Source organism: Hetaerina americana, unplaced genomic scaffold, assembly GCF_022747635.1.
Source record: "Hetaerina americana unplaced genomic scaffold, ioHetAmer1.1.p SCAF_3, whole genome shotgun sequence".
Lineage (NCBI taxonomy): Eukaryota > Metazoa > Arthropoda > Insecta > Odonata > Calopterygidae > Hetaerina > Hetaerina americana.
Genome location: NW_027286874.1, coordinates 12,960,660 through 13,083,906, shown reverse-complemented (window position 1 = coordinate 13,083,906; position 123,247 = coordinate 12,960,660). Strand labels below are relative to the sequence as shown.

The window sequence follows — 123,247 nt, the reverse complement described above, 5'->3', positions numbered from 1 at the left end:
ACTCGTAAAAACTTTTATATGGAGCGTAGCTATGTACGGCGCGGAAACGTGGTCATTGAAGCAGGAGGATAGACGTAGACTGGAGGCTTTTGAAATGTGGATGTGGAGAAGAATGGAGAAGGTGAAATGGACCGAGAAGAAAACAAATGAGGAAGAACTTGGTATGGTGGGCGAGGACAGGGGTTTGTTGGGAGAAATCCTATGGAGGCAGGAAAAGTGGATGAAGGGGTATTGGCCGGCAGCGGGATGTTGAAGACTATATATAAAAAATTGATACATAATATATAAACCATAAGCATAGTAATCAACCCGAAGGCCGCTTTGGCAGGTGATGGTAGAATTCACTCAGTATTAAACCGGACGGCGTGTGAAATCCAAACATTAGGGCAGGGGGGCAAGTTCCTTTCCCTGTGCCGGTTATGGTTTCCCAGGATGATCTGGTACCCGAAAAGTCACATAGCTTGTGTGAAGCTAAAGGTGCCCATCCTGGGTAACCATAACCGGCACAGGGGAAGGAACTGGCCCCCCTACCCTGATGTGTGAATTTCACACGCCGTCGGGCTTAGTACTGGGTGAACTCTACCATCACCAACTAAACAGACCTTAGGGTTGATGACTGTGTTATATATATATATATATATATATATATATATATATATATATATGAATAGAACTGTGTGTAAATGTAAACACATACAGGAAGACGTGAGGATATCGAGATGAGATGGTAACAAGCTGAAAGTGTATTATCGTCAAATTGGGCGAAAGTGTTACGCTCGTGATGCAAACAATTACATTAATTAGGAAGGAGAAGATAGAAGATGACAATAGTTAATTTGATTCAAATGAAGGAGAATTGAAGCATCAAAAAGCAGAAGTGCATACTATACGAATTGGATAAATAATATTTTCTATTTTTTTCCAGGAGAGAGGGGAGACAAGCCATGTTCACGGCCCCATTCCTGACAAATACTATGGGCAACCGTGAACTCACTGAGAAGGGGAAAATGCCCCCCCCCCATCAATCCCCTTTTTGGCCCAAAACCTCTAGCTCCCCCCTCCCATTGTTGTTTTTCTGCCCAAGGACAGCCTACCGTCAAAGACATAAAGGCCAGAAGGGGTTGAAGGGAGACTGTTTTGACGGGCCGATGTCGTCCATGTCAATGCCTGTCTGAGTCGGAGCGACGCGTCAAATGCGCGTGGAAGCTACTAATCTTTGGATAAAAGCGTATAGGGGAGCCCTGGGACTTGCTCTGGGTGCCCTTCACATGGCGATAACACGGAGTGACCGTTTGAATGAAGTCGACACATTCATCAGAGGACTGATGAATGTGTCGACTCTAATTAAATGTATGATAAGTTTAATTTCAACGGCTCAATTGAATCACTTGGTAGACGTGTAGGATACTTCTTGTATGTCCCGAGCTGTATTTTTTTTGCTTAAAAATAAACATCCATGCCTTCTCTAAGGTAGGAGTATATATGGAATATAAACGGAAATGCCTTCTTGAGGTAATTTATTTGAAGTCGCTGAGAAATATTCTGAATTGAATCAGGTTGTGTTCAGTTAGTAGGTACTCAACATCGTTATAGGTAGTTTTTTTATCGGAAGATTTCTAGGGATGAGGATAGTTTAATTCTAGCACAGGACCTAGATTGCATTAATAAATGGCGTTCAAAATGAGGACAGTCATTAAACCCTAATAAATGTTCAGTGGTAAATTTCTTTATAAGATCAGCGGGATTTGTTTACAAATTAGCTGGAGTTGACCTAGAAGTAGTTAATACGGTAAAATATCTAGGTGTTACAATAACCACGGACTTAACTTCGGGGACACATACGTAAAATCTGCGGGCAAGTATATACAAAAATTGAGATTTATTATTATCATTGTCGGCAGAAGTGACTCCAAGGTCAAGGTACGTTGTTACCACGCTCTTGTAAGGTCTAATTTAGAATATGGATCTAGTGTATGGGATCCGACTGAAAAGTCCTCATTCGGGAAATTGATAAGGTTCAATGCCGGCGGGCGGGCGATTTCCTTCAAAACTTCTACGATAAAATAAAAACTCGTCACTGAAATGCTTGTGGATATGGGGTGGGAATCATTAGAAGAGAGACGATTCAATGCAAGATAAAAATTACTAAATAAATTCAGATCCGCATGTTTCAACACCGAGGTCTCGCAAATTATTCGCACTCCAACATACATTGGTCGCTTGTATCATGTATATGAAATTCAGGTAATAGATGCCAGAGCTAGTAGACTCAAGGATTCTTTCTTCCCACGGGCAATTCGGGATACCAAATATGTAGGATTACAGATAGGAAAAATTCCACTTGCCACCCTCAGCGTCTAGAGAATAATTAGTTCTACTCAATTGCATGCACTTTCACTAACCTCGTGTGTTTTGTTGTCAAAACCCTTTCTTTCCTCATGACCTCATTAGAATGCCTTTAAATAATGTAGTGCTCTCTACAGTATTGCTTGCTCTGCTTTGTCTGTTTTTCAGCGTCCCCCTCCATTCCTCTTCCCTCTCTGTGGGGGGGACCCTCCCGCTACTTGCAGCGTTGGGTCACATTCCCTACCTGTGTCTTGGGAGAGGAGACCATTTTATGTTGCATGCCCATGTGGTAGTGGAATTTCACCTTCTTACTTTTCAAATTCTAGCTTGCACGTCATTGGATAAATTTTTACTGCATTCTAAGGTGAAATTGTTTGTTAGTTGATAGTATATGTTTTTGCATGCGTGTAAGTTGAAAGAGTTTTTGCATGCATGTATGCGCTATTGTGGGTGTAGTTTTGCATGGATGTGTTGATTTTGCATGTCTTCTACGGGTGGTGACCTAACACCCTCCGCCACACAACCTTGCGGCGGCTTGCGGGGTATTATATAGATGTAGTCTCGCTATTATTAGTAGGTTTCGGACAGTCCCTAACAATAATTTTGGAATACGTATCGCGTGAACTTCCTCGTGTTTGTCCCTCGTTATTTACTTCTTCGTAGTTTCTACCTTCCTTCATTGAAACTAAGAAGTATATTCTTTTTCTTCCTCCACCCAATGTACCAAATATTCTCCCTTCTATCGCGGTCTTCAGCACTCTTCGTCGTTAGTTTTTTCCTCTGTCCAACTTTCTCAATTCTTCTCCGTCCTCACATAACATGCAGGTTATTAACCTGTAGGTAATTAATCTGCACTCATTCTCTCGAAGATAGAGAGCGTTATGTATCCATAGCGCATTACGTTAAATATAAGTCTATTAATTTCATTTAATTCTCTACTAAAAATATTTTTACGTCCCATTGTCACCGTACCTATGATTAATTCACTTGTGGCAAATACTTCTTTGGGCAACCCTATTCAATGATAGATGGAATTAAGGGTTATTAGTTGTTTTGCGGTATATGTGTTTGCATGAGTATTGGATGAAGGGATTTTTACATGAGTATGTGCGCTGCTGTGGGTGTAATTTTCCGTGTTGTTTTTTTTGCATGTGATATTTTTCCTTTTTACGGTTGGTGACCTAACACCCCCCGCCACACGCCCTTGCGGCGGCTTGCGGGGTATTATGTAGATGAAGATGTAGATGTAAGGGGATGTTAGGTCATCGTTCATTAGTGTAGTTGGTATCTATATTAGCATGCGGTATTTTTTTATTTTCAGTTAGTTAATATTGCCGTAATGATATTTCCTGACTTTGCGGTTACGAATTATCCACGAGAAATAGGATTTCTCTCATATCTGTATGATCGATTATCTTTCATTTCTCGTTGAAGTATCGCCTACCAATATGACGTGGGGCCCTTATTGCCAGCGTTGAACTCGAATGGTAATGGTATTAGGACTTATCTATTAGTTAAAATCGTTCACTTATCCATTAGCTCTCAATGCAGGCTACTTTTCATTATAACATTTCTCGGCTGTCCGTTTGATGAAGACTATCTGCGCAATCTTTTCGCTCTCCTTTGAAATGAATAAGTTCTCTTTTGGATGACTACACGGAGTATGCCTCCAGAGAATAATTGTGAACTTTCAATTTACTTTGATTGTCTCCATTCTGCACGCAAGTTGGTTAGTAAGGCGGAAAACCCATTGCTGGCCAACTTTATGCGAGTTTTGGTGACGATACTCGGGGAGTGACTCACGAAAACTGAAGTAGGAATCGGCCACGAACGATAGTGGGAGTAAAAATGTGACTAATCGGGTCCAAAGGTTTCCCCGATAAATCTCTCGCGGGTTGAAAAATCAGAGGTGACACGATCCTGACGATATATTAGCTTCCATTATCGCTCAAACCTGCTCGCTTAGTGCGCCAGGTGAGACTGAAAATGTTTGATACGACCTCAAATACGATAGGATTGTAGCTAGCTATGCGGACACAAGTATCTTTTTCCGGAAATATTGATTTCTTTTGCTGCCTCCTGAAAATCTTGAACATGTACATAAATTCAAACGACTGACTGTATCGCAATAGCGTGACCGCGAGAGACACGGAATGGCTGTGGCCCCCGTCCCCAAATACGGCAGCGAAGGAGTGTGGAAGTTTGAAAAAATACAATTTTCTCTTTACGATTTCGGTGAAATTGTAACACAATTGTATATATAATTTCATAAGACCTTAATCTCTTCTTGCTTCTTTTTCGTTCAGTGGCAGAAAATTCATGCAATGAAAGCTGTGCAAGTAGATTATATACACTCTCTCTCTCCTCTTGAGTTGAATCATGCTTTATAGAAAAATGTATACACACTCCCTCCATGCCGTTCTCTTTCAGCGGAGGAAGAGTCGAATTTTCCATATTTTACGTTACTATGGGTAAATTTCTCCCTTTCACTAAATCCTTCTCCAGGCATTCTCGCACGCCTCTGAGTTACTTCATCCATCCCATCACTTTTCGATATCAATCTGCAGAGATATTCAAAATACGAGTCACTCAAATGCCTGAGCCCTCAGCCAGTAATAATTCATAAACCGAAGAAGCATAGAAGAATGGTTGTTATTTCAGAGATGGTGAGCAATTTACACCTACCTACTTTCTGCATGCATTTATCTTTTATTCATAAAAATATTGAAAAGCTACGGAGGCATCACGTAACCTTGGTCCGCAGCATGTCTAAGTCAAACCATTCAATGCACAGACAAGATACCATTCACTCATACACTTACTTTACCATTTTGCATGGATGGATTTTATAACATTCATCAACTGTACACCCATTCTACATTTTCTCAACTTTCCTCTATTTACTCTGTTGGATGCATTCTCCAAATCTTATAATGCAATCTATCTTTTCTCATCAAATCAAAGAATTTCTCAAGGAAATGCAGAAGGGCAAACGAATGTTCTATACATCACCTATCACATTACAAACTTCGCATTTTATTCAATACTGCCTTCCTACGCATCTCGTCCAATCAATACTCCACCAAATACTTTCCCCAGGGCACTGAGAAGGCTAATTGGTCTACATGTTTTGTATTCCACTTAATTCCCCTTACTTTAATAAAAAAGTGCAATTATTGCATTATCCCAATCCTTTTATACAACTAAAATATGGAGGCATACTTTAAACAATTCTCCCGTACGAGTCATCAGAAATGTTCATTTCAAAATTTCGCTGAATATTTCATGTATAACCGGAACTTTTCCGTTGTTCAAAATTCTTATTTTTTACTTATGACAACACTGTTAAAATCATAATCACAGGCTAATACACTTAATTCAATTGCATAACATACACCATATCACATACGATAGAGATGTAACTTCGGGCGTCCCCCAGGGAAGTGTAATAGGGCCTCTTCTGTTCTTAATATACATAAATGACTTAAGCACACACGTTAGTAGCAATCTAAGGTTATTTGCTGACGACACGGTGATATACAGGGAAATAAGGAGCCAACTAGATCGCGAGCTACTCTCTAGAGACTTAGACAATATCTCGGAATGGTGCAATAAATGGGGATTAACACTTAATATAGATAAGTGTGCAGTTTTGAAATTTTGGAATAAAGGAAGCGAGGAACAGGATATAAACTACAAAATAGAGGGTTCAGTATTGACTACGGCAAATCAAGTTAAATATTTGGGGGTTGTTCTAACACCACGCCTTTCATGGGGAGCACATATCAGGACAATATGCGGATCAGCTTTAAAGAAACTTGGCTTCATAAAACGGGTGGTGGGGAAATGTAATGAAAAAGTTAAAGAGAGGTGTTATTTTGCTCTAGTTAGACCTCATTTGGAATATGCCGCAAGTATTTGGGATCCGTGGGAGAAAATTTGGCAAAAAGAATTAGATAAAGTCCAGAGAAAATCCGCTAGATTCGTTAAAAATTGTTATGATAAGAACACAAGTGTGACAGATCTTTTAGTGGATTTAGGCTGGGAACCACTTGGAATGCGGAGAGAACAAGCGAGGCTTAGACTTTTAGAAAGGTTCAGAACAAACGAGTTTAACTATGACACTGAAAGAATTATAATGGCCCCACACTACTTAGATAGATCAGACCACAAAGATAAACTAAGGGAGATAGATTCCAGGACAGATAGGTACAAATACTCATTCTTTCCCCGAACAATCAGAAATCATAATAGTAAGAAACCGAAGTCACTTTAGAAATATTAAAAACGTTGAATTTAAAAGTCGGAACAAAATTAAACACTATAGAGATGTTAGGTATACTTTCAGGTGCATGTGTATGTAAGGTGTAGATTGAGTGTTTGCATGTGTGTGGGGTGTAAGTGTTCATGCATGAATTTATGCCAAGTTTTTTTTTTTTTTGGGTATATGATTTTGTGGTTATTGCATGCGGTTTTTTTTCTCTTTCTTTTCTAAATTACGGGTGGTGTCCTAACACCCCCCGCCACACGCCCTTGCGGCGGCTTGCGGGGTATTAAATAGATGTAGATGTAGATACGTCCTCAAAATACTCCATACATCAGTTTCTCTTTAGCTCTGCACTCAAAACAGAAAATGCCACCATCCTCAATCTAAATAGTATCCATCCCTTTACCCTCTACTTACTTCAAAAAGTTTCTCATTTATTTTTAACTCTCCCGAATGCTACTCCAAATACCATTTTTCAACATTATAATTTGTTAGTCTACTATTTAAGGTACGTTTTGGATGGACACCGACGTAACATGAATACACTTTTTAGCTTCGTCTATCAACCTGATAATCTGAAACCCCACAGTAAAATAAACTATCCTCGATTCTGCATACACTCTAACTCCCTTCATTCCGTCCAACATGCCTCTCCTTTTCCTCTGCCTACCTCGCCAGTTCTATCACAATCAATAGAAAAAACAGTTCTTGTTATTGAGAACGGACTTACTTATAAGAAATTACAACCACAGATAGACACATCCAAAATCACTATTGAAGCATCATGGAAAGTTGAAACAATATATCATTAGAATAAATAGTGAAAGAAATATTTACACTTCATATCTGCTTTTTTTCACTCCGCCATGATTCCATTTGTGGTATCATTTATCCCCGATTCAGTGAAATGTCCGTCGCAGATGCTGTGAGGTAGCTAAATAAAGGAAATTAATATCTTCTTCAGCAGCAAATAATAAGTTTCAACGCAGCTTACTCCTTTAACTCACAATTATTTTTTCTCGTACACGACGTAGGACGATCTTGACCTGGGTATGGGGGAGTCGGAGTTAGAATTTTCTTTCAAGTGCATTTCGGGAGTATGTTCTGAATTATAGTTTTCCTCCCCAACATTTTGAACCTGCATCATTAAAAAGGTCATTTTTGGGATTATATTTGGACATGTTCTTATATTTTACAATTAATTTGGATATATGTATTAATTCCAAGTATACCACTAATTAAGTTTTAATCAATGCTATTTTGAAATATATTATACTGAAGAATTCGATGCCCATAAATAAATACGTACTATATATCAACATTTTTTAGATGCTAATCGCCGATGAAGAATGGTATGAGGTACCTGAGCGACAATAATGAAAATAAATGGCAGTTCCAAATGTATTAGACGAAAACTTCAGCTATAATAAAAGCAACCGTGTCCAGAAGAAGTCAATATTTATAGTGATAACGTGTTCTGTGTATAATCATTAATCATGACGCGCCCAATCGTACAGCACTGACTTTTTGAAACGAAATCAACGTTACGATGTCATAATGTCATCCGAAATTCGTATATACTCCTGATATGCCTCATGCAATACTCAAAAACAATAAAAACGAGTTCGCGATTTTCGCTAGCAACCTATAGTTAATGTCCATTTTCATCCCTATAAAGACAAGTTCCGCCAAAGCTTTATTTTATTTGCATTCCTAAGCTGTTTAAACTAAACTCCCTACAAAGTACTTATACAACATTTAATGGTCGAAATTGATAATACTAAAAATATTGTGGACGGGTTCCTTAAGGATAATCAGAAATACGTTTTTACCGCCATTACGCCTGCGCAAACAACCCCTTTTGAGTAGGTAAGCCTGTTCCACGAATGAACAGGTGGTGGTTTCCAGAGATAAAACACCTGTGACTCAGTTTCAGAAAAAATAACGATTTACAACTGCACATGCACGCAAACACCAAATATACCTCAAGTGGCTTCAGTCTTATTCTGAATGAGTCTAAACGTTCTTTATATCAACTAAATGCTAAAATTAGACCGAAATATGTCTTTCGAGAATAGTTACGCAATGACATTTTTCACAATTAGACAATCCGGGCGTGGGAGACCACGCCCGGCAATTTCTGGAACCTGTCTCCTAACATGTATTAACAGCTAGTTTGTTCAGACACAAAGAACCATATTAAAGTGCAAATTATTTAAACTTGAGAACAACTGCGTCATTGTAGCATCTAATTTGCCGCTAGTTTCAATTTACTTCCTGATATTCTAGAAACTTTGGTTTGCCAAACATGTTTCGCTAACATCTCTTTTTAAATTGCCGAAGCTTTCTAACCAAAAAAATTCCACTGTTTCTCTATCCAAATGGGAAGGCTAGTATTCTAAAATTTTACCATGTTCGTATTAAAATATCCGACAGATTTAATACGTAAAAACTGGCGCAGGTATGGAATGCACATATAACGAACAATATATAAGATTTACCAGAACAAGTTATTTTAAACGATGCCACCCAAATCCATGCGGATCAATCCAAATTTCAAACGCGGTACTTCTTCGAAAACATAATTAAACCTTATGGCGCGCCAATTAGCACCGGCTGCTAGGTTAATGACTGCGCGGTGAAAACTCGACAAATATTAAGATAAAATTTCTGTTCGGGATTTCGTCCGCGTGAGGTAAACGAATTCACTATACGCGCATGAAAACCCGCGGAAAATTTTTTAAAAATTAATAGTTAATATATACATCAGACGATCCATTGAGGCATGATCTGAAAATAACATTATTTCCTAAGATATTTTTCTATAAAATCAACCAAATATGGAAATAAGAGCTTTCCTGAGACTCATATTCATACATAGTACACACAAAGGGTGCAGCAGCATCATTTGCTGATTTGAATTGGATTGACACTTCAAAACTGAATGAATTGATTTTGCTGGGTCGCCCATTTATCATATTGTTCAGAAACTCAGGATCAGTGTTGGTAGTTTCCAGCAGGTCCTCTGCTGGAGATAAGTAATGGGAGTATGGGTACGACCCAATAAAATCAACTTCTTTAATCATCTCGAGAGGCATCGAAAAGTGATGAACATGTATGACAGCACCTCACTTGGCAGCCAGCACATAGTGACTGGCTCACTCATAGTTGGAAAAAATAATTCAAGCTCACACATTGAGCGGTCTCCTTCCACTGAGCACAGTGGCACCTCCATAGAATACTGCCTGCTGGAAAATTCAAGGTCGGTTCCTTTTCCGATCAGCCTCGTGTGTGTGTGCTTATATTTGTGCGTGATAATACACACACACACACATATTGTATATATACATTTGTGTGGGTCGCGGTAGTCCAGTGGGTAGAGCGTTGGATTGCCGACCGGAGGGTCCCGGGTTCCATTCCCGGGCAAGGAACTCTGGGCACCTGCAGCTCCACCCAAGCTATGTGATTTTTCGGGCACCAGATCTTCCTGGAAAACCATAACCGGCACAGGGAAAGGAACTGGCCCCCCTACCCTGATGTGTGAATTTCACACACCTTCGGGCTTAGTGCTGGGTGAACTCTTCCATCACCTACTAAACCGACCTTCGGGGTGATTACTGTGTTTATGGTTTCATTTGGCATTATATATAATTATATATATATAATGCCAAAATAATCTTGCCTGATCACAAGTACAACCTCCCATCAAAATAATTACCAATAAGATCTCCAGATGAGACACGCCTCAGATGATGAAGCTGGTTCCGCACCATAGCCTTCGGGGAGGATTGGTATTCTATCCCCAAATTTAAGTGGCTCTCCACAAATTTCTGACTTTTTCAGTTCCCAGTCATGTGATCATCCTATTTAATTACCACATGATATCTTTGGCATCAAATTGCCTTGACTTCTTTTCTTGTCTCCCCTTTTCTAATTTGGTTGCATCATGTGTGACCAGGAAATGGACAATCACACGAGGAAAGAGCTTCCGAAGGAACCTATTTGAATTCTATTATATTCTTCTCAACGGGCTCAAAAAGCAGTGAATTTGAAGTATTCATAAATTCTACAATGCACATATTGTAGCATAAACTTAAAAAACATAAAATGATAAAGAGGCCTGCTTTCTTTATTACTGAAAAGTACCTTTATCTAAAATGTGTATTATAATAAAACCTTGAATTATTGAACAAGCACTTTCTCTTATACATAATTTCACTCCTGCAATGCCCTTCACACTTACTTAATTCAGATCATGTATGGATAATCAACTGAATTATTATTGGTATTCTACCACTTAAGGTAGGCTTGGATGGACACCGACTGAACTTCACTACATTTCTAACCTTTGTCTAACAAGACACAGTGTGATACCACAAACTACATTCAACAGTAGTTAAATTCTGCATTCTTTCTACTTTCATTCATTCATTCCATCCATCATGCCGATCCTTTTCCTCCCCATTCCTCACCTGCCCCGAGTTCTCCCTTCTATCAGCCTTCAACATTCCATTGCCAATAAAATGCTCTCAATTCACCTTTCCTGCCTCCTTAGGATTTCTCCAAACAAGTCTCTCTCCTGCCGCGCTATGCCCAGTACTTTTTCGTTTTCCCAATCATCTTACAGCATTTGCTCTCCCATTTTAAGGTATAACTTTTTCTTAAACACTTTATGACCTTTGTTCTATTTACACTGACAATCATCCCATACCTATCACACTGATTTTCTAATGCATTCAACAATTATTGTAACTTCATGGCTGATTGGCTAACTAAAGCTTGATCATCCACAAATCTAGTAGATTTTATGGACTTCCCACTCACCTTTATATTTATTTCCAGTTCTTCCCATGCCACTTTACCATTTTCTCTACACACTTTGATTAACACAGGTAATGATAGACAGCCCAGGCTTACCCCTCTTCCTAAAACTGCCCATTACAATATTCAATGGCCACTTGCACACGAGCAGTCTGAAGCATATACATGTTGATGATAAGCCTCCTATCCCTCCAATCTACTCCTATTTTCTGCAATATATTCATTGATTTTAACCAATTCACTTTAATGAATACCTTTGAAATATACAAAACAAATGATCCTGATTGTATTCTGTGTTCCTCTCCATTAGTGGCATCAATACTGCTAAGGCATTGCAGGAACCTCTCTTCTTCCTGGAAACAAACTGATCATTCCGCCTTCTATCCACCCACTTCTTGAAGATCCCAAGTACCACCTAAACTGCAGGCGAAATTAAACCTAATGTTCTCTAGTCCTCACATAGAGCTGCCTTTCCCATTTTTTCAATGTAACACTGATCATGTCTGGTATACATATCATTGCTCCCACTAGCAATCACACAATTCTTCTTTTTCATTCACTTCCACTTAATCAAGGTTGTAGTCCATGTTAGCGATTTTCAATTTTTTCCAAAAAAAAATTTATGTGTTACCATAGAGTAAAGAAACAAATAAAACATGAACATCAAAGAATGTACACTAAAAAATGAGTAGCACATGGACACGTTATGCTTGATGCAACATTTTTCAGTTTTTACTGGTTTCACCTGTACATTAGGGTGGATTAAACAAGGGTGACTTGATTTTATCTTTTTTATCATATGTCTCAGGATTGAAAAGGTATATTAATTAATAATGCCAGATTTCATACCCTTCCTGACAATATGCAAAAAAATGTTGAAACTTTTCCACAAATCCAGAAAAATTCAAACTGATAGAATTCAGAGCATACAATGTATCATAATTTGTTTCCTAATGTGATTAAAGCATGCAATGGTTTGACCATAATAGTAATATATGCAGTAAAAAATTGGTTATTTTCACTGATTTGATTGAAGTATAAAAGATTTTAATAGGAAAAATACCAGCAAAGAATATTGTTCATACAGCATTAAGATGTACATATTCACAGAGGATTATTTCCTCTCAATTGTCATACTCCGAATGCCTAATGGATAACTGACCAGTACGTATATCCAGGACTCATGGGACGAGTTTACACAAAGCCATTATTTGCAAAAATTACAAACGCCAGCATGACACCTGTGAAATTTAATAAAAAAATACATTGTAAAACTGTTGATTATTTTCTTAATAAGGCCATTATCTTTTCTTCCGTGCTGGTTCATTGTCATCCACTTGCATATCTTCAGTACCAGATTCCCCATCTTTCCTTTTTACTCCTTGGTTTGAGGATGGGACACTGAAACCAGGTATCTGGAAAGTGACGAATGATACTTTTAGAACTGTACACCTAATGCAATGACATTTAGAGGACTGTTTCATGCTTAAACTTCTAAAGAGACACTAGAGGGCTCTTATTCTTGACTAACAAATGGAATTATTTACAACAGGTGATTGGAATAAAAAGAAACATCTAGCCTAGGCCTCCCTCACTTGAATGAATGAACAAATGTAAATTATCAATCTATAAGCACCCATCCACAAACTAAAGACCAAGAAATCACCATAACAAATGTTTTTTGAGCGAATATTGAAAGAGTGTCTTTTTTCAGGAGCCTTTTCCTTCTGATAGGCCATTGAAGTGGGCCAGGTGGATGGATCTTTCTGAATCTTGAGCTGTGATCAGATTTTAATTCATTATCATTCACTGAAGGGAACCTTTGCAGGGCATTGAATATGCACCATATTTGTCATACCAATATTATTCCTTTGTGATAATAAAATAAAATTTTCTCCATTTATGGTTTTTTCATGAATTATAGCTGTAATGAATTACATCACTATTACGACGAATTTCTAAAATAAAAAGTTTCTCATGATATTTACTCATAACTCAATTATTATATCAAAAAGAAATTGATTACAAATATTGGTTAAAATTAAAATTAATTCATAAAGTAAAGGTGGGTTTTGGATGGTCACAGGCTACACAATGGTACAGTAATACCTCCCTTGCCTCTCTCACCGAACACAAGCAGATATATTGCATGACATCAAGTCCCTCTTCAATTCCAAATACTTCCTCCCTTCATTCCATCAAACATCCCTATCCTATTCCTACTCCTTCCTTGCTGGCCTAACATTTCCCCTCTATTACAATCTTCAATATCTATTTGCCAAACAAAATGCCCGACATCAATCTTTCCAACCTCCTTTGAATTTCTCCCAACCATCCCCTTTCTTAACCCACCATACCTAATACTTTCTCCTTTGTTTTTCTTTCCATTCACTTCACCTTTCCAATTCCTTCTCCACACCCACATTTTAAAAGCCATCAATTTACAACTATCATCCTGCTTCAATGACCATGTTTCTGAGCCATACAAAACTTCCTTCCACATCAGAGTTATGATGAGCTATTTCTTACCATTCTAACTCAATATACTGTTGAGTCTAACGTCAACAACTGTGAAATAAGTCTGAACCTAAGCTATCCTCACCTAAACCACATTCTCTTTCTAAGTCTAAGTTTGCTGGCCTAAGGTTTATATCATACAGTTTCCTTTATACATTCTTTCCATCTTTCTGGAATATTCCCTGGTTTAATTATTATTATTCTTTACTTATCTTTTATTGGTTGCCTGGATTTTCCCTACTTACCTCTTGAAAGTCTTTCAACTTACTCTATTGGGCACCAATGCCACCCTTTCTATGTATGATAAAATTTTTAAATTAAAATGGCTAAAATGAAATAATACAACCAGTAAATGGCAATTTTGTCAACAACTTTGATTGAATGAACTTAATTTCACTGTATTCAACTTACTAAAGTGGAACAAAGCCACATTGCTTTAGTGACTTGAAGGTAACCCATATTAGGTGCTTTATCCTGTAACTAAATAAACTGAACTTTTGACATTACCTATGGCCCTAACATTGTCAGAAAACAGAGATAGAAAAATTGATGCAAAGCATATTGATTGGCTGCTAGATGTTGAAGACTGTGACAGAGGGGAGAATGCTAAGCAAACGAGGAAGAGTCAGGAATAGAATCAGGATGAAGGACAGAATGAAGGGAGGAAGCAAGTATACAGAGATGAAGAGGGACTTTTTTGGAGAGTAGGAAGTTGGGTTCTGTTTTGTTAGGAGAGACAAGAGAATTATTTGGTTGTTTTGCCCATCCCAAACATACCTTAACCGGTAGATTAGCAATAACAATCAGACAATCTCTTACCACTGGATGCACCAGCTTCAGAACCAACTTTTCATGCTGGACATTGGATCGATCAAGGCTTAATTGCACAGTCACTGGGTCGAAAATACGGAAAACTACGGAACCACATTTCTGTGACTGGTCCTGTAATAAAAAATATAAAGTCATATTTTGTATTAAAACATAATGTAATAAAAAGGGCCAATGCAAACTTTAGCCAGTTTCAAATAAAAGAAAATATATTGATACATGCGATTAATTTCTCATTATCAATGTAAATTCATGCATTTCAATTGAAACCTTGCCTGAACTAAATCACAATGATTACTTTGTCATCCTAAGGCAATGATATTCCATTAATTAAACTTTTAAAAGTTCAAGTTCCACAAATTTTGCATTGATTGATGACAATAAAGCTGGGAAAAGGGATACTATTCAATATACGCAATTAGCAATAAACAATACAAAGCAATATATCAAAAATAAACTTTAAAATGCAATTGGAAATTCAATTAGGAATGAAGAACTTTGTACCCATTTTCACGTGTATTTTCATTAGCTGAAGTTTCAATATAGATAGAGACTTCAATAAGTAGATAATCGGGTGTACATTATCATCACTCCTGAAGTTAACTTAGTCATTTTGAGACTTGTTGAGTTAAATAAAATTTGGTAATGGATACAACATTATTTAATCTTAATATTAATAAAGTTTCACAAAGTGAGTCGCAACTACTCAATTTGTTAAGAAATGAAATTTTTCTTCATTGCAGAGAAGAATTTAATCCTTCGTTTCCAACTCATACCAACATTTTTGGAAAATAAAATACAAAACATTTAAATGGATTTGACAAACTTGTTAAATTTCATTTTTTTATAAAGGTAAATAGTTTGAAAACTATATAATAAGTAGATAAATGTATCATATTTAATTAATTTCATCAAGCCACTACTCATCACTATTTTGCTGTCATCAAAGACAATATATTTTAAAATATTCTTAATTCCCTTTTATTCCTTCAAAGATGATTTTTAAACCTAACACTCCTCCTTAGATTTGGCATATTTACTAGGTCTCAATGGGCATAGAAGTAATCGTTACTTGCAAACTATCATTATGAAAGCAACTAGAAGAACAAAGCTTTCCAAACCAGCTTTCATATCCTGTAAATTATGCATTCATTTGACCTCCATTTTCTCTAAATATCCAAATCTTTTCTATTGTCCAAGTATCAAAGGGAATTGAACTATAATCTTCAATTACTAATTTTGACAAATAGATGACAACATGCAATATAATACAAGCAAAATGGCAATGAATTAAAATTTATCCTTAATGAATAGCTTCACAATTTAATCAAGCGGGGATCGAGATGGTGCAAGGGCTAACGTACTGGCTTCCCACCCAGAGGGCCCGGGTTCAAATCTCGGCAGTGCTGAATATTTTTCAGATGTATCTCGATCCCTACTTGAGGTGCTTTGTGGAGGGCACTTTGAGTGAGTACACCGTCTGTCGGATGGGACGTTAAGCTGTTGAACCCTTGGCGCCTTTCGTAAAGAGTAGGCTAATGCTGATGCCGGGTTTCTCTCCACCCTTCATCCTCTCCTGTCCATCCCCTATGGCGCAAATGACCTCAGCTGTCGGTCGCCTCCCCTAAATACTACTACTACTACTTTAATCAAGCTTTAACTTACTTCTTCGTTATACGTGAAGACAGGGGCTGGAACCTTTAGGTCAGCACCAAATTTGCTGTCTGAAATTTTCTTTAGACTGCCTGATTTACTCTCAGCCGATCCAAGGTATAAAGTGCCCTCAAGGCCATATTTTGATATTAACACCTGGAGAGCATTTCGTCGTACAAATAGGATATGTCCCTCCTCATCCTGGATTCTCTCCCTGAAGAACAACTGCAAACATGAAGCAGAAAACAAAGTTAAACAAGATTTTGAGGAATCATCATCAGTCAATCGTAACAAAATGGACTTACTGTGCCCAAAATTCAAAGCATTCCATTTTGAAATTTGACAGGTCTCCTGCTTTAAATGCATAATGAATACAAGAAATCTTATTCTGGTTCAGTTTTTTTAAAGAAAGAAATAACAACATAAATAATAACAAATCTCCAGTAGGTTTCACAATTTGCTATTAACAATTTTTATCAATTTCTAGGTTTAGTAACTTGAGAGTTGCCAATTTTATAAAAGTAGCCCAGAATTAAAATATGTGAAATATGAATTAATTGATTCTTCTACTTGATGAGATTCAACTTCCAGGTTCATTTCTAATCTATGATATATCCCTCCACTTTTTTTTAAAATTCTAACAACCTTGGGCTCTTTTCAACACCAAATTTTACACTCATTCAGTATCAGACTAACACAAAGTTAGGTATTTGATAAATGAGAAGCTAAACTTCTTTTATTTAGATAAAACCTCAGTAAGCTGCAACTTGAGTAATTTTATAAGGCACTCAGTCTTTCTAAAGAACTTCCTTGAATACATTTTTAACAAACATAGTAATTTTCTGGGTATTTCTGAAAATTCTCTATTAAAAAAATACATATGTGCAAAGAATAAATAAATATCTAAACACACCTATTCACCCACATATATTAATATATTATTGGCATAGTTACCCTTGGCAAATATTAGCATAGTTAATCTGTCATAACAGCCAAAATATGTACACAAATAAGATACATACATAAATAACTTATGAAAAATGGTGGGCAGGTAAAGAACAGTAAGCATAAGGAAAATCACCAAATTAATGCTTTAAGAGATTACATTCACCACAACTTACGTGAGTGTGAAGAGCAACTGATGCCCTCCCAGCATATTGAGCCATTCGGTTTCTGTAGTTGAGGTTGTGGCACAAGTTGTGAGATTTCCGTTTGTCAAGAATGTCAGGATGAGCTACATCTGCCCCAATGCTGGCCGCTAGAAGGCGATGCACAATGACATCAGCATACCTAAGAGCAAAAAGCCAAGAGAAAATGTTATTCCTTTCCCACGTAACTATCACATTTCTGTTACTTATGCTAAAAATCATAGGATCCAAAGAGGCATGCAGTATGGGGAAAATTTCTATAATATAATACAAAATGCTTCAATAAAAGTTCACATATTGAATTCAATGCTAGGAGAAATAATTACGACTGTGCCCTTTCTCTAATAGCATCAATACCTACATTGCCATCTGTTCTACACATGGTTAAGTGGCCTATGCAACTGTGTTTAGATAGGGTCATCACAAAAACCATTCAGAAAATTCCATCTCTCCGGGTTTGGCCAAAACATTTCCTGACTTCATAAAAAAAGAGGTGGCAAAAGAAAATGATCTGAATAGGCAATAGAGGTGAAGAATGGGAAATGAAGTACCTTTAATTATTAATGGCTCTCCATTTACTAAATTTAAATTTATACCATTATGTCATTAAAGGTATTCTCTTTCAGGGTAGGCCATGCCAAGAAAACCCTGTTTTTTGGTTACAAATGGAAAAACTGGCTCAAATTAAATTACTCCTAATTGCCCCATACTTTTTTTGCCTGTCAAACAGATACCTTCATTTCATGCATGCTCTCCCAACCCTAAAATTTGTAGCATTCCTTGCCTCAAGAGTCTCTTCCATACCTTTATGCTTTATCAGTCACCGCTTCCTCACAAACCATTTCTTCTCTTCTTATACACTTGTTTTGAGATTTGAAGATCATCCATTTTCTCAAACCAGCAATGCACACTTCCTTTATGCCTGTCTATTACTGATGCACTCAAACATCATTATTTCACTTCCCACTCATTATCCTCATACAATCTCTCTCTAATTAGTGCAAATGTTCCTCAAGTACCCCATATCAACCATATTTACACCAATTTTCCTCAACTCAAGGTGGCAGACCTTGAATGCACTAGCGTAGCTTTCACTTTTGCAGCCAATCATAGAAGAAGAGCAAGGAATACATTTAAGGGGGAACTCAATCCCTCTCTCTCTCAATGCATTGAGATTCACTTTGGCCCTCTGTTGCTTGTGTTTGCAAATTTACTGCATTATGTTCATGTCAGTGGCTTGGTTTCTTACAGTTAATGGTAGGTTCTATGGCCAGTTTCTTCATTCATAATGTTCGTGAATATTCTAAAAGAGAAGCAGAAAACCATGGGCCCATGATTAGCATGGCTAGGGTTCAATAGGGATTTTGAAGGCCTGTCATTTTTAAAAGTGTATTCTGCAGGTAATTCTCTAAGAAGGACGTGATAGCACGGGAAAAATGGCTTTGAGCACCTTACTTCCACATTTAAATGTTTGAAGGGAAACACCACAAGAAAAAAGATACGACACAGATTAACAGAGATGTTACCTTAATGTGAAGATTAATCAACACTGAACAGCCATGGTGACAATACACATAATTGTATTACTCTGTGTCATCTTAAATCATGGCCTTCTTCCCCTAGCCCTAATATTTGTGTGCATTACTTAAACAGGGTCCGTACAATAAGTATCGGGACTGGTTCCAAAAATCAAAATTTATTGCAGTTATCATTACAATTACTTAATAATCTTCAAAACACATTCCTTCTGCATCGATATACTTAGTTGGGCATATCTGCCACTCATCAAAAACCCGCTGGAAGTCGGTTTCCAGGATACTGTTGGAAGCCTTAGTCGTCGCCGCTTGAACCACCTTGATGGAGTCGAACCAATATCCTTTGAGCTACCTTTTTATTTGCGGAAAACAGAAAAATTCAGGTGGAGCCAGGTCGGGGTTGTCAAGAAAATCTTCATCTTTCTGGACGCAGTCCAAAATTTCTTGCAAAATTTCCACCCGCAACAGTTTTTGTACCTCACTCAAGACTTTTGGCACCAGCTTCGTGCACACTTTCGTCATCGCAAGATCCTCTGTTACAATGGTGTGGATGATTGGGACTGAAAGACTGGTCTCCTCACTGATATGGGAGATGGTTAAATGCCTGTCAGAGTCCAAAATATTTTTCACTTTGGCCACCTGAGCATCGGTTCGAGCAGTCGTCAGGTGTCCGATGCGGTGCTCGTCTTCAACGAGCTCCCGGCCTTCCTTTAACATTATGTGCCATTCAAAAACTCTTGTGTGCCTTAAGGCATCATCCCCATAAGCCTGTTTAATGAATTCAAGGGTCTCCGAGGCAGATTTCCTGGGTTTAACGCAAAACTTTACAGTGTAGCGTTGCTCAACGATGCACTCCATGCTGGTGCGACAACACCACAAACAATCACACGTCACAAAAATCCAACTCCTGTCTCAATGCATGCCCAGAGGCGACTGAACTAAAGTGCATCTGAGTGGTGGGGGACCCCTCTACCAAGCCAACCAGTCGGACCTTCATCCACGGCTCCGTTGAGGCTACAGTGAACCAGTCACGATACGGACCCTGTATAACAATCAACAGCTACTCATTCATTTCACATTCAATCAGAACCTTACACAATTATCCTTGATTTATCCAGTGCAATTCATTTTCTAATCAGCAAATGTATTATCAACTCTTCTGCAAACCTCCATACAATCCTCGAGTATTTCCTGAAGTTCAAGCAGGAAATAGTACCATACATCCACTACTACATATGAAACAACAATGCACTCCCAAGATTTTGTCCAATGTTACCTTGCCCTGTGCCCTTCCATTCAACTCTTCACCAAACACTTTCTCTGGTACTCTTTAACAAATAACTGCTAAATATTCCTTACATTCCATTTCACTCACCTTAACTTTACAGAAAGGTACAATAATTACATTCTTCCAATTATTAGGAATAGCTATGTTCTATTAGCATAAATCAAACAATTCACACAAATGAGTCAGCAGAAATGTCACCCACACTTCAGCATTTTGCTTGATATACCATGTATGCAGGCAACTGTTCCATTCCTATAAATTCAACTACAGTTAAAACCTCATTTTCACTTATGATAACTTCCCTGGAATCATTTTTGCCTTCCAACCTGACTACAACTTTCCAATTGCAATTTCAGCACATTCAAAATCATTCCTCCCAAATTCTCCCAATCATCACTAACACATTTGCTTTTCATATAATTCAATGTATTTCCCAGACTCCACCAGATTCCAATTCAGCTTATCCTCATGCATGCATTCACGCTGCATTCTTATCTGCTTTTGTCAAACAGCTTCACACTTTTAATCTTATTTCCTTGCCTCCCATTTACTACAAGGATCAACCTTTGAAACCATCAAATATTCTACATTCAGCACCTTTCACAGCCCTCATGTCCTTCACTAAATATCTATCTATCATAATGTACAGTGTCATTACCATTGATTAAGTTATTTAAATCACTTAGCCATTCATGCAAATGAAAATATTTCTACTCAAAATATTTATTCACGACAATCCATTTATCCATTCACACATACAACAAGTTTTCTTCATTATCACTTTCTTGGGGGTCAAAGAAATGCCTTATCATTTTTTTTAGAGGCATCACCAATAACAACTCATAATAAAAACATATAATTCACGTGTCTCAACACTATCATATTTCCAACAGGATGACCTTCATTGAAAACTTCTCACAATTGATCCCACAATGCATGCATGCACACACACACATCTTACTTTAATGTAAAAAAATTTGCAGAAAGATAACAATTGGATTAAATGTTCATCTTAATGATGTAGGTAAGCCTAATGGTGAACTCACCTTCGAATAGGAGAGGTAAAGTGTGTGTACAGTGGGACAGCCAATCCATAGTGAACAAAGTCCTCGATCTGCAGCATTCCACTGCTGAAGTAAACAGCTTGCATCATGCACCGGGTGGCCAGAATTCTCAGCATTGTTCCAAGATAAGGATTTCCTTGCTCCTCCTTTGCTTTTTCAGAAGCCTCATCCAGAGACAGGGCAAGGGATTTATTGGTGTCTGTGTCTATTTCCAAGCCCTGTTGTGGTACAGGAAACACATGATGTCAAATTTTATGACCAGTACCACAAGTCAATTATAAAATTAAAACTCACTATATTATTTGTGGCCTAACACCCCCTCCTCCCGATTCCCTTTTGCAGCTTGCTTACTTACATTGAGGTCAGTAAACATTCACATACACTTGAACTGATATACCGTGGCCAACAAGATTGATGAATTCTAGAAAGTGAATGGAACAACCACCTGAAAAATTATAATATATTTAAGACAGTTACTTAAATATATTATATATTGTACAAAAACGCCTCTGTGAGATTCAATTCCTTGAGTTAACCAACGGCACTTACATGACTAAGAGCCAAGACTAATAAAGTCATCCGGCAGTTATATGGAATGTTAGGTCAGCTTTAGATTATGCAGGGCAGTGGTACAACAATTGAATCAAAGGACATCACTGATGAAATGCAAAAATTTCAAAATATAAAAATCATCCTCCTTGAACTGGACTTGAGCCTGGATCCCTTGATTTCCAGCCATGTGCTTACGTCAATTAAGCTACTAAGGCATCCTCTCTTAGACTTTGGAATTCTAGGATCTCCAGGATTCAGGAGGGAGGAATCCAGGTTTGTGTCCTGGTCAAGAGAAATGATTTTTACAACTTTGAAATTTCTGCATTGTAATGCACATTAGCAGATGTCTCCGTTAAAGTTACCATTGTGGCATCTACCACACATGTTACCATTACCTTCTGCTTCATCTGGTTTATGTCAAAACATATGTTGTACTTATATCTTTGATCCATTAAATATGGTTACGATTTTCTTCAATTTAAAACACTGCATAATTGAAAAACACAAATTTAAGAAGCAAGACAACTGACTCCATCACTAGTTCTTCCTCTAAATCTTCAATAACAAATACATTAAACTACAATCCTATTCAACTCTAATTAAAGATGCAATTGAAATTTTCAACAAACACAAAGAGGTCACTCTCTTTGAAACATGTGAGATGAAAAACTCAAATTTTACAAAGTTAATACTGGAAAAAAAAGAAAATGCAAACCCTATTATGAGCTGCTTTTATGAGAGGTAAAAAGTTATCCTTTGGTGGTTGGGGATGACGTCTCAAAAGTGCGCAGGCTGGAAAGTGCTCCAACAAGTGAGTGGCCACTGAGATATTTGCCAGCAACATGAACTCCTCGACCATTGAGTTGGTGTCACGCAGTGCCTTCACCACAACCTCGACTGGATCATGAGTCTCACTGTCAACATGAAACCTTACTTCTGGTGAGGCCAGGACCAAAGCACTGCCATTTTAATAAAAGAAAAAGAAGAAGAAAACAACTTATAACCCAATTTTATTCTTTGCAACTGAAACATTTGTTTTATGCAAAACTAAAATCAGAATTAATTCTTCGATAAGGACATATTTATAGCTACCATATAAACTTGTGTACCACACGCACAACATGCATACACAAACAATTTTGTGATAAATATTGCGTTTTCTGAGAAAATATTAACTCATCATCATTAAATTAAAAAAAAAACAAAAATGGCCAATGCAGTAAAATCATTCTCAAAGTTAAGTCCACTTTAAAATTAACCATTAGTAGAAGCATGGACAAGCCATTCATCATTCTAAAAAATTAACATTAACATGGAATAAAATATCAATGAATGATAAGAGTAGTTTTTATTACTGATATTAATTTTTATCACTCATCCTATTGCTCTCTCGGCTAGCACTAACACTTAACATAAAATATGACAACTGGTACAACTATCTATTAAAGAACTGTGGATGTTCCAAGGGATGTACAAAAAAAAATTACCAAAACCTTGAAATCTCATACCTTGGATAAATCAAATCACAGAGATGAGAAAAAATTATTTTTAAGAAAACATTGGGATGGGAATGTATGAAAACATGTCAAATCTCTATGAGAAGAGAGGAAGCTATTACTCGATGGCCTAGGATAGGGTATATATCCCACCTACCCCTTCACTCCTGCATGACCATACACTTAGTCCTCCTGGCCAATGAAGCAAAAGGGGAGGGATCATGAGGATCTTCCCGAATGCCTTCTGAGATAACTGAGGAAACTGAGCACCCCTTCTTTTTCAATGGCGATTTCAGGTAAAGAAGCTAAGCATAGTGAACAGGTTTATAAAGTATACAGGTAAAATTTTCATACAACTTTTTTTAATGTCCACATTTTGAAACACATTCTCCAAATGAAAATATTGAAAATTAAAATTATGATGGACACAAAAGGGCTCATAATTAAAATGAATTGTATTATTTTTACATATCCATCACCCCCTACAGAGCACATGGCCAAACTTATGAGATCAATGATGGGATTCAGTTGAAGTTAATCACAATGGTCTAATGAAATACAGTGACAATATCATTAAGTTTTCTTTTTTACGAAGAAAGCTGTTTATTTATACAGCCTGCTTTACATATATTATAGGTGGATACCATATTTTTTTCTGAGTACCCTGGATCTAATTTTTTTGGCCATCCTTACTTCAAGGAAATTCTAGAGAGATTTAACATATTTCAGAGATAGAATAGTACAAAGAGCTTTGACTTAATGCATGCAAAATGACGAATTTTATGAACATCCAAACTACCACAATAGTGTCAAAAATTATAGCAATTTTTATTTTCAGTATGAGTCTCATTCTTTTAGCATAACCTTACCCTTTCTCTATTCTTCTTTTTTTCAGTAACTTAGCAAGCCTATTCAGAGATCGCAGGGAAAGAGTAACAGAATCATTGGAAGAGGGGTCATCAATGCGAATCTGTGCTTGCTCATAAGTCAAAGCATATCGTGACCTGTAAAGAGGGAAAAATGGTTTATTTGGTAAATCAGGACATAATAATAAAATAGAGGAAGCAGAACATTGATTAGTGAATGCAGATAGGAGTAGAATAAACCTTAAATGAATGTGGTCCTAATTGGCCAAAGCTTGAGGAACAAATTAAGAACTGGATAAAACACAGGAAGAACTGTATTATTATTTCAACAAAAAGATTATAATTGAAGTAAGAAAATTAGTGATAGATAAACCTATTGCTGATTTTTCTGGGACAATGTTATGGTACGAAGGACTCATGAAGAGCACTGATCTGCCATTTGTATCATAACTACAACAGCACAAAAACTGCCAACTTAATGTGAAAGAAAGGTTATAGATTTTAACAGTGAAAATAACTGATTTTTGATGCAGTGAAAATAACTGATTTTTGATGCAGTGAAAATGATTTTTGCAGCAGTGATGACAAATTTTTGTGATTTTACAATGAATATAAGTTTATAGTTTCTATTTTTTTAATGTAACGATTCTAATTTATTCGTATTAAGTATTAGCATTAAAATACTTTTTGGTCAGATGAAAGAATTTTTCGTAAATTCTAACCTGAAAAATCATAATACATCTTATGGGTAGAGAAATATGTTAATTGAATTTTGCATTATTTTATTTCAAATCCATGAAGAGAACGCATTTGTTGCTGGATAATAGAATCGCCCTTGCTCCAAAATATACATTGATGAGGGATAAATAGTATTGAATTGTATACCAAGGCAGGATATTAGAATTTCAAGAGAAAAAGAAAGGCTAAATGAGCATTAACAAAATTTACCTCAATTACTCAATTGATTGGATGCTTACTTAAGCTTTCTGACTTAACTTCAATTTCATGTTTAAGAAAAACAGTAATACTGGAGCTGATATGCTTGAAAATACAAATTATGAACTCTCTAAAATACAAACATACACTCACACCCTTAAGTCTTAACTTGAATTTACATAAAAATCTTAATTATAATGCTAGTATGTATAGGGCAATATTTATGTTCATCTAGTTGAAAACTGAATAATCAGTATTAAACTACTTCTAATCACAAAAAGTCAGGAACACCAAAACAAAATTGACTCCTACAATGCAATGTTATTGGTTCTGTAAAGACCAGAATTGAACAAAATATTACCTGAAACATGTGCGATAAATGTATACTATAAGATAATAGATAACATACCGAATGATGGATTTGCAGAATCTTGTATTAACAATATTCGCATCTTCTGTCATTTCCCAAATACATGAGAATGCAAACCGTTCTTCCCCTCCCCTTAGGGAACACAAGTTTGAACTCAGCAATTCTGTAATTAAATTGAACATTAGATTCATTAAAACGATGGAAAATATTTGCGCCATGAAAGTGAATTTTTAAGAGAAAATAAAATATCAATGAGATAATTTACACTTAAAAGTATAACAAAGGGACATGTCAATATTCCATAAGGATTATCATAGAATAAATAGTGACAAATGTGAACTATTACTAAATTCACTTTTAATATTTTATCAACTATTGCTTTTATAATACAAAACAACACCAAGATGAATATCTTGAGGTACGAGGGTAAGGTGAAAAGTTCTCGGCCTGACACAGATATAGCATTCCAATCAGCAAAAATTTATCATTCCTTCCTGGGTGCACAAGTCATTAGTTCGTAAGACAAGTTTCAACTGGTTATCTCAAGTAGTTTGTTTACGCATATAGTTGCAGAAGACATCTTCCGTGTTTTCCGTCAAAATGGAAAAACTTGTGCAGTCATAAAATGCTTCGTTTTGGATGGATTAACCTCTGAGAAAATTCATCCGAAGTTGTCCGGGAACCAGAAGAACGATCACAAGCAGGATCAAGGAATATTGCAGACCCTACAAGCTCTGCCAACCTGAAAAATCTGCGGTGGCCCAGGAACCCCATCTGATGAGACCACGCCATATTATGGTACAAGGTAAAAATCTTATACAGAGAGCAAAAGTTTTGGCGAAGATTAACCAAGGAATCAGTTGAGATCTGGCTTGATTGAAACATTTTCAATCGAGACACGGGTTACTACCTCAAAAACATGTGGAAACCAGCACTTAGGAAGAACAAGACCAAAAGAAAAAGGCGGGAAGCCACCGACCAATTAGAGAGCACCCGAGGGCATTGCCATCTGTATGTAAACTGGCCATTACTCAGTCTCAGCATCATTAGCCCTGAGGATGGAAAACGATTTGTTTTCCGAACCACTGGCATTATCGATGGAGGAACTGACCTGGTGGAAGACCTGAGAAGAAGGAGACCTTTTCCATGGTTCTTAAGGTGTTACACTTAAATACTCAGTGACTCACAAATACGATATAAGATCTAGAAGTAATGACTCTGACCCATAAACTGGATGCTGTTTGAATTTGTGAGCATTGGTTAACAACTGATTAGTTATCAAATTTAACAATTTATGGTTATTCTGTAGCTGGCTTTTTTGACAGATCTATATTATAAAACAGAGGAGTTGTCATACTTATTAAGAACAAGCAAACTGCGATCTAATAATTTGACTACCAAACACTACGTTGAAAAAGAGGTTGAATATATAGTGATATCAGAGTAGAGTCTGGAACCCTCAATTCTGCTGACGGAATCATGGGATATTGGAAAATTACCAAAGAATCCCATAGGCAAAAAACAAAATTCTGTGATCCTTCATGATGATACAGGAGCTCTCCCCAAAGACCCAAAAACTACTGCTTAGCATTTTATGGATCATTTTCACTTAATCCCAAGAAATAGGGAATAAGCAACATCAAAGTAACCCTCCCCAGTTACAGAGAAAATTCTACATTCCTTGATCCATGATAGGAGAATGAGCTGATGTCACAATTAATTAGATGAACCTGATCCTATAGATATCGCAGGCAACTTTATTCTCCTTTCACATGATCTCATCAAAGATTCACCATGACATCTAATTAATAAACCTTATAGATTAGGAGTAAGTCCCTCATCTCTTAAGAGTTCCAGTTGTGCCTATTTATAAGAGAAGGTAAGGTGAACAACCATGGACCAATCAGCCTAAGACGACAACTTGTAAAGTTTTTTGAAAACATTTTTCACAATTGCTTGATTAACTTTCTTGAAGGCAACAATATACCAACTGTGGATCAACATGATTTAGCCAACAAATCTTCTAAATCTGTCATGTACATGCTGAATATTATTTAACAAAATCACTTGATCATGGGATAGAGACAGCTCCTGAATTTCTCCGAAGCTTTTATTATGTTAATCATAAAATATTAAGATAATAATATAGGCATAAGAGGATCAGCACTTCACAGGATTGAATCATACTTATTCAATAAAGTTAAAAAGTTGCAATACTACAAAATAAACTACCGTGCTAAATGATTGTAACAATGTGAATCTGGTGGTATCACAGGAGTCCATTTTAGGACCAGTATTGTTCCATGTATATTCAAATGACCTGCTTCATTATCTTAGCAGTCAATGGTCTTCAAGTAATTTTTTACACTGATGATACTAATACACCCAAGCAACTCTTTATACTGATGACACTAAAACACTGTTATCTGGTTAATCCTAAAACGATTGGGTATATAGAAGTGAACAAGCTTTCCACAAAATAGCATTTTGGTATGCAGCTAAATGTATTGACATAAGTGCAGAAAAATCACACGATATATTTTTTACCTTAATTTAAAAAATGCACATTATGTTGGCTATGGCAAACAGTCTATTGAAGGGGTTTGGCATAAAAAATTCCAAGGTTTATTTTGATATATGAATTTCAACTGGGAGAGATACGTTCTTCATTTAATCATTAGAGTAAATTTTGCTTTATGTTTACTGTTTAAAGCAAACTGTAAATAAAGATGTGCAAAATAATATTTACTGTAGTGGATTTTATATAAAACTCACTTATGGCAGCCCTTTTTCTCTACAAATGCTGTAAGAATTTTCAAACCACAGAAAAGAGCTGTCAAAATTATTGCAAGAAAATCTTCTCACTCATCCTTTTAGATCTAATTTGAATCTCTCTAGCTTCTGCCCTTACCATGAATATTCGTTATGTGCACAATAGTACTGATTTAGAAAAACAATTACTCATTCCTTAGAAATTATACTGACCATATTTACTCAATATGAATGTAAAATGATTTGCATTCTTTCCAATTAATCTGAAAAAGATTGCTTATGGATCAAAATAGATGGGTCCGAGACTTTTAATGAACTTCTTAAGGCTGTTAAAATGCTAGAAGTATCAAAACCCTATAACTCAAGTTGCACAAATTCCTACTGGAAAAATTACATCTCTCTCTATTAGGGAATCTGATACTACATTGCCGTGGCCATTTTATAAACAGGGTACGGCAGTTAAATCTGGACAAATGAAACTTTTGTTTGGAAGCAAATGTATAAAAAAACAAATGAAAATGAAAATCCTTTTATATATAAGTAGAGGTATCTATCAAGAGTAACATTACTCAATGTAACCCTCTTCAGCTGCAATGACTGCCTTCAATCTTGTCCTGAATCGATCACATGCACACTTTGAAACAGCGCTGTTGATATTCTACAATGCTGCCACAATAGCAGCATTTAGAGATTCGACATTAGGGTGCCTCGTCTTATTGATAACTCATTCAACTATGCTACAAACATAGTCGTTGAGGGGGTTCAAGTCCACACTATTCAGGGTCAAGAACTCCTTTGACCAGAACATGTCAATGTTATCTGAGAGCCAGTTTCAGACTAAATGACTCATATGAGTCCGTGCACCGTCCTGTTAAAAGACATTGTCACCCCGAGGCCACAGTTAACATACACGGTTTCACGACATTTTTTGAAATTTGCAAAAATTTGCCAAAGTACTTTGTAATCAGTGCCTGAGCATTGCCCCGAATGAGGTGTTCTCACCGGGTAAGCAACACCTTCCCCAGACTTCTCCAAAGCATTATACTTAGCCACAATATCGTAAACAGTTGATCTGGGATACCAGAAGAATTGAACTATTTCACTGGGTGAATGCCCAGTGCGAACACTTACGATAATACTGACTCTGATTGTACTCCGCATTTGTAAGTAACATCTTGGCCATTTTGAGGTTATGAATGTTTATTAGATGTCTATAGCTTTCAAGAATGCCGATTGTGGCCTACAGTGGAAGTCCAAAATGGCGGGAAATACAAATTGAAATTTGTCCGGATATGACCGCCACATCCTGTATATCACAATGCATTTTTATTTTTAAAATTTTCTTATTCTTCATGTAAATGCTGACAGGATGAATAAATATTATTATTGTAATAAGAGAATTAAAATGGAATGCCAAGATAGACTAAAGGTTAAATTTTGATATCCCATTGCCTCTGTATTGCACAATCAGTCGTATAAACAATAACATGAATACCATGACCTACCTGGAACCATATCAATACGATTATCGACCAAGTACACAGTAGTGGCACGCAGTGCAGCTTCTCGGTCAATTGCAGTTCCCGGTCGAATGAAATGAGATACATCTGCAATGTGCACACCCACTTCCAGAAGTTGGCCACCTTGGTCATCACATTTGTCAATGACACGGCAATGAAGAGCGTCATCTATGTCAGTACAACCTGGGGGATCAACACTGCATACATCCAAATGTCTGAGATCTGTTCTGACAGCTTCATCCTGCAACCATAAATAATGCCAAGGATTAGCACATTGATTAAACTCTCAACTAAAGCAGACATTGAAATAGTTAGGACTTTTCATAAAACTCATCACAGACAAATACATTAATTTGCAACAAATCTGCCGCAGTATAATATACAAACAAACAAAGTACAATTCAACAAATAATTACATATTTTTATTCTTCAAAACTATAAAGAATATTTTTACATAGATTAAAGATGCCACAATCACTCTAGTTTACTATTGATAGAGATCTTACCATTGCCATCAGGTGTTTCCTGTACATTTAACAGATTTGAATGTCAAGAGGACTAAGATTTTTTCAAATGCAGTCAAAATATAATGCCATACATCTCTGACAGTAGCATAGACCACCATTCTCTACATAAAAGTTTATAAGGCTGACTGCATGCATCTTAAAATAGGAACTGTACTGGAAATCATAGAAAATTACAAAGATGTGATCTATTTTTGGGATAATTACATCATATCAAAGATCTAAAAATAATAAATAAATGCATCCTATTCTACATCAATGGGAAACATTCTCAGCTTTCATAAAAACAATTTATGCATCCCGAGAATATTTAGTAAAAAAAATAATTTAGTGCATACTGCAATTCATAACTTTAAGTTAATAGTCCATCATTAAACAATATAAGCATATGATCAAAATAGAGAGGCTACATGCATTTATACAAGTCATACTTCATGGTATGCATAAATTCCTTGCATTACCGAGGCAAAAATTAATTTAAAGGTGATCCAAATAATCTTTGTTCCATTTTTATGTCTACACACTTACACTACTTGCAACCTTTCTTAGTTTAATGTAAATTAGATAATTTTCTTGGGTCTTGAGATCCTAGAAACTACAGCTCTGAGGAACTCTTCCTTGAGTAAATATGATGGCCATGTCTCCTAATAGAATGCTCTCGAGTCAATCCTTAACCAATGGCTCTTTCCATTCAGGAAAAATATTACTCTCAGTGATTTTACATTTGAATATGACTTCAGCTATTGTCAAATGACATGGGCATGATTGACATCAATGCCAAAAATGTAAAAAAATATTCTAAAGATAGAATTTTCTGGCTTAACAATACTGGAATAGGGTAGGTTTTCAATGAACTCTAAATATTGCAGAGCTCCTAAGCCCTGACTAGCATGAAACAAATTATCCTTTAACCCAATAACACACAAATGTCTCATTCCTTAGCTTTGCATACTTTTGACCTCCATTGATTCCATTTTAAATGACCTTTTTATCCCTTCGCCTCATTTTCTGACTTCCGTCTCTTACAGCTATAAGCTTCCCATTGCTCCTCATTATCTCATCCATCCACTTATCCTGCCTTCTTTTAATTTATTCTGCCAGCTCCCTTTCACTACCATACTTATAATTACCAAAAGAGACATTCTGGTTCCCAAGATATACACCCTCTAACAAATATTTCATATGCAAGGCTAACATTACATGCTCGTGAAATAATAAATAGAATCTTCGGTTAATGTAGAGGAATGCATAAAAAATCGAAAGAAGTAAATTAAATAGAATTAATACACAGATGAATTAATAAACCAACAAGGTGACAAGAAAACGAGTTAGTGATTTCAACATTGAAAATGATCAGATAAAACTCACGAAGCTGATATTATTTATGAGTGAAATTAGCAGGCATTATGCTACGAGAAAATGTACGGGCAATAGTCTTTGAAAACATAAAAATTTGCAAACATAATATTTAACAGGCTGACACATGAGAAACAGTAATCAATGATTGGAAAACTGAATAAATGATATGGCAGGGTCTTATAGTTGAGCACAAACAAAAAATGTAAGACAAATATATAAATATGTACATAAAATTATAATATGCACATTGTTATGGCTAAATTAAAATTTTAAGTAGTGAGAACACATGCAAAACTATATTAATGATTATCCAAACTTTTCGGGCATAGGTGTCCTGTGTCAAAGGGTTAAAAGAAATTTCAGATCAAGACCTACAAACTTCTTGGGCAAGAGGAGAGACAAAGTTGAGGGGAGAATAAGTTCTGCAAGGATACCAGGGTGTTTGACCATTCAGGCCATCTGTTGCCAATTCTAACTATCCATTGCTAGGGTGTAATGCAGATCATCCACTGCAATTTAACTGGAGGAGAATTCCTTCAGCGTATGACTTAATAATAGCACAGAGATACATGTAGATTACTGAATAAATACCTCAGGTGTAATAATCCATGGCAGCTTGGGAAGATCAGAAAGGACTGCCTCAGAGAAGGCACTATGAGGCACGTCATGCTCCAACAGAAGCACCTCATTTTCTGTTTCACGATCTCCTATAGGACCGAGAGCTCTAACAAAGTGACCCTGGAAGTAGGTGCAACTAATTACATTTAAAACAGATTCCACAGAGCATAATTTCATGCAACCACTGAGACTACTTTAAAAATTTTAACCAGTAAGATTTAATACTTGTAAATAACCATTACCACTTAAGTTTTTAAACTAAGGTGAAAACATACCAAAGGATAACGTGAATGCCGTGGCCATGAGTCAATTGCTACAATGATTCGCTGGGAAGAAAGCACATCTGCTTGTCGTGTCTCAATCCGAACTTTGGGTATTTTACGTTCAGCAGGCACAAAGAGATGTCTAGTTGACTGAAACAGGTAACAAAAATGAACATCAACCAACTAAACTATACTCAATAATGTTAATACAGATTTGAGGAAGCAATTTCAACTTTTAGTTATTTCAACGATTTGATAATTCTAAATAACCTTTGAAAAAAATTGCTAGGCACAGCAAAACCTGATTTCAACCCTGCTTAATTTGAAAGAGTGAGCTTAAAGCTATTAGGTCTCTATGAACAAATGCATGGGAATTACTATTATACTTATTTTGGATTATGAGAAATATAATTAAAATGTGATTCTGGTCCCTCTGATTCCATTCCCCGCAAATATATCATCATTTTGAGAATAATTAACCAAAATACAATGCACGAAATATATTTCACACTAAACAAATTCAATGTGAGCATAACAAAGGCATTGCACTTTTTTCTCCAATTCTCATAAAAGATAGCACATCTTTTGTGAGATAGAATCTGCCTTGCAAATGGTCGTTTTTGTTTGTTAATTTCATAGTCCGCATGTAGTAATTGAATATTCTACAAAGATAAGGAGAATCTAATACTAGCATCACCAAATATGTTCCAAAGTTTTGTTAGACTTTAGGTTAGTCATACAGAAGCAAATAGTTGCATTTAACATGCTCAAAACATTCCACTGGTAGTGCAGACACATTTTAAGATACCATAGAAAAGATGAAATACCTTTTTACAGTAATGAATAACTGATTGAAGCACTTTTCTACTTGATAGTTGTTATCAAGTGGAAAAGTGCTTCAATCAGTTATTCATTATGTTCGACTTCCACCACATCACGCCTGAAGCTACTCAATTTACCTTTTTACAGGTTCAATACACATAAAAAGAGTTTCATGCAAGAAATTCTTTTGATTTTAACAAAACACACAATTGATATTTTGATTTGAACAATTATGGGACACAAGGATGCTGAAATAGATGGCTTAACATATAATCCTTGAGTGAAAAAAATAAACTCTAACATGCAGGAGAATTCAAAAGTTAAGACTAAAAGCTATGTTAAAAGAAATACCCGACAGAGGGTTACCTTTCTTCGTTGTATTTTTGTAAAAGAAGTTTCACTATGTTGTACAGTGCAAAGAGTTTGGAATGCCACAATCACATTAACTTGAAATAGAAGCACACTAATTCTGAGCTAGGCCCTCTCACTATCCGCCTCCTTCCCTTATACCTCTACTTCCTTGCTCACTTCTTCCATCTTAATGGCATGATTATGCTCACCTAATACAACATTAGAATTTTCAAAACATTTCTTAAATGACCTTTATTGGCAGGGTGATTGGCTTTGAAGAGCTAACTTTTGTTATAAAATATGGATTCCCTGATATCAATATAAATTGTACAGTAAAAATAGAATTTACATACGTATCAGCACAGACAATCTAATGTGTATTCCCATTAAGATGCACTAGTTTTGCAAACATCAATTCAAAGGGTAATAACATTGTAACGACGTATAATTTTTTCCTCTCACATAGGTGGGGTCAACGTCAACTTACTAAATTTATTAATGATGGAAGCAGCATCAGAGTGGATTTGAGCAGTGGCAATTGACTTCCCTTGTCGTGTATCTAGGTTCAGCAAAGGCTAGCATGCATTGGGATTCTTTGTTCGGACCCTTTGTCGCAGATGCTCGGAGTCATGTCGCAGACCGTTTGCCTCGCAACATTGTCGCCCTGGAAATCGTGTACGCATCTAGTTTGAACCTGAGCCATACCAAACGAGGTCGCGCTTTCATGGATTGCAGTAGCACTGTGTACATCACTCTACGGAGAAAAAAAAGGCTAACAAGAAGCCATTGGTGGATACGCGGTTTATTCAAGGATCGGAATAAGCATGGGCATAATCTTCTTGACACTCTTAGATTGGAGGATGAAGTGGGATTAAGAAATTTTGTTCGTATGAGTCCAGTCAATTTTGAATGTCTTTTGGCAATGGCCTGACCACGTATTTCAAAAAAGGAGACGAATTTTCAGGTGGTAGTCTCTGCTACCAACAGGCTTGCAGTCACTTTCCATTTCCTCGCAAGTGGAGACTCATATACTAACCTCATGTATACTTTCAAAATTTCTAAACAGATAATATCCGAGTTTATTCCTGAAGTCTGCCCAACCACCACCATTGCATTGAGAACGTGTTTTAAGGTAACTCTTTTTTTATTGTATGGAGTAGGTGCATGTTTAATTATTGTTCCATTTGCAATAAAAAAAGGAAAAATTATTTTTTCTTTGTAATTATTTAATTCTCAATTTACATAAAAAAAGAAATATTTTTAGAAATGTAAAAAATAGGAGATTTAAAACTAAGTTTAGATTGGCATGTAATTCTTTATGCAGGAGGGCAATGAATGCATGCCGTAGTGGAGTGTGCTATCACTCCCACTCGGTGAAGGAACTGCACTAATAACAGGGCCATCAGAGTAGGGTGCGGTGAAGTGTGAAGGGGTAGTGGGCAATGAATGTGAATTATCAGCGTATCAACCGTTTCGTTAATTGGAAATAATCTGAGTTACATTCCGTTTTTCCAAATTAACTTTGTATTGTGGTCTGTTGGTGGTCCATTTCGAATCACTTATGAAATCGGGAAAAATTGAATGACTATCCCTTTTCGCAACCGCGTCAGTCAAAGATTTCATGCATTGCAAAGCCTCAACACTGATATCATCAGGAGTGTCGCATACTCTTTTGCACTTAGGTGGTAGAAAAATCGGATTTCCTGGTAGGCTGTCCGCACTTTCCCTTCTCAATTAATTGTAAAGTGGAATCTTTTGTCCACATTATCACTCCTATCAACAGAAAAGCGAACAAAAAGCAATCAGGAAAGTGCAAAAATGGTAGAGAGGTTCACCTTGTTTAAGATTCACTTACGCGCTGACTCAATGTTGCGCAAAATTGTGTAAAGAATCCCATTTTGGGTGGCATACAAAAAATACCAAAACGCATCACACGAGATGCAAGATTCATTGTCGCGGAGCGTCCCGGATGCTAGAAATAAATCCCAGACACAGCTCGTGCAACAAAGAGTCCGAACAAAGAATCCCAGTGCGTACTAGCCTTAAGAGGGGTCATATGCTGGCCTCAAGGAGAAAATTGAAAACTGCCAGCACCCACAATAATTACAGGGGCCCTAAGTTTAATTGATTATTTCTCAAGTTTTTAATCAAACTAAACACTACTTCTGCAAGCATATTGCATTCCCTTGAATAGGCACCTGTCAACAATTTTCTTTCAGTTCAAACAGTTTCCACACCCACTAAAGCTGATAGGGACTAATCTACCTACATACCATCAACCATCTCAAACGATTACTATCATAACCTCTTGATATTACTTCATCAGGTATTTTACTTATATTATTATTACAAAGGGAATATTTTAGCTCTCAGGCTATATATTCATGGGAGAGGATAAATATACCATGTTGTAAAAAAGAGCCCATAAATGATTTTTTCAAAATTATGTTTAATTTTATGAATAATAATTACAATAATAAAGGGTACAAATCCATCTTACCAGCCTTCCTGCCCATTAAACATTATATTATATTTTTCCAGAATTCTGATAACTGTTTATAAAAGTGAGGAATAATGAACTAGAATGAATAAATATGGGAACCATTTAAATGAATAGACCTATGAAATGGACTACAGGTCAATAAACTATTCCGTAAAACGAGCAATTAAGTCCCATTTATACAGTACATATTTTATGCATTAAATTGGTGAATTGTGGGTGATTTGCTTCAATTGTAGTTTAATTAGGTATCCATATTATAAGCTTTTAAGTAATTATTATAACAATTATGTGGATATTATTGCTATATTTTTTGTAAATTTGATGAAAAAATTCCAGTGTTAATTTATAAGGCCTATTTGGCTTGTCGATGAAAAGATAATGAAATGAAGCTTTCTTAAGGATTTTACTCTCTAAACAGTATGGGATATTTCAAACCAGATACATTCAATATTTTTTGGTCCCTTAAAATGTGAAATAAGGAGGTTTATCTATAAATATAATTAGTAAAGGAAGAATATGAAGTCACACTTGATAGCAATTTCAGAAATGTCCATTACTGAAGGTGACTGATATAAAAGGGAAAAGGTGTACGAGGGCGGTTCAATAAGTACCCGTGTTAGAAATGAAGAAACCATTTTTTCAATAACATTTTTTGTATATTTCAACATAGCCCCCTTTTAGAAAGATACACTTCTCCCAACATTCCGGCCATTTTTTTAACCCCTCCAAAAAATAGATTTGTCAAACTCTTCAAAATATGCCTCTGTCTCGGCGATAACTTCCTCGTTTGAGCTAAATTTTTTTCCCGCGACCCATTTCTTCATGTTAGGGAATAAGAAAAAGTTGCAGGGAGCCAGATTGGGTGAATATGGGGGGTGCGGCAGCAATTCATAACATAGTTCATGCAGTTTTCAAAGTTGACAGCCAGATCAGCTTGTTGTCAACCGTGAGCAATCGTGGCACCCACCGGGCCAACAATTTTTTCATCACCAACTTATGACATAAAATATTAATTGCTGTTCCGGTCGACACACCCATGGCCTCTGCTACTTTGCACACTTTTGTTCATCGATCAGCGAGAATCATGGCGTGGACTTTGATGATTTCCTCGGTAACCATGTCTGCCAGGTGTCCTGGTCGCTCCTCATCAAAAACAGATGTTTGCCCACGTTCAAATTCATTGAACCAATATAAAACTGTGGTCATAGATGGCAAAGTGTTCCCATAAACAGCATCCAACTTTGCTTTTATCTCCTCACATTTCTTCCCATCCAAAAACAAAAAGCGAATCACCGAATGATACTCCTCTTTTTCCATCTTAGCAAAAATCACGAAACACCTTTTACTCGAATGGCTGCCAAATCCAAACTAATTTTTAAATCAGTCTGAAATTTGTTTCACCGTCGTTTGATAGATGGCAGCACACGATGATAACATAAACTTCCCTCAGGAACGCCCTTTGTCGTCAAACACGGGTACTTATTGAACAGCCCTCGTATGATAGTTTGGAAACTGGCAGTAATATACACGGTGAATTGCACAGAAATATACCTTACCTGAGTATATCATCAAATTTTGAAGCATTAAACAGATTTGAAAGAAATGTTTCTCTAAAAACCAAAGCACAAATTCCTTTACAATGCTTCAAATTCATCCTTTGTGAAACTCATTCTAGTTAAGTGATGGGCATAAAATGTAAAGGCATGCATTTTATGGAAACAACTTACAGATCTCCCAGGAGTAACTTGGAGAATTCCACAATACTGCCGCCACTTTCGCCGTATAATTGCCACCACCTTCCCAGTTGGTATACGCTCCTTTGTCTTGCTTTTCTCAGCACTATCACTACTCTTTTTTGAAGTGCTACCAGATACTAAATCAATCTCTTTCTCTTCTTCAACCATATCACCTGAAATTGGGTTACAAAAAAAAGTTTTTGAAATCCAACCACAGTACAAAATGGTAAATTAAAAGCTCAAGTCTATTACTTATTACCGCTATTGTCTATTACCAGTTAATGTCTACCAGTGAAGCTGGTTGACAATTCAAGGTAAAACTGAACAACAGGGAAAAAACAAAGTATCATTTTTTGTCTTACTTATTTCATCATATTTATAAGAGATATTTCATTTGTTAAACATGTAAATATACTTTTTAAATGTTTTCCACAACCTAAATTGTAAATATTTTTCAAAGATCCATTTTAAGATGTCCTAAGGCTTCACTGTAATAAAGTCATGGGCTTAAATTGGGCTCCTAATTTATGGTAAAAATGTGTATATGGTAAGAAGGAACTGTTTTCGTCGTGCAAGAAATAGAATATCTACAAATTAATTTGAGAAAAATATGAGGCACTATGTAAAGGTAGTGATTATTTTCAGAAAAATGCAGCAATAAGCAAATCAATGTTATCTGATTTAAAAAAACTGTACCTTCATCACCAGCTTCGTCTTGCAAGACCACTTCACTTGGTGCAGACCATTCTTCCTTAGGAAACAGTTCTACAGCTACTGTATCACCATCCACTGCTCTGTTGAGACCAGATCTCCCCTGAACCAGCACCTGCAAAGTTCAACATGTGTCAATGCTGAGCCAGTCAACACGTTTACAATCAACATTAGCATTAAAAAATGACATAGAAAGTTATGATAAAAGAATAGAGATAATTAAATACAAAGTTCTATGGGAAGTTTTCTGTCCTCAACCATTAGGAAATAATCAGATTTAGAAGCATGGTATTCAACAAGAAGAACGCAGATCAATGAATCAAAGCATAAGAGATGTTGTAAGGTATAAACAGTCTAAGTGTTTAAAAGTTGGCTTTAACCTCATGGACTGAGGCACGTCACGCATGACTACAAATGCCAGTGACATTGTATGTACGGTATTTCGTCACAACATCTTGTTCCTTTAAAAGCCCCAAAATTTCAGAGTTTAAGAGGATGCCTCGATAGTTTAACTGGCTAAAGCACTTGACCGGATATTGAGGGATCTGGGTTCGAATCCCACTCAAGGTAAATGATTTTTACACTCTGAAATTTTTGCATTGAAATGCACATTAGCGGATGACTCCATTAAAAGTTACTGTTGTGGCATCTCCCGCAGTTTCTTTGGAACCATCAAAATTCTGGAATAACATTCTATCATTTCTCATGGAGAAGAACGGTGACAAAATTTCACCCACATGGCTTATAAAGGGCCAAAATTCAAATGTACAAGGGCTAAGAAAAGTCATGAATGAATTAAATGAATACATTATCTGCATTGAGAATGCAAATATGATTTCAATTAGTAGAATTAATGAATAAGAAGCGAAACCTCTATTACCGTAGCAATTGATTAACCAATAAATTTATATTTGTCCATGGAGTTGTTGTACAAACATAGGACACATCAAAGAAACTATACAGCTGCAAATTATTGTTGCAGATATTCATTGACAGGGTAGAAAAGTTTTTTTTTAATAGCGACACTTTATTGAGATTCCTTACATTGTCAGGTAACTTACTAAAAAGAATGAGGTCCATATTTTTAAGACCAAGTACTGCATTTTTAGTTCTTACAAATGATTGGCAAGTTTTTAGAGGTTCTGGTATTATAAGTATCATAATATTCTAATAAATAATAATTGCTATGGCAATAAAGATTTTGACTATTATTTCTCAACTCTATAACACCTAATCTTATTACCAATAATTCTATTAGGAAATCAATTGATTCCAACCAATTGTTTAGATATTTTAATAATTTTGTAATAAATTAATAAAATAAAATATTGACGAAGTATTTACGTTTTGGACATTTCTTGTCGTTTCATGTTCTGTTAGTGAAGTTTTAAACAGTAGTATCCAAATAGAAGTATACAAAAATATGTATGTATACTAGGAGTGACCCTTCCCTTGGACTAGAACCTGGACATGGTGAAAGGACTGGGATGATCTGACGTTCCCTACACCTGTGCCAGTGGGAGCAATAATATTTGTTCCTGGTTGGCTCATCCATGTCAGATAGGTGGAAAAATATCACAATACAAGATACCTCTTGTTTCCATCCTTCCCACATGCATGACCTCACCTCTCCTTCTTTCCCAATGCAACAATCCTAATGAACGGAACCTCCTATGAGTGTTTCTGCACACCTTTTGAACACAAGAGGTTGGACCACAATTTAGATCCGAAGAAATTCTACCTTTTGTAACTCCGATAATTTGTTGACTTAATTAATGCAAGGTGCATGAGTTAGATTTCAAGAACAGAACTAATTTTTATGTAGAAAATTCGATTTTCCATCTGTACTTCTTCCTCTGCTTGTTTATATGCGGGTTAGGTGATATTGGATTTTAATAATGGCGGTCTAATTTCAATAACATAAGACTATTGTGGTATTCGAAATTACAAAATAACAATTTATCTAAATAGGTAATTAAGATAAACCACACAATCCTTACGGTTCTAAAAAATTATCTTTAACCAATACAAAAGCTTACCATGTAATCTTTCCCTTCAACATTTACATTGCCCTCCAAAAAATTCTCCCGAGATGCCAAAAATGATCCTTGAAGTAGACGCCCACTTTTAACTCCTTCTCTGACCTGAAACATACAAATGATTCATTTAGAACACAGGCAAGGAGAGCCTTTACTGATGAAGCATATTGGAACATGTTAGAGAACAAAAATTCATACAATTAAACGATAGACATAACGTAGTGCTCTAATAATAAATGTTATGAATGTCCCTACTCACTAACGGAATATGTCAGCAACTCATAGAAAGGAAAACAACTATGAAGATTGAAATTTGGCGGAGAAGGAGAAAAAAAAATGCCAGGTGGAATTCACCAAAGGCAGAAAAAAATGGATAGAGGGGACACTGAGGGACAGATTGAAGGTCATGCCGAATAGGAGAATGCTGGGGAAACAGGGAAGAGAAAAAAGGGGTTGAGGAAAGACTTTTTTTGATGGCATGAAGGGCGGCAAAAAATATGAACTGGTTCACTCAACGGATTATTTATGGCACATTACAAACTACTTCTCTTTTAATTCGATGAATTTTTACATCAGCTTCAACAGTTTATCATTAATCTTATAGCAAATAGTAATGTGCTCTGTAATGTTATCTGTGACAAATTTAACAGTGCTGGGGTTTACTTGGTAGAATTTCTTTATGATAGGAGTTAAAATGCACTGTGATTCCAAAAAATAATTTATGATGATTGTAATACACAACATCAAAATACATATTGTGCAGGCAGGGAGGAAGGAAGTGCACAGAGATGAAGCGGGACTTGATGTAGAGTAGGTTGCTGGATTGTGTTTTGTTAGGAGTCACAAACTATTTATTTGGTAGTTGTTTCCATCCACAACCTACCTTACCCGGTAGACTACTTCATGATAATAATGGAATAGGATTTAAACATTTAAAATGTTGGAGCAGGTCAAATCTGTTGAAATGAGTAGAAAATATCAATATTTCACAGGGTAAAATAGATTTGAAAAAGCTCTAATATGCTCATAAAAACTTATATTTAGAGAAACTTAAATTACAAAAGCTGTCCACACATTCCCCTAAGCTATATCGAAATTTTAAGTCATCTCAGTTCTCCTTATGCCACTGATACCTTTTAAAATGACGGTATGATGTAATTTCACTTTAAAGATAAATAAAATTACTGTTAGGTACCACCTTATGGTGAAGATTTATCGAATAAGTGGTTCTGGTTCATTTTCATTCCCTCTCTTTACTAAAGAACTTCTACAGTGAAATTAACACTTATTTGGAAATTGGTTTTCCACTAGCATGCATATGGATTTACACATCCTTTTTGGGATTTCCAATTAATGTTATTTCCCTTTTCATAAAACTTGAACCACCTTCCGCCCCCTTTATACCTTACCCATCCCAATTGCTGCTTAAACCCCCTGCCACACACCTTTTTGGTGGATCTCCAAGTATTTATGTAGATATTTTACATGCCCACAAAATTACGTGATATTAGGACATTGCGGTCACACAAAAAATAACAGCCAAAAGAAAACAGACAAATAACGATGCAATGGACTTCATTGAAGAATTTATTTAAGGGTTGCCTTATCTCATGATAAAACAAGAGGGAATTGACTTTTCAAGGGTATTCACAGTAGGGCAACTTGAAAACAAGGCTGATCATTTTAAATGCTAGCATGTGAATTGTGAACAGGATTTGTACCAAAGAAGTAAACAATAACTTCTAATTACTACCTGGATGTTTGGAAATGCTTGTTGTGGAGAATTCTACAAATGACAATGAAACACCAAGAAAATGAAAGTTGGGAACTTTAAAGTGACACTTCATTAAGTAACAAGGATGTATAATTCAGCAGTTTTTGTACCAGCAAAATGTCAGGGAATTCTACACTTGGCTGATTCACCCAGCTTAGCCTCCAGTGACCTTTCTGTCCCCAAAACTCAAAACACCATTCAAAAAAAGTTGCATCCATTCGTTCTTTAACTGGGTACCCACCTACTGCTGTCAGGAATGACAGCAAAAGCTGGTACTCAGTGGGCTAAGGCACCAACAAGGGAACAACAAGTTGCAAGGCATAATGTTGTGCGACAGAGATAAGGACCTAATGCGAACACCAACATGCTATTGCGACACAATCACATTATTTTTCAATCCGGAAATGGTCAATACCATTATGCGTCATACGAATAAAAAAGCAAGCTCAACATATGCAGCATGTAATGAAAAAATCCAGGGAAAAAACCACTTGTATGGAAAGATTTTGAGCTTTAGGAATTTTATGCATTCCTGGCTATTCTGATAAACTCGGGCGCCAATATCTCAAGTACTGATAATGCAAGGGAAATGTGGAAGTCTTACTCATGTCCATTGTACTGTGCAGCAATGGTGATTAATTGCTTCTGGAACATCATGCGTTTTATGCAATTTGATGATGAGAACACTCGTGCTCAGCGCATGGCGAGTGATAAGGCTGCTCCAATACCAGACCTTGGGACAATATCCAACGGTAATTTGGCAAACCATTATAAGACAACAGAGCACCTGACAATCTATGAGGAACTTTTTGCATAACGGGGTCGAACTAAATTCACCCAATATATTCCATCAAAGCCAGCCCAGTATGGAATCAAAGTATCTACATCTACATGATACCCTGCAAGTTGTCGCAAGGGTGTGTGGCAGGGGATGTTAGGTCACCACCCGTAAATAGGAACAATACCACATGTAAAATGAACAACATGAAAAACTACACGCACAGCAGCATACACACTGATGCAAATGTATACACCATAAACCAACAAAGACCTCCACCCCAGGATGCAGCATGAAGTCCATCCAACAACACGCAAGCCAGGACACAACAAGCAAGAAGGCGAAACTCCACCACCACATGAACATACAACACAAAATGCTCTCCTCCCCAAGGTGAATGTGAACGGTATGAAATGCGACCCAACATTGAAAGTAGCAGGCGGGTCATCCCGAGGAGAGGGAGGCACTTTGAAGAAAAATAAGTCATAGAATCCACCAGCAATGGCTGCATTGAAAACATGAGAAGAATTATCCACTGTGTTTGGCTTTCATGAAAAATTAACCATGCGCAGTCATGTGCCAAAAAAATACAGTAATTTTACTATCATCAATGCATCGGGATGCAAATATTGGTGATGGTGTAAAGAAAAAACCCAAAATTATTGAATTTTACAATTGGTCAAAAGCTGGAGTGGACACAACGGATAAAATGCTTGGTAGATATACTACAAAAAATTAACTCACAGGTGGCCTCTATCATTTTTCTACAATATTCTCAATATCACCTGCCTTACAGCATATATTGTTTATTTTAAAAATAATAAAGTGCTCTCGAAAAAACTTTTAAACGACGATTATTTTATCAGTAACTGGGCAGAGAGCTATGTGCTCCCAATATCATTCAAATAATGCACAAATCACTAGGCATTTTGTAACCAAAGTAGCGATTGAAAGTTTTCAGGGTCAACCTTAAATCCACATGTTCATCCAAAAGCCAGGAAACCTCATGCTCAGTTTGATTCAACTGGAAGGAAAAAATTACTGGAGCATGCCGTATTTGTCTACGGAGCGAATTAAAAAAAAGTTGCAAAACTCGAAAGTCATGTTTGGTATGAGAGTTCCTTGTTTGGGATGAACATTGTAATACAACCACAACATGTGAGGACTGTGCAAAATAATTAAATATTTCTTATTTATAATAATTAAATGCCAGTTTTTTGTATGGAACTGTGTTTTTATAAATAAAAGAAAAATTAACTAAAATAAAAAAACCGGAATGATGTTTTTTTACCTACTATCTTTACTATTGTTTATAAAAATTGTTTAAATGAAGGAAATAACAAACGATATTTTTGATTATTTATTCAAGAGTCAAGTTACATAAACACGTTGATAAACGATCTCTTAAGTGCATATAAAACCGGCTTTTATACACAAACACCTTAGGGGGTACCCGGTCATGAAGGAAGGGGTATTAAGTTTGATAGTTAATAACCATAATTGGATCATTGATTGCAAAACATTTTTATGAAAAATAGGTGTGAAACTACTTCAATTTTGGGGATCCGGGCTGCCATAAATTTTTTTAAAGGGAATGTCAATTAATTCTATCTGCGAATATGAAATGGACACCCAGGTACCCGGTTATGGACTGAACGGTTAAACAGCATTCAAGCCTTCTAAAGTCTGTCCTAGATGCATGCAGCATATAAATATATAAGGACATATTTTGAATAAAAAAACCTCAAATGAATCATTGTCGTCAGTTCAGTGATAAAACTGAACTGACAATAATGACTGAACTGAATTGAAAAAAATGACTTGGCAAAAATAAAACCGGATGTGCACTTGTTAAACAATTGTAGCCCATATTGGGACACTTATGGGTTCCAGAACCCTGAGGAATAAACCCAGAGATAAGACTCATAATCAGAATCCAAAAATAGACAGCACAGTGAGATAAAAATAATTAAGTCCCATTGATGCAATGGCACCTACATCAGAACCAACAACTTTTCTAAATCTATGAGTATAAATAATTAAACAACCTGCGCTGGTGTGAGATGCAGTGGATAGAGAGCAGATGACTTGTCTTTATCCTTTGAATCTTTCCTCTTATTTTCATCCCACTCATCAGAAACCTTCAAAGTCAACCGGTCTTCTAGTCCAGGAAAACCTGACAAACTTCGAACATAGGCAGCGACTGGAGATAAAAAAAAAGTTGTCTAATGATATATATTTATTGGATGTCCACTAACTTCATCTAATTAGAAGGTTTTAAAAATGCTCAAAATGTTTGACAGAAACCTTTTTATTTATATTTATTACTGAAAAGAAATGGGCCACCAAAACAAACTGCAGCAAAATTCTTACAAAGAAGTAATATTTAGGCACCGAAAAATTTTAGTTTATCCAAATATACACAGATCCCCTTCCACCAATTTTTTTTTCTTCAGGGATTATAGACCCAATTCAGTTTGAGCCAGATAAACATTAATGCATGGACATTGGACAACAAAGAGGTAAAACTACTCTCTATGGTTAACAATTAAGGCAGGGTTAGTATTAATGCTCATAGAACACCTTTGTCAGACATGTTCACGGTGAATTCTGAAACAGTAATACCTTTATTTGGTAACAAATGACCAGATAGGGATTATAATCATAACTCACTTAAGTTTCAAATTCAAATCTAAATAAACAAACATTTGCAAAAGATGAAAAAAAGCGCCTTTAGACAACAATATTTATTTTCTACTATTATTATTACTATTTCGTGTAAACAAACACTTTTAACTCACTAGTTGAAACAAGAATTCCTTCTTCCTTGGCTTTCTCCAAACTTCCAATGTCATCAGTAATAAGCACTATTTTAACTTGATCCTTTTCCTCTTTACTTTGTTGACTTCTTTTCAAGTGGCCCTCGTACCATGACACAACTTTTCTAATAGCGCGGTCATTCCTGTCATTGGCAGACTCCCCTCTTTGCCGCTCCCCTACATACGTCTGCCTATGGAGAAAATGAAATGAATTTCATACACACGATGCATTGCTCTCAGATCCCGAGTTACTTTTCACATTATATTCTTTCAATAGCTCTTTGCATCATTTTTTTTACACAAACATATAACTTACTGGTGGTGCTCATTAACAAATGTATAAAAGTTTCTCTCCCGATTTGACATTAGACTCCTCAAACGGGCATGAAGGGTACAACTTCTATGCCGTACTTCTTCCAAAACTGTCTGCACTATAATAATATTGTAAAGAGCGTCAACCTCGAGCACGTCCATCTGCAACGAAATTTTAGACAATTAGTTTTTCATGAAACTTAATTACAAAATGAAGTCGGTAAATTATTAAGAAAACTAGCAATTTTTCCTACCTGATGTAGGACAACATTTGTATCCAAAACTAAGTAATGTGGAAAGGGAAAGAGACTACTTTTAGACTCAGGCATTTCCTCCAAAACAAGATCTCTTGTTTTGTGAGGGCAAATGACGCATAACTGAGAGCCACACCAAATATCATCTCGAAGGTAGTGTTCTCTTACAACCTTAAAAAATTAGTAAATAGAAATTAATAAATCGTAAGTACTACGTCCGCAATTTGGTACTGAATTGAGATAAATAAATTTCATGAGTTCACACAAAAATTGGATAAAAACAGGCACTCCAGGAAGTGATGAATGCTCCAAAACAAGTTACCTTCAAAATATTCCCTTTCTTAGTTTTCGTGAGGAAAGTTTTGGTCATCAACATGTTCACTCTTCCGTCAGTATAATTCAAATATGATAAAAAGATAGTTCTAACAAGGAAAATACAATTTTATTTTTAACTGCCGGCAAGCCACATGCCTTGAACTGGTTTGTTGACAATTTACTGGTGCGCTTTAGCTGCATTCGCTTGTTGTCAATAGCTGAGAATCAATTTTCATTTGTGTTAAAGGTAACCCAGCGGGGGGATTTTGTGCTTGTTGAAATAAGAAAGCGATGTCAATGATTATTTTAAGTTTATGTATTTATGATTCAAGTTATTGGTAGGAATTCGAAAAGTAGCAATGAAATCAACGGGCACGTTTAGCAGGAGACGTTTCCCTGCATTATTCGCTGGAATGATGGCGCTTTTAGTGACAGGCTTTTACTACAGGTTTGCTATCCTTGTTAAATTCACCTCGTTGTGGCATAACATCTGTTGTACAGACAGGACAAGGCTGTGATTGCGTTTCAAATAATTACAGGTTATATACAAAATGTCATTTAATTAGTATTATTTTTTTCAATAGGAAGAGTTTCATGCACGATCTTGAAGGCTTACGGAACAGTTTGGAGAAAGAAAACCAAGAAGCAAAAATTTTATTAGAAGCGTCCAAAAGGATCGCGAAACAACAAAGTGAAAGCATAAAATAATTCATGGCAAGTTTCGGCATGGGAAGTGATTCTTTGGTTGAATGCTTTTAAACTAGACGAGATGAAATGAATATTTCACTATTTAGTGTTCCGAGTTCTTTGGAATGGAAAGGATGAATTATAAGACTTACATGTGTTATAATGTGTATTTTGTTTTGATCTTTATCACTATTATGTGTACCAAAGGAGTTTCTTTTGAGTATGAATAAAGTGAAACCCGTTGAATAGGTTTTTCCTTGAAAGTAGTATCATTTTACACCACTAAGGCGTAATTAATTTAGCTGAACAAAACTTGTGTGAATTATGTAGACTATTTATATGCGGCTCGGGAAACAGCTTGTATTTTTATATTCATTAAATTCGGCTTCTGCTTCCTTTGTGTTGAGTACTATAACACTTGTAAATCCTTCGGCTATTGCCCCTGAATGTATGCCGCCTTAATTAATTTGAATTGCCCGTTCATTGCATTTCGAGCGCTATCGATTAATTCAACGTTTAATGTCATGCTGCCCTGTTTCTAATTGTGCGGATGCCCTTTCAAATTCTATGGTGATATTTATATGGGTAAATATAGGGTAACTTTTGGTGAAAGAAATACTGTAAACAATAACTCGCCCCTTTCTACAAGGCGTAACCATACTGAGAAGAGGAACCAGTAGGTGCCAAATATTTTTAGTCAATTTAGAATCTTCTCTAACTACATGGACAGGATGTTGTATAAACTTGCTTTGCATTTCAAAAATTGGCATGCCTGTTCATTTTTCCTCCCATATTTATCAACTATCTCACGGGTATATTTGTTCCTCACCTCAGACATAGCATGCTTCCCATGTACGCTCTTAATATATTATTGAGGGTATGATGGCATTTACTGCAAAGTAGCCTCACATTTATAGGGACTGAAAATAGTTGAATATTTCTACCTTTCCGTTTCCTCCTCCTCAAAGTGACATTGGACTTAGTAGCCTGTTTTATCAGCATTCTTAAGACAGACATTCTCTACCATCAACACAACTTCTTGAGTGTTTTCCAAGAAGGCAGGAGGTTTTGCATTGGTTTCCACATTCATTTAAAGAGGGAGTCTATCGTCAATAAATTTAGCATTAAGAGCAATCCTCACATTGCATCCTAGTGTCACAAGTGATAAACTCTAACGTCATTCTTGTACAAATTCCAAAGAAACTGCGGGAGATGCCGCAACAGTAACTTTGAACGGAGTAATCCGCTAATATGCATTTAAATGCAATAATTTCAGAATTTAAAAATCATTGGCCTTGATGGGGATTCGAACCCGGATCCCGGGAACGCACGGCTCTATTGCAACCAAATATATCGTTACCATTTACATGCATTCATACTCTACATGCAAGTGATAACAAATATCAAATTTTGAAGTTATCAAATTCTCACCCATTCGCAACTCAATGCGCATTTGGAAATCTATAGAATTAGAGGAATAAAAATTTCTAACATGAGTTGAAGTATATGCTGCATCTGCCTGAATCATTTTTGGTATATCTGACTGCATGGATGTGATTGCAGTAGAAGAAGTTGAATTTACATTTTCGTCAGGCTCATTCAGTGGGGGAGAATAGATATGCTGTGCGTTTTCTATAGACTACCTATAGATATCACATATCAATAGCCCCTTGCTGCATCATTCCCCACTTACATCAGTTTTAGTGGTCTTAATGCAAAAATTCAACCTTCTGATTAAATTCTGTGGGTGCATTGTTTTCTCGTGTAAGAAATATTACTGTCAGATCAGAACATTTGGTCATTTATGAATTTCAACAAATATTGTGGTATTCCAATAGACACAGGTAAGTTGCCTTTTAAATAACTCCTGTCCACCATATTTTAATTCAAATTTTGGGTTTTACAGCTGTATTTACAGTAATGGTATTTACAAATTTGGTCTATGCATTAAAAACATTTGATATTTCGTGATATTATCATAGCAATGTTTGAACACTCCGCATGAAAGAATATTGCCGAAAGTCAAGTGATTTTCCAGAATTCGTAGAGCAATAAGACAAATTTACATCCCATAATCATGCAAAACACTGTCCCCTCTCACCTGCCCATCATGCCTAGTGCTTCTGTTTGTTTTTTAACATCTATTTTAGCATTTCCATCCTTCTTCACACTCACATGTCAGAACCTCCATCCTATCACCTGGTTTCAATGGCCAGTTTCAGCACCATAAAATACCGCATTCCATATGAAAGTTTTAATGCTAAAAATTTTAAAATTAATGCTCAATAGCTATAACTTTTTCAGGTAATATTCTCTCTTCATAACAACCACTGAGTTTCCTTTATCTGCCTTTTGATGATTTAAGTCACAATCCTTAACCACTTAATAAACAGATTGAAGAGCTGCTACTTCAAGGTGATTGCATTTGTTATTTCTTAAAAGTATGATATGAATTCATGGAAAGCTACTGTTTTGCAGCCTAGATCTTCCTGGGAAAGAGTATCTTCACAATCAACTATTACATTTTCCAAATTGGGGTGAATTGGCAGGTTTCTAACTTACTTCGGTGCTTTTTCAAACAATATAAGAGTACTGTTGAAAGGACCATGCATCATTTTCTCTTGGAAAATAGGCGTTGAAGATGCCGGTTTTGAAGAATTACATTTTTCAGGATATGGAGACAAAAGCAAAGGGTAAAATCCTGTGTTTCACTTAATGATGTTGACTGCTTACAAAACCTGTTGTATCAAATAAAATCCAGTGGAACTTACAACTAAGCTTTTATTTTTTTCAATCATCAATTCCTTATTTTTACCAAGTACCTAATACCAAAGAAGTTGAAAGCAGGTATGTTATTTTTCTTGAAAACAATGGCAGTAAAAATTACCTGGGGATTACCCAAAACATAGTTATGCCTTGAATATCAGTTCTTCTATTGCACTGTTAATGAATGTGTCATTTAGAATGGTTTATCAGTGAATTAAAAGAGGCCCAAGTTATTCCACTGTTTAAAGGTGGTAACATATCTAAATGAAGTACCTATAGTCCTATATCTATACTACTCTCTCATTTCAATAATAATAGAGAAAATTGCAAGACAAAGACTTTTTTACTACTACTTATATTAACATCATACTTTCCTGAATATTCTAGTACTCTGCTTTTGACACTATTGTAAAAATTCATAATCCCCTCGATCAAACTTTGACTTTTGAAAGAGCTGGAATTAGAGTTGTGCCATTAAAATGATTAACACAGTTTAAACAATCATCTATCTGAGAGAATGCAATATGTCTACTCTTTTCACTTGCCTTAAGACATGGAATCTACAAGGCCGTTTTCTTATCTAAATTAAAAGATTTTTTACTTCTCAACAGACATTTATTTTCAGATTTCATTTCACATACTTTCAGCATCATCAGGTACTGCACCACAAGTTGGTGAAATTTTTTGTACCATAAGATGCATTTCTGTGAAAAAGAACTCAGTCTTATAATATAGACACTAATTACTTCCACTAAGTGAAGCCTGAAATGGTAGAGTAAATCTGTTTTCTTATACTTAAATAATGGTTGGTCGGAACAAAGTTGTTCACATGCAGAGCCATCTATTGATAATTCCTGAAGCCACTAAAGTTATTATTTTAATCCAGAAGTCGTTTGCCTGTTGACGAAGGCAGATAACAATGTAATCATTGCTCCTGCAGAGTACATCCTGTGATTCCAATATTGTGAGCAAAAGATAATCAGCTGCTCAAATTAATCAGCAGTTGTGCCTAGTTTATGTCTGTACAGTAATGAGTGAAGGCAAGGTTAGACAATGGTGCCGAGACTTCAAAAATAGCCATACAAATGCATATGATGAAAGTCGGAGTGGCAGGCCCAGTATCCAGACTGATGAAATCGTTCAACTAGTGGACCAAGAACTTCAATCTGATTGACGATTAGTATTCTGGCTGATAAATGTCATCATGTTGTATTACTCTTGTATGACCATAACAATTCTTTTAAATATGCCTCGTATTCATTGCCTTATAAATGTTTTTAAATAACCTTAAAAAGTACTGGTGGGATTGTTTCAAACTATGCCTCAATGATAATGCATTACTTTACTCGTATTATTATTTTCTTTTTCTATCATTCAGGCTGTGTGGATGAAACAAATATATTTATTTGTGTCACTTTCTCTTAAGTTATAACTTTGCACCGACAAAATTTGCTGATATTTAATTTTACATCTCTTATCGTTCTATTTGATCTTGTAACTTACTCTGTTCTTCCATGAGCTGCAGGCTCCTGGAAGCATGTATTACAAAATATCCTACACAATAGTATCATAGTACTATATTGATGAAAAAAATGAATTTTCGGAGGGCTCTAATTTATGAGTCATTGTCTAGAGACTGACCGATTTCCCTAAGCCTGTTCCAAAACAAGAGTGCCCACTGGGAATGACATTAATGTGCAGCAAAGGCCAATAGGATGTTTTGAGTACTTACTGTGGATAGGAAAGATGGATGCAGAGCATTTTCATTGGCAATGGGATGTTGAAGACTGTGAAAGAGGGGCAAATGTTAGGCAAGCAAGGAAGGGGAAGAAGTAGGATATAAGATGTTGGACGAAATGCAGGAATGAAATATATGGAATTGAAGAGGGGCTCATTGTAATATAGGGTGGTAGGTTGCGTTTGGTTGAGAGTGGCAAAGTATTTGCCACTGTACTGTTTGGTAGTTTGTTCCCATCAAAAACTCACCTGAATTGGTAGATTAAAGATAATAATAACTGTAGATAATGGTTGAATCAGTACAAATCATCTCTTAATAGTTGCATAGGCTTGTGTGCACGTCTTCCATGTAGCTAATCCTACCCTGGCCATATTTCCTTCCATAGAGGTATAAAAATCATTAGGTATCTTACCTTCTATGATTCAATTTGGTATTATTCTGATGTACACCCTAATTAGGTGGCCAAGTCTTGATACCACACAGTCACACTCCTGACTGTCACTCCATCTCTAGCATGCACTTGGTCATTCTCAACATCGCATATTGAAATGAAATGAAACAATTTACTTTGTAATTCCACGCACTTTATTTAAAAAACACATGACCCAGGTTTCGATGTTGAACGTCATCATCAGGTGGTCCTCATAGAATCAAACTTGCCATATATATACCTTCTGATCAAAGGACAGGGGTTGGTCAGAGAGGGAGGTTGGAGGGGTAAAAAGGTGACAGTTCCCTGAATTTCCTTGACTTATCCATTTCTAAAGACAAATGCAGGTTACAATATTCCATTTTTAGGAAGGAAATGTACATGGACCAATCAATTAATTCCTCTTCAAGGCATTGCTTCACCCAAAAGCTTTCGGCATTTCCTGAAATAATCCACCGTTTAACCGTTATCCCTATGTCAAAATTCAATGTAAATATGGAACTTAATGTAATTAAAAAATTAGCAGTAAACAATGGTTATTCAGAATATCTAATTAATAAACTTTACCGGAATAAACTTACAAAAATAGCCTTAAGCCACATTTACAACCCCAAACATTTAAAAGATTCCACTGCCAAATGGCAGAGAATACTATATCTAGGGACCATTTCTCAAAAAGTAATTAAAAATACCTTTTACAGTGGTTCATGCCTTAAGAACCTGATCCCTCACACTAAAGACAAAGTCCCCAAAAACGAGAGGAGTGGAGTGTATGAGTTAAAGTGCTCAGAATGTAACGCAAAGTATACTGGGCACACAGGATGGAAATTTAAAGAAAGAATTAAAGATCACCAAACGTGTAAAAAATAAGAGCATAACATCCCTCTTTGTAAAGCACCTCATCGAAAGTGACCACAAAAGTGACTCTGTGACAAAAATTATTCATTTTGAAAATAAAGGTTAAATGCTTGATGCTTTGGAGCAGTTAGAAATTTTGAAATGTGTCCATTGGAAAGATGAACTTGCCAACGAAATTTTGTATCCCTCCCACTCCCCACTCCTCGGCATACCACTCTTCTAAGTCAAAAGATGTTTTCTCTTTTCTTCCCAGCTACATTGTAACCTTTTTACCCCTCCAACCTCCCCTTTTGACCAACCCCCCCTCCTTTGATCAGAAGGTATATTTCCCAAGTTGGCTTCTATGAGGACCACCTGATGATGACTTTCAACGTCGAAACCTGGGTCATGTTTTTTTAAATAAAGTGTGTGGAATTACAAAGTATATTATTTCATTTCATTGTGTTATGTAAATTCCATACAGCTATGCCTGAGACAACAAATTCTCAAAATTACAATATTGTGTATTATTGAATGGATCGGGGGAGAACAGGGAGCACAAAATGATATTCCAGGTATTAGCTAAACTAATTTATTTTCCCTCTCCCTATTTACATGATAATCCCATACTGCCAGAGTGAGCAGTGCATTTCCCTTGTTGTCCTTCTAAGTGCATCTCATGCACAATGCATCGAACATACTTCATTTTCTGCCTACGTCATCACATTTGAGGATGTGGGAGTAGCTAAGTACAAGTGAATGGTATGTGGGAACAAGGGGTAGAGGAAAAAGTGCAACTGAATTGGTGGAGAGAATTATACACACTCTTACATCAAATGTATTTCAACAGTTATACATTATTTGACTTTTAAACTACCCTTACTCAGGTTCAGCGTTTCATGTACATTGGTAGTATTTTTGGAGAAAAATGGACACAGTAATAGGGGCATTAGGAGAAGCATTTCCAAGAAGAGAATTAATTAGACACACTTAGTTAAGAGTGTGAAGAAATGATTAGTTAAGTAATAGACTTTTAGGATGTAAGACCTAGTTTTTGAAGCAAGAGGATGAGCATAGATAGGAGGCTTTTGAAATATGGGCACGGATAAGGAAGGAGAAAATAAATTGAGCAAAGAGGAAGACAAACACTGAAGTTTGAAATCAGGTGGTCAAAGAGAAAAAGTTAACAGTAGATATCCTAAGAAGTTAGAGAAAGAGGGTGAAGGAATTATTGAAAGGTAGCAGGATGTTGAAGGCTATGAAAGAATAGATAATGATGGGTAAGCAGGGAAGAGGAAGGAAGAGAGTAGGGTTTTTAGACAGCATGAAAGCAGGCAGAAGTTATGGTGAAATGAAGAAGGAAATAATGTACGGCAAAATAAGGAAATTCTTGAATAAGAAGCATTAATTTAGTTTTTTAGGCGCCTCAATGACTAACGTCATTTGCACCTTTAAGTGACTACATTATTATTATTAGGTAATCTACCAGTTAAGGTAGGTTTTTTTTTTGGGTGGACACAGCTACCAAATAAATCTTTTGTGACTCCTAACAAAACACCAAATCCAGCATCCTACTCTACATCAGGTCCCTCTTCATCTCTGAGTACTTCCTTCCTCCCTTCATCCCGTCCAACATCCCTATCCAGTTCCTTCCCTTTCCTCATTTGCCTAACATCCTTCCCTCTATTACAGTCTTCAACAACCCATTGCCAGTTAATACGCCCTTCATCAATTTTTCCTGCCTCCTTAGGATTTCTGCCAACCAGCCCCTCTCTTCACCCACCATACCAAGTACTTCCTCATTTGTTTTCTTCTCAGACCATTTCACCTTCTCCAAAACCACATTTCAAAAGCCTCTAATCTATGTCTATCCTCCTGCTTCAATGACCATGTTTCAGCGCCGTGCATAGCTACGTACCTTCCTATTTAAGTTTTTACGAATCTTTTCTTAATATCCTTACTCAGCCCCTCTCATCAACTCTCTCCTCCTTGTGAAAGCCTCTTTGCCTAAGCATAATTCTTCTCCTTACGTCCCTACTACTTTGACCGTGCTGGTCCAAAACACTTCCAAGATAAGTAAACTGTTCTACCTGCTCTAGTTTTTGCCCTCCTATTTTAATGTTTAGCTTAGCCTTTTTCTTTCTAGAAAATCACATAATCTTTGTTTTACTAATATTGATTCACACCCCATACCTATCACACTGATTTTCCAATGTACTCAGCAATGCTTGCAACCCCTTGGCTGACTGGCAAACCAAAGCTTGGTCATCAGCGAACCTAACTGATTTTACGAAATCCCCGCCCACTTTCATTCCTACCTCGAGTTCTTCCCATGCCTCTTTGATCATTTCCTCTGCATACAGGTTGAACAGCAACGGTGATAATGGGCAACCCTGCCTTACACCCCTTCCTAACACTACCCATCCGGCCTCCCCGTTTCCCACTTGCACTTGAGCAGTCTGAGACATGTACAGGTTGCGGATTAGCCTCCTGTCCCTCCAATCTATTCCTATTTTCTTTAATATACCCATTAGTTTTTCCCAATTCACTCCATCAAACGGTTTTTTGAAATCTACGAAACAGGCAAATACCTCCTGGTTGTATTCTATATTCCTCTCGACTAATAATCTCATTACTGCAATGGCATCATGCGTACCTCGGCCCTTCCTAAATCCAAACTGATCATTCCCTACGTAAACATTTGCCCTACTCTCTATACTTTTGTTTATGCTCCTTAGAACAACTTTAGCTGCGTGGGATATCAAACTTATTGTCCTGTAGTCCTCACATGATGTAGCCTTTACCTTTTTTGGAATAGGAACTAAAACTGATCTCACGAAGTCTTCCGGCCAGATTCCTTCTTCATAGATACTACGAATCAGCCCACATAGCCTCTTCCTCCCACATTTTCCTAAACATTTCAATAATTCCGCGGGAATGTTATCTATCCCCACCGCCTTATTCAGTTTCATCTCCCTTAATGCCCTTTCTATCTCATCGTCAAGTATGCCTGGACCTAAGCTATCTTCCTCTACGTCATGTTCCTTTTCGATGTCCAACTTTGTTGGTCTAAGTTCTTTACTATACAGTTCTTCTATATATTCCTTCCATCTCTCTTGGATCTTTCCTGTGTCCACTATTATCTTACTTACCTTATCTTGAACTGTTAGCATAGATCTCCCTTTCTTACTTCCCGATAAAGATTGAACTTTGCTGTGCAGCGCACCAATTTCACCCTTCCTCTGCAGACTTTCCATATCCTCGCACTGCATCTTCCACCATGCTTTTTTTGCTGCCCACCTCAATTTATTGTTTAACTCTTTGTACTTCATTTTGCCTAACTCTGTTTGTACATTCTTCCATTTTCTCTGCTCATTCATCTTTGTAATCATCTCGTATGTGATCCATGGTTTCCAAGTTCTTTTAGCGTTAACGGTTCCAATAATGTCTTTTGCAGCTTTAGACAACCCTTTCTTGAAACTTTCCCATTTTTCTTCGATAGTACTTAGCTCTTTACCATCCTCTATGATTTCCTCTACAGCCTGTTGGTACTCCTTCCTTTTCAATCCGTTTAATGCTTCAACATTCCATTTTCTAGCCTGCTGACCAGTCTGACTGGTCAAGAGTCCGCATCCGCTCCTGGGAAGCTGTGCAAAATGGTCACACTGTTCCTGAACCTAACCAGAATATAATCTAGCTGATGCCTTTCTGAGTCACCTGGCATTTTCCATGTATACCAGCGTCTTTAGTGGTGTCTAAACAAAGTGTTGGTGATGCCTAACCCCTGTCTCCAGCAGAACTCAACTGCTTTCTCCCTGCGGTCATTCCTTGTGCCTAAACCGTAGTCACCCACCTCATCACCATCTCTTCCTTCGCATTCCAATCCCCCATCACTATCAAATGTTTCCCTGCAGAAACACAAGGGATTATGTCCTCTAATTGATCATATATCCTATCAGCCTCTTCCTCCGTATGGTTGCTGGGTGGTATGTATACCTGAATAACAACAAAGTTTGTTGGATCTGCTTTTATCTCTACTAGTAATATTCTATTCAATGCTGGTTCTCTTTTTACTATGCTTCTAACTCTTTAGTCCAAATTATGGCAACCGCTCATTGGCTCTCATTCCTGCGGCTGTATATTATTCTATAATTAACACTCCGGTAATCCCAGCTATCCTTGCATCTCACCTCGCATAAACCTAAAATATCTATATTTCTCCTTTCCTTCTCTCATTTAATATTCCCTAATTTTCCTGTCATCATCATTGTCCTAACATCCCAAGCTCCTATTCTAAGTAATTTGGTCTTCTTTTGCTGCGTCTTCTGTCCTGCTGATTTTCCCTTGCAAGGGTTTCGTGGGATGATGACCGCGGAAGCCTTGCCTCCCCCGCTGCCAGGCACGACACACGGCCGATTGGGCCGAGCCCCGTGGTTGCCAGGACTCAAAATATCTCTATTGTCCATCATATTTTTCTTGGGAATGATAATTGAGGTGGTTTCCCGTTGCCTTCCTCAATAGTGTTTTTAACGTGACACCATCACTTACAGGCCGCCCCACTGGGGTCAGATGCCATTGCAGCCGCCTCACTGAGGAACAGACGCTGTGTGGACTACCTTTCGTCTGGCTCCTAACCTTCGACCTATCTGGCATGGGTGACCCTACCAGGAGCTATTATAATTACTCCCGCCAGCACAGCTCTAGGGGTCATCGGAACGCACAAGCCCTTCCACCACGTCAAGGTTGTAGTCTGGGGAGGGATGTGACTACAATATGTTCCACACGTTTAGATTTCCATTATTTTTCATAATATATGTAATGTGACTACATATACTGTAGTACGAAAATAATAGAAATCAAAACGTGTGGAACATGGCAATATTCACAACTAATACTTTTTTTCCTAATAGTTTGTGTTAGGTAAAAGTAAAGCCATTAGGGACTGTCTCAAACATACCTTTAATAGCTATAAACCTTGAATACATGAATTTAATAAAGTATTAAATTATATTAATATTTGCCGTAAGGAATCAAAATGTTTGTCAATCACAATGTTAAATAAAAACAGAATGCTACCCAAGAACTTTTTTATGATGTGATAGAATATCCTGGATGGTTATATTTGTATTGTCTCATGAATTTCATGAGATCTCATATTTTGTGTGTAAAATCTTGGGATGAATGGAGATGCATTGCATCATTTTGTACTACTAGCATAAACATCAAGGAGATCTTTGGCACCATTCACAATCACATTCATAGCATATTTGTGAGAAATGCCTACAAAATTACTTATGGTTGCCAGGTTTTTGTAGAATCATGTAATAAAGGAGATAGTTAAACCCCTCCAATTTCCAAAAACAGTCCATGAAAACCAAAAAACCAGGTTTCCTCTATTATGGGTGTTATATTTATATCACCACACTTATGACTATCAGGCAAATTATTGCTTTGGCAACCATATAGGCCACTGGTGCACAGGGAAAAACAGATAACAAAACTTACTGTTCAATTCTTGCTGAATAGAAGAGCTATTTCCTGCTAAATGCATGTGTTATATCCCTTTATTAGTTCAGGAAATATATTGAAATTGAAACCTAATACTGCAGGTATATATTTAAGCTCTTTATTTATTATCAGTTTTAACCATAATTGGTTTGAATACATTAAGGAAAGATTTTTAATTTGGGACAGATATTATTTCTCACAAAAGAACCCTCAGCATAATCACAGGATGACCAACATTTTGATGCAAAATAATGAAAATGTAAATTACTAAAATTCTCATTTAGTTTGATCAAAACTTTGGTCCAAAACATTCGATAAAACTATTAAACGCCGAGAAATAACCCACATATTTATATAGTACACAAACATCTGTCAACATAACATTCAGTCACTTCTGTTCCCCAGTAGCAGAAGATGATATAAAATATGTTTTATGAAAATTAAAAGCAACATACATACAAACAAAATACCAGATTCTTGGGCGGAAATGGAAATGTCGTCCCTTAGTGAACTTAAAAACCCCAAAACTGCAGGAAATACCCAAGCCTCACTGCATATATTATGCCATTCAGAGAAAGAACTCCTTTCATTTAGCAAGTAACCTACATCAACAATTCCCATCTAATATACTTTGGGTAAATTATCAGTTGGTAACTTTCTGATTTCATAGGAAAACCTCCCATAAATTGATAACCTGTGAAAATTAAAAACTTTCTGAAACTTTATACAATATAATAAACTACTAGTATGTAGTAAAAATATCTCATAATGCACACATCTATCTCATTCACCAATAATCATATTCTCCAACCTTGGTAAATGTTTTGAAGTCACTGAAGTTATTTCTTCTTTTCCTAGAAATGCCAGGGCAACTAGGAAGGTTGTCATATTTTCCATAAAAACATTATAAAATAAATGTACCACCATACTAAAAAATATAAAAAATGAAATTTGTTCTCACTTGATAACAAAAGCTTTTCTCAAGCATGTAAAATCTACAGTACAATCAGTCATCATGGCACTCTACTCAATAATAAATAGAAACCTGTGCCAATACATATTATTTGTACCCTCCATGTCATTTTTCAACAAGAATTTATGCAGTTTGTATCTATCTATAATCCTTATTTTCTTCATTAGGTATAATACATACAAATAATACAATACAAAAAACAAATTTGTACATATAGGGGATAGTAAAATGGCGAGGATTAGAGTGGACAATTCTGGGTGAAACACTACCACAGTTTTACTTATGCAAGTTTAAAATATGCACATTTATAAATTCAAGCTATAAAAATATGGATTTCAAAAGAAATCCTTTCACTGTGCAGCAAAACCTAGACCTAAATTCAATAGAATATCTGTAACAAATGCAATCTTAAAGTATTGTGGGCACTAGCAGCACTATAAAGTATTTTGTCTTCAAACTTGTACATCAATGACATAAAATACAAAAAGAGTCTTCATTAAAATAAGAAAATGGCAAAACATAGTTTTTTAAACACCATGAAAATGAAGAGGCAAATAATTAAGAATCAAACAAGAAATATAACTACCATTTAATTGACTCATAACATTACCTTTAACATATATAATGCTTAAAGGTTTACTAAAATCCTACTAACAGAACCTTAAACTTAAAATATAACAACATTATACGCTCAACTATTATTAAAATTAAATTGTACCATTAAAATAGTAATTAATATTTGTACTTATTTTGGTAATACCACTAAGATGACCATAGATTTTAACAGTCATTGCATTTTGGGTGTTCAAAATTTGTCACAATGTATGCTAATATGGAAAATTTATTGGAAAGACAGGACAGGGCACATTTATTGGTATATGAAAATAAAAATAATGGCAACACTTCTTTTAAGTGATCTAAATTGGTACAAAAATATCACAAGATCACCAACCATTACTCAAATAACAAGACTTAGCTACAGAATGCAAATTTATATGCATTTTGCTATGAGAAACAATGGCTCCATAATAGCTGGAGTAATCCAGTCGGAATCATCAGACTTTCTTTTTTGTCGGCTGATTCGCAGATATCATGACCCTAAGAAGCCCAGGGTTCATCTCTTCATACCTGGTAAGAATAAGTATCATATGGCAATTGATCACTAAATTACAGATCAGTTTCAGTACACTAATGACCTCACTTACATAATAAACTTGACCTCGAGTCAAATTTTTCTTGAACAACAAACAAAAATTTTTCATTTATATGTAAGTATACTCGTACAAATATGCATTGTAAACTCAGAACATGAGTGCTTTGTTTGGCATGTGAAAATCGACGAATGGTGCTGAAATCAATGGGAGATGATGATATCATTGATGGAGCTAGATAAATCCTACAATGTAATGAATCCACCTTCACATGCATTTATACATTCTTGTGACCTACCACAGCCACTGCCTGCAGATCACAACCATTTAACCTACCCAGTAGCATCATTTACCGAATCCTGCAAACTTTCAGTAATAAAGGATGGCCAGCAATTAAATGCATTCTGATTCCAGGTTTTTGAGGATGAAACTTTATCACTCAAAAGTTTTGTGCAACCATTTACACTATCTAGTTTCCCTTATGTAATCCAATAGACGTTGCTATATTTACAAGCACAGATGTTCCAGCATTTTCTCTGGCATCACAATTACATATTGGTGAATAATAAATTAATGCAAATAGTTTTACAAATCTAAGTAAAAATGCCATCCTGCTGATGGCAGAGCATGTTCGGAATTCTGGAGTCCAACAAAGGAGTTGTTGACAAATTTAAGCACCTAGATGAATCAGTACGGTACCTAGCCTAAAAAAATACTCACTTTTAATCTTTAATAAAAAAATATACACTAATAAAAACTTTGACCACTTTGCAAAATAATTAGCAATCACTCTGTTTCTTGGATGCATCCGAGTTTTTCCTTATCATTTATAATCTTGCACGTAACCTATGGCCAGAGAATCAAAAGTCATCACAAGTCTCTTTCCCAGTTTAGCCCAGTTCAATACAAAATTTGATGGTGTAGCACTGTTCCAATAATCAGTTCTTGACAGAACGTAATAAGGACAGGTTATAGAGGTTTTGCAAACTAACGATCTGCAAAGGCTGGGAGCCACCTGCCACTGGCCTCCAGCTTTTCCTGAGACTCCCCTCACTCAAATAAAGCTAGAGAAACCGCCGCCCATCCGTCCGTCAGTTCATCTGGTAAAATATAAGACATACTACTTTTGGGACAGACTTATAGAATACATAAAGTGATTACACCTAGTTCTGCAGACAGGACAGTGTGAATGCATGCAAGGGTAACTGCAGGTCAGTCCTTACACAGGCAAAATTACAATCGGACTGAAAAATCAAGAAATGTGGGAGCATGACACCTTGGGCTGCACCAGAGTAGTTTTCAGTGCCAGAACCAGTAGGCCACAATGGAGTGAAAAGAATCACTTGTAATCTAGGATACAAAGGAGTGTGCCCAATGCAGAGGACCAATTGAAACAAAGGGTTCTAAAATAGGATGGGTGATCAAGAAAAACATTAAAAGATAGGTGGCATTTCTTACTTAAGAAATGGAAATAAATTACTAACCAAATGCCTCTCATTTCAAGCTGTCTCTCCACTGCAGGTTTAATCCGTGGAATACCACCAAGGCTGTTAATTCCTCGCCCCGTCACCAGAAAAAGGGTCTTGGTTTTGATTGGGCTGTTCTTCCTGTTTGTTAAATAATTGCAATGAATTAATAAATAAAATGTTTAAAAAAAACTGCTGCAAAAGAGTTTAATTTGAATTTTAGGGAAGTTTACCAAATTTAAAGGTTATCTACAGATTCTCATGAGAGAGAAGGAATTTAATTTTTAAACATTGAAATGAAAGAATAAATCTGAAATACTTTAAAATGGACTGAAATCATGAATTTGTATGGAAGTAAAAACATTTGAAATCTTTGCAACGAATGAAGTGCCGTTTCCACTGATTATTATTATTTGGTGGTCTATGCCATTTAAAACGTTAAGTCTATGCCTATCATCTTTCTTCAATAGCCATTATTTCGGCACTGAACAAATCCTCACTCCATACTTAAGTTTTCACTAGTCTTTTCTTAACCTCCTTACTTAATGTCCCTCTGATCAACTATCTCCTTCAAAAGGTTTATTTGCCTCATGCAATTCTTCTTATGTTCCTACTACTTGGACCATTTGGACCAAAATACTTCCTATATAGGTAAGCTGTGATACCTGTTCTAGTTCATGAATTCCTATTTTAATATTTAATGTACGTCTCTTTCTCGAAAAATGAATAACCTTTGTTTTGTTTACAAAGACTCTCATCCCTCACCTATCACATTAACTTTACAATGCGCTCAGCAATGCTTGCAACCCATTGGCTAACAGACAAACTAAAACTTGATCATCTGCAAACCAGATTTTATGAATTGCACCCTGACATTCAATTCTATCTCTAGTTTTTTCCATGCCCCTTTTACCATTTCTTTATGTATATATTTAAAAGCACAGGTGATAATGGACACCCCTGCCTTACTCCCCTTCCTAACACTGCCCCATCCTGACTCTCCATCTGTCACTCACACCACAGAAGTCTGAGACATGTGCAGGCTGCAGATAAGTCTACCATCCCTTTAAACTATTCCTATTTTCTACGATATATTAATGATTCTACCCACTACACTTATCAAGCATCCAAAATCTAGGAAACAAACAAATACATCCTGATTGTAATCTATATTCCTCTCCATTATTTACCTCATTACTACTATGTCATTTCATGTACCTTTCCCATTTCTCAACCTAACATGATCATCTTATTATTTGTCCTCCTCTCCAGCTTCTTACTGGTGATCCCAAGCATCACTTTGACTGCATGCAATATTCAACATGTTGTCTTGTACTCCTGACTTATTGCCAAGGGGCTACCTTTCCCTTTTTATAGAATGGCAACTAATATTGAACTGGTGAAATATTCTGGCCAAATTTTGGTAAAGAGATGAAGGAGGGACTTGAACTCAATGGAGAAGTGTACCCTATTTTTTAGTAGCAACATCTGGGAAATAAGCTGCACATGATACACAGACTTATGTATGTACATGCCTGAAAGTACAAGTGGGAAGGTATGCATGTGTGTGCATGAATACTAATGTATGCATAAATATTAATGCATCCCATTAGTTGGTTGATTTTATTCAGATACACCAGGATCCTCCTCCATACTCATACGCACCGTAATCAACCCAAAGGTCAAAATTCACACTTCAGGTTATGGGAGCCAGTTCCTTTCCTTGTGCCTGTCATGGCTTCCCAGGAAGATCTGATACTTGAAAAATCACACAGCTTGGGTGGAGCTGAGGGTGCCCAGAGAGATTTGTTTGATTTAAAATATGTAGTGTAGTATGGTTACATACCTAGAAGTATCAGGTTGTCTTGTTTTTTCACTTCTGAGCCATTCAATGTGAGCATCCAAGAAAGCATTCATCACTGTGACTGCCTCAGTAACTTTCATTGAATGCATATCTAAAGTGGGTGGTGGTGAGGTCAAAGTGCTTGTCGCAGCATTGCTACCTGAGAGACAATTTCATTAAATTAGGGTATATTAAAAAAATAAGAATAGAATGCAAATAAAGACATTTTTCGGGTGGATAGGTATACTTTTATATGTATCCGTAATTGTCACAGTTATCAACCATAAGTTAGTTTGATAGGTAAGGATAGCACTCACCTAGTACTAAGCTTTAAACAATATGTGAAATTCACACAGGGTAGGGAAGGGGCAGTTCCTTTCCTTGTACCCCCAGTACTGTTTCCTAAGAAGATCTGATACCTAAAACTCACTAAGCTTAGGTGAAGTTGAGGGTGCCCTCGGGCATCCCTGGGAATTGAACCTGAGCCCTCTGGTTAATAACCCAGAGCTATACCCACTGGACCACTGTCTCCTGACCTAAATATATAATTATCTTTATATGTAATTACAAATTTTATGAAAACTGCTATATTAGTTTGAATATATAACACAGACTCTTGAATATACAGGGTACTGCAGTTAAATCTGGACAAATGAAACTTTTGGTTCAAAGCAAATGTATTTAAAAAAAATATGAAGTATAATAATAGCACCAATAGTAAAAATAGTGGTATCTGTCAAGAGGAACATCGCTAAATTTAACCTCCTTCAGCTGCAATCACCACCTCCAATCTTGTCCTGAATTGATCCTATGCACTCAATAAAACAGCACTGTCCATAATTACGAATGCTGCCACAATAGCAGCACATAGAGATGCGACATTGGGGTGCCTTGTCTTATCGGTAACTCTTTTGACTACGCTGCACACATAATAGTCGATGGGGTTCAAGTCTAGGCTATTCGGGGGCCAGAACTCCTTTGACCAGAACATGTCAATGCTATCTGAGAGCCAGTTTCATACTAAATGACTCGTATGAGCTGGTGCACCATTCTGTTGAAAGACATATTGTCACCCTGAGGCCATAGGCCATACCCCAAGGCTGTATATCCACATGACCCTAGCTGAGCTATCGGCAAGGAACCCTACCCCAATGCATCAAGGACCATTGCAAGTTCCACTGCCGGCTAATGGAATGCACTCTCAGCTCTGCTCCATTAACCTAAAAATTCACTATAAAAACAATGAGGGGCTAATAATGAATTGTTCATAGTTCTTATACAGCTCTGGTCAGTTTCTTTTCTCAATGTGCCTTGACCAGTTTGTTTCCTTGAGTCCCAGTGAATGGTGCTTTTGGTGTTGGGTTTGTCTTATGATAGGGTTTTCTCAATCCATATTTTTTAAATTATTTTAAGGAATATTCCAGATAATGTTATCGCATAGGAAAGAGAATGCTTTGTATGAGGAAGAAATTTTCTTAGATCTGTGCGCATATGGCTCATCAGATGTGCCATTAGAGTATGATGAAGAGATCATTAGTTAATCCGATATTTTTGCAATGGTCAGAAATAGAAAATCCACTACTTTCTTGGTAAGTGAAAGTGACCCCGATAAGAGCACCAATGAAGACAATACTTCATGAGGAATCTCTACCACAACCATCAGGTCAAATAAAGGGCTCCCTGCCACATTGAAGAGTGAGGTAAAAAAATGAAAAAGGGGCACAGTTTCTTGCAGAGGTGAAGTGCTTGTGGTGATTTGGGAAGACAAAAAGGAGGTGAGGATGTTAAGTACAATTTACAGCACTAGGATAGGTAACACACAGCTGAAAGATAGGATTACAGGACTGCCAATCAAAAAACCTATCTGCATTTTGAATACAATAAGTTCACGGAAGGCCTAATGAGGGCGGGCGGATATGTATTTATTGTATTTTACAATCATGAGAAAAACAATGGTCAAAGAAAGAAGTGCTGTAGCATATTAATTGTGATCTTTTTAATGCTTTTCGTGTTTATAGAATACTAAATGAATCAAATAGCATTCAACTCAAAGGTTTTCTGCCCCAGGTTGCCAAAGAGTGGGCAACGAGTAGAGAGCCATCTTTGGAGGACGACAGCGTTGATAAGCCGACGCAGTGTTCCTTCATGGTATCACCCACAGCATTTCTCGAGAGACCTTAGTAAACATCCTCTCATTCCTATCGTGGGTCAAGGGAAGAAAAAATACCGCACAAGAAGATGCAAAGTGTGTGCTTCAAGAAAAACGAGGAAGGAGACGAGACAAGCGTGCTCTTTTAGCGATGTTCCACTCCAGAAAGGAAAATGTTTCAATGACACAAAGAAGAAATACTAAAATTGTTTTTGAATTTTACATCAAAGTTCCATTCAATAAAATGTCACTTTAAAAAACTTTGCAAATATCTGTTAAAGCATATGCTCTACTCAGTCGATGAATATCTGCAACTGTATATTTTTGTTGACATGTCCAATATTTGTACAACAAATCCTTGAGCAAAAATTAATCGATCGAATGATTGATTGTGGCAAAATTTCAAACCACACTGCTTTGATTGCTGGTCATGCCATAGCCACAATTGCAAAGCTGACATCCAAGACAAGTGCAGTTCTTCGTGAATAATTTTTGACACTGCCCATCACTAAGATTAGCCTCATTCATGATTATTTGGATAGTTGCTCTTTGATTTAAGAGGATAAAGCTTCTTCACTGTGGCAGTATGGTCCATGAGCGATGGTCTTTCCCTTCTTGGATCATCAGTGAGGGAAATGAGGCCAGCTAGAAAATTACTTTTCTCCATCAAAACTGTGTCATGTGATGGGCAATCATATCCTTCTGGGAAGGAATACTGATGTTGGAGAAACGCTGGACCAAGTGTGTAGAAGTCAAGGGAGATTATGTAGAAAAAGAAAATCATTTTTTACCTGAATGTCACAGTCTTTCATTGTCAGGCCTAGAACTTTTCACCCTACCCTCATATGCACACATGCGTATGTGCCAATGATTGATTCATTCCTACTTTCTCTCAGCACGTCTGTATTTTCTTCATTAATGCTCACTCTGAACAATTTCCCCATTCTCATGATACTTTCCACCATACATCTACTGTGGCTATTCTTCTGATTCCACAAGTACTGTTTGAGCATCTGTATACTTCATGGTCTTAATTCTCTCTTTCTTCTGACCATAACCCCTCTTGCTTTTTTCAAGGCCTTGTTAGTAAGCTCCACAGCATATATATTGAAAAGAGCTGCTAACAGACAGCATCCTTGTCTGACACCCCTACCAATATCTATCTCATCCGTTTAATCATTTTTAACACTTTATACCATTTTGTTTTGTAAAAAGTTTTTATTCCTTTATCCTTCCAATCTATATCAATATTTTTTTTAATTCACAGCAGCACACTTCAGTTGATTTTGTCAAAAGCCTCATCACAATTGTCAAATCATATATGTGAGTCCTGCTTCATAGTTAACTTTTTTTTGCCTATCTTTCTTAGACCCCCTATTGCACCCTGTGCTCCTTTTTTGAATCAAAAACAGTATAATCCCATATTCTCTTACAATTTTCCTTCCATTCTTGGAATTAAGGGTCTTGTTACATCTTTTGTAAAATGACACACTTGTAAAACTGACATCTGTACATTCTTCTGCATATATAGGACTTTTGAATGTAGGAACTAAAATTGTCTTAAGTAAATCAAAAACAACAAGAACATTTGAAAGGTTAAAGAAAGAGCAAACATCACGTCAATATTGCGCTATGTGAATGATGAAATACTTATGGCAGAGAGCGATATTACTTTACAATGAATTGTATCCAAATTCAACAAAATGTACAAAAAACTATAAGACAATAAGACCACTGAACTGGCCATTAAATTTAAATACTTAGCAACAAGAGCAACTAACAACAGAAGGTCCAATCCAAAAATAAAAAAGTGCACTGATAGAGAATATAGAAGAGCTGGTTGTCTAATGAATAATATCAGGAGCAACAAAAATCTAAGACAGGACACATTAAGGATCTGTGCATCAATTATTCGACCATAAATAATATATGCAATGGAAACATATGTGAAACAACAACAATAAAAAACAAAAGATGACAGCTGAACTGAAAGTATCAAGAAAATCAAGGGGGAAAACCCTGCCATGTAGAGAAAGGGGTGATAATAGAAGACAGGAATGTAAAATCAAAGGAGTAGGAGAGTGGGTATCAAAAATAACATAAAGGAATAATGAGTAGATCAGATGAATAACAACAGAAATGTAAAGATATGTTGAGATAAGGTTCCAAGGGGGAAAAGTAGAGGAGAAAAGCCGAGGAAGAGAAGGGAAGACAGCTTGTAACTGGCAAAACAAAGAACAGGCTGAAAGCCTATTATAGGAAATGATTTATACTACTTATTCTTTCATCTTTTATTTAATGAGTACCTGCATCTTCATGACAATGAACGATGGTTGCTATTTATATTTTGGGCATTGACAACACTAAGTGCTTCAGGCACCATCTGACGTTTCCATCTGAAAGTTTGACACTTTTAACGCTAACTTCCCTCACAAAATTTTGTTGTTTTATCATAACTTGTGTTGTTTACAGTGTATCCAAAATTTTGTCTCAGCAAAAAAATGAAGTTAACTCATGAACACTTACAAGCGATGATTTTTTGAAGACTATTGACGCGGGTTATCAAGACATGAGTGCATTGATCAACTTACTTCCGTTCTTGGCAATGAAGCCCCATCCTTTGCCACTGTGAAACCCTGGTACGTATAACAAATTCCATCATGGCTGCCGTTTGCATTGCATCCCGCATAATTTGACAAAAGCTCAAAAAGATGCTTGTGTCAATTGGTACAAAGAAATCCTCAAGAAATACAATTGCGGTAGATCAAAAGCTGTGAATTACATCTACACAGGTGATGAACCTTGGATCTATGCATATGAGCCTGAAACAAAAACAGCAATCCACTGTATGGGTCTTCCAAGACGAGCCATATCCGACAAAAATGATTCCTCCATGAAGCACATCAAAGCCTGTTTCTTCGGAATAACTGGACATGTGGCAACCGTCCTGTTGGAGCAACGTAGAACCGTGAATTCTGAATGGTACACAATCATTGGTTTGCCAAAACTACCTAGTGAAATACGGAAAAAGAAGTGGCTACAAAGGATCATTCTTCATCGTGACAATGAAAGCTCTCACAGATTGGTTGGAATGACTACTTATTTGACGGGCCAAAATGTCGAATTGATGGGTCATCCTCCCCCTGAGTTAGCACCTGAGGAAGCTGTTGATGCCTTTAAAAACCATGTTTTGGAAATACCTCAATTAGAGTGGAAAAAGTGTTATGAAAATTGGTTTGAGCGCATGCAAAAGTGTACTGATTATCATAGCGAATACTTAAAAAAACAATAAAGCCATTTTTAACAATAAATTACTGTCTTTCCATTATAGGCTAAAAATATAAATAGCAACCCTTGTAGCCACCTAATTTGGAGTTCCAAATTTAGTGAGGGACTACATAGGTAAGATGAGTTGCAGAGTTGTGGTAATAAGATTCAACTCCACTCAAGAATGATTCATTAATATATAGCTCACAGTTATTAGTCTTATAATTGTAATTATACGGCAATAATAACTAAAATTCAGGTTATATTAAGGTATTCATAGGTAGATGGAGATAAGAGACGGGTGCTACAAAAAGCCAGCATGTCTCTTCCTTATGGATACAATTACTGGTAAGGTTTGAGATGAAAATTGTTATGCTTAACTGGAGAGGCAGTTTTCCAGGATGCCAGAAATAGAGGAGCCTGGAGATTCCACAAAGATGGTCATATAAAGTCAAGATATTTCATTGACATAAACTACTGATGAAGTATGCAGCACAGATTTAATTACAATTAATACAAGCTATTTGCCCCGACTATTTTCCATTAATTTTGAAATATTACATTATTCAAACATGAGTTTTTGAAGCACATTGATAATTTAGAATGAATTACAACAAATCCATATAGTCTAGGGTTCAATTTACAATATTTTCACGTTATTATCAGCCCCACTTGAATGGATTAATACTGACAATTTATACTACTGATAAAAACGGAATTGCCCAAATAGTGATTAAAACATAAAAACACAGGATTAGAGGCAGCTAAGAAATCAAACTACTGCTACAATACCAAGCATGGACTTATGAAACCATGAAAAAATAAAAAAAATAGCTAAATGCCAGTTTTTTTATGCTGATGGAAGTATGCATCTGAAGAATGAATAATGAATCTATTCCTGGTGTCAAATTAGTGCTGTTTGTGGAACACTAAATATACATATAAAAAAATATAATACCCTCTGAGCTTCCATATTTCCCGGTGAAAACCTTGGACAAAATGTTCGCAGCTTTTCTCGTTTCTTCTTCTGCTTTTTGCTTGTGTAGTGAGGCCTGTGAAAATCACAATAAAAAAATTAACCACATTAACATAACCAACTAACTCTTTATATGTTATTGATTAAAACATTGGCTTCAATGCAAAAATGTTAAGCACACCTCTTAATGGTTCCAATTCAAAGGTTTAATGCTTACTTAACTTTATAATGCTTAAGTAACTTTGATGACCTTCAATAATGTCCTGAAAGTGCAGAGACTTTCAATTTGATAATCATGCCAGTATAAAGAGAAAAGGTTTTGACTTAATTTATTTGTTGTCAGAATGTGGCAACAATTACCCAATCATGAGGGTAGTTAGAAAGGTTCTCGGAATCACCACCAGATGTCATTGCTGGCTCTAAGAGTTTCCTATGCAGTAATAGGTAGCTGTTTACGAGTAATCCTGTAACGCGTCAGTGCTCTGGGAAGAGATACATGTTCTGGACACCCTCGGATTTTTTTCCCCCGAGTAATTATTCGTGAAAATGGAAAAAATTGAGATTCAAGCAGTAGTGAGCAGCCAAAATGTTCCACTACCTCAGATATTATTGCAAAAGTACATAAAATGGTCGTGGAGGATCACTGAAAATGCGAGAAATCGCTGAAGTTGTAGGGATGTCATCTGAATGGTTATCTCACAATTTCACAATGGAATTGAATCAGAGAAAATTATCTGCTGGATAGGTGCCGCAACTTTTGATGCGGGATTACAAACGCATAAGAATGGAAATTTCCTAACAATATTTGACCCATTTTGAGAGCAACCAACAAGATTTTCAGCACTGGTTTGTGACCACAGATGAAACTTGGGTCCACAACTATACCCATGGACAAAACAGCTGTCAAAGCAGTGGAAACATGTTGATTCACTACCAAAGAAAGCTAAGGAAAAACAGTCGGCTGGAAAGGTGATGACTTCAGCTTTCTGGGATGCGAAAGGGATTCTGCTAGTAGATTATCTTCCTACTGGTCAAACAATTACAGGAAAATACTAGGCCAACCTTCTGGACCAACTACAGCAAAAGATACATGAAAGAAGGCCAGGTTTGGCGAAGAAGAAAGTCATCTTTCATCAAACCAATGCATGCCCACACACAAGTGTCATTGCCATGGCAAAAATGTGAACTAAAATATGAATTGATGCCACATCCGCCTTATTTGGCTCCATCAGATTTTCATCTCTTCCCCATGCTCAAAATTTTCCTCCGTGGATGGAGATATCTTCAAACAAAGAATTAACATATTGAAATGTAATGAAATAATTGACTTTGTAATTCCACACACTTTAAAAAACACACGACCCAGGTTTCGACGTTGAACGTCATCATCAGGTGGTCCTCATGAGGACCACCTGATGATGACGTTCAACGTCGAAACCTGGGTCGTGTGTTTTTTAAAGTGTGTGGAATTACAAAGTCAATTATTTCATTACATTTCAATATGTTATGCAAATTCCACAAAGTTACGCCTGAGACAACAAAAAAAGAATTAACAGCTGAAGTAAACGGGTATTTTGCAGGCATTAAGAAGCTCACTTTTGAGATGGGATCAAGAGTTGGAACATCACTGGACCTAGTGCAATAGTTTACGGGGAGACTACATTGAAACTTAAAAAAGTTTCACTGAGGTAAGTCTTATATTTCAAATCCATTCCGAGAACTTTTTAAATCACCCTGGTAATTGGCTGTTTTTAATATTGATTATAAGAATACATGATTTATAAGAATATTCACGGAAAAGCCCGTTTTTTACCACATATTTTAAAATAAATGCTTTTACTTCCATACAATGTGATGATTTCTGTCCATTTTTCACGATTTAAAATTTTCCCCCTCACTTTCCTACACTTAAAAACTGTGTGTGCATCCATGATAGATGCACACCCAGTTTATGTGGAATACTGAAAAAAATGCTACATCTTGCAAAGTAATTGAAGTTGGAAATAGGTACATTTTGACAACTTTCTTTTAGAAGCTTTCCAAAAATCATTTGAAATATGAAATAAAAAACCATTTGGCTACCCATTCAAAGATCAGTTATGATAGGCGATGATGGGAGCTCACCTATATTCAGCAACCTAATGACTTGAGTGTACAAATACCCATTCAGAATACACTGGCCAAGACTAAATAGTGACATTCACCAACTCCCAGATAAGTGTAATAACTACAAAAACATCAGGATTGGGTGAGGGTGATTTTGCCCAGGGACATCACCTGAATTTTAATCCAAGACCCTCTGCTTTACAGCCAAAGGCTATACTAGGCCACACACACTAGGCTCTGGAGCAATACGAAAATCTCAAAAATTCAATTGTGACAAAACATTATATCCCAAAGGTAGAGAAGATGACGATTCTCTTATATAAAATGGAATTTTAATGAAATCCCATCAAATGTATGCAATCCAATGGCAAAGCTATTACACCAAGAAGCCCCAAAAAAACATCTTTTGAGAGTCCTTAAAAATTATTTTTTTAAAGGGTTGGAAGTGTTTCTATTTTGTAATAATTTGAGTGATAAAGTTTTGGTGCTTATTTTTTCCTACAGTAAAAGGGGAATTCAAAATATCAAAGGAGCTTCAAAAGAGAGGTATGGGTGGAGAATTACAGAACATTTTTCTAGGAAGTGGTCTCCAATAATTATAAAGTTCTGCTACTGGTAGCAACTATCACAGAAATAAATAAATTAATTACATTCAATACGGAGATTAAGGCATCCCACTTACCATTTGACAATAATATGCTGTGGCTGAAGCCATTCCACCACGACTAGCAGCCTGTGCCTGAGCATGCCTTTCCTTCTGCAGTTGCCTATTTAAAGCTGCCGATTTTCGGGCCTCCTCGACTAAATCCTTCCAACTGCCTTCAACACCACCAGCATCTTCCTCTGCACTTTCCTCTTCCTCCAGCGACCCTCTATGCTGAAACTGTAAATATGAACAGAGAGAAGTCATGAATCTCGATGGGTAAAATTCCAGGATATTTCTTTATAAATTGAAAAGTAGTTTTCACCACACTATATATACAACCAACATGGACAAAAACCGAAATGACCACCTGTAACACACTCCATCTAACAACATGAATGATCGCATTCAAACTAAGTTTATCGTGAAGGAACTGCGTAGGCACCACAAGCAATGCTGAGAAGATGACTTATCGTGTAATAGGAACACCGCTTTTGAGAAGGCAAACTCTGTATTAACTGTAGTAGAAACTTGATAGAGGAAACTTGCAACTCTGTAGTAGAAACTTGATACTTTTAGGTGGACAACCAATATGAAAATGAAAGAAAATAATACTGAGGAAGGATGGTTAAACTAACAGTTTGTCAAATATTCCAAATTGTAGCTACGTTTCACAAATAATGTTACCAATAGTATACTGACGAAAAACTATCTTCAAATTTTTGTATTAAAATAGCATATATCCTTTGAATTCGTAATATGTATGGAAGAGAACTCAATTTATTCATTTCTACATTTCATGGCGATCAAGGCAGTAGTTCCTGAGCAAGTGCGATTTCAAATCTGCCGCCCATAAGTAGGATTTTAAAATGCTGACAAACAAACCCTCTTCCTGTAAAAACATCGAGAATAGAGCTATCGCTACTAGTAGAAAAATCATTTTATCACTTCCAATGCATCATATTTCATGACATATGAGTTCTTTATGTACATTAATGATGATTTAACATTGTTAAACTTTCAAAATAATTAATTGTTCCCCAAAATAGTGCTAAAATTATGAAAATCTAATGACAAGCTACACTCGTCATTGCGCGATTTGGCTTCGGAAGTTCATGATGAGCTAGACTCGTCATTTCAGTACAAGGGGTTAAAGTTCATACTTGATCATCTTGGGTATGAATTGCTCCTTTTCTAGAATTATGTGGCCTGTAGTACAAGCTAATGTGTATGATTATGGCTACTTATCTCTAACAAGTGGTAAATCCTTTTCATTTGATAACTGTAGTGCAGTCAATCAAGGATGACAAGGTGTGCTTGGACAGTAATGCAAACTTGACCTTAAAACTCATTCCTCTCCCTTCAAAACTCTAAGAAATTCAGTATTTCAGCCCCGTGACAAATATTTTCTCTTCAAATCACAATCACTTCACAAACATAAATCTTCTCAGGTTAGCCACGACAGAATATGGACACATATATCATGGTTAAAAGCCAAAAGGTCATTAACATCAAATATAACCTTGCAAATGATCTTCTGGCTTTTGTACCAAAACATTTCTCCAACTCTTCCTCAGGTTTTAAGAGTATTTACTGCCATTATCAAAATTATTGGCTAAATTCTTTTGCTCACTGGACACCTGTGGTGGTCTGTGTGTCCCTTGGTATCCTGATCAGCTGTTCTTGGCTTGGCTTTGGGTCCCAGGAATCGAACCACTAGATTTGACACAATGCCCATGACTGACCAATGGGTTAGCAGGCAAGCGTGTCACTCATCTGACTCAACCAGCAATAAAGACTGTTTTAAAACCATGTACGTCATCATAACAGCTTTATTTTCAATTTTTTTGTAAATGTAAAAACGAGCAATAAAAATATAAAAAAACAAAGCATAGAAATGTAACATAATAATTAACTCTGATTATCCTAAAATGAATTATTTTACTTCCTTGACTGCAACTAAGTTTAAGAATATGAAGAAAAAAATAAAATTTTACTAAGAGTTCCAAAGATAAATATGGATACTTGCAATTGAAATTTTAGTTCTACTTGAATAATGTTTTGTAACTTACTGAATTGATATTACTTTATGTAATTGGATCTAAATTTGCTCCAAAACGTAAAATTAAATTAATTAAACATATATTTCAACACAGGCTTTATAAGTAGTAAAAATCAAATTTTCAGAGTAGAAATATTTTTTACTTTAATTCTATTGGAAAAAATCAGAATTTTAATTTACCTTTTTACTTTCCATCTTGGCTTTCTCCAGCAATGCCTTTTCTTGGGCAGCAATGGCTTCAGGAGAAATGACATCTTTTACAGGATTTGCACTCCCATCTGTTTTAGGAAAAAAATATAACTGTCACTGGATGTTTCAGATCTAAATAGTACAGACATATTAAAAGAACTGATTTAACTCTAACCACGAATTCTTAAAAAAAATTAAGCAATAAAACCCTGATGTGAGGTATCTCATAATGAATTCAAATGATGTTTCACCAAGTGCCCTGCTGAATTAGAAATATACAATTTTTTAAAGTTAATTTCTACAACCAGATTTTACTTTCTGGTACTAGTAAAAATAGATTATACTCACAATTGGTTACTAAAAGTTTTCAAATCATCAGACCATAACCCTCATCGTTGGAAAAGAAAAGATTAAAAAATATAATTCTATTAACTGGAGAAGAGAAATAAAAGCATTTTTGCAAATGCACAATAATACATGAAATACGTTTTTCTACAATATAAAATAAATTGCTCACATTAAAAGCAGAAGTAAAAAAATAAAATATTATTATTGAGTATCTGCTGATAAAAAGAATTATAAAGATTCATTTTCAAATGAAGGCGTTACCTTATAATTTTCCATCTACAACAAGGCATTGAGTAACTTACTGTACTTGGACAACATATATCTAGAGTCAATCTAACATGGAAATAAAACACTGGTAAATGCTTTCAAATAACCTTTGACCTTTTTTTTATTGGGAGAAGATTTTAAATAGGAATGTGATCAAAAGAAATAACCTATGCTACCACAGTAAATTAGTTCAATAAAATAATAATAATATATGATGAAGGTTCCATGCTGCTTCCAGGAATTACTATTGCGAAAGTTGACAAGCCAACCTATGCAACGATAATTCCTGTAAGCAGCATTGAACTTTCATCAGATAGACTTTGTGGAAGCCTTAAATAAATAATAATATACTATTATTTAATAATGTAATAATATATATTAACATATAATTAAAAAATTATAAACACAGTAATTAACCCGAAGATCAGTTTGGTATGTATCGGTAGAGTTCACCCAATACTAAGCCTGACGGCATGTGAAATTCACACATCAGGGTATGGGGGCAGGTCCCTTTCCCTGTGCCGGCTATGGCTCCCCAGAAGTTCTGGTACCTGAAAAAATAACTCTGGTTAAGCTGAGGGTGCCCTGAGAGGTGTGCCCAGGATTTGTACCAGACCCTCCGCAAAATGAAGTGGAATGTTGTGCTATGCTCTATGATCATTCTTAAGCCCTAAACTGTGTTCTCCTCACTAGCTCTACTTGTCTATTCTATATTCCAATCCCCCATGACTATTATAAATTTATTTCCTTATCAATTATTTTTCTTTTTGATTACAAACTACTTATTTCTTCCTCCAGGTGACAATGACCTCACATTCCATGTCCATTTCTTACAGTTTTGGCTCACTGCTGAATCATCTCACTCTTTCCTACCAACCGGCAAGTGCAATGATATTCATGTAGTGATAACTGTCGAGGCCTTGTCCCTTCTGCAACTGGGTGTAACACCAGACAGTGGGCTTAACCCTGTAGTTGCCTGGATTCAATGTTAATTTGCTGTCACACATGATACTTTCATCTAAACTCATTATCGAAGGTTGTAGGCCTATTTACTATCATTTATAGACTACATTTAGTTAATTTATTAATTATTACAATGAAAAAAATGAAAATTTTCCACCACAGAAATGAGTTTTTGCTTTCTTTTAGTGCTGTGCTTCTGTAGATCCTATGTGCTTTTACTCCTGTTACTTTTGTTCTCCTTTATTTTTAAATCTACATAATAGTTATCGTCCTGAGATCATCCCCTACCTTCTCCCTCTTCTTACCCTTCATTCCACAGCTCCTTCCATTACATTTATTGATAGACTCCCTTCTTAGTAAATGACCTATCCAAGTTCATTCCTTTTATTTCTTTCTAGCAGAGCTCTCTCTTATCAAACTGAACTACTGTTGTTTTTATACTTTACACTTTCAGGCTTCACTTCGTGGAATTGTTTCATGTCCATATTAAAAGAGTTTGTAATTTTCTACAGACTTCATTTCACAGTACAACGCATTTCACCGACTTGCGGTATCATCAGGTACAAGTGATACACAGAGCTGTTGAATATATGAGGGTGGTCCCATAAGTATCTGGCCTGACCTAGAGATGGCGGTAGTTGTTTGAAAAATATCACTGTATTAGAAAGTATGCAATCTATAAAGCATATGTTTCAAGTTTGAAGATGCTGTGTTTTTTAGCATGTTTGGCAGCCATTAATAGTGAACGTTTTCAGTGAATTTGTGAAAATGGAGACATCATTATGTGATACAATACATTTATTTGAAAGGCCTCAACCCAACCAATATAAAAGCTGAACTGGATTCTACTTCAGGTAAGTATGCTCCTTGTTTACAACAGTAAAATATTGGGTAGCAGAGTTTAAATGAGGCCTTACGAGCTGCCAATACAAGCATTGCATTGGTCGACCAAATGAGGTGATGACTCCAGAAACGGTGATGAAAATCCAAAAAGTGATACTGGATGATTGTCGACTGAAAGTGCGCCAGCTAGCAGACATAGTAGGTATTTCAAAAAGTCCGGTACGTCGCATATTAACTGAAAATTTGGACATAAGAAAGCTGTGTTCAAGATGGGTGCCGCCTTTGTTCACACCCGAGTTAAACCAATGTTGTGAAGATGTTTCAATTGAGTGTTTAGCAAAGTTTCACAGCAGCAAAGCAGAATTTTTGCACCGTTTCATAACCATGGATGACACATTGGTCCATAAAAAGGGTATCAAACTTATTGAACATCGCTGGTGAAAGTGTACAGAGCTGAAAGGAGGTTATGTTGAAAAATAAACACATTTTTTCCAAAATTTTTGCGTTTTCTTGGTTGGGTTGGGTACTTCTGGGATCACCCTCGTATACCCATCGGACAGAGGATAGGGGGAAGTTGAAGGTGGGGGAGGGATGTTACCTGGAACTTCAAATTCAGTGGTCGTGGCTTTTTTGGTTAAAGGATAGAGAGGTGATGGGGCCTAGGTTAGGACTAGATTTTGGTAAGCCATAATAGCTTCACAAATATACTTTACACCTCCAAGCTTCACTACATGGAAGCTATTATGGCTACGCAGGCGAAACTCAACTTAAAACTTTCGATCATATACAGTAGAGCATCGTTGAATATCTTTTCAATAGAAAGTGCCTCAAGAAGGAAGGGTTCCCAGCTTGCACACTGATCTGTGCCACGTGTTCATTCCCAACGGCCAAGAGGGCAATACACAAGGTGTAAATCCTGTGGTTAAGGGAAGAGCTGAAACTAAGGTATGCCAGAGGAGATTTTTACTCACATTATTTATTTTGCCTGCACCTAGAACTTTGCTCCAAGCTGCATCTGGCAGAGTGGACAACTTTTGTGGATGATGTAAAAGGACTAGTGAGTATAATCTCCTCTCAAATATTCGAATCCCTGAGGAAAAAACTAAGTATTCTTTTAATGAATTCACCACAAAAATACTGCTCGGTTACATTGCATAACAGACGGTGTCAAACTTTATTCCAGGCGCAAGAGTTGTCAACCGAAGTCACCATAGGTTCACTAAAGAGGGGATGAATATCTTAAAGAAAGGTTTAAAGTTTGCCCCCCCAAATAGGTCTCTGAATCTGACATTAAGAATTTAACCACAGATTTTGAGGTTGCCCTGCGGAATGAATCTCTGGCCATCAAACGACAGATCTCCAAAATCATCATGACTTTGTTGGACACACCAGTGCCAGTAACTTCCCTTGCTCCCAGCCTCCAGCAGCCCACCATCCGACAGCTAAGGAACACCATTATGAAGGAAGAGGTCATCAACCAGAAAGTAGACAAAGGAAGTACTGTCGTAGAGTAGGACGAATGTGGAATGGTACTTGGGAGTTCATTAAAAACAATTCAATCCCTTATATATCAAAAGAACCAAACTTGACTTTTCAAAGTGAAGTAAAACGTACAGTGTTTAAATTTGAGTCGTTTAATGCTGAAAAATGGTTCGTAATATAAATGAACCCCTCTGCTCCCAGGTTGTACGGACTACCCTAAATAAATTTACAGGAGGTTCCAATCTGACCCATAGTTTCGGCGGTATATGCCCCGGCACACATTGCCAAGCAAATTAAACAATATGTTCTGAGACTAATCATGGTTCAACCCCAAATACGCAGTTCAAAACTCAATCGAGCTTGCCAAAAAGCTTAAAGAAATTAATATTCCTGGTAAAGTAACACTAGTTTCTTTTGACATTAATAACCTGTTCACTTGTGTCCCCTAATCAGAAGCCTTACTTTATGCTCAAAATATGCTCCAAGTTGCCAACATTGCCCATTGATATTGCAAACAAATTGATTGCCCTCATAAAAATGGCAGTTTATTAAAATTATTTCAGTATAAACCAAAATTGTTATAGCCAAGCAGATGGTCTAGCTATGGGTTCCCCACTTCCCCATCTCCCAGCCGAAATATTCTATTTGTTAAAAGAATCTCTGTTCATTATGGCCAACAAACTCGTGGAAAAAGTGGTGTATTGGTTCTGCTACATAGATGACATTCTCTGCCAATGGACAAGGTCAAACCACTAGTTAAAGACTCCCACAATTACCTCAACACGATCCATCCAAACATTTTCTTTTCCATGGAAAAAGAAGTTAACGTCACAATTAATTTCTTAGACCTGGCAATCACAATAAAAGAAAATAGACAGGAGTTCTTGATTTTCAGGAAACCTACATATACCGATCATACATTTCTAAAGATTCCACCCACCATTTTTCACACAAATATGAAGCCCTCCACTCAATGATACAATGGCTCCTGCATACCCCCCTTCCCCCACAAATTTCAATAAGGAACTCAGAAAATTATGAATATAGCCACCTGCAATGGATACAATCCAAACCTGGTTAGAAAAATAATCCAAAAAAGGGGAAAACAATGGCCATAAGCAAATTTCCCCCTCTTAGTCCTCCACTTCTGAAGACTTCAAGTGGTATTTAATCCCTTTCCTAGGAGATAGCTCTTATAAAATCTCAAATCGCCATCCAACTACACTCAATGCAGCCTTTTACACACCCTTACTCTCTCCAAACTCTTTGATAATGAAGACAAACAGGATGCATTTAATAAGTCGGGCATCTACAAACTTAAATGCAATAACTGCAACACATATTATGTCGGTCAAACAGGGAGGAATTTCAAAACACGAGCCCAAGAACACGCCAGGAGTCACAAAAAGCAAAACCCCAATTCCCTCTTTGCAAAATACCTCTTGGATTGCCAACATAAAGGCAATTTTGTCCTAGAAACACTGCATGTCCTCCCTAATGGATTGAAAATGGACTCTTTAGAGATAATCGAGATTTGAAGGCACTTGGCGGATCCCAATACAATACTGTGTCATGAGAAATTATATGCCTCTCCTTTCCAAAATATTGACCATGAGGGTAAACAAACCGAACGGTTCCATGAACTCAGTTGCATCTATGCCATGACTAGACCCTATAGAATATCATAGCCAAGACCACACCGTTTTTCCATTTTGTTTTCTCTTTCCTCAACCAACGACTTTCACTTCTGAAAAATCCCCAGACCCTTCACAGCCGCCCCTCTCTCCAAGGGTAAACAAATCCAATGGTTCTAAGAAGAAGCACATATAGTGCTTATCAATGATTACTGTATAGTCTTCTGACCTACCACTCGCCCTCATAATGGAGAAAGATAGTATCATCACCGTGGCCAGTATTTCTGTAACACTAATCAATTCAGAGAGATCACTAGCTTTTCTGATTGTCACAAGCTAGCAGTATCAAATGGACTGGACTTTGAATCCATTGTTGAAGGTGATTATCATCAGTGTTTCAATTCTATTATTGGTTTAATGAAGCCCTCCTTTCTCCCATATACAGTATTAATTCCCTCACCCTCGTATAGCTTCTATGTTTTATGTTCTCCTTAATTTGCCCTATGCAGTACATGTCCCTTGGTCTTCCTCGCTGGGTCTTCCCTTTCTATTATGTTTCTATCTGATCCATTGCGCCTAAAGGTGTGTCCAATCCATCTACCCCTGCTTTGCTGCTTTTCCATATGGTCCTCTTTTCTTCTGTTTTCTATGTACTTCCTCATCCCTCACTTTGTTGGTCCATTTAATCTTCAGCATTCTCCTCCAGAACAATGTTTCAATGGCCTCTATTCTTTGCTGGTTCACTCTTCCAATTTCAACGTCTCTGATGAATTCCATTCTCCTTACAAATGTTTTGAAGAGCTGCATCGTTGATTGCAACCTCAGGTTCTTTGAACACAGTCTCTTCTTCATGAATGCCTTCTTAGCTTGAGCTATTCTTCACTTAATGCTCATTGAACTTCTTCCATCCCAAGTTATACTGATACCCAGGTAAACAAGGATTCCAATCGCTCTAGATTCACTCCTCAAATTGTGGTATCTGCCTTCAGCTTCTCTTTCACACACAAAGGCTTTACAATTCTTTTCGTTGATGCTCATATTGTACTTCAAAATTACTTGGTTCACGTCATTCAGTTGCTTGCAGGTCCTCTCACGCTTCTGTCACTACTGCAATGTTATCTACAAACAGGAGTATGTTAATTTCTTCATCATATACCTTGACTCCTTTGATGCCCTATTCTGGTCCTTCTTTTGTTGCCTCTTCTAGATATACCTGATTTTAAAGCTAACTTCCCACAATAACAAGCTTTCACAATTTTACATACATTAATGCTTGCGTGTAACATATATGGCATGCTTCACACATTTACAAATGCTGTAGTTTACATTCGATGCAAAGGTACTTCACTATCAAGACAGATTTTGTGTCTGCAGTAAGCCAATCTATAATATGTCACTCATGGAGACAATTATTGAAGGCAAAAAAGCACATTTTGGATCATTTCAAATACCTTGGACTAACAGACAATATGACATCAATGCATAAGAGTTTTGTAGATTTTGCTGTTGATTCTAAGATTTTATAATCCACTTTTAATGAATTATTGTTTAGTTACTTGGACCAATAAGCATACTGTATGTATCTCCATGTGGTGTAGCACAGGTAATGCCATGTTGGCTATCAAGGTTGTCCTTTCAGAAGAGACACTAACTTGATTATAATAGTGGCAGTGGATATGAGATATTACTAGATTTCAGTTTTACACGTAACACGCTAGCAAAAGTGTGTCAAAACTAACATGCAGAATGTAATATTTATTAGTAGGGAATGAGTCCTGCAAATGCTGACACTCTTGTATGGCTTATTTTTCATTACTTTTTTAAGTTAAATTTACTAATTAGAGATATAAATGGAGCCTATCCATACTCAATTTTACAATATTGACTGAACAACATGTCTTTCTTTTTTGGTTATGCAAAACTGAGCAAACGGAAACGGTGGTGGCATGGCAACAAACTAACCTTTGAATTTTACCATGTGTGGACAAAGAGATCGGTGCATATGAAAATTTTTATTTCACATGAAGTCTTCACACAATCAAACGTCACATTTAAGTTCAAAATAACATTTATAAATTTTATGAAGGAATAATGTGAAACTTTTTAGTCATAATTTATAACTTTTCTGACAGCTCTCCTGGTGAGTGATGGCATGTATGAGCTGACTGCATCAGTTTCTCTTTAAATTTAATATTATACCTTTCTATATAATCACCAAAAACCCACTTAATAAAAGTGAAAATGGGTGAAGGAACAGTCTAATAATTTAAAAATTACTTAAATTGTGAGAAACAACACAAAAGAAGAAGAGGAGACAGAAAGAAAGATTTTTAGGTATAATACGATGAAACTGAAGGGATTCCAAGGAAATAAAGAAAATAACAGGCCCAACGAGGCCCATGGAAAGAAAAAAGAGACTAAGTGAAAATATTAAACAATATTAAAAGGAATGGACAAAGGAGAAGGAATCTAAATAGGTACATGGTGACCAGATGGTTCTGTTTGTACAACTGTAATTTAAAATTGAAATTTGCCTAAGTGAAAATTTCCACAAAAGGAAAAAGACCAAACAAATTATGGATTCAAAATATTAAGGAAAATATAAAGTTGATTTTAGACTGCAATTAAAAATTTCATTAATGACACATGAATTGGGATTCAAAATTTAAAAAGGGATTCGAATATGCATTTCAAGAATCAATGAGTAAGGGATTTGGATTCAATCCCAGCTGAAGCAAAGATAGACATCAACACTTAGAAGGCGTATACTTGCACATAAACAATTCTAATTTCACAGTTTAAAAAGCTAAAATTACTCTGGTGTCATTTTTCTCCACAGAATCTCAACCCTAATTAGACCTGCATTTCAACCTATAGTTAAAAAGAAAAATAATCTAGAGGGACCTTATTGACCTGAACTATATGTTAATTCTCATCAAAGACCCTTGAATAATATTAAAAAAAAGTCATCCTTTGAAAGTTGAAGTTTGGCCAACATGTATCCTTTTGAAGTGCTCAAACTCACTAAGAATCATGCATATGCCTATACTTTCGTCAGGCCAAAATAATGAAGATCCCTGATGTATCTAGGATGTACATATAGATGGATTCAATGATCAAGTTTCACAAGAGCACATTTACGATCCGTCTTTTCATACCTCATACAAATAGTCAGGGTAATAGCAATTTCCTCCTTTACAACACAAATAATGATGGTATTAAAACCTCTGCACAGAGAGGAATGAAGCACTAAGAAATGAATGAAGAAGCTGGGAATAAATGACAAAATATTACAAGCGCCCAATTCCTTTTTATTGTGCAAAGGGTGCTTGACTTGAAATACAACAGCAGAACCAAGTTCACAATAAAAACATACAATAAAAATGTCAATATTATTACATAAGGCAACATATACTTCCACAGTTTATTCTGACAATGTAATTCATTACCAGACTCTATGAAAATAGTTACCTTCAGTCACATTAATGACCTATGGTATAAATAAATGGTCATGACATTTTACAGATAGTAAATAAATGCATTAAAGAGATAGAAAGATGACTGAAGAGGGCGACAACCCATTTGTGCAACAAATGGGAAGCAAAGGAAGTTACACACATAATGACACAGCTTGTCTGAAAATGTGATCATATTATTATGTCAGGAAGACACACAGGATGAATTTCTCATTTAATTTTATGATTTTTATGGTGAACTGCAGCTCCCCTCTGTATTTCCTTTCAATAAAGACTATGACATGGACATTGGGCTTTTAAAGTAATATGCTATGCAATCCTAAAACCTTGAGAATCAATACTTATTTCCTTCCATAAGGTGTCACATTAACCAATTAGACCAAATGCTTTTGTACTCAACCTTTGGTAAACTCCTTCCTTGTTCAAATAAAATTCTCTAAAATAGTGCTCTAGAAAAATTCTCACGAGTGCTTTTCTCATCATATAAAGAGGTCCTGGGGACTTGATTGACAGAATCACTAAAGCCCATACTTAAATTTTCTTTCTGTGCATGCACAGAAGGGGGATGCTATAATCACTGTGTGTAATATTTCATATACAAAAGCTGTGGAATACAAAAAATATATAAGTAGCCATGGGAAAATAATAAATATAAAATTAACACATCAATAAGTAAATAAATAAAAGGTGAAAATCAGACCTGAATATCTTTTACTTCATTTACCTATACCTACTTCTAGATATGCAGAACAAAGGCCATGAAAAGTAGATTTAAACTTAATATATTAAACTAGCAGAAATTACAACTGAAATCCAATGGGAGACATTAAAACACACAACAAAGGTTAATCATTAGAATTTAATTATGTTCACATAACTATATTATTTGAAATCAGAAAGATTGCCAGTTGGAACAAAATTATCAATATTTTGTCGTAAAATAATCTATTTGGATAATTTACTTCCCATTTAACACATATAAGCATAATGGATTCACTGCATAGTTTTTCCACTCATCCTCTTTACTTTTCCTAAATATATCCCAGCTCTTAATTTATTCTTGTTTTCTTTTTGCTGCAACAGTAGGTATCATTTTGCATAAAACCCCTTTTTCACAACTGCATAACATTTTCTAAAACATAGGATGTCAAAATACTTCTGCTTCTGAAAATTTCTTTTTTTAATTTCTCCTTCAACCTAATTTCAAGAGTCATATTGCTTTCTCATCTAAAACTATTATTTAGTTCTCTAATAAACCTCACCCCTCCATGCTTTACCTATTCTATATTCTGAAACATATCTTTTTAAACCCACAGCTTCATTTTCTATTGACATGTACCTTTCTATCCATTCCCTATTAGTTTTAATTAATTATTTCATTTTGCTCATCAAGTTTTACTTAGTCAATTTCAACATTCCCTTCACTTTCATATTCCACACCGCACACCCATTTTTCCCTTAACCCTTGACAATAGGTCAATCATACAATTAATTAGGTGTTGCATCACTTTTTACCCTAAAACAAAATAAACATTGTTATTTCCTTTACATAGGTACATGCACACTATGACCATCTTGAAGCATAATATTCCAAATGGTGGTGGGAATTGGGTTGGGACACACTAATGGAACCTAAAATTATTCCTGCCCTGTTTTACCTAGCGACACAAAAATCATTTAGACGTCAGATTTTGGAAATTGGCCTGTTATGCCCTAGGAAATTTAAGATAAACCTCATGGAGACTTGGAAATAATAATATTAATACTTATGAAAACTCAATTTCATGCATTCAGAATCATAGCGACACAAAAATCATTTAGACATCAGATTTTGGAAATTGGCCTGTTATGCCCTAGGAAATTTAAGATAAACCTCATGGAGACTTGGAAATAATAATATTAATACTCATGAAAACTCAATTTCATGCATTCAAAATCATTTCTTGTTCCAATTTCATTAGAAGCTATATACTTTACACTTTCAGACTTCACTTCCTGAATTTGTTTGATGTCCATATTAAATGAGTTTGTAATTTTCCACGGATTTTATTTTATGGTACAACATTGGTCATTGACTTGCAATCTGATGATGCCGCTAGTTGGTGAACTGTGTTTTACCATAAAATTGTCTGTAGAAAATTACAGACTCATTGAATACGATCATTATTTGCTAATTAGTCGCAGGAAACAATGTGCATCCAAAGAGTCTAATCTTCAGAAAGCAAATGAATATCTTAAATAATTCATGCTTGAATGGCATATTTGCCATAATGAGGGAGATGTGAAAAAGGAGTGACATAGTAAACGCTTGCAGCAAATTATTCCATATTTTGATGAGTGGATGAAAATTGCTCTACTTGAAAAATTTTGTTATCCTAATCATCAAACCTGGGCCATGAATTGAAATTGTAATAAGTCTATGTGTTCATGGAGCTGCCTATCGACGTCCACAGTAAATTTCAACTCAATCTGGCAGAGCAAGCATTCAAAAATAAATATATTTTCATATTTATACATTTATAAGGATTATTATCTCCATGGAGACTTCTCTGGAAGTTAAAAAAAACACACCAAATGCAACAAATAACATACCTCGTACGGCATAAATGCATTCACAGTGTCTACTACTTTAAATTAAAATCACCTAGCATAGACAAAAAACACTCGAATGATTCTTTCTTAAACATTCCAATACAATTCAAACACTTTCTAGTGATACTTGAACCTCAAACAGTTGATTTCCCAATTCTGACCAGTCTTAAAAACACAAGACCAGAGTTGAAAAATATAAAATAAAAATCACGAAGAAGCCTAAGCCTTGATACAGTGAATAAAAAATTAATAAATTTGGATACAAACCAGGAATTGAACCTACCATATTCAGGCAATGATGTCAAAAGTTCCTCTCGAGTGTTTGCATATGAATAATTATAAGCAGCAAATATTTGAGCAATGACATTTTGTGGAATTTGAGGAAATTCTTTTACCAGAAGGTCCCAAGTAAGTTGTGTAGATAGGTCATTCCTCTGGTGGGCCTGAATGTTCTTACTCTGTAATTAAAAAAGCAATGTAAAAAAATGGTTACTTTTCAATCACTACTCACAGTTTTGTTTAAGAGAGAATGTCAGAGAACTATTTAGATATTCAAGATGATATAGGTAAGCAGAAGAAAAATCAATTAATTTTGTGCATGAACATATTATTTTTAGTTGAATGCTTCTCACTGAATCAATTGATCAATCATTGAAAGAACTCATCAATTACTATCTTACATTCATTTTCAATCAAAGCATAGGAAATAACTAATATATTAATGCACTTTTAGTTAGATATCAACCCCAAGTGGTCAAAAAATGACCTTGGGCAAGTTTCTTTTTTGACTATTGGGAGATAATACTTTTGTCCATACAATATATCATGCATGTGATCTTAGATGGCTGGCCGTAGGACAACAGCATGCTCATATGCTTCAATGTAGTAAGTCTGGTGAAGAGTTCTTTAAGATTAGTTTTGATGCAGTCTTGCCTGTCAGCATGCCAGGAAAAACTAATTGGTGAGCATAGGCTGTACAAGGGTGATCTGAGAAGTTCTCGGCCTCATCCATTGAGGCCATCACTATTCACATTATTTTTTTCTCTCATTTGGCGCAGCTGTGAATAGATGCCAAGTGAAATTGCTAGTCATTCAATCCAACAGTTCACTATAGGCAGGCAAGCATTTGAATCAGTTGCGGTGCATGAGTTGTTAGAAATGGAAAAAATTGAGTAACATGCAGGGGCTAAATTCTTCATAAAAGAAGGCTTGGAGCCGACCAAAATTCATTTGAGAATTTTTAAGTACATGGACAACTTTTCACCTTCAATTTTCACCATGAAGAAATGCATGGCTGAGTTTAAACATGGCTGTGAAAGTCTCCAAGATGATCCACGCGAAAGACACCAGAGAAGTGCACCCAGACCAGAATTCATCAAAAAATGCATGATATGATTTTGGATGATTGATGTACAAAGCTGCATAAATTGCTAATACTGTAGGGATATCAAAAGAATGCAGCAGTCACATTTCGCATGACGAATTGCACATGAAAATGGTTTGCGCTAGATGGGAGCTGCACATGCTCACTGTTGAACAAAAATGCAGATGACACATTCCAAACAGTTGGTGCACTTGATGATAAACAAGTGATTTTCTGCATCAATTCATGAAAACGAATGAAACATGGATTTGCCGTTGTGACCAGAATCGTAACAACAGTCCATGCAGTGGATAGAGGCCAGTACCTCAGCTCCAAGAGAAGGTTAAGATCGTGCCATCCACAGAAAAGGTCATGGTGTCAGTTTTTTCGGATGTGAAAAGAATTTTGTGGGTCAAATATCTTGAAAAAGGTAAAATAACACCTGGGGAATACTATTCTAATGAAACCATTCAAAAATTCATGACAGCAAACTTGGCTTGCAGAGGAAAAGACCATTTTCCATCAAGACAATGCACCTGCCCAATGAAGTGCTTGGACAATGGGGAAATTGAGAGATTTGCACTATGAAGTGGTGGGATATCCATCCTATTCCCCAGATTTAGCTCCCTCAGACTTCCACGAATCAAAAGTTTCTTCACTGGTCAATGCTTTTCATTTAATCAAGAAACAACTGCCCCTGTAGACAAGCGGGTACTTTGAAGCACTTCCAGAAGAACACCATAGAGATGGCATAGTGACACTGCAACACCACTGGATAAAATGCATTTATATTAAAGGCGATTATGTTGAAAATAAAATTTTTTTGAAAATATAGTCATTTTCATAAACAGACAGAAAACTTGAAAGATCTACCTCGTAGATAAAGTATCCTACTTTTTCATTAACAATAGTCTTTTCCAAGTATAATGTTAAAAAAGCAAAATAACATTATTACTGCCATTAATTATTAGTGATTGTTTTCAACCACTTGCGACAATGCCAATTTGATCAGCTCACATGGCACAGCAGTTATGAGTTGAGAACTAAATGGTTGAGTTTTTAAATACCAATGTGGAAGCTGTTGGTCCATTTATGTGAGTTTTAAATACTTTGATTACAAATTGATGTGAACATAATTCCTGTGAGTTGTTCAGATCTAAATTGAAATAACTGTATCTTAAGGTTTTATATTTTCTAAAGAGGAAAATATCTTAATAATAGAGGGCAGTGAACATTAGAGTGGTTATCAAATTATGGATTCTATTTATATACTGTCTTCATAGCAAATTTCAATTAAAACAGGAATATTCTGGGAAAAGAAGATGAATGCCATGCTGAAAGATTTGCTCCAATTCATAGATAGTTATAATTCATTCATAAAGAATCATTAAGTTTAGTTATGATATCATCTGAACATTCTGAACCAACAGTTTGTGAAATCATTTTTCATGCCTGAAATAGTTGGCAATATCTAATTTGAATTCTTCATGAAACAGAACATCTAATTTAATCCTTCTAAAAGTAACAAGGATGTACATGAATTTAAAGTTATTTCTCTTATCACAGGCAAAAATTTATGGCTCAGACCTCAGAAATGCATTGAGAAAATCGAACTGATGAAAAAATTCACTCATATAAGATACTGTAGTAGGGGCAGCAGTAACCTAAGGGTAGTGAGGCCATGAAGATTAAAGCTGCATCCAAACTCATCAGTTAAGTGCCTAAATTGCTCAAATTTAGGGAAAACACCATCTTGAAGGGTGTCCAAACTCATTAGGCAGCAGGAGGGTGCAATTTTAAGCACCTATATCAGCCCTAGGATTTAGGATACAAAAAATGTATCCTAAATGCACCATATTGCAACCCCATGTTTCCAAGTGCTGAAAGCGTGTCAAGCAGCCGAGGAATAACCACCATGGTGGCAATGTATTATATCTATTGGTCACGATAAGATGGATTTATTCTTTGAGAGAGTACACCTATTATTACTTAGGAGTGCTGAAATAGCAGAGGGCTTTCCCACGCGAGGGGGGAAAAGGTGGAGCTGTTCTCAGGGAAGAGAAATATAGTGCCTTCCGCATGAATGTAGTTGAATTCTTGAAATAATTTTATCAAACACAATTTTTGTACACATTTTTTTAAACCCAAATGTATGGTTAAAATAGTGTGCACTGTTGATTTTCCAAAATTCAGTTCATCAGCTATCATTCGGACAGTTTTTGGACGATCTGTAAGGACAAGGGACAAGCATACACGATCAATGTTATCGTCAACACAGGTGGTTGAAGGTCGTCCCGGTCTTGCATCATCCTAGGCATCTTGTCGGTCATCTTTAAAATGCTTAATCCACTTAAAACAGATGTTTTCTTCAGAGCATTATCACGATAAACAGCTGTCAACATATCAGTTATTTCTTGATAACTTTTACCGCACTTCACCAAAAAACTTGAGGTTGATTCGTTGCTCCGTAATTTAATCAATAATTTCCATTTTTGACAAACAATAAAAACAAGGACAACAGAAACTAACATAACTGGCACCATAAACACAACTTGACGATATGCCAAGCACAGATGGCTCATTGGGTCTCAGGCAACTGATGCTGCGAGTGTGCAGGGCCATAGTCCACATCATGGCTGCCAGATTACACCAGTTCGCACATTTATTGGGCAGACCATGTAGTTCACAGAAGTGTTTCAAAAATAAAGCTGGAATTGTAAGATTTGACCATGTACTGCGAAAAAAAAGGTAGTCTCGGGTACTGCAGACAGAAGTGAAAACTTGATCTGGATGTATGACCCAGCTACTTTTGGGTTGAATTTATATTTTGGAAATTTGATTCACTCGACTATTCCATCAGCCCCCACCCCTGTAACAGTTGACCTTTTCAAACGAATTCTCAAGATCACAAAATATTATATGCATTCAAACACACATATGTACAGCTGCGATCGCATGGGCAGCGGCATATACACACATAACCTCGCGCAAGCGTCAGAGAAGGGGTCGTCGCTATAGTTGTGCTGGGATGCATGGCAGCATGGACGCAGATTTGAAACCCCTGTGTTTTATGTCATGTTATAATGTACAAAACTATATATTTATTTAAAAACGGTAAATAAAATAATTAATACAACACAGATGCATGTGTGTGTGTGTCTATATATAAATATATATAATATATGCATATAAATCTTGATACATATCCATATGATATTTATTCTAATATAAATTACATACATAATATCCCTTACAAATACCTGATAATCTCCCAGAGCAAACCCAGTCATATGCGAGCCCAAAACACAATTCACAAATGTGGTTATATTGAAAGCAATCCCATTGATTTCAATGCCAATTATAAACACAACAAAACAATAATAGCAACAGGATGGGAAACCTGTTGATTTCTAGTATTTGTTGATATAGTTGACACGAGTGTCGCCAATGCCGGCATCTTTAAGAAGGATGAGCTGTACCTCCTTTTAAGTAAGAGCTAGCGGTTTTCTGACCAAAAATTTGAAGGGAAAGTGGGGGGTTGGGGGGACTAACATCCCCCACTACAAGTTAACACTGTCGAAGACAGAGTAGGTGGGGGTTTGAAAATAATAACAGTGTAAGCAAACCCATGTTAATGTGAATTAGATGTACAATAATAAACAGCCGCGTAATGAGACATTATGTAGTCAAGCCTTACAACACGCAGCTCTCACCAAATCACTCCCCATCTAGAAAAGCCAGAGAAGCAGACCTCGCATAAGAAACTTTCAATTGAAAAACTTCACCAATGACAATATTTTCAGCCAATGGCTGAAGTGTGTCCAGTTTATAACTTCAATACCAATGTATAAGAAAGCTCCCCAAGACAATGTGTGAAGTCCTATAAGCATTGAAGCTAATCGGTGTTAAATGGATATTGAGACAATACATTGGTAGAAATCAGTAACATTTGGCTAACTTGGTATTCCTCTTCTCGCCACTCATGACAACACCAAGATTAAAGGGCATCTAGATTTTTCAAGTCAGTGATTGCTATATCACCAGTTAAAAGGAAAACTATTTTATACATACTTAATGGATTATTAAATTTAGCTTAATTAAAAAACAGCTTACAGCCTACGTACATGTAGCAATGTTAAATTTCATACATCCTATGATTGTTAACCTGATGTAGCCTTATTTCCATAATGATCCTATCCTAGGAATTGATGGTTTTCCTTGAACTTTTTATATGACAGCAACTATATCATAGCTAAACAAAAACATGATTATATGTATAATGTATGATGCAAACATAGTAATATGCTGTGTTCCAATATTCAAGAAGAAATACTCATGCAAAATTCTCTATATTCTTTTAGAACGAGAATTTCAGGAATCAAAATTCTCATCTAGCTCATTCTTATTTATGGTCAAATTAAACTATGAACTGCATTAAAAACTTGAACATTAGTTCATCACAGTGCATTTCAGTAATAATATGTACATTATAAACTCACTTTTTGCACAATGGGAGATGGTTGAAGGCTTATAAAATAACTAAGTAAAAAAAGGTAAAATTTACCTGATCTGCCTTATACATAGCCATTGCCATTTCCATATCCATAATTTCTCTCAAGTTTGGAGTGGCAGAAGAATCTCTTGAATCTTTTAGATCTTCATTTTCCAGTTCTTGAAGCTGCCTTGCGAGTAACTCATCTTATAAAAAAACAATGAAGAACGAAATTAATCAATTGGAGTCAAACATACACAATCAAATATAAGAATGCAATTAAAATTAACAAAATTAGGAGCATATTTAGCATAAAGATTTCACTCATCAATTAGTTAACTGGTTCCAAAGAACACTTCGAATTTTATATGCTAATTTTGTATACTTCATCCTTACTGTTATGCACAATAAATTGAATTTGAACAATGATTTAACCATAAGATCCGATGTAGTAAGAATTGAGAAATTACCTTCAATCACCATTTTCTGAGAAATCTCATCTTCTTCTAGTATAGAATCCCACTGACTTTTCAGTACACATTCATGGAGCTTTCTAGCTAAAGAGGCCGGGATATTTACTTTGACTCCACTGGCTGAACCATTGGGCAACTTTTTTGACTCATGAAGTGGCTCTTCATATGGATTGCCAAAGGTTTTGTACAACAGGTCAACAAAGGTATTTTCCAAGACTAATGGATACATTTCATCACTATCATCATCACAATTGAACTCAAAACCTACCTCCATGGAATTTGAGCTCACATTAATCAGAAAATCCTCCGCAGCAACAATATCACTTACATTAAGGTCTGTCTTTGAAACTTCCGTGGCTTCCACTTCCTTACACATTTCTGAATTTGTTGGATCCGAGGTGGGGGGTTTCTCATTATTTGCCCCAAGACCAAAAATAAAATTTCCTCCTTTCCCTATGAAGTCCAGTGATGAAGACAATATATGATTTTCATGAACCTTAGCATCTTGATTGGTAATAACAGTTAAGGATTTATTATCATTTTCTTGCTCAGGCAAGTTTAACTCTATCAAATCATTGGTTTTTTTCTCCACAGTACTATTTTCTGGATTTAAAAGGAAACAAGATGATGATTCCTCAGGTAATGCACTTTTGAATGGCAAAAGGTTATCACAGCCAGGATCCTCACCGACAACACCTTCAATTAAGGATTTCTCATTTGAAAAGCTATCAGGCAGGGATGAGAGAACATCAATATCACAGAGCTTTTTCTGATGGACACTGTGCTCTGTAGATTTTCCCATAATTTCTAGCTCTTTGCATTTTGCATTCATAGTAGTGGAAATGGCAGGCGGACTACTCACTGCTTCAGAAAACATTGTTTCACAGCTTTCATTATAATTACCATCTTTGACTGACTTAACTTCTGTGTGTGTTTCACCACTTTCCAAAAGTAGAGCTTTAGATTCTTCTCCCTGCATTTCATGTGCTGGCGATATTGAATTCTCAATTTGCACACTTTCAGGTAAATTTTCCAAGCTCTCAAATTCTTGAGGGCTTCTTTTTTGAGCTTTTTGTAATCCAATCAATAAAGTCTTCAGCACAGACATTTTCACTTGTTCAGTTTTATCCTGCGACTCATTGCTTTCCCCAGGATTATTAACATGATCATTCTTGTGAACATTTGAAAGTTGCATTTCATTTTCCTCAGCACCATCAGTTTTCAGAATGCCGTTCTCACATTTTTCTGAAGATACTCTCCTTGTCCCTAGCAATACACTTTCTTTGGGGGTATTTTGTTCCACTTCATTATCACTAACTTTCAGTTCTGACTGGCTGACTTGAAACTCATCAAAAACTCTGACTGATTCATGGTTTCCTGATTTTCCTAGTGAATCAACTTTTATTATTCTTTCAGCCTCTAGTTGGTTTGCTATAATGAAGTCCATTACTTGATCAATATTATTTCCTTCTTTTGCTACAGCATTTGCAGCTGGTTTTAAATTAGGTTCTGCCACAAGATTTTTTTCAGGAGAATTCACCGAAGGCTTACTTACAACTGAAGGGGGCAGATTGTCTCCACTGGATTCAGCCAAAATTTCAACCGGAGCTGAACCAAACTGTAATAAATTTTCAGTTTTAATATCCACTGCTTTTTCACTGCCTATATCTTTTGAAATTTCAATCTGTTTTGGCACAGAATCCATTTTATCTTGATTTTTGGAAGATGAAGTCATATTATCATTCTTCTTGCTGGTTTCCAGAGTCGATGATGCTACACTACTCACACTTTCAGTGTCCATGGAAGGCTGATTATTTGCTTCACAATCATCTTTATTGAGACCAAGTGCTTTCATCAAAAGTCGAATATCTTTGATCCAGCTAAATTCCTCTGGGTCTGTGCGATCAGAAGCCTTATGCAACTGTTCAGCATCATCAATGTCTAGGAGGGAAGTTTCAATGGGCAATTTTCTCCTGGGACTTCGGGGAGGAAGGGGACCCTCGCTCTTCGTCTCACTGCTGTCCTTTGAAGCACTTTGACTGTCACCTTTTGAGAAGTTAGATGGAATATTCCACGATGACAAATGATCCCCTTCTGCTGCAGTCCACTCAGCTTCGTCCTCATTTCCTTCAGCCTCCTGATTGTCAGAGCCTTCAAGGCTTTTTCTGATACTTTCAGCTGCTTCCATATTGACACGCCTCCCTTGACGAGATCTGGCAGGCTTTGGCTCATTGGATTCCATCACCTCATCTTCCGACTCCTCTTCTTCACTGGACTTCCAGTCTTCATATTTGGATGCGTTTGCTTGCATCCACTGCCGCTCCTCCTCTTCACTTATCTCAATGCACTCACCCTTGACTATGTTGCTTGTGTTTATGTCTTGACCAATTGCATTCAATGACTTCATGAAAGGGTTGGGACCAATTGCATCAGATTTTGTTGAAGCATTCTCAGAACTACATTCATCTGAATCGATGCTGTGACTACTTTCTTGGGAGGAAAATATAGATGATGGTTCGACACCAGGAAATATTTTAGGGTTACTTGATGAATGTTTAACTTCTTTTCCTTTCACTGTCTGATGCAACTGTTTCCTGGAATTCACTATTTCTGATTCACTACCTTTGGTTACACCAGGCTGGCCACCAGGGTCTGCACTGAACATTTTGGGTGGGCATATGACTGGCTGCACATAAGGCACAGATGGTACACACATGAAATTTGGAAATGGATTCGTTGAAGGATTTTGAAACTGATTACTTCCAAAGACAAACTGATTTGTTAAATTATTCGCATTTATATTTCCATGGTTTGGCCTTGTGAAAAGCGGAGGACCAGCTAGGTTAGCCAAAGTTTTCTTTTCTTTGAAAGGTCGTATTCTTGCTGTTCCGGGATGACTTGGAGGCTGAGGATAAACGCTACAGTTTCTTTGCTGTTTCTTTTTCAGAATTTGCTTGATTAGGTCCTTCCCTGAAAGACCATACTCAAAATGAGAAAGCATTTGGGTAATTTTTCTTTGCGACACACCATGCTGGTTTACTTTTGCCAGTCTAGATGGGTTCCGGTACCACCTGTAACGTAAAAAATTATATTTTCCTGGTGTCTGAAATGCATAATATATTTGCAAAATGATAATATGCTTCCAGATCATACTCTGGACAGATCAATGGCATTATATATCCTGAGGGTAGCTACCACCACCATTTATGTAATCTGAGGGGTACTTCTCTGTATGTAAAATCAACCAGTGGTGGACTGCAAAATGAACTGTTATGTAACTAAGAGCAATCTCATTTATCTCCACAACAGGTGAAAAAAGAGGCAGTAAATCAGTATAGAGACACACTCAACATACAAGTATAGTTAAGAAAATTCTGGTTCTGAGTCATACTTGTACATCAAGGGGCTGGAAAAATTAATACAGTGGAATCTTGACACAATGAAAACTAATCTTCTGTACACCATCACTTGCTATAGAGACTTATGGTTATTACAGATTTTGATTCAATAATCACTTATTGGCTGATTCCTATGACTTTTCAGGATAATATGGCCATCAATCAACCTATTTTAGTTGCTACCTGCATTCATCATTCACCTTATAGTTACCTGAATCTATGCTGTCAGAAATTTGAGGGAATAGTGGGAGTATGCAATCAAAATTTAATTGCAAAGTAATTATCACAGGAAATTTCAACATCAACATCAGACTGAGATCTAATGAGAGCCAAATACTTGCTAATTTATTCACAAATTATTATCTTTTTTGCAATTTCCGAACCTACATGTAAATTTTCCCATTTAAGACAATATTGCTCCCAATTATGAAAAGTCATAAATATGTTCAATAAGATTGATAAATGAGGATGGCTAATCTCAATTTAAATATCTTCTGCTAAGTATGGACTGGGTAACTTAACCTTGTAATGGTCGCTCAAATTTCTACCACCTTTATCACCTGTCATTAAAATACTTTGATGTGCTATTTCCCTCATTTCATGAATAGTAATGTTCCAAAAATCACGAAAACAAATAAATAGTTCGATATTGAGCTAGTTGAAATGAGAAAAGAGTGTAGTTCGGCTATATATCAGATTGAGAAGCACAAATGATGAACTAATAAATAAATAATACACCAAGTAAAAGAAAGCCTGGATGGGCATGATACATTAACAGCCTAGGGAATAAATAAAAATAGAAGATGCAAAGAGGGAGGCTAATTCATCCTGCACCCCCAATTCTAAAAATCAACGTCAGACTGCTTTGAGAATCATCAAAATTACAAATCTCACTGCCAATACTATTGCTCATGCCAACATCTCTCCTGATGAATTAAATAATATTTTGTATCCTCAGCTGACAATATCTAAGCTCTTCAAAACTGTTATTAAGAAACATCTCTATGAATTTTTCGATTCTATTTTTCCTTTCTCAATTTGGGTTTCAATCTGGTAAATTTACAACCTTGGCTGTAGAGTCTGCTATTAATGAAATTATAACTGATTTTAAAGATCAGGAGGAAAAACAACAAATGATGCCACCACTTGTGGAAGTGAAATAACCCGATATTGGATGCAAAAAATAATCAATAAAATAAAGTGTTTACCATGTCAGTGGTTCTAACAGCTCCACTTGGTAAGGCACAGTTACGGGGTCCATCACAATAAAACCACAGTTGCACTTTTTACCTGAAAAACAAATGATTAACTCACATCAAATTACAAACTATTACAATACATAACATGTATGAAAAGTAATTTGAAAAAAGTCTTCAACCTTATTGAAAATAAGTAGTAGTAGTATTTAGGGGAGGCGACCGACGGCTAAGGTCATTTGCGCCATAGGGGATGGATAGGAAAGGATGAAGGGTGGAGAGAAACCCGGTGTCGGCATTAGCCTACTCTTTACAAAAGGCACCAAGGGGTCCGCAGTTTAATGTCCCATCCGACGGACGGCATACTCACTCAAAGTGCCCTCCACAAAGCACCTAAAGTAGGGATCGAGATACCTCTGAAAAATATTCAACACCACCGGGATTTGAACCCGCACCCTCAGGGTGGGAAGCCAGTACGTTAGCCCCCGCACCATCTCAATCCCCCTTATTGAAAATAAATAGTAACAACTAGGTAACTGTAAGAAATTATTTCAAGGTAAATGAATATCCCAATTATATAATGGTAAATGCTATGTCGACTTTAATAATGTAGCCTTCGTACAAACAATCAATATTTTTCATAGAAATTTTCTATTTTGACAGAGTTTGAGGATGCAAAGAATGGAAATTAAGATAATAAACAATTCAATACCACATTTACAGTTCTCCAGTAATATAGGTGCAAACAAGTTAAACAAAGGAACTCGTGATTTCAAATCAATAATTTTATTTTGAAACTACAACAACTTAACAGGCAAATAACACACTTTTCCTCCTCTTACAATTTCACAATTCGTTTCACAAAATCTTGGATTGTCTGAATCAGATGAAGGGGTGCCCATTATTGTTGGGTTGCATATATTCAAGGGCCATGGTAGTGTATAATCCTAAAATTTAACAATTACATTTCTAAAGACAAGCAAGGTACTTTATTTTCCAGAGAAGTCATTAATTTTTTTACACACACTGGCTTTGACAGTAGGATGGCCATTTGAGTTTATGGGTCACATGAAAAAACAGTACAAGGTCTGTTAAAAAAAGATGGGACTGTTTGAATTACTACTTTATCATTTGCTACCCTTTACTCATGGTTAACGCCTTCAAAATACAGCCCTTGGCTACCAATTCAATGCTTCCGATGTTTTTTTCAACTTTCGCATGCCACCTGGAATGCTTCTTTAAGAACAGCCTTTAAGCCTGTGGTACAATTTTGTTTGATGTTTTCAATAGTTGCCAATTGGTGTTCTTTCAAGGTGGATTTCAGCTTAAGAAATAAAAAAAAGTCCTGAAAAGTGCTGTTTTGGCCAAAAAATCAGTAACAATCAATAATGTGTATGCTGGTATGCTGTTGTGATGAAAGCACCGAGACTTGTTTTTCCAAATTTGTGGTCTCTTTCACAACATGGTGTGCCTAACCTTCTCATAACATCTACTTAAGTGCTGCCCATTTACTGTTGGCCCTTTGGAGACATATTCATAATGAATAATCCCTTCGCAATCAAAATAAATTATCAACATCACCTTCATGTTCGAATGCAACATCCGAGCATTTTTGAGTCATGGGGAAGATGGTCCCCTCCACTGTGCAGACTGAGCTTAGGTTTTTATGATGTCTGTCCAATAAATATGCAAACTAAGGCCATAAAAACTTCATTTTGCAAAATTTAGTCTAAATCAATTTTGATCTCTCCATTCGTTGCTATGCACTTATTCTCCTCTTCTTTTCCACTGTTTAAAGCACCCTTGGAAGTCCTCGGCAGTTAGGCTTTTTAGTTTTCTCGTCGCTTCTTGCTTTATTGCGTCCACATCTTCCCAGTGATGTCCCCTCATCACATTTTTGCATTTTGGAAATAGGAAAAAGTCTCAGTGGGGCGAGATCTGACGAATAAGGAGGATGATCAAGGATGGTGATTGAATTTTTTGCCAGAAACTGGCAAAATATCAATGCTGAATGTGGGGGTGCATTGTCATGGACCAGGAGTATGACTTTGATTTTTGATTGGCTTTTACTTGATTTTTTGGTCGGATTTAATCCACTTGAAAACTGATATTTTCTTCAGAGCATTACCACCATAAACAGGTATTAACATATCAGTAATTTCTTGATAACTTTTACCGCACTTCACAAAAAACTTGATGTTGATCCGTTGCTCCGTGATTTCATCAATTTCCATTTTTGACAAACAGTAAAAACAAGGACATCAGAAACTAACATAACTGGCACCATACGCACAGCTCGACAATCTGCCAAGCACAGACGGCTCATTGGATCTCAGGCAACTAATACCGCTAGTGGGCAGGGCTATAGTCTGCATCATGCCCACCAGAATGCACCAGTTTGCGTATTTATAGGATAGGCCTTGTGCATCATAATCATAAACCCAGGTTTTGTTGCCTGTGATGATTGTTTTTAAGAAGTTTCGGTTGCCGTTTGAACAATCAAGCCGTTCCTGGCTGATGTCTTTTGCCTCTGTTCATCCATTCATGGCACAAATTTGGACATGATATGCTGCATGCCCAAAATTTTATCAAAATGGTGAAACACTATTGTCAACTTCAAAGGCAATCTCTGATACAGTTAACGTACAGTATGGTTCGCATGCACTGAATCATTTGTCCTGTTGATGAGGTCATCGTTAGTTGACGTCCATGATTGTCCACTTCTCATCAAGGTTTGTCCAGACTGGAAGCGGTTGTATCAACATTTTAGCAGTGTTTTACTGTGCCCAACTCATAGATTCATAGCAAAACACCTTTTCAATCATTGCATTAGTTTCCGTTGCACTTTTCCTGAATTAAAAAAAAATTCAATGCACACTCGCTGCTTCTCTAACACTTTCATTCTTACTGACACAAGAATTTGTACAGCAAATATCTGCAACCTCAGATAAGTATCTGTTGTTCAGATACAAGTAGAGATAGGGCAACAAGGAAGGTGATGTTTTACTTCTCACAGACGCCACTAAAAAATGATACTTCACTGATTGTTATCCATCAAGCAGTTTGTGCACAGAAAGACCAGTCTTATCTTTTTTTGGCAGAGACCTTGTATTAATGATGGCAATGGGAAAGTGTCAATTATTTATCCCAAGACTATTAGGATGGACACCATACTGAAAATTAGTCCCAGCAACCATGATATTTGGCCCAACTGGCCATCTGTCATAATGGGTGGCAGGCGAGGTCATCATCTCACGAAATACTTGCACACTGCAAGCAACAGCAGCAGCACAGAACACACAGAGGAAGACTTCTAGTTAGAACAGGGACATGGAATGTTAGGACAATGCTGAAGACAGGAAAATTAGAAAATATAGACCAAGAGATGTAGAGGGGAAATAAAGATATGTTAAGGCTGTGTGAGGTGAGATTGAAGGATAGCTGGGATTACCGGAGTGTTAGTTATAGAGAAATATATAGCAATAGGAGAAAAAATTCCAATTTTATTATGTCTTCATGATTTAATCAAAAACCATATTCATTGAATTTCTTACCCTTTGGACTGAACAAAATTCTCTACACTTTTAAGCGATCAAAAATCAAAATATTTTTGTCCTATGGCTTTAAATCAATATTTAGTTGAATTGCTACAAAAATAAAATAAAAATTAGTTTCAGTAAAATCTTAGCTAGAATTGAGCTACTCAAATAGCCATAGGAGAGAGTTTTTGAAGTACATTAATCACATTATACTTACCTTTAAATGAATTTCTGGACGGACCTAGGCAATTACAAATATTTTTTTTAGCAATGGTTCCATTAGCAACCATTTGTCTCAAGTTTTCCTCTGCTTTCCATGGTTCTAATGCCATTTCAACATATGGTAACATTTCCCATGCTTGAGTATTGGTATTATCCACAATTATGGGGGATACACCATGAGCCATCGCCCGAAGTACTTGTATCCGGCAATGTCTAAAGAAGAAAATTATTAACAATACTTATGTAGGAATGTTCAACTTATAAAGTTAACTATTTATTAATACTTCTGAGTGGAGCAGTGAAGATACAACAATCTACATTCATGTAAAATAGAAATTGTAAAAAATATAATCTCACTTAAAAGGTATATTTTGATAATTTTAAACTTATGACAGCATTGCAGGATTGTAACGTAATAAGAAATATAAAAATTATTTTTTAATATAAACTAGTACTATAAATAGAAATAAATAATAAGCCCTCGCACCATTATATTTGAATTACAACTTCTCAAGAAGAAATAAGAGATTATGACAGTGCTCTAAAAGTTCCTCAAACTAAAAAATACTAGTTCATATTCATGTCCGTTTTGAAAGATGATACAAGATGAAGTTCATGAATGTGAACTTAAAATTAAGTTTCAGGAGGTCGACCAAAACTGGTTTGAATATTTCACTGCTAAATAGAGAATAACTTGCTATACGGTAATTTACTCCACCACAGTCAATTAACTAATGTAACATCAAGTATAAATGCAAATACTGAGGGTAGACACTGTCCCCTTCTAGGTAATAATTTCTTTGTTCATGGGACATATTTCCAAATTACATAGAAGGATTCATCACACAAACTATGGCCAGGTCAATTATATAATCAAATAATAAACTATCTAAAATAAAATCAGAATAAAATATTCTCCTCATAAAATTTAAATATGAGGACAACAACAGCAATTGGTAAAATCAAAACCGGAATGGATAACAAACCTCTCCAAATATTGTTTGGAAAACAAAACACATTTTTGTGGGAATTTCAAAATCTAATAGCACCAGCATGATTAGGTTCTCCCAAGACCTACCCCAAAAACCACAACAAGATTTTCCATTCACACAATAACAAAGCTGCACATTAATTACAAGGCTTTATAAAATTGTTCAATTAGTTGGAAACAAATGGTGAATAAATGAGGTGCTCACTGGTTAGATAAATTCCTCTTTTATATTACAAAGCAAATTTATATTTGGTATATACTGTTTTAATGAATACTAGCAATGGTTTCTCTGTACTTTGAATCAGCTCTGAACAAAGCATGAGGGAAATTATTAGAGACTATGTGACTCTCCTTGAATTAAACAGCAACCCAGAAGCTACCTTCTACGGTAATTGGGAAACATATAAATCTGTCATGTTTTAAATCAAGCAACCAAATACACCTCCCTATTAAGTACACAAACAGCTCAAAAGCAACTGACTGGGATACATCAAAAATTTGTCTCTGCAGTGACACAGATTTTAAGACACGCTAGGCATTTTTAATGGCTGAATGACTAACAAAATCATATTCCAGATTCTGAGTAAATGGCTCCTCTTTTGAGGATTCTTTTATGCGAGCATTAATTCTTTCATTACAGACTTTTTATTATTTGATTTTGCCAATTTTTTTGAGATGATGTGCCACTGAATGTAACTGATAATAATGAGGTGAGAAGGACTTACTAACATAAATTGACACATCAGGAGAAGGGTTAAAACCTTAATCCCAAGACGTGAAATTCTTTTTGATTTAATGGGTTACAATAATATTGGTAGGAAGTGAGCACTAGAAAAAATGATCAACCAAAAGAGGGGTGGTTGGGCAGACCGGACATGCTGCCACAAACTTATGGTCAATATGTATACTTGGATCAAACCCACTTATTTTCATACCAAGTGCACATCCGATTAGGCACAACAGAGAGTCACCGATTTTACCATAAAGGATGCCACAAAATGTAAGTAATTTGGGCTAACAATCTTGCCCAGCTCTGCTGAACTGGGCTTGGAGGTTAGCAACATGATTTGAGAGAGAAATATTTTCTTCATGCACGATAACAAGATACTGCATGAGACTGGCAAAAGGAAGTCATAAAGCCTTAAAAAGCACCCCCACCTTCAGGCATGAACTTCTGCACGACAGAAAGAGACTTTTTCATGCCTGAAAAATATTCTTGGAGGGCATTTACTCTTTCAAGCAGCTCCTTCATCATCTTACTCAAAAAGTCAATTTTCCTTGACCTCTCAAAAATCAGGCAAAAAAGGTCAATGGAATCATACAATAATTTAAGCATCATAAAGAATGGACAGTAGTAATTTTCCGCTAGATAAATTTAATTGTACAACAGGGTTTCTTAACCTGAAGATGATGTAATACATCAAAACCCAGTCATACAATTAAACTTATCCAGTGGCAAAATTTCTAGTACCCGTTCTTTACTGTGTTCAAATTCCACCACATTACACCTGAAACTACTCAATTTGTTAATAATTTATGCAGATCAGAAAATATCTATTCATTCCTTCAGTGAGTATATGAATTGTGATGTCATGGTACAGGTGTGTAGCTAAGGTAAACTCCTATTTGCTCCCACACCTGGAATTATCCCCACTGGGACTAGTTGTAGGGATATAAAAATTATATAAAAAATAATTTAAAATATAAAAGATATTTTTTAAAATTTATAATATAAAAGATAATTTTAGGACATTCATGGCAACAATCTGCCAAATTAAGGATAACATGGAAGATTCATGATATGAGACATGGTAAATACAAAAGACCAGTTTCCACAATGTGATACTACTACAATTGAACTACTATTCTAATTTAAGAAAATAAATAATGATAGTCATGTTTACAGTTAATCTGACCCAGCCCCTTCCTTACCATATCCCACAACCCCTATGCTGTCTATATTGGACCTGTTGCAACTTATTGTCCAGTTAACTCATGCATTCACCATCAAGTACCATTTGAAGTTCCATCCTATTAAAATGCCATGGAAGTGTGAAATTGAAGAGCTAATTAGGGAAAACAACATTGTCAGCATTTCCAAGTAAAGAGAAACAATTAATGTTTGTACGAAAAATATAGTTACATTTATATTACTGCAAGATAAATTTTAATTAACAAGCCATAATTAACAAAGAGGCTTTCACGAGGAGGAGGGAGTTGATGACGGGGACTTTGAGTAAGGAGGTTAAGAAAAGACTTGTAAAAACTTTGATATGGAGCGTAGCTATGTACGGCGCGGAAACGTGGTCATTGAAGCAGGAGGATAGACGTAGACTGGAGGCTTTTGAAATGTGGGTGCGGAGAAGAATGGAGAAGGTGAAATGGACAGAGAAGAAAACAAATGAGGAAGTACTTGGTATGGTGGGCGAAGAGAGGGGTTTGTTGGAAGCAATCCTATGGAGGCAGGAAAAGTGGATGAAGGGGGTGTTGACCGGCAGTGGGATGTTGAAGACTGTGATAGAGGGTAGAATGTTGGGCAAAAGAGGAAAGGGAAGGAACAGGATAGGGATGTTGGACGGGATGAAGGGAGGAAGAAAGTACTCAGAGATGAAGAGGGACCTGGTGTAGAGTAGAATTTAGGGTTGTGTTTTGTTAGTAGTCACAAAATATTTGTTTGGTAGTTGTGTCCATCAAAAAACCTACCTTAACCGGTAGATTACCTTAAAAAAAAAAAAATTAATGAAAACAAGGGCCTGGGCCTAGCTTCTGGCAGGCTGAAAATTGCATAGGCATTGCCAATTTTTATGAAACTTTTGGTATGATTAAGTCAAAAATCATTAATTAACAACTATAATTATATTATTTTACGGTAGATTTTGAATAAACTAAGACTAAAAAATGGTACAATTGGTGGTTACACATTTCTACATACACCATTTTGACCTAAGTATTGATTATGATTAACCTGTCTCCTGTAAACTATCTCGCTTTCTCCCCGCGGTCATTTCTTTTTCCTAAACCATAGTCCCCAAGCCCACCACCATCTCTTCCTTTATCTACAGTTACAATATAGTCCCCCATCACTCTGTCAAAAGTCATCACTAATTAACAAGATCACTTGTTGTAACCCACACAATGCAGTTAAGTTTATTTCCTCATTAATGGTTGAAAATAGTGAGTTTGGGAAATATTTGGTCAGATTCCACACTGGAATGGCCAGACCCCCTTTCTGTGGCATGGTATCAACATGCAATTTTATCTCTTCAGTGTGACTGGGTCAAGACTTCTCTCTACTAAATACATTATCCTGTTAAAGCACCTATACACTGTCTTGATGGAGGAGCACATAAGTTGTTAAAAGGGAATACAAGCAGTGTATCCAAGCCACTCATATGAGGTAGCCAGTTGCTTGGGAGGGGTCACTTACACATTACCAGGACAAAATTGGGATAAACCATGCAAGTCCATTTTACACAGCCAGAGTAAGTACAGGGGACATATCACTGGTATCGATCAGAACACTGAAAGCATTTTGTGCATAACCAAAAGTGGGATTTTCTCATATTTACTATGATACCAGAATCCAATGAAATGAAAGAATTGTGACAGTGCAAAAATTTCTTGGCTGAAAACAAGGTACTCAATTAAGCTGCAGAGCACATACATTCAATTTGGATTTTTAAAACATCATTGAGGCAAGATTTTTTGTCCAAAGTTGACAATTAGTGATTAATGAAATGCAAAGGACTGTGTGTTGCAGCAAAATAAAATGTATTTTATAACTCATCTTATGCCATATATGATTCTCAAGGTTGGATGTTAGCATTTATTTTTCAATGGACTATGTTTGGAACTCAGCAGTATTCATTTTATTGCCAGGAAAATTGCTCCCAGTGGAGCTACGTAAAAGGTAATTAACACAAACTTGATGTGACGCACTGTATTTTAGACACTGCACAGCTATGAATACAATGTGTATGAGTGTTGTATTTAAAAATAAAACTTACTTATGAGCATCTTCAAGTCGTAAAGGGTCAAAGCAATACTCCTTCTGATTTTTCCCACCTCGAGGTACAAGAAAGAAATCATCTGCACTGCAAGTACAACCAGATTGCCCTCCAGGATGAGCAAGTAACTGCTTGGAGAGACTTGACTTTCCACTTCCTGGAAGTCCCCTGAAAAGTCAAACAAACCTTTAAAATTAGAACTCAAGTTACTAAGGTTCTCGGAGGACATTTTTTTTACCATTACAACATGAGAAAAGGCATAGAAAACAGAACGGAAACAAATTATGGTGGGATATAATTTAGTTTTGCAGCGATAAAAAATCCTGCCCATGAAATGAAAAAATACAATTGTTTAGGGTTTTCCCATAGTTGAATAAAAAACTCTTTTGGCACTCTCTTTTGTGGAAGTAACCCTTTCCTTTTCCTTATAGAATTTAGAATCATGTATTTAGCTAAAATTTGAAGCATATCATTACTTGGTAAATGAAAAATTTCTCTAGGATTTGCTCCATTATTTTTAGCATAAATCAATCAAACTCAAGTTAAACTCCACTATTTGATGATGGTCCATTGCATCGATAGGTCAGGCTCATCAATAGGCCCAGGAAAATGCACTCTTGCCAAAAACATTCACAGAAGACAATATTTTCCATTGCCATTTATTTGCTGCTAAATAGCAAAAATCTCACTCCTGAAACCTAAAGAGACAAACCATCAGTAGGACTTCTCCTCTTCATCTAGTACGACTCTGCCTAAAGGACTTCTTCATCACTTTATTTCACATTCATCATCTAAATCTCCTTGAAAGTTGGCACATGCTAGTATCCTGTCTCTCATCCGTTCCTTTTTCTCTCTGCCTGATGAATTTATGACAGCTCTTGGTATGGAGAAGTCATATTCCTATCAGATATTCCAGGTCAATCACTAACACAACAGTCACTGCCTATTTGATCCATATTTTAAATTCATTTTTGAATTTATTCACATCTGGATGGGGTGCAAAGGCTGCTTTGTTAATTTTTGACTGTGAAATTTCACCAGGGTTCATGATCCAATCCAATAGCGATGATTGGTGTCTATTTGGAGCAGATGCACACCAAGCATCTCCGGCAATACTCTTAACAAATAACCAAAGACTGATGAAACAATGGCCACAATTTATCGGTAATCAACGTGCTATTGATAATAGATTTAACATTAGTAATAGCACTTCTACTCCTCTAATGGTGATTTGTTTTTGAAAATTAAATTAGATTTTAGTAATATGGCAGGACATCACTTAACAAGCGCCTTGGATAGCGAGTAATTCACATAGCGAGCCAAATATTGTGCCCAAGAATAACTCACTTGGCGAGGATGGCATTTTGCATAATAAGTGATGAGGAGAGGGGAATTCCTGGAGTAATTGTGCCAGCTGTTTACCCTTGTATTTAGGTATGTTATTCGTGACTTTTCATGCACAGTTTGATAATATTTACTGAATAGTTTTAAAAATGTCCCCGAAGAAAAAGGCACAAGAAGACAGTCACAAGAGAATAAAAATAACTGTAGAAATGAAATGCAAAATCATTCGAAAGCGAGAACTAGGTGTCAGCATAGCTGATCTATCACACACACACAATCTGTCGACATCAACAATTTGCACCATCCTAAGGAACAAGGAAGAAATTAAGGGGATGGATGCTTCAAAGGGAGTGACAAGAATATCTAAGCAACGGTTACATCTTCTGCACGATGTTGAAAGGTTGCTTCTCATATGGATAAACAACAAAAAATTGCAAGGCTATGTTATCAATGGGATCACGATTTGTGAGCAGGTGAAAGTAATTTTTGCTGAACTCATTAAGAAAATGCCAGGATCATCAATGGATGAAAATGAAGCGTCTAAGGGAAGCCATGGGTGGTTCGAGAAGTATAAGAGAAAATTTGGCATTCAAAGCGTAGTGAGACGTGGTAAACTAGCGAGAAAAATTTCACAGTTATAAATGATGTTTTACAAGAAAGATTGCAAAACGAATTATACTCATTGTACAAGGTTTCCTGTATGAAGATAATCAATCATTTTCATATCTCTAAAATTCTTTTCCTATATTACCAATGACCACTAATACTTACCTGTAATATTTAAAGAACTGGAGGATTTTGCTTACTCAAATTAACTAGGAGCATATACATAAAGGTAAAGCTTTATTTGATGTTTCTCAATGTGTGAAGAGAATTGCTGAAATTGTAAAAGAATGCATTTGACTTATAGCCATACCTTAACAAAATTAACACTTTGCTGCCAGATGCTATCTGATTTTTAACATGGTCATGATGCTCTTGAGTTTCACTTGACCTCGCCGTGGACTTTGGACTAGCGGGTGAAACTGGAGAGGGATGTCTCTGTTGACCCTTTTCCATTTTTTTATTGGTAGTACCTGAAACAGGAAACATTATTGAGAAAATTAATCATCCTCAGCAAGAAACACTAACAAATGGCTACTCATAGAAAATAGTTTCCTTAATTTAAATGAATAATGCCATTGGATCACCAATTAATATATTTCTAAGATTATAAGTGTCCAGGTAGTAGAATATACCACATAATTCTATGTGGAACAATATGGCTTGAGGCAACTCATCAACACTAAAAAAATTTGCTACTTTGCCTTAATTAAGATAATTACACATTCGATTAATTTCACTACTAAACCAATAACTTGAGTTCTATTTTGACAAAAATACATTCCTGCATGGAAAAAAATACACTCAGTAAAGCAACAATTATAAGAAACTTTCTTTGGAAATAAGGACAAGTGAAATCTTGTGGAGCATTACATAAAATCTGAAATACGAAGTCTAAAATCTTATCCTAAAATTTGTTGTCTCAGGCGTAACTTTGTGGAATTTGCATAACATATTGAAATGTAATGAAATAATTGACTTTGTAATTCCACACACTTTATTTAAAAACACGACCCAGGTTTCGACGTTGAACGTCATCATCAGGTGGTCACTTAAATAAAGTGTGTGGAATTACAAAGTCAATTATTTCATTACATTTCAATCTTATCCTAAGGCAAGAGCAAACACCAAGGAAATGCTGAGTGCCAAACATAGCCAGGTCTCAAGCCTCTTGAGACAACATACTTGTACAAACTCATATACAGTAACCTCTCAATTATCCATGTTAATGGATGAGCAATGAAGCACAGATCATTGAAAAACACAGATAACCGAAAGATGCGGAAAATATGGTCATGATATAAAGGGATGCATATGGAGACTGTCCTTTTTCATTCCTAGAGATCATCCTATTTTCCTTTTTTCCAGCTATTTTTATAAGGGTAAAATTATAGTTTTACAAGTACAAAGCACTATCATAATGTGAATAGCAGAACATATTTTCCTCCAGGAGCTAAATCAATCACATAGCCAAGAAAAAAAACAAATGACCGCGAAGAAAGAATATTGACAAAGGATTGCTGGCATGGTAACAAATCCATCACATGATTCTGATTAATATAATGCACTGTAGATAGTTTGCGGTTTATTTGTTGCAGAGTAAAACTAAATATTTGCTCGCCTTCAAGGAGAATATGGAATTCTCAAGGCTAATGAAAGCAAGGGAAATGACAATCGGAAAGTATGTATAGTATTTAAAATGTTTAAATTAAAACATTAAATACCATTGACAACTTTTGATTTAGTGAAATTAAAATCGTTTGGGAACATCCAGGTATTTAAAACTTGATTTTTTTTAAATATCAAAATTTGAAAGCATCTTAATTATCTTTAAAATGGTGAATTTATTAAAATTTTGAGTTCTAAGCAGAGAATAGCACAGATAATCCACGAAACAATGTGCACATGGATAACCAAGAGTTTACTGCAGTTTAAGTGCAGATGCCCAAAAAAGATAATCATCTTTCAAGAGTGTTGAGCAATGGAGGGTAGATACCTCATTATACAACAGGTACCATATTTTCAAGGCCATAAGATGCACTTTTTATGCTCAAAAATATGAACCGGGGGAATACTTGAACAACCTTGACCTATAAGCACTAGCTGATTTGCCAGGAAAATACTTACTATTAAGTATTTTTTCCCTCATCAGGCATAGAATGTGGTTGCCTTGATTACGAACTTCAATAGTATGAAAGTTTTGAGTAAGTAGCAAGCAACAGAGTTTTCATATTTTGCTGGAAGTACTTCCTAAAATAATTCCAGAATAAAACCTAAATTTATACAATTTAGTGTGTTTAGTTACATTACACATGCGGTACTGTCGCGACACTTAAAATACACTGTACTAACAGGGATGCAGCCCCTTTGCCAATAAGTACATGCATTTTATCTTTTGATATGCTCAGAGTCTACAGGCAATCAACCTTAAGTAGAATGACAGAGACGTAAACGCATAGAAAATATTTGATTTTAATATAAATTTCAATTGCATCAAATAGTAAATGAGTAAAAAAAATATAAGCTCATCCACTCCTAAATGGTCAAAGCTTCAACTGAAACTGCCACTTGAGTGCAAAAGATAGGACACCAAGATACATAGAAGATAAGGCACCAATTCATGACTGCATCCTGACGTGAAGAATGAAACTGCCATCAATTTCTAGTGCTTTTGATAGAAAAAATCCTCTCAGAAAGTTGAAACGGAGAAATCATAATTTCTTTAAAATTTTAAATTGGCAATACACTATATGGAAGTGAAGATTGCAGGGGAGTTGGAGGAAAGTCACAACCCCAGGCATAATGACTGCAGAAATTATGTGTACGATGCCTGTGATGACAAATTTCTGGGATTCTACAATGAATAAATGTTGATATACGTGTAGTTGCTAATTTTTTAATGTAACTGTACAATTTTCTTTGCAATGTGTTAACATCAAAATACTGTCATTCTCCATTGTCTTATCCAAGCATTTTTTTCATTCTAACCCAAAAAATCAGGGTTCTTCTTATGGGGCAGGACATTCGGTAATCTCAAGTGCTTTAACTTAACATTTTATAACTTAAGTATATAAACAACATGACTTCAAGTTATTAGGTTTCCCAATGTTTTTTTGGGACTGGGAGTATCTAGAAGGAAAGATGTAGTTGAGTTTGTCATATGCAGATACACTTTATGAATACAAGACATATATGGACACACCTCAAAGTGACCAGAGTTCACATAGCTGTTATTAGAATGAGAAGAATTTTTAGTCCTTGAAATAGAGCTGCTTAGAGTGCAAGAACAGAAAGTACACATAATCATCCTTCTCTCCACTTGTGTGGTTCAACACCCATCCAAATTCATTGTTGAGTGAGGTAATAAAGTTGTGTATTTGAAAAATGAGCATTTATGGATGTGATAGCTCAAAGTAGGCTGTGCATGATAACAAATCCAAGAAGCCTTGGCCATGGACTGAAACCATGACTGCACAAGTGGAACAAGTTGTTCCGGAGGAACGCTGATTAGGTGTGAGAGGTATCTACATAATGAATAATGCTTTTTTTCATCATTGGTGACAACGGATATCACTTTTCAATGTTAAAATGAAATGGCAGTCTCCACAATGGAAGCATATCTACTCACCACAACCAAAAATGTTTTGGTTGTGGTGAGAACCAACGGCATTGCAAGAAAAACAACTGAAAAAGGCTGAATGTGTGCTCTTCCATTAAGACAACCCTTCTCCTCATTTAGTAATCTTAACTCAGGTGTTTCTTTGTAACAGCAAATTTGCAGCGGCGTTTCAAATGATGGACATTTTTCTTGGATTCAGATTTTCTGGTTGGGCCACCTATTCATCAACAATTTTAAAGTGGGCAAAAGGGACCATAACAGAAGTGTTCTTGGCTGCCAAGGAATCATGGCATTAATTTTGTACAAAATGTGTACGTGTATTATGTCAAAAATTAATAGAAGTTTCAAATTTCTAGTGTAAGTAGTTTGCTATAAAAAATAGACCTCAGAACTTGAACTAATATCATAATGTAAAAGGAAAGCCACAAAATGTACATAGAAACAATTTCATCATACTGTTGACAGTAACAACAGATGCTCTTATCCCTTATACACCGTCAGCTTCACAGTGTTGTTCCATCTGACACTAGCAACAGCAAATGATATTTTCAAAGGAAAAATCTTGCCAATGCTGTAAAGACAGGCAACAAATGAAACTGTTATGTGAGGATCAGAAATCCAGGATTTCAGACCTATCTCAACCACAGTCATAAAAGTATGCAATGGTGGATGGCATTGCTTTGTGGAACTCCTCCTTGATATGTAGAAAAGATAAATACCCTGCTATTCCTCACAAATATAAAGTTATTCCAACTGGTTTCCATACAGAGTAACATCATTTGGCCATATCTGTGTGGAACAGCAGAGTGTTTTTTCTTTCCTACATACAGTCATACAAACTCCATAAGAGGAGAGGAAGTTTTACATATTCAGTGTTTAAAAATGCATGGTACAGAGGGAGAGAATCCCCAGATTGATGCTACAATTCTTGGATTTTTCCTGTCTAAGTTAGTTCCTGGTGTTTTATCTAATGCCATCTGTTTTTCAAAATATAGAAAGCCAATTTAGCTCATAACATTTTTGCATTATCATGAAAAAAGTTGTGAGTTTATTAGTTAAAGCATGAAGGATTAATGCCATAGCTGGAAACTGTCACTTCATCCTGCTTACTTAAATTGTGACTTCATATAAAAAATTATTGCACTGCTTGAGAAATAGCATTAAAATTTTTGCTTTCCTTAAACATTAAAAAAATTTAATTCAATGTTCTCCCTTTAGAGGTAAGAAATACTGAGTTCTGTAAACAAGTTGATTCCTCACAGGACACAAACCAGGTATCTCAAGGATGTAACAGATAGCATCTTTGTAGCATTGTAGCAGATCGCATTTTTGTATTGTGATCTCTGGGCAAATAAAAAGTAATAACAATAATAATCATTCTTAAAAAAGAAATGTTTATAGTGAAGAGATGCTGCGTTTGTGTCCCATGCAAGCAGTCAACTGTGAATAATTGTAAATTTATGTGTTAAACACCCATTCTCCCCCTAAAGTCAAGTGACAGAACAAAAACATTTGAGAAAGGATATGCCCATTTAAAATACTCCTAAAACTCTCACCCGAATGATTGGAAACTGATGCTTTAGGTTGGGCAGCAGCAGGAAGGTGTGAAATTTTCTTGCTTTGTGACTTGCTCTCAGATGAAGAGCTGATTGATGCCTCTGTTTGTTTGTCATCTACAGCTGTGTCAGGTGTCTGGATAGGCAGCCGCTTGCTCTGAAAATAATGTCATTTTCTATAAATGATGCAGTATATATTAGGTCACTGACGTTGCTCTAAATACATTCAATACATATATATTTCACGGTTATCTGCCATTTGCCAGAATCTGTTTTACTAAATGAGTCTAATACCAGAAAGAAGATCATGAATCTATTTTTCTGAAATACTATATCCTGGACTGGAATTATGGAATATTTTTTTTCCTCTGGGTTTATTTCCCTGAATGCTATATTCCTGGATAAAACTTTCTTAGTTTAATTTTAATGGATATAAGGGGAGAAAAAGTTTTGCTTGTAACAATATAGCAACAGGATAGAAACATAAAAACAAGCTGATATATCACATCAAATTGGCCCTCGTATTGATTTTGGAGCAGAATTGCAAATTGTGAGTGAATAACCCAGTAAGAGTGTATATATATATATATATATATATATATATATATATATATATATATATATATATATATAAAAGATATATATATATATATATATATATATATATATATATATATATATATATATCCACCCATTATGTGGCCTGACAGGAGGCTTCTTGATAATTAATAAATTGTAGGTATTTGGCTCTTTTGCAAGCTGATTTACTTATATATATATATATATATATATATATATATATATATATATATATATATATATATACACACACACACATATATGTACATATATACAGATATGTATATATATGTATGTGTGTGTATATATATATACACACACATACACATATGTATTAGTAAATTTGCTTGCCAAAGAGCCAAATACCTACAATTAACAAATTATCAAGAGGCCTCCAGACAGGGCACATAAACTGAAAGCCTTTAAGATTGTCTGCTATACAAAACAAATGTTATCAGTAAAATAGCATTCATGCAATTTTGGCAAACTTCAAAACTAACCTCAATTTCCTCAGGTGGTATCGTGGGTGGTGGATTTTTATATTCTCCAAGCACAGTCAGTGATTCAATGCACTTTGTCACTGAAACAGTATTAAAAAAAAGAATTTCTCATTTAGTTGGAGAAGTTATGAAGTGTTAATAATCACAGCATACTTGGAAACGATTACATCAAAAAAACGTATACTAGGTTTTAGTGTTAATTTATCCTAATAAAAACGGTAAATACAGTCAATTAATAAAATAAAGAATCAGTTCTATCAAAATATTGTTAAGATGATATTTTCTTCAGAAATATGCTCTTGAAATACATTGGAAAAGCTGTTAAACGTCGTTCTTAGACTAACACCACACATTATTTCACAAGGTTTTCCTTTGAACTTCAACATCTTGACCGATTCGAAAGAGAGGACTCATCAATTTCGTCAATAAAAAGTACGAGCAAATACGAAAAAGGCTATGTCTACTGTTTGGAGGTGTCATTAATAGAATCATGCTGTATATCTGCTACTATTCACGAGAACCGCCCATCCATGTATGAAATATACCTTCAGAACGTACGTTTCCCGCGAACCAGAAGATGTAATATTCCTGACACTTAATGCTTACCGAATATTTGTCTTACATTTTGTGTTAAAGAAGTTATCGTTTTGAACGAAATGAGAACCGTACGTATCCGCCAGTGTCTGAACTATCTGAAAACAGTGCAACAGTGCCTTGAATATCTGACAACAGCGACGACGTCTGCAAGATAACGGAGTCCAATATTTTTGTTCATTAGACCTGACGAAGCACAGTTCTACTGCCCTAAGATACCATGAGGTGTAACGGGTACCATTAATTTGGAACAACAATTCACACAAAAACAATTGCTAATCTTCGAATGGTTCCATTTGTGGCAAAGATTCCACGCCACAAGCGTAAATCGTAGCGCACACACCAGTGTCAGCACATTGATATGCGACGCATTTGAGAGTAAGGGCGGGGGGGAACTACGGAGAGCTTACTACGGTGAATCATGGCCAACGGAGGGCTTTCGCTTTCGTAAGGCATGTTTAAATTGGAAGATGGTCCCGAAAGTTTGAATGTACACCAGCGATATACTAGGTTAGACCGATGTGTACCAGACGATAACAATTTACACTTAGATGTAGTTACTCTCCCTCACGAGTTAAGAGATGAAACGACCGCCACAAAAACGGTTTGTATACATTCGTCGCACGGCCAAGGTCGCCAAGTAGGAGGGCGATGCGCTTGTGTAAAGATTTTCGTCAATCGCAAAAATACTCTCGAGTGGGAAGAAGAAGCCAGCAACACGGCAACTGTGGAGACTTAAAGCAAATGTACGTACTTTAATCGGACATTTTATTAATTCACATCGTCCAGTCTTCATCATCAATATTTCAATCTGAAAATTTGCCTACAGCAGCCCTCCACTGTCCCCGTTAAAGGTACGAACTCCCTTATAAGTCTACCGTTTACAAAGGCGGCCTTACTGGTCAGCGGGGACTAGTGCAGCCGGCACTGCGCGGGGCCTGACGTTGTGGTTATATTGTAACGGGAGTGGTAACAATGTGACCGGCGGGAGCAGTATGGTTTCGAGAAGACAGCAAATAATAACAGCACAACGTCGATGGGTTGCGGCAATCTTTCTATCGCTTTTAAGTTTTCTTCGCGCTGACACTAGAGAGTTTGTCTCGCGGCATTTTGCGGTATAAAAAATGAATATATTACGCGCGCAAAAACGCTTCCACGCTGCAGGTTTAAATCAATTTAACGGTAAAATTAAGTTACACATTGAGGATCCACATTTCCCAGGAAATCCCAGCCGTACATTCCATGGCTTTTTCTGTGAGGCCCTCGCGAAGTCACAAAATCTCACGTGATCGTAATTCGTAAAATATATGTAATCGACATCCGCGGGGCCTCGGCGGTGGTGCCCGGTGCCGTCGCACCACTTGCCACCCCCAAAGGACGGTAGTGACTATTTCGCCCCTTATTAAATAACGTGTATGCCACTTGGCCTTCCTCCTGGTGGGTTCCCTCCAGTGTTCCGAACCAAGTCATCGAATTCCAAATTGGCCCAATCAATCACGTTCATCTCATATTTATCGTGCGCTCCATTCCATTTCCTCCTGCCTGCCCATTTCATATGTCCGTTTGATCTTAGGCAGACGCGTATAGCATAGGTTCCGAGGGCTTTTTGGCAGGCTGTCTTAATATTTTCGCAAAGTATTTGTGTAGATTTTTTAGACACGTGGTATTAGAGGGAACGTTCGGTGTTCCTCATATCTCTGCGCCCTCATTTTCTTCGCAATCATTACATTTTGAGAAAAGTAGAAGCCCCCAGCGATCTTCCTTTTCTGTAGCTGTCTTTGGTCATTACAGACGGACTACCCTAGGCTTTACCGTTGACAGCCTTGATGATTTCTCCGCTAGATCTTTTTTCGCTTCGGGTGCCTCGTGTGTGCTTCCCAGACTTCTTCACTGCTTCTCCGAAATCACTTCACAGCGGTGTATCAAAGGCGGCTGACTTCGTCCACCTTTCTATCGTCCGGCCATTTTTTTCCGGTCCTCCTTACAGTTCTTCGATGACCTCATTCCGCCTGCTTTCTATACCTTTATCTTCTGCGAGTTCATCTTTTACTCGCACCCCTTTTTACATCTCTGACTTCGTGGCCGAGACATTAAATGATTTCCAAACATCATCTGCGTATCGCACCCCTTTTTACATCTCTGACTTCGTGGCCGAGAGATTAAATTATTTCCAAACATCTGGGAATCTGCGTATCATGGACCACTGTATTTACCTTCTAAATGATGGATCTTCTGGCATTCGACTTTATTTGAATCATAATGGAAATTTTAAATAACAACACTACCTATTACCCACTGACGAAAACTCCAGATATCGGTGAATTACCGTGGTGACATTTCAAAATCACCCACAAAGCCTAAAGAACAAGGAAACAAATTATCTCTACCACTTAAACGGTGAATGAACAAGCATTATGGAGTAAGGTTTCAAAAATCCCGTCACGCTGATCGCATTCCGTTCATTAGCCAACGTGTTAGTTGATTTACTTAGGCATTATTATTCAAAGAAGTGAGACTTGGTAAATTCTCCAGTTTTTTATTTTAACAAATACGACCAGATTCACATCAATAAAGCACCTTCCTGGATTTTCCGAGGAACAAATCCAAAGTAATAAGAAGCGAGTGTAGAGGGATATTTTAGGGAAAGCAGAAGGAAGGTACTGCGACTAGGGAAGGAGGTGGGTACGTTTGGCGTCAACAGACGGAGGCTGCGCGTCGCCCCCAGAAGAGGGCGACCGTCCGAAGGTCGATGAGGGGGTGACAACTTGAGGTCCTATAAAACAATGAAAGGGAGTAATGACCGGGATATCGGTAGATCTTAGGGCCATGCTGGGACCCAATAACTCGACCACTCCCTTGGCCAAGGTCCCTCGGCTCGCCGTTTCGGGAGCCTTTGAGGTGAGACGGGGGAGAGCGGTGCAAGAGACCCGGGGAAGAATGAATTATTTTGGAGAAAAAAATTGATGGAAAGTAAAAAAAGATTGGGAATAATTGTCAGTTACAAAGAAAAATGTTTGGCACTAACATGAAATGGAAATTTCACGTTGCTCTAATGTGTTCATTTTTAAATTTTCCACTAAAGAGTTTAGAATTATTGATTGGAATATGCCACTGTAATCATTGTCCGATAAATAAATGGTGAATAGGGACATTGGATTGGCATTTTTTAATGCTGCCCAAGGCTATAGAAGCGTTTACCCACCCACCGCCTTCCCTTGGTCCAGTGACTGGTTAAGGCAGGATAGGCAGGCTTACACAACGGCACTACGAACAATTTAGTTGCTCCTCCTAACAAAACACAGCCTGACATCCGAACGTACTACTAGCCCCTATTCAATTACGAATACTTATATTATTTTATTTATTATTTATATATACCCTGTTTAAGTTTATCGTGGCAACGTTTTACAAATCTAGCTCCTCTACGCTGCACGCGATCCAACTCGGCAATTAATCCAACTTCGTGAGGGTCCCATATATTTGCAGCATATTCTAAATTAGGCCTAATCAACGACAGATTACATTTCTCTTTGACTTTTCAACACGTTTACCCAGTACTCTTCTAATGAATCGTAACGTTTGTTAGCTTGCCCACATATTCCCCGTATGTGTTTCACCCAGGAGAGATCGTGAGTGAGGATAACGCCTAGGTATTTAATTGAGTCTACACATTCCACTTCGGTGTTCCCAATGCAGTAGGCGTTCGGGTGAGAATTCCTCTTTTTCCAAAAATTCATCACAACGAACTTTTTTAAGTTTAATTCTAATTGACAAGTGTCGCACCAGCATTGTATAGCATTAAGGCCATCTAATAAAGGTGCTGTGTCCTCAGGATCACGGATATCACGGTAAACCACTGCATCGCCGACAGATAAATGTATCATACTAGTGACTACGGAGTCGATGTCGTTTACGTAAAGTAGGAATAAAGAGGTCTGATGACATTTTCCTGGGAACACTTGAAGTAACTCTACTGCATTAGAGCTAACTTCATCTATGACTACTCTTTGTGCCCGACCATTCAAAAAGTCTTTAATCCAACCCCGGATATTTGCATTTATGCCATAAGCTTCTAGCTTTGCGAGGAGTTTACTACGAGATACTTTGTCGAAAGTTTTCTTAAAATCTAGAAAAATCGCGTCCACTTGAACATTGCTCTCTCCCAAAGTAAGAATATCATGAACAAAAAGCGCAAGTTGCGCCTCGCAGGATCTACATTTTCGGAAACTGCGCTGATTTTTCAGAAATAACTTCTAATTATCGAGGTGTCTCGCGGTCGAACTAGCATCTATATGTTTCATAACCTTGCACGAAATGGATGTAAGGGAAATAGGCCTGTACTTAGTCGGCTCCTCCTCGCCTCCGTTTTTAAATATTGGTGTTACGTTAGCCGTTTTCCAATCTCTGGGAAGCTTGTGATCTACCAGCAACTTCTTAAATACTATTTCTACATTCGGCGCAATTTCCGAAGCTAGATACTTAAATATACGAGCGGGTATTTCATCGGGCCCGGAGGATTCGTTAGGCTCAATATTTTTCAGCAAACGTTCTATTCCAGTATATGAGATTTCAATAATGGCCATCGGTTGACCGGCACGATTTAGTAAGCTATCGGGGGAATTCTGTGAGAGATTAGTGAAGACGCTTTGAAAGAAGAAATTTAATAAGTTAGCCTTTTCCAAACAGCTGGTTACTCTTTCGCCTGTATCATTTTTGAGTGATTTAACAGTTGACTGATATCCCTGACCTTCTCTGACACACAGTGTGACTGAAATGCTTTTGGATTCTCTTTCAAATTTTCCGCTAACCTTTTCCTTTTGAATTCCCTCAACGGTTTCCGAAATTCATTCTTGGCATTCGCCCTGGATATCTAATTATCATAGGTGATCTCATTCTTTTTGTCACCAGAGATATCATCCCTTATATTTTTCATCTTCACGTGATATAGCCTTTGATGTCGTAATGCCTTTCTAGCATCCGCGTGGTACCATCTACAGGTACGTTCCGTGTTATCTTCAATAAATTTCCTCGGAATGAACTTGTTGACTGCTGAGCGCTTGATCTCAAGGAAGTGATTCCAAGTATCCTCAGTATTTCTGAGACTAATATCTTTCTTAAAACTAGCAAATTGATACTGTAGCACGCACTTTAAGCCATTGTAGTCCCCTTTTTTAAACAAGTAAACTTTTCCTTTCCTTCTTATTTCGGATCCCATGAAGCGGAAACTCAGTTTTTTTTCTGCCATGTGATCACTAATTCCTTTTATAGTTTCTCTTGTTAAGACTTTTTCGGGAATTTTCGTGGCTAACATATCAAGAATATTGTCGCCCCTAGTTGGTGTGAAGTGCCAAGTTGATTCAATGCGTTCAACGTAAAAGAATTCAATAGCGATTTGCGGATATCTTTGTCTTTATCCCCGTTTTAAAACTATATGTGCTATAGTCAATAGATGGTACATTGAGATCTCCACCGATTATAACGTCGCGATCATTGTGTCGGGATAAGAAACCTTGGATTAACTTATCTAATTCTAATATTGAATTATATCTGTCGTCCGACGGTCTGTAAAATGCTCGTAGATATTCCTTCAGAAGATAACTTAGGTCCAGGCATACTCGACAATGAGATAGAAAGGGAATTAAGGGAGAGAAAATAAACAAGGCCGTGGGGTTGAATTACATTCCCGCGGAACTACTGAAATGTTTAGGAAAATGTGAGAGGAAGAGGCTACATGGACTGATTCGTAGTATCTATGAAGAAGGAATCTGGCCGGAAGACTTTGTGAGATCAGTTTTAGTTCCTATTCCGAAAAAGGTAAAGGCTACATCATGTGAGGACTAAGGGACAATAAGTTTGATATCCCACGCAGCTTAAGTTGTTCTCAGAGTCATAAAGAAAAGGATAGAGAAGGGCAAATGATTACTTAGGGGATGATCAGTTTGGGTTTAGGAAGGAAAGAGGTACGCGAGATGCCATAGCAGTAATGAGATAACTTTTCGAGAGGAATGTAGAATACAACCAGGAGGTATTTGCCTGTTTCGTAGATTTCGAAAAAGCGTTTGATAGGGTGAATTGGGAAAAACTAATGAGTATATTGCAGAAAATAGGAATAGACTGGAGGGAAAGGAGGCTAATCCGCAACCTGTACATGTCTCAGACTGCTCAGGTGCGGGTGGGAAACGGGGAGTCAGAATGGGCAGTGTTAGGAAGGGGTGTAAGGCAGGGTTGCCCATTATCACCGTTGCTGTTCAACCTGTATGCAGAGGAAATGATCAAAGAGGCATGGGAAGAACTCGAGGTAGGAATGAAAGTGGGCGGGGAATTCGTAAAATCAGTTAGGTTTGCTGATGACCAAGCTTTAGTTTGTCAGTCAGCCAAGGGGCTGCAAGCATTGCTGAGTGCATTGGAAATTCATTGTGACAGATATGGGGTGAGAATCAATATTAATAAAACAAAGGTTATGCGATTTTCCAGAAAGAAAAGGGCAAAGATAAACATTAAAATAGGAGGGCAAAAACTGGAGCACGTAGAACAGTTTACGTATCTCGCCAGTATTTTGGACCAACACGGTCAAAGTAGTAGGGACGTAAGGAGAAGAATTGCGCTAGGCAGAGGGGCTTTCACAAGGAGGAGGGAGTTGATGACAGGGGCGTTGAGTAAGGATGTTAAGAAAAGACTCGTAAAAACTTTGATATGGGGCGTAGCTATGTACGGCCCGGAAACGTGGTCATTGAAGCAGGAGGATAGACGTAGATTGGAGGCTTTTGAAATGTGGGTGTGGAGAAGAATGGAGAAGGTGAAATGGACCGAGAAGAAAACAAATGAGGAAGTACTGGGTATGGTGGGCGAAGAGAGGGGTTCGTCGGGAGAAATCCTACGGAGGCAGGAAAAGTGGATGAAGGGGGTATTGACCGGCAGGGGGATGTTGAAGACTGTAATAGAGGGGAGAATGTTAGGCAAACGAGGAAAGGGTGGGAACACGATAGGGATGTTGGACGGGATGAAGAGAGGAGGGAAGTACTCAGAGATGAAGAGGGACCTGATGTAGGGTAGGATGCTGAATTTTGTGTTTTATTAGGAGTAATGAAATATTTATTTGATAGTTGTGACCATCCAAAAACCTACCTTCACCGGTAGATTACCTTTTATAATAATAATTCCTTCGGGTGAAGAACTTTTAATGGAGCATCAAATACTCTCCAAACCATTACCTGGAAT

General features: G+C 36.5%; 2 protein-coding genes and 1 long non-coding RNA gene across 3 annotated transcripts; 1 reads left to right on the top strand and 2 right to left on the bottom strand.

Moving 5' to 3' along the window:
- Nucleotides 1-12,134: 12,134 nt before the first annotated feature.
- Nucleotides 12,135-47,338, bottom strand: Dis3 (exosome complex exonuclease RRP44-like protein Dis3). The gene is made up of 19 exons (XM_071587427.1): nucleotides 47,165-47,338; nucleotides 46,843-47,013; nucleotides 46,593-46,750; nucleotides 46,259-46,467; nucleotides 45,506-45,660; nucleotides 40,906-41,010; nucleotides 38,852-38,981; nucleotides 38,147-38,328; nucleotides 32,756-32,893; nucleotides 32,454-32,600; nucleotides 29,965-30,220; nucleotides 25,727-25,850; nucleotides 24,385-24,519; nucleotides 22,735-22,978; nucleotides 21,450-21,685; nucleotides 17,554-17,722; nucleotides 16,445-16,657; nucleotides 14,771-14,893; nucleotides 12,135-12,849 (listed from the first exon to the last, which is right to left on the bottom strand). Exons 1-19 carry the CDS (start codon nucleotides 47,216-47,218, stop codon nucleotides 12,736-12,738), a joined length of 3,063 nt encoding a protein of 1,020 aa, XP_071443528.1. The 5' UTR covers nucleotides 47,219-47,338; the 3' UTR covers nucleotides 12,135-12,735.
- Nucleotides 47,339-47,385: 47 nt separating this feature from the next.
- On the top strand, nucleotides 47,386-48,090 carry LOC139690668 (uncharacterized). Its single transcript, XR_011701492.1, has 2 exons — nucleotides 47,386-47,605; nucleotides 47,742-48,090. It is a non-coding gene; the product is annotated as an uncharacterized lncRNA (long non-coding RNA).
- A 10,560-nt stretch (nucleotides 48,091-58,650) lies between these two features.
- Nucleotides 58,651-115,570, bottom strand: LOC139690068 (NEDD4-binding protein 2). Its single transcript, XM_071587266.1, has 15 exons — nucleotides 115,436-115,570; nucleotides 114,357-114,513; nucleotides 109,495-109,654; nucleotides 107,235-107,402; nucleotides 102,232-102,449; nucleotides 98,488-98,569; nucleotides 93,879-96,952; nucleotides 93,481-93,614; nucleotides 87,837-88,011; nucleotides 75,940-76,037; nucleotides 73,737-73,937; nucleotides 70,931-71,024; nucleotides 64,560-64,716; nucleotides 62,732-62,854; nucleotides 58,651-61,224 (listed from the first exon to the last, which is right to left on the bottom strand). Exons 3-15 carry the CDS (start codon nucleotides 109,635-109,637, stop codon nucleotides 61,152-61,154), a joined length of 4,740 nt encoding a protein of 1,579 aa, XP_071443367.1. The 5' UTR covers nucleotides 109,638-109,654; nucleotides 114,357-114,513; nucleotides 115,436-115,570; the 3' UTR covers nucleotides 58,651-61,151.
- Nucleotides 115,571-123,247: the final 7,677 nt, after the last annotated feature.

Bases quoted from the DNA above. Each gene is read 5' to 3' on its own strand.
- Dis3 (XM_071587427.1), bottom strand. From the start codon at position 47,218: ATGTTGATGACCAAAACTTTCCTCACGAAAACTAAGAAAGGGAATATT. The intron at 46,468-46,592 runs GTAAGTTATATG...TTTTCTCCATAG, and splicing joins TTTGTTAATGAGCACCACCA to GCAGACGTATGTAGGGGAGC. The intron at 38,982-40,905 runs GTAAGCTTTTGT...TGAACTTTGCAG, and splicing joins TTGAAGGGAAAGATTACATG to GTGCTGGTTCAGGGGAGATC.
- LOC139690068 (XM_071587266.1), bottom strand. From the start codon at position 109,637: ATGGAAAAGGGTCAACAGAGACATCCCTCTCCAGTTTCACCCGCTAGT. The intron at 62,855-64,559 runs GTATGTAACCAT...TTTAACAAACAG, and splicing joins AGACAACCTGATACTTCTAG to GAAGAACAGCCCAATCAAAA. The intron at 61,225-62,731 runs GTTAGTAATTTA...TATTCTTACCAG, and splicing joins CTTGAAATGAGAGGCATTTG to GTATGAAGAGATGAACCCTG.